The sequence below is a fragment of the Armigeres subalbatus genome, chromosome 3 (genome assembly GCF_024139115.2).
Source record: "Armigeres subalbatus isolate Guangzhou_Male chromosome 3, GZ_Asu_2, whole genome shotgun sequence".
NCBI classification, from domain to species: Eukaryota; Metazoa; Arthropoda; class Insecta; order Diptera; family Culicidae; genus Armigeres; species Armigeres subalbatus.
The window spans coordinates 79054373-79176268 of record NC_085141.1 but is presented as its reverse complement, the minus strand read 5'-3'; the positions used below and the strand labels follow the sequence as shown (position 1 = coordinate 79176268).

General features: G+C 41.6%; 7 protein-coding genes, 2 long non-coding RNA genes and 1 pseudogene across 15 annotated transcripts; 6 read left to right on the top strand and 4 right to left on the bottom strand.

Moving 5' to 3' along the window:
- Positions 1-9514: 9514 nt before the first annotated feature.
- On the bottom strand, positions 9515-24485 carry LOC134219107 (signal recognition particle subunit SRP72). The gene is made up of 4 exons (XM_062697801.1): positions 24228-24485; positions 11380-11629; positions 9820-11310; positions 9515-9759 (listed from the first exon to the last, which is right to left on the bottom strand). Exons 1-4 carry the CDS (start codon positions 24334-24336, stop codon positions 9624-9626), a joined length of 1986 nt encoding a protein of 661 aa, XP_062553785.1. The 5' UTR covers positions 24337-24485; the 3' UTR covers positions 9515-9623.
- LOC134227813 (uncharacterized) lies at positions 13878-15176 on the top strand. Its single transcript, XM_062709490.1, is given in 3 exon segments — positions 13878-13897; positions 13959-14895; positions 14897-15176. Coding segments are annotated over 3 exon segments (1230 nt in total). The 3' UTR covers positions 15170-15176.
- On the bottom strand, positions 15319-16424 carry LOC134223220 (uncharacterized; annotated as a pseudogene).
- Positions 17496-19756, top strand: LOC134219108 (uncharacterized). Its single transcript, XR_009981487.1, has 5 exons — positions 17496-17710; positions 17778-17933; positions 18054-18197; positions 18438-19119; positions 19180-19756. It is a non-coding gene; the product is annotated as an uncharacterized LOC134219108 (long non-coding RNA).
- A 555-nt stretch (positions 24486-25040) lies between the features above and the next one.
- On the top strand, positions 25041-25765 carry LOC134228069 (uncharacterized). Its single transcript, XM_062709842.1, has one exon. The coding sequence runs from the start codon at positions 25168-25170 to the stop codon at positions 25636-25638; it is 471 nt and encodes a 156-aa protein (XP_062565826.1). The 5' UTR covers positions 25041-25167; the 3' UTR covers positions 25639-25765.
- A 4078-nt stretch (positions 25766-29843) lies between these two features.
- Positions 29844-47000, top strand: LOC134219221 (acylpyruvase FAHD1, mitochondrial). Of its 2 annotated transcripts, none has more exons than XM_062697915.1 (6): positions 29844-30013; positions 44737-45050; positions 45136-45239; positions 45345-45444; positions 46289-46612; positions 46673-47000. In XM_062697915.1, exons 3-6 carry the CDS (start codon positions 45181-45183, stop codon positions 46835-46837), a joined length of 648 nt encoding a protein of 215 aa, XP_062553899.1. In that variant the 5' UTR covers positions 29844-30013; positions 44737-45050; positions 45136-45180; the 3' UTR covers positions 46838-47000. The 2 variants fall into 2 exon arrangements, with proteins under 2 accessions (XP_062553899.1, XP_062553898.1); XM_062697914.1 differs by having other exon boundaries at positions 29846-30013; positions 44737-45046; positions 45116-45239.
- Positions 46835-70962, bottom strand: LOC134219220 (phospholipid phosphatase 5). Its single transcript, XM_062697913.1, has 4 exons — positions 70711-70962; positions 69991-70180; positions 47514-47896; positions 46835-47456 (listed from the first exon to the last, which is right to left on the bottom strand). The coding sequence occupies exons 2-4, from the start codon at positions 70131-70133 to the stop codon at positions 47056-47058; spliced, it is 927 nt and encodes a 308-aa protein (XP_062553897.1). The 5' UTR covers positions 70134-70180; positions 70711-70962; the 3' UTR covers positions 46835-47055.
- A 4956-nt stretch (positions 70963-75918) lies between these two features.
- Positions 75919-77276, top strand: LOC134223841 (uncharacterized). Its single transcript, XR_009982746.1, has 3 exons — positions 75919-76129; positions 76189-76826; positions 76930-77276. It is a non-coding gene; the product is annotated as an uncharacterized LOC134223841 (long non-coding RNA).
- Positions 77277-78532: 1256 nt separating this feature from the next.
- On the bottom strand, positions 78533-79607 carry LOC134221756 (RNA-binding protein spenito-like). The gene is made up of 3 exons (XM_062700942.1): positions 79582-79607; positions 79402-79533; positions 78533-79370 (listed from the first exon to the last, which is right to left on the bottom strand). The coding sequence occupies exons 1-3, from the start codon at positions 79605-79607 to the stop codon at positions 78533-78535; spliced, it is 996 nt and encodes a 331-aa protein (XP_062556926.1).
- A 3626-nt stretch (positions 79608-83233) lies between these two features.
- LOC134225254 (uncharacterized) lies at positions 83234-112869 on the top strand. Of its 6 annotated transcripts, none has more exons than XM_062705174.1 (11): positions 83234-83472; positions 83866-84016; positions 84097-84254; positions 98799-98949; positions 106181-106446; positions 106507-106645; positions 106722-106901; positions 106961-107182; positions 107249-107368; positions 107440-107616; positions 108296-112869. In XM_062705174.1, the coding sequence occupies exons 2-11, from the start codon at positions 83953-83955 to the stop codon at positions 108619-108621; spliced, it is 1803 nt and encodes a 600-aa protein (XP_062561158.1). In that variant the 5' UTR covers positions 83234-83472; positions 83866-83952; the 3' UTR covers positions 108622-112869. The 6 variants fall into 6 exon arrangements, with proteins under 6 accessions (XP_062561158.1, XP_062561157.1, XP_062561153.1 ...); XM_062705173.1 differs by having other exon boundaries at positions 83646-84016; XM_062705169.1 differs by having other exon boundaries at positions 83234-83550; positions 83707-84016.
- Positions 112870-121896: the final 9027 nt, after the last annotated feature.

Genomic DNA, 121896 nt, shown 5'->3' with positions numbered 1-121896 from the left:
AACTTGCGGAGGAATTGCAGGAGAATTTTCAGGAGGAATTACTGAAGGATTTTCCCGAAGAATTCGTGAAGGATTTTTCTGAGGAATTCCTGAAGAATTTTCCTGAGCAATTATTGAAAGAAAGAGCAATTATATTCAGAGGTATTATTGGAGAATCTTTCGGCAACATTCTTGGAGAATCATCAAGAGGAATTCCTGGAGAAACTTCCGAGGGGATTTTTGGAAGAATTTCCTAACGAATGCCTGCAGGCATTTCTGGAAAAACTGGTGGAGGAAGTCGTGAAAGAAACAATTTGTGTAGGAACGACTGGAGAAACGACTGGAAGTATTTTCAACGAGGATCCTACGGAGAAATTTCTGGACGAACTTATGGAGGAGCTCCTAGAAATATTTCTAAACGAATTTCTGGAGAAATTTTCTGAAAAATCTCTGAAGGAATTTGCGGACGAATTCCTGGAGGAATTTCAGAAAGAATTCCAGATAGGGCTTTACTGGAGAAATTCTTAGAAGGATTCCCAGATAAAAATCTGGAAGAGTTTCCAAAGATATTTCTAGAAAATATACCAAAGGAATTCAAGGAAGAATTCAACGAGAAAGTGTAACGAGTGTCCCCTGAACTTTCTACTGAGTCTTTAAAAAAACTCTGACGGATTTGTTTATGAAATTTCTCTGATTTTTTTCATCAAATTATTTACCGTGGCAATTGTGAAAAATAGCCATTCAACACCAGAACAATTTCAATTTCTTGTAGACATTCGTAAGAATTTTCAAACTTGGAAACTAAAGAAAATTTGCTGAGAAAATTGAAAATAATTTCCTGTTGAAATTATGAAATTTCTGTAAACATGGGAAATCCGAAGAGACATCCCTAAAATTTCAAATATAAATCCGGAGTACATCCCACGAAAATTAAGACAAATTTCTTGTAGAAATGAAAAAGAATTCATTGTGGGAGTTCAGATGATTTCCCCGCAAGAACATAGACAAAATCTTGTGGAAATTGAGATGAATCTCCCGTTTAAATTTTGGAGTAATTCCTTCATTTGCCCATACGGAAATTATTATAAATTTCCAAGCTAATGAATTATTGGCAGTGACTGATTTTCTACTCGCCGCTTCCACATCCAGGCGCTATTGTATATGCGCAAATAGCCAGCATGTGTTAACCGCCAGAAATTTGTATGGCGAAAGACATCTAACGCGGGTTTTCTCAAAATTAGGAACTTTTCATGAAAAACTATTTGGTACCGGTTATGTAGGAAGGTGTCCGCTACTACGCCTACCAAATATTTTTTCGATGAAGGTGCTTAATTTTGAGAAATCAAACCTTAGATGCCTTTCGCCACACTGATTTCAGAAAGTTAACTCCTAGTGTGCCGCTATAATTACGCTCAAAGCAGGCGATTCATTTGAAAAGAATTTCGATTTCAATTGTCTTGAATTTTTACGAGAAATTCCCCAGAATTTTTATGGAAAATTCTCCTTATTTCACGGGAAATTATTTTTGAAAACGCATTTTCACAAAAAAATATTTCTAAAACTCACAGAAAATTCGAAGAGTTCTTCAAAATTTATTCTTAGGGTGCGGCCAGAGTAGACGCGAAGTGCGAAGCGAAGCGAAGCGTCCATACGATTTGACAGCTCCTTATTATTGATTGTTATTCCTTTGTGTGCAATTTTCGCGCCGCGTCGCGTAGACGCGTCTACTCTGGCAGGCACCTTATTCTCGACGGGTACTCTGGAAATACCGATTACACAGAGAAACAGACGTCTTACTCATCGTTCCATCGTTCACCTTTTTAACGGTTGATATTTTTTTGTAGGTGGTTAATCGACCCCCTATGGCGCTTCGGTCGATTTTGCTAGTGTTTGACTTTTGCGCACCACCACCATTTGGTTGCGGCTTGGCCACAGAACAAAATGGTTCTAGCCCAACAGTTGAATAGATTTAATCAAGTCATTATAGAATTCTGTCTTTTTTGCGTTTAGATTAAATTGCGTGCTGATGCAATGATCGAAATACCTTTTTAAGAGACAAGTCGAAAATGTCGCACACTACCCGATATTCTAACACTCCTTCTTAGTGTGCACGCTTCGCAACTCTCTTGGCATCCCACTAAGATGGAGAACGGGAATCGTAATCAAATTATATTTTCTGTTCACTGGCTTATTGATTGTTTTTTCTCCTTTATTTAAGTGATTTTTAAAATTAAGTTTATCACTAGCTTATTGATTGTCTTCAAGTACCTTTAAATAGGAAGATAAATCTTCAAATATTTTGAAAAGTTTTCAAAATGTCTTCTTGAAATAAATGTCTTCACACAGATGCAAATGTCTTCAAATTGAAGACATGTCTTCAAATCTGGCATCCCTGGTCCAACCTAATTTACGAAGAGCAAATAATAGAGATGAGTGACGTTTAGCGCTCGCACACTAATGTGCAATTCGTCATGTGTAAATACATGTTTGTTTTCCTTCTGCTCATAACCTCAAAAATGATCGGGTCATCACAATGATTTCAAAAGAGTCAAAAAATATATAGAAATATACTCATTTTTACCCAATCTTTGCTGAGTTGCACCATCTAGGAGTGTTTGTTTTCCTTTTATCGCCACTCACACATTCGGACGTGAGAATCTCAATAGGAATTGTTTTTGTACTGATTCTAATCTTTCTTCGTGTGCTATTGAAAATGGAGACCATCCAATGCTGCAATATTCCAGTATCGACCTTACATAAGCATAATCCCCTCCGATAGATCGCATTATAGATAGTGGAATATATAGATGAGCGAAGATAAATCCTCTGTCTCCAAACGAGCATAACGTCATGATTCCAATGGGAATGTTAAGGGCTGTGACGTCATATGCGCTTGTGCACGGTAAAAAAAACCGACTCAGCCATGCTTTCGCTCATCTATAGATTCTACTATCTATAGATCGCATCACTCACCAAAATAAATCTAGATAAATAATATATCTTAAAAAACTAATCCAATAACATATCCCAATACAATCGTAGAGATGTAGAGGTGTTCTCGGTGTCTAGTAGTAACGAGAGTCGAACTAACGATCCTCCCTTCCCTATATGACCGTAGGGACACGTCCGACGTTGTTATTGACTGGAAATACCTGAGCTCCCGGCACGTGTACATTGAGAATGGCCAGCCAATCACAATTCATTCTATCTTATGAGTTCTCTGCACAATTTCGTAAGTTCTAGTTAATCATGGAGAAGTAACTACGAATCGTAGGGTCATACTGTTCATGCTCAATTTCCTCGATAAATTTCATTAGTACTGACCTCGGTAAATACATCGGAATATCCTTCATAAATTATTCAAAATTTGATCGGAAAATCCTTCGAAATTTCCTCGAGCAATTCTTCAGAATTTCCTCGGCGAAGTCTTAAGATTTTCCTCGGAAAATTCTTCGGAAATTCCTCGTAGGACTTCTACGGAATTTTGCTATGTAATTTCATCGAAAAATTATTTAAAGTTTACTCAGAAAATTCCTCTAATTTTTTTTTGGGAATTTCTTACTTCGGGAATTTTGCGGTGGAATAGTCTTCGGAATTTCTTCTATGAAATAATCACCCGAGATTCTTCGAAATTTCTACGGAATTCTTCGAATTTTCTGTTTTGAGCCACGGCGGACAAGCTTCAAGAAAGTTCATGTTCTTTTGATTTACCTGATTTTCTCGTACATTAAGTGTGAGGTTATTTTCCAGACATGTTGTATACTTATTAATTAATTTGTACAATTTGACAGACATACAAAATAGACAATAAACACAAAAATTAACAAATTAAAATAACTGACGATCTCTCTGTGCCTGTAGTATATTAGACGCGCATTACCGTACAATTTATGATGAAATGCACAATATGTAAACAGTCATTAAATGTGTAGCTCTTGCATTTGTTATGTGTTCGGCAACACTGTTCATGATGATGATTGCTGTTGAGATGGTGACAGCTCAGTCTTATTTAGTCGCAGGCGCGGGCGGACGCGATCTCACAACTGGCGACGAGGATGGGATCGTAAAAGGTAAATATTGCAGATTTTCTTCGAAAAAAGAACCAGTGGATACTGGTTAGCCGTTATATTACGAAAGTAATGGTTTCGTTTGAAAAATGTTGGAACCAGTGGAACCTTTTTCTTGGTTGGATTTTGCGGAGTGAAAATGATAGTTTCACTGCCGACTGGATGAGAAAAAAGACGCGAGAATTTGCGAGAATTCTCCGTGGGGCGAACTTTGCGAGAATCAGAGTGATTCTCTTGGAGTAGGCGGGAATCTGAAGGATTCCCCTAGTATTAGATGCGAGAATTTTAAGAATTCTCCAGGGGGCAAAGTTCGAGAGAATGTTTGACATTCTCGTGGAGAAGCGGAAATATTCAGTATTTCCCAGATGAAGCAAATCTGACAGAATCTGTGGATTCTGAAGGTATAGAGAAAATGTTTGGCATTTTCGCGGAGCAAGCGGAAGTTTATAGGATTTCCCGGACGATGAATTGTCAGGCGGAATCTGTGAATTCTGCAGTAGTCATTGTGGTGCGGAGAGTTTCCCTGAAATGTGAGAGGGTTTCCGGATGAAGTTCCGTTGATTTGGATAGTTGTTGTTTTTCTCAGAGAGCGCGGAGTTAATGAGATTTACTGAAGCAGGAAAATGTGAAATTTTGATGAGAATGACATGCAAATGTTACATGGATTTCCTCTGAGCACTTGGAAGTTAGAGGAGTAATACATGTTGATGACAGTGAGTGTCGGCCTCGGAGAGAAAAGAAATAAAATAATGAATGAATTATGATAAGTGGAGGATCAGTATTCATACGGAAAGTTCATTGTTGGCACTACATACAATGAAAATGAAGAGATCAGTATTTAAAAGATGCTCCTGTTGCATAACATAAGCCTTCTTGACATTTGGTTGCATTTAAGAGGAAAGATTAGTTGGAGGTTAAAAAAAGAAGAGATGGCAGAGTGTGCAGAGGTGCACTCATGGGTGTTTATCGGTGTGTTTCGCAAAGTTCTGTTCTAAGGTATTGCCGAGCATCGAATGCTAAGAAGCTAAATTTTGGAAATTTGGAGAAAATATGGTCATGAATTGACGGTGATGTATTCACTTACTGAAGACCAATTTTTAGTTTGGTGCATAGTAGACATTATTTGATTTGGTGGAGAGTGTTGTGCCGTGACTAGTTGCTTAAGAGCGATGGTAGCTTTGTCGTCGCAGTAAGATAAGTGGATTGGAGGTGCATGATTCAAGATGCACTTCGGAAGTAAAGTGATATTTAGATTAATCGGAAGTTTCTCAACTGAGTATTGTCTTTATTGAGACCCTCGGAACTTCGCTTGGATTACCAGTAAGATGTATGGCTACAACGTTGAATGTGTTGAAGGCGGCTGGATTCTATTACGACCCTATCTTGAGATTTGTGAGGTTGGAAATTATCAAACTCTTGACTATCACCATGTAGATATCTGAAAAGTGCTGGAGGCAACGATGTCCCGGTTTGAGATGTAAAGTCATTAAAGTGGAAAGAGGGAGATTGCGCTTCTTCTTTGGCTGAGGAATATGATACGCAGCTGCAATTTGCGAGTGGGCGGTGTTTGATTCTTGTTCCGGTGTAAAGGATTCCAGAATGATAGATTCATCGGTGGGTAAAGGTAGAGTCCTGTAGGAGTAGGAAGAGTACTGACATGTGCCGCATTGGACAGGTCTCCTGATCGTTTGGTACACAATTTTGTATGGGAATGGACGATGAATATTGTTCTAATTCTGACAGTGTCGACACTTTGTAATACACGCTCTTCAGGTAAAGTAATGCCCCATCGTGTAGGCTGCACGATGAGTGTATGTATTATAAAAGCAGGTGAATATCATTATTTTGCAATACCTTCATGCTTGGAAATTGTGGAAATACTTGATGAGGACTGGGTTTCGATGGGAGTGGCTTCAGTTGTGCATTTCAACGAGACGGTTGATACATGGCGTTGGTAGGTGTGATAAGGCATGCTGATTTGTGCGTTTAGAGTTCTTTTCCGACTATGTGGCTGGTCAGACTGGTTTTATCCTAATTGAAAATTCAGAAGATGTAGTGAAACAACACAGCCTTGCGAGCGAAACATTCTCGATCCCTGGGAATAGTATACCCATTGTGCTCTCCACACAAGATACATACTCATGCAATGGTGGGCATAGAAAAGCTTCCAATTAAGGAAGTGCAGATAGAATACTAAGTTCCAGTTGGAATATTGAGTCATTGAAGAAAAAGAAGAAGAAGAAGTGTGTTATAAGATGGGTTGTGATGTAGCAACGAAGAGGCTAGACCTGACTATTTGTGATTTAATGTGATCTTTGGATTCGGTAGTTTCACATGAGAGGTACATTTTTGTTGGTGGCTGTGAAGAAGACAGTTTCTGTCTGCAATTGCTTGAGCCCTGTAGAAGAAGGGTCGAATTCTTTATCCGAGGGCATTTGTCATAATATAGTAAAGTTTCTTTTAAAATACGTGGAACTGTATATAATGAGAGTCGATGCATAAAAATTCATAGTAGTTCGAACCGGTGTGTGGTCGTGGTGTAAGGGTTAATTTGTAGTATGTTGGAGGTATGCCCGCTGGTGTTAGTATGATTATGGTTTGTTCGTCACATTTTACTGTTTTGCGCTAAAATTCACTAATTGCCACTCAGTTCTGGAGTTTCTTGGTTTGTGTAGATATACCTACACAAGTGTTTGTTAATAATGAGATTGAATGCCGGGCAGTTCACGTTAGCAGGGGATTCATTCCAATATTGGCAAGTATTCTATAAACACTTGTTCACCATGTTTGTTCGTGTATAAATCGGTCGACATAAGAGGAGCTAAGAAAGAAAGAGATTACATCGGTCGAGTACGACTTTTGTACGGCAAAGTTAGGGTTAAGGTACGGATTTACTTCATATGACCGGAGGTTTAGGCTTGATGTGTGCGCAATGTAGGTGGGAGACTGTTATTGAATCCATACCCTTGACGATTTATTGTGTGATAGGTTGACGAAACGCACTATTCGAGGAGGATAGATATGAAGTTGTGAAGAGGAGGTGTTTATACTTGCCCTTGAGTTCGTCCTGAGGCGAGCATATTTTCACGTTGTGCTATGTTTGTGTATAATTATTAGGTCATCAATAACATGAAATGTGGGTACAAGTTTAAATGTTGAAGACGTTGCATGAAACGTTTGCTTCATCAGAAGTCCTTTCCTTTATATCGAATCAGACTACATTGGATACTGTTTGGTCGAAAAGTGGTCTGCGTTAGATAGCGCTTTTGGGTTCATACCCTAGGCAAGATAAAGCTGCATATACTGATATGTTTTGAATGCTATTTACGGTTTTTGTAGAAGTACATGGAAACATGCCAGGTATACTAGTACTTATAGAAATAGTTAACAATATCTGGATTAACAATATTATGACCATTATTGATTGTGGTGAGAGGTGAACATTATTGATTAAACTATGATGATTTGTATCACAAGCAGGCTTATGTAGCGAAAGTTGAATAATTTCAGAAAAAGATTTGAAAGATCCATTCGAAAGTTTCATCTACAGGAATAGTGCAGGAATCAGCATCTGGGCGCTTGCTAATTGTGAAAAATCACCGGACATGGTCGCCAATTTCGAAAGAAGAGGAAGGAAGGGCATGCAGCAATAGGATTATACTGTAAAAGGTGGATATATAGTGCCAGTCATTCATGGCATAAGGGTTGGTAAAAATAAGTCGTGACTAAGACAGTTCTTGTATCGAAATTCAGTTGGTGATTTGAAGTGAAGCGAAGTTAAAGATGGAATCTATTATCCATACACTGAAATTAATTTTGAAATCTTTGTGGGATTGCAGTAATGATTAGAACGCGTGCATTGTAGTTTATTCAAGTCTGTTTGGACTATAATAATGTATCATATGGTAACAAGTTCAATCAAATGGTGGTGAATTTATACTAGAGACATTTACCACATGACAACAATAGATACAATGACCATTTACTTAAATTTAGCCTGAAGTTCGTCTGGTATAACTTGCGATGATATCTTGAGTTGGTGTGAAACCGTTAAGTAATTCAATATGTATAATCCAAACATGTTGGCCATTTTTATATCAAAAGGGGGATTGTAGTATATTAGACGCGCATTACCGTACAATTTATGATGAAATGCACAATATGTAAACAGTCATTAAATGTGTAGCTCTTGCATTTGTTATGTGTTCGGCAACACTGTTCATGATGATGATTGCTGTTGAGATGGTGACAGCTCAGTCTTATTTAGTCGCAGGCGCGGGCGGACGCGATCTCACAGTGCCCCTAGAGAAATGCCTATCTTTAGGCCCAAACACAGTACATTCAGGAATGGAACATTACACATTTTCACTCAAACATTTGTCACTAACATGTAAGATAAAATGAACGAACGGCACGAACCCACGACCCTGAGATTAAGAGTCTCATGCTCTACCGACTGAGTTAGCCGGGCCCCACGTTGGGAGCCAGTGTAACAGCCCCACGTTACAATTATTTTATACAAACATAATGAAACAAACAATCAATATGTAACAAATAACAAATTAAAATAATGCACGTTCTCTCTTGGTGCCCTAAGAGAGACGGCTAGGTGGTGCCCACTACGGGAAATGACGAGGTTTCATATGAGATTTTGGTCCATCGGTCAAATCCCGCAAATATATTTTTATTGCGTATAGCGCATTTTGTCTACAGCAATTAATTCGCTGTATTCATAGCTGAGCCTTTGTATAGGATTCTTATCCTGAATGCCATTTGGCATCAACGATTCGATGTCTGTGTCTGGAACAAACTTGGAAGAAATCACAACCTGAGACGAGACCTGCAAAGACGCTGCTTCTTTTCTCTTGTTTTGACACTTGTTCTTCTTTTCATCACAGTTGACCATCGAGTTTCAACTGTTTACTTGACAGTTTCACCTAAGCCCCAGATGGACCCTTCTGAGCACAATAAAAGTGTATCCAATTCACGAAACAGTTAATTCATTTTCATAAGGATTTTTATACCGGGAACAAAACACAGCTTTATTACTGATTATTAACAAGCTAAACGGAAGGTTTGGAATACTCGTTAAAGTAAAAAAGTCTTGGTAAAACAAAAATGATGTGGAATATTTTATTTGGGATACCAATACTTTCACTCAAAAAGCTGCTGGTTGCACCTGACAGTTCGTGACAGCAGTTGACTGGCAGCAGCTGAAGCATTTTTTCCTCTTTACAGGTCTCGTCTCAGATCACAACTAAACATTTTATTGCCTACTTTCAGGCTTTCATCTTGGGTTCAGACACAGAAACAACAAATAAAACAGACACAATATAGCACAAACGATATAGACTCGATCGAAGATTTACAACTATTCGAACAAAATAAAACCAACCGTAACATACTTTAAAAAATCTCTCAATCAAACGATAACTTCAGAAATGTCATCCAATAATTTAAGTAACAACTAAGATGCAAATTTTATTCCACATGCAACTGAAACATACTCACCGAAGATGAATTGCTCTTCGTGATCGCGTAAATGTTTGCAAAATCGGTTCATAAATGTACGTCAGCTTAATGTTTTCCCTTCTTCTTCTTGTGCTGACTCTTTCTTGGTAGCTGCCTGGGAGCCGGTCCTGTAGCAGGCATTTCATGTGCAGCCGGTGTGGCCGGTGACTGTTTAGTCTGATTGTAGGACTTGCTCATATCGCTGTAAATTGAGAGGCATGGTTAACTGAAATGTTCGCATGAACCTTCAAGAAAAACTTACTATTGATCAGCCTGTCCGGAGGCCGTTCCTTGGCTACCCTTGATAATTTCCTTCACGCGGCGGTCGCGTTTCTTGCGATAACCGGAGCGTTCGTAGCGTGGCAGCCACCGTTCCGGGTCCGGAACCGCACTAGCATCGTAGTTCTTCGGCAGTTTTCCTTTACGTTTGCGAACGGTTTTCTTCTTTTGCTTGGCAATTTCACTGCTCGGTGTTCCAGGCGATTGATCCGTTTTGCCTGAAGCAGGCATCTTCTTTTTGACAGCCTTAGCAATCATCATCCAGTTAGTTGCTTCCAAAGCATCGATTTCCGAGGCAGTGGTGAGGCTTTCTAACGCAGGAAGTTTTTTGCTGGCTTCCTGTGCCTTTTTCGGATTAAACTGAGCGTACGCGATTACCAATTGTGCAAGAATCTTCATATCGGAAGGATTAGTTCTCAGAAGTTCCTCCAAGCTCTTGGCAGCGGTTTCGGATTCACCTCCTCGGAGATGGAAGCTAGCAGCTTGACGCCACATGTCAGTGAGGTCACCGCCTGCGGTTGACTTGTTCTTTTTGTACCACTCGACGGCATTTTTCAAGATAGTGGAAGCTGAGTTTTTATTATCCAGACCTAGATAAAGAGTAACTAAAGCGGATACTACTCCCGGGCGATACTTGGCTTCTCCAAGAGCTTCTAAAACATCCACAGCTGCTTTTCTATTACCACCCAATAAATTCAATTGAACAATAGCAAACTTAACTTCCAGCTCCTGTTTCGGTTGCTTTTTGGAAAAGTTTTCCAACAACTCGATAGCGTCCTTAAATTTCTTATCTCTTGCTAACTGACTGACGCGGATTAACAAAGATTGGAATTCTAAATCTGGATGCGCATTGCCCAAACGACTGGCTAGCATATGACAATCCGATTGGTTGGTGAAAAACGCTAACAAACAATTGTTGAATGCAATCAGCTTCTTTTGCTTGGAAGTCAATTTATGTTCAGCCTGGTCAGATGTTGCGGCTTTCATTTTCTTTTTCGAATCAAACATGTTCTGATCTTTGTTGATGACCACCAAGTTGTTACTGGCTACCGCTGTCAAAGCGTGGTCATTGGTCTTGTGCTTCAACGCATCGGTGTAGATTGCGGAAGCTTCTTTTGGTTTACCCTGCATCTGCAGACAATAAGCAAGCTGTACCTTAATAATCGCCAGTTCATCCATTATGTCCTCTTCTGTGGCGCCGTCTTCTTCCAAGAACTCCCGACACAACTTCTCACTAGCGCGGAGCTTTCTTTCCGCTTCAGGAAATTGTTGCTTGCCAGCTAGGGCACAGGCTGCATTATACGTAAGCTCGTACGTGTCCTCGCGCAAAACCGGAATCTCTTTCTTGGACCCTTCCACACAGAGGTTGGCGACCACGGCACTCAAATTGGTGGTGCGCTCATCGTCATAATCATCACTGGTATTTTTAATGATATCTTTGTACAGTTCGTAGCATTCATCGTACTTTTCCAGTCTAAAAGTAAAATAATTCAAATGTTTAACAAAACGTGTTTTAGTTGTAAACCGTTTTTATTCATCTTACCGATAAAGAATCTGTGCCATCAGTTCCTTCAAATTTGGTGGTAGTGTTTTGATACCACTATTCTGTATCGTTTTGTAAGCAGCCTCTGGCAGATTCAATCTATACTCACTGTAGGCTCGCTCAAATGTACAATCATACGTTGTTTGCGTACGATCGAGAAACTTGAGCACCTCTTCGAACTTGGACAGCTGAATCAAGCAAACCAGCTTGCATTGCAAAGCTTTGTGCTCACCTTGCTCCAAAGCGAGAACTGAAAAAAAAACAAGATTATTTCGTTTTGATCAGCTGGTGGTAATACACGACAAAGACAATCAGCGAACGACAATTCAAAGAGGCTTCATGGGGCAGCACCAAACGATTTTAATGGTTGGAAAATACTCTATCACGGACGTACTCTACGCCATATTCTGCAGGAACGTTACAAGCCTTCATCAATGTAAAAGCGAAGGCGATGCTATCGTTCAAGACGAACTACAATATCACGATAATACACGAATGCGTAAATAGGGTTAACGTAAAAAAAGAGCTTAAGTGAAAATCTTTTCGACTCCCTTTATTTCTTTGTCTGAAACTCGATTTGTGAAATTGCACAACATATAAAAGATTTCCTTCGGTGGGGTTTGATCCTACGAAACCAGTATGCTAGACATGTGCTTTCCCTACTAAGCTACGAAGGACCTCCATCGTCCTCCGCAGCTCAGAAGACTACTGATGAAATCAAATTTCCAACACCAGGCACATAGCCGAAGTCTCGCAATCAACTTTGATTGTACTGATTGAACTCGAGTAACGATCTCTTGCCTCGTTTGTTTGGTCGGCATGCGATCTGATGACCAATCTGGTAAGATCACACAACCCTACTTCATTGAGCGCAATTGCTGATGAAGCTGTGTGTGGATGCCAGACATAACTAAATACTCATCCTACTCGGTTGGCATTGCACAAAACAATACGTGTGAAAGAGTTGGTTTTAAAAATAGATTGCGAGAGTTCAGCTATGTGCCTGGTGTTGACATTTTGATCTCATCAGTAGCCTTCTGAGCAGCTTAGAACGATGGAAGACCTTCGTAGCTTAGTAGGGAAAGCACTAGACTGGCCCAAAATGCATGAAATTCTGAATTTCAAACCTTGCACCCTTAAATGACAGTTTGGGGGTCCCAGAAGCTCCCCTGAAAATTTCAGCTCATTCGGTCCAGTGGTTGGCGTGCGCAAATGGCTCAAAGTTTGTGTGGGAAAAGTGATCCAAATGTATGGGGAAACACAACCGTTTCAATTTTTTGCTTCTAGATGGCGCTGTAGTCGACGGATTCCTGTTGTGGACAATATGTAGAACCTTTCTTATATAAGGAAGCGACTGGTGAAGACCGGATGTAAATCCCTTTGAATTTGGCCAAGTTATAAGCATCCAAAGTCGAGGGTTTCGAGCGTGTCCCCCAGGGGTGTTTAAAATGAGAGCAACGTACCACCGACCATTGCGGCGGCGATGCAGGCGTATTCGGTGCCGTGCGAAATTAAATGCATGATTATCACGCTATCTCGCGAATCTTTATCCGATTGGTAAATACTTTCCGTACTCTGTACAGTAGTGTAGCTAGAGAGGGTGTGGGTGAATAAGGGGGGGCAAGGGGGGGGATCTTTTTTTAGTAGAAAACACATCCGGGATATTGTTCGATGTTTAATCTCGCAATTTTCTGGCGTCGTTTTATCTTCGAGCTAACACGCTAAAAAAATTTACTAAAAATTGACATAAATTGAAGAACTCTAAATTTGGTCAAGTTTGGTTTATGCTATAGTTTAGAGTTCAATTTTGGAAGCGTGAACGTAAATACACGAAATAATTTAAGTACTTCTTCCATTTATTTTGTTGGCCTCAAATAAAAATATACAGCCATCCAGTTCCAACATAATTGATATGATCCTTCAAAATTACCTCATATTTGGTAGGATCGTTCCTTGTAGAACAATGTTGGACCCATTTTATTATTGCCCCTTTATAGTGACCAATTTCAATATAGGGTATTCAGAAAAATCGATCATTTCAGAAATTTTATTTGTATATAAATTGTAACTCCCAAATCATTAGGCCTATTTGTTGTCCTGCAAGAAAAATGTGCTTCTTGCTTTTGTGAAGTGATATTTGATCGTGCAAGTGGAATACATAAAATGGATTCAAAATCTAAGGAAGAATTAAGTATGGAACTTGTTGTCCCAATTGAAAGTTTTAAAGGTGTAAAGTTGCCTTCAAACGGTGATGTGCTTGGTTGGATGCGTTTTATAATGAAAAATCAACACTTGAGTATAAATCCAGCTGCTAAAACTGAACTTCAATTTTTTTGGGAGAAATATAGAATTCCTCTAATGCAACACTACAATGCTGTTATTGTGTATAAAGATAAAAATCGGAAAATAGCATACACTTTTTCTTCAGTGCTTTTTACTAGCGAAGTCAACAAATGTCATTTGAATATTTTTCCGGCGTTTGTATTTACGTTTCAAAAATGGATGGGCTTAGTGGCGAGTGAGAATTATTCATTTATTTCTAATCTCGATTTTCGAATTAAATCAAGTTTATGTTTTAGATATGTTGATACCGAATATCTGGATGATTTTGAGAACGCCAATCTGGACCAGCTGTCATCGATAAGCTACCGGGACGAACATCCCGTTGAGGAGCTATTCCAGCCTGAAAATCATCAGCACAGCAGCAGCGGGGACGCACTTGATCTGGCAAATGAAATTACTGAGGAACAGATAGAGCCTACGAGAAGTGGATTTGTGATTGCTTCGCACCATCCGGAAGACCAAAATCTCTCTGCAGAAAGTGATCCATTGATTGGCGAAACTGGACATGGTGTTGCAAAAGACAAGTTTGAGGACTGTCTATTTTTCTTCAAAGCAACGTTTCACAGGCGCCTTTATCGTAATCAGTTGCGTCCTCGTGAAGTGCTTAAGCGAGACGTTGGTGCCAATTCGGTCCCAGAATTGTTGAATTTGCTTTGGGCTGTATCAAAAAAGTACGTACATCGACAAGTCGTATTCAACAATGAAGAACCGCGTTGGTCTGATAAGGTGGAGCCTAACCAGGAAGATCTTTCGAGTTTTGTGACACTGCAGGATCCATCTAAGCGAAAAACTTACCTTGTGAATAGCCTTACCCCACGAGTGATAACGACATGGCGAGGTAAATGTATCAAGGTACACATTTATGTGTATTCAACAAGTTTGGAAACAAACACACAATATCAGAGCGTGTTACGTATTCTCACGGCCCCTCGTAATGCAGACCGCGCGGGTGCACATTCAACGAAAGATGATACCATGCTAGCGAATGATCTTCGTGAAAGTCACAAAGACCTTGAAGGACATCACAGCTCTTGGCTTTTATGGGCAAATTTTATCAACTCTTCGCCAGCGCATAAGCACGAACAGCTCAAGAATGCGGCATCGCCGCCAATAGAACTGGCAAAGTATTTCAGATGGACAGGAGTGTCTGAAGCAGCCAGGCTTCAGTCAGTAAGCCAGGCTTCAGTCAGTACATCGGGGAATGAACGTTGCAAATACTGTGAATGATGGATGGATGAATGAAATTAGAGTGATCAAGAAGGATTTAACCCTGGCAATGTCCATCTTACAAGGAGTCGCACAAAGGATTGACGCAATGGAACTCCGGGGATCGGTAGGTGCTGAGCTGTTTACTGCTATGGAAGCCGCTGTACGTCCAGAGGAATCAGACTTAAGTGTTATGCTTGCTGCAAGAGTGACCGATTGTGAAGACATTGATCACGCATAATTTGTTTTTCGAATATTGTTTTGAATAAATGTTTTTTTAAACAAAATTTAAGTTTTCAAAATGTGTTTTTTTTATTTCATACAAAAACAATTTGACAGTTGGATTAACGAGAGAAACCTCGATAGTCCGGCCATACATTTGTCGGATCAGCGGGGATATACTGCGGGTATGTCTCGAGGTATGTATTACAGCGGAATCACGTTAAACTTTATTTTGCACGTATTTTGGTCAAGTCCTTTTTCTGGAATGAAAACACCGCCTGCCAGATAACCACAATGAGAGAAAATCTGCTTGCAAGGATAAACCTTGAAGTAATTTATCGCATCGCAAACCTCAAGTAATACGGCTTTCTTGTGAGACATATTTTCGAGGTAGACCCTTCGTAGGCGTTGTTTGATGAGTCCAAATATTACCTCTATTGGATTAAAAAAGGGCAATATGCTGGCAAAAATATCGGAATTATACCGATCGATCTCAAATAACGTATTATATTTGGATCACAATGTATCCTTGCACCATCCATGATCCATACTGAATGGAATCCTGGGTATCTTTGTACCTGAGCGTTCTGCAGAGCAAAATTTCGACAACATTCGAAGAACTTTTGTCTGGTGAATGTGCCCTCGGTGGTGAAACTATCTAGAATTCCATTTACTCCCAAAAAGCACAAACAGGAAACTCGAGGTTTACGGCAAAATTCCCCTCGATAAACAATCTTGCGACCAATTACCCCGTAACCCTTCTTTCGCAGCATGTCCCGATTGTCAAAGCTAACCTCATCTAGGAACACAAGATTGTAAATATCCCACTCTATGGCCAGTAATTCCTGCATGAACCGCACAATCTCTTCGTCCCTAATTTGAATGGCTCGTCGTTCTAGGGACTTCCAGGTCAGACCTGCGTCGTGAAGTATTGTACATATTGAAGCTGTTGTAATTGTTGTTTTGAATCTCGTTTGGAATTTATGTTTGGCCTCGTCAAGAAACAAGACAGGTTCCTTCATATACAATTTAACGATCCATTCTCTCATCTCGACACCAAACTTTTTGTATGTAATTTTCCGTTGTTTTCTACTGAAGAATCCGTTTGTTTCAAACTTAGAGAACCATTCACAAACAGTTGATAACGATTTCCCGTAGATACGCGCCAACTCTTTCTTGGGAATGCCCAAAAAATAATATCCATAGAGAGCGTGATAGACGGTATTTGCATGTGCATGTCGGTGCCGAACTTGCTGGGTGATAATACTTGCCATCCTTTAAATAATTGCCAAAGAAAAACTATTAACTAGTACAATTTAAATTCTGGCAATTTCGAGTTCAAACAATCTACGGCCGATAACTGTAAATAAATAACAATTGTTTATATTTACGTTCTTGCTGCAGACAACTGACAGATATTTCGATAGTAATGTTCGCTTCGCTAGTACCTACTAGCGAACTTCGGTTTTGTGCTTTAGCGACAATATGAAAACTCATATGTGAATATGTACGTTATGTGGAAGATATTGATTTGGAAAATGTATTGGAGGTAACCACTTTCCCTTCGATGGGACTCGAACCCATGACCCTACAGTACGCTAGACTGGTGCTTTAACCAACTAAGCTACGAAGGACCTCCGTCGGCCTTCGCAACCTAGCGGCTACTGAACGAGCTCGAGATTCCCAAATTGGACGCATAGTCAAATCACTCGCAATCCATTTATCAAGCCAATACTTCCACATGTGTATTGTACACGTCCACATTAGAGGAGCGTGAGTATTTAGAATGTCTGGCGGCTATACACATTCTTCATCAGCAACGGTACTGATCAAGTGAGGTTGTGTAAGCTATTTGTCAGTCGGTCGTCAAGCTCAGACCCGACCGCATTGCGTAGGCAAGAGCACGCAACTCAAGTTCAGTTCAATCAAAGGTAATTGCCTATTTCCGGGGATTAAACCACCCGATTTGGACGTTAATTTACAATGTTATGAAAACTCATATGTGAATATGTACGTTATGTGTATTCGTAGCTTAGTTGGTTAAAGCACCAGTCTAGCGTACTGTAGGGTCATGGGTTCGAGTCCCATCGAAGGGAAAGTGGTTACCTCCAATACATTTTCCAAATCAATATCTTCCACATAACGTACATATTCACATATGAGTTTTCATAACATTGTAAATTAACGTCCAAGTCGGGTGGTTTAATCCTCGGAAATAGGCAATTACCTTTGATTGAACTACAATGCTGTTGTTAAGCTTCTAAAATTATTTAACAAAATGCGAGAAACTATCAAAAAATCTTCTCACGCGGGAGATAAACAGAAAGAGCAAGAGTCTAGTTTCATTAATAATTTGGATCGATTCTTTGACATTGCTCGACGAAATACATTAAATTTGATTAAAAACGATAAGGATAAACAGTTCCTTATTATGCAAAGGGAAGTTGGAAGGAGTTTGCGAGAGTTAAAAAAGGCAAAATCGAAGAAGAACCAACAACGGAACCAGAGCCTTCCTTGGAATCTCAATCAGCTACCAGCGTTTTTACTATTGATGAAGGAGGTAAGAATATAATCAAATAAGATGGTAACTTCTACTATATGTCAATATTTTTATGTCTTGCTTCCAGATGAGAAACCCTCCACTAGTAGAGCGTTTTCCGAGCGAAGTAAATCAAAAATAATGACTCCTATACTAGCTGCTACCCTAGACCGTATTGGACTAAGCGACCGAAATGCAATGTATGTTATTTCTGCGTTTTTAACAAGTGCTGGACTAAACTTAGGTAAGTTCTCCTTAACAGTATTTTTATTGTATTGTTTTTTTCTCCTTGAGTTTAATTTCATTATTTTGATAGTATCTTGTAACTAAAACAAAATCTTTATCAACTTTATCTATTTTTCAGACGATTTTACCGTTAGCAGACAAACAATCTCAAAGGCCCGTGCAGAATACCGCGAAGAGATTGCTCAAAATATCCAAAGCAATTTTGATCTAAATGGACCACTTGTTGTACATTGGGATGAAAAGCTGCTTCAAGATCTCACAGGTAAATGGTAATATATTTGAGTATTTTTTATAGCATTGAAATGTGTTATTCTGTGTTATGATTTTTGGATATCTTCTAACTAAGCATGATTTAAAGTAATCGATAGTTTTTTTTTTGTTATTTGAAATTTCTTTCCTACAATTTTTGATTACATTTGGTTTTTTTTTTTTAAAGAAGCTATTTGTAACATATCTTTAACTTTTTTTTTAAAGAATCTATCTGTTTTTTTTTTCCTTTCAGGTACTGACAAAGTAGAAAGATTGCCAGTTTTGGTATCTTCTGGAGCAAATGTTCAGCTGCTTGGTGTCCCAAAATTGTCTTCTGGAACTGGTGAAAGACAGACAAACGAAGTTTGCAAATTGATGAATGCATGGGAACTAAGCGATCGCATCTGTGCAATGGGATTTGATACAACAGCAGCAAATACAGGAATCAAAAAAGGCGCTTGTACCCTAATCGAGAAGCGGATTGGCAGAGGTCTTTTATGGCTGGTGTGTACACTCAGAAATAAAATAAATCTGTATAGGTTTTAATCATTTTTGACAGATATACTTTACATAGTATAAAAAGTATACTATCTGAAATTATATTTTATACTTGAATGGAATAACGGGAAAATATTTGTGTTAGCATTCTTACTTCAGCAAAACTTTTCTTTTTTCAATTTACTTGATTGTTCTCGTCAGGTTGCCACGTTTTTCATTTTTAAATACCTGCCCAAAAAGATCCAAAAAATCGAACAAATTAAAACTAATATCCGCATCAATAAAAACGTAAGTAACGGTTAATTAAAATCTTGTAAAACAAGATGTTATTCATTCCAATTTATTCCAAATATTTATTCTTTTTGTAGCTCCATCCCGATTCATTCAGCGAGAAGCAGATTAGAAGAAAAAATCACGGCAAATCATGCCCTTACGAAGTAAATTCCATCAATTACGCTTATTTTTGAAAATTTATTCATGGCCTATTCATTCCTCAGGGGATAACATCTACTACTTCAATTATGACACAGCAAACACAGGAACGGGGAGGAGCAGGCACCCCCAAGGTAAACAAGTCGGTCCAGATCATGACCTTTCTAGAAACACAGTCCTTTCTGTCCATGGACACGGCCCATGTGCAACTACCGTTGTTCTTCCGAGAACGAATCGTACCACTGAATCCGCTACATTGGAGAACCATTCGACTTTGCAGCATTCATCACCGGCTGCCTGCGTGCGGAACAATCTCTTATCACCGTTGACACGCAGACGTCTCTAAGAATTAAGATTCCCTTAATCCTCGGTGGAGGATCGCCAAACATGACCAAAGACCGCATCAAGAAAAGCCACACGCATCCACTTTCAGTTGATAACGAAACATCACAAGCATCAGCAATCCGGGAAACGACGGAATTCCAAAAGTGTAGCACAAAGTCAGGCCTGGGACGAGTTCGATACATTCGTTGCGATTCATAATAACATCTACCAGTTTTTCATAATCTGCACGTCTAAATCGATGTATTAAACATTTGCGGTTGTATATAAGCATTTAATAAAAATAATAAAATACTTTTATTTTGAATTTCTTTTCATGCATTACAAAAACAAAACAATAACAAACAAACATAACCTATAAACCATAAGCCATTCCTAAATAAGCTAAACAAGTATAAAGCTAATTTATACTAGCAAACGAATTTCTTAAAGTTATACTAACCCGGTATTCTTGGATAGAATACGAGTTTGGGGTCAACCAGGCGAATAGCCATTTAGCATGACTTTTAATGTAATTAGTATAGATTTTTTCCAGAGTGTAGGCATCATATTGCCGAAGTTTTGATGACAGCAGCTTGGGAAAAACTATTTCCTTCAAAAGCCCCTTCTTCAAGTATTTTTATAAAATTTAAATCGGCATGGCCTACTATGAATGAATCCTTTGATGAAAATATGGTAGACGAAAACATTATTGAGATCCTTGGTGATGAAACACAACATTTGATTGAATTTTTGAAAAACCAACTCAATATTCAACAGCAACGACAAGACTATAAAGAGTTGCTAAATTTATCTTTAGCATTACTTGGTGTGAAAAGAATTAAATTTTCGCCACCAGGAGCACATAGCAATGCCAGATGGATGGCGAAAGCAATATATTGTCTTAAAATATGGCTGTATAGAGCCCAATTTGACATGACCGATGATGAAAGGCGAAAAATTCCAGTAATGTGTGCTTTTATTTTACGAGTTTACATTTGGTCTTGGTTTAAAGCTCCTTTACCCTCATCAGCAGCAAGAAATGATCTAAACCTGGCAAAAAAAATGATAACTTCACGAGATGCATTCCCTGATCAATCAAGAAATGTGTATATGGCTGCGGCTTCAAGATTTGCAAATCATCTATGGTACTTGAGTGAAGAACTAGTCGCTCTGGCTTTTTTCGACCCAGAATCAAAGTTGTTCATTCTCAAAGTTGTTCAACAGCATAGGCAATTTTTTCCAGGTTGCACTCGCTCTGTTATAAAGGAAGGCCTAGCAGTTGAAATAAATAAATAATATAGGTATAAGTGTTGTTTGTTGATAACTTTCTAGTTTTATACAGTTAATAAATTATGCTATAAACATTAAAACTGTTGTTTGAAAAATATATAACTTATATAATATCTCAGGTCTCTCTGTCTTTCTGCCCTTCTGTCTCTCTGTCTGTAACGATTATATCATATCGTTCTAAAATTAATGCAACGGGCATCACGATGTCCGAAAACATCTCGTTACAAATATTTCATGAATTTTGTCTCCCCTTGAAAACTTCAGCTCTTTGGCTTCAGTGGTAAGTCACCCCCTCCCTGTCTAGCTACACTACTGTACAGAGCACGGAAAGTATTTACCAATCGGATAAAAATTCGCGATATTGCGTGATAATCATGCATTTAATTTTGCACGGCACCGAATATGCCTGCATCGCCGCCGCAATGGTCGGTGGTGCGTTGCTCTCATTTTAAACACCCCTGGGGAACACGCTCGACTTTGGATGCTACAGTGAACTCTCCCTTACTCGATATTGAAGGGATCATCGAGTTAGGGAGGTATCGAGATAGGGAACACATTTATATTTGGCCGAATGCCGTTTAGCTGATCAGTTAAAATGTGTTTTTTTATTAAGTGAAGTGAGAAGTAAGATGTTCAATGTGAATGTTGAACAGCGAGAAATGAGAAGTGAGAAATGAGATTTTTTAAATGAGTACAGAGCAGTGAGAAGTGAGTACTGAGAAACGGAAGTGAGTATTGAGTAGTGAGATGTGTGCAGTAATATGTGAGTAGTGGAAAGTGAGAAATGAGAAGTGAGAAGAAAGTGGTGAGAAGTGAGTTGTAATAGTTGCGGAGTGACAAGAAGAATGTGAGTAGTGAGAAAAACAGAAGAAATGAGTGAGAAGGAGAGAAGATAATTATGAGATGAGAAGCGAGATGTTAAGTAGTGAGAAGTGAGTGAAGAGATATAAGTCAGAAGAAGGAAGAGAAAAGAAAGAAGGAAACAGAAATAATATCGTTTTTCACTTCTTGTTCCTCGGTCCTCACTTCTCACTTCTTATTACTCCCTTCTCAAAACTTACTTCTCACTCCTAATTTCTCACTTTTCACTTCTCACTACTTACTTCTGACTTCTCTCTTCGCACATTTTGCTTCTCATCTCCCTTTTCCCACTACTCACGTCTCACTTTGCACTTCTCACTATTAATTTCTCACCTCTCACTTCGCACATCTAATTTCTCTCAACTCATTTTTCACTTCTTACTTCTCACTTGTAACTTCTTATATCTCACTTCTGACTTCTCATTTCTCACTCATCACTTTTCACTTCTAACTTTTCACGTCTCACTTTTCCCTTCTTACTTTTCATTTCTCACTATTCGCTTCGATCTTCGTACTTTTAACTTCTCACTTCTCATTTCCCACTTCTCATTTCTCACTTCTCACTTTCCATCTCTCACTTCTAACTTTTCCTCCCTCACTTCTCATTTCTCACTTTTCGCTTATCACTTTTAACTTCTAACTACGTCGTGCATGTACTTTTTCTGACAACATCGAGTTAGAGAGGTGAAAATGCTTTGAAAAATTACTTCAACTTAGGGAATATTGAGTAAAGGAGATATCGACTTACGGAGGGAGCGCAGTATACTAGATTCAAGGGACTTTGAATTTCATCGAGTTAGAGAAAATATCGAGTTACAGAATATCGAGTTAGGGAAAGTTCACTGTAATAACTTGGCCAATTTCAAAGGGATTTACATCCGGTCTTCACCAGTCGCTTCCTTATATAAACAGGAATCCGTCGACTACAGCGCCACCTAGAAGCAAAAAACTGAAACGGTTGCGTTTCCCCATACATTTGGATCTCTTTTCCCATACAAACTTTGAGCCATTTGCGCACGCCAACCACTGGACCGAATGAGCTGAAATTTTCAGGGGAGCTTCTGAAACCCCCAAACTGTCATTTAAGGGTGCAAGGTTTGAAATTCCAGACTTTTCACTTTTTCCATATAAGCTTGGGCCACTCTAGGAAAGCACCTGTTTAGCGTACTGGTTTCGTACAAAGTACGTTCCTACCGAAGGAAGTTTAGTTAATAGTAATAAAATTCTACTCCAGGTGGCTTATACCCGAAATATAGGCAATTAACTTTGATTGTACTTTATTAGTTGGATAAGAAAAATATTTTGAGCTTTTAGTGGAATGTCTTTACTTATAATTGTAATTGTATTTATCATTTTAACGAGAAGTGTCTTGTAGTCGTACGTATCTTTCAAAGGTACAATCAAGTGGTGGAATTAAATGGGGTTGTACAAACTCGTATTATGACAAGTAAGTTTATTTATTTGTTTAGGCGTCGGCGCCACGAGCCCATGCGTCTGCCTCTGCTGCGATGTTCTGCAAGATTCTAGTCCGGTGCTTGCTTGCAGATTTTGTCTCCGCTTATCAATATGACTTTCATCTCTCAAGATTCTGGTCATATCGGTTTTTGATGGTCTCGCCGATGGCGCTTATTATAGAACGGAAACATCGGTTGATGAATAGTTGCAGTTTCTGTGTGTTTTCTGCTTACCAAGTCTCGCTGGCTTATCACAACAGATTTCACGGTAGAGTTGAATATTTAAAATTTGATGCGTTAATGTAATTGGATCTCCATGTTTCGTAAACTCACAAAGACTTCTTGATCCGTGTTATATAATATGTTAAGACTAGACAAGTGAATTGGGAAGTCACTTGACTTGAACAGGAGTTGAACGTGGTTGAACGTCCAAATGGAAATATTTCAACTTAATTGAAATTAACAAAAGATGGACTTAACTTTTGAAAGTTAATTGAATTCAACTGAGTTAAAGCAAATCACATGCTCAATATAAACGTGGCATTAGCACTTTATTTAGCTTACGTTTTTGATGTTTTGCTTTCTTTATAATGCATTTTATTGTGAATAATTTAATTTTTCATGCGCTCCTAACATCATATGCAATTTCATTGACTGCTGTGTCTCTTTTTCGCTGCAAAGAAATTTGAAAACAACAAGGCCAGTAAACGTCAAATTTCATGAAGAACGAAAGAGAAAGAGATTCGTCCGTGCAGTGCCCTATAGAAACTACCCAAGTAACCATGGAGCTATATATGCCTGCAAATAATACAGCCATTAAAGTTGACTAAGTGGAAAGCCCTTTTACAACCGAAATAATGCTTCATTACTTTAACATGTTGAAATAAAACATAAGTATCGCTGCATTCGTAATGTTGAACTTGTGTATCATTGCTTGACAGTTGATGAATAAATGCATCTTTACATCGTTAAAACTGATCTAATGCAATTAGCATTTAATATGCTAATTTGTAATTGATTACATACAATAATTAATGCTTGGGATGAGGCCTGGATAGGGTCTATAATAGATAATTTTAACGCTCAGTGGAACAAATCCTTCTCCTAGTCACGGTTTGCAACAATACCACCACGCAACGTCAACCACGCAACATATATAAACTAGTCGCGCAACACATACTCACTTTTGTTGGACGACTTGAGGGCCTTCTCGTACTCTCCATTGGATCCTTGCTTATTCAACTCCGTGTACAACTGCCGTATGGTCGTTTCCCGAGCCTCGTTCTTGGCCATGACACAATTCGGTACTGCTTGCACTGTTCACTGCGGAAAAACGTAAAAACCTGGTAAAGTTTAAATGGAATCACAACTTTACTTTTCTAGACGCGTGTCGTATGCGATGGTGATACTTTCGACAAACATGACAACTTGGCAGTGGGTTCGGTCAACTTGGTATATAGGGCACTGCACAGAAACATCTCTTTCTCTTTCGTTCCTCATGAATTTTGACGTTTACTGGCCTTGTTGTTTTCTAAAATCTTTGCAGCGAGAAAGAGACAAAGCAGTCCGTGCAGTGCCCTATAGACATTTCGGTGTTCGAAAGCTTAGGGGCCGTTCAAAAATTACGTCCAAGGTTTGAGGGGGGGAGGGGGGTCAGAGTTTTGTGACAGTTTGTGACAGGGGGAGGGAGGGGGGTTCGTCTTATGTGACGTCCGTCCACAAGAAAAAAATACTGAAAGCATTTTAGAAACAACTTGCATTTTAAAAACATTCAAACTGTTAGTAAGGGACATAACTCACTATGTTATTGTGAAAATAGTGTACAAAAAAGATAAACCACAGTAATCGCTAAAATATAAATGAGACATGTACGTACAGGGGGAGGGGGGGGGTCAATTATTTGTGACAGTTTGTGACAGGAGGGGGGGAGGGGGGTTGAAAATGCCGAAAAACGATGGACGTAATTTTTGAACGATCCCTTATCGAAAAAATGACATCTAGAAACGTCAAAATCACCTGACGATTGTTTTATCTGTTTTGATCGTTTTGATTAAAAATTATTTTAAAGAGATCGATATTTTTCATAAAATTTGGAAACTATATCCAAAGAACATTCCTTTCAAAATGCCGGCAACTCGTGAGGATGTGTGTCAGCTGATGGATAAACTGCTGATCCACTCGCTAGAGTTGATGGAGCAGGAGATAAAGTTGAAAACGACAATCGAAGCCGTGACAAATGATGGACAACTGGACTTGGCCCATACACGGTTCACCAAAGGCAGTCACTCGGTCTCGGCTGTACAGCTGCCAACCGAGGATTACAAGGACTTCAGTGCGCTAAATTCGCTCAGCGAGGATCGCGACGAGCTGGACAATGTGAAGATAGCGTTGGATAACCATCCGGTTGACAAGGAGGCAGGCTATATCGATCCGGTCAGGTGGTTCGGAATTTTAATGCCACCGACTTTGCAGAGTGCGCGAAATAAGTTCTGTCGGGCGCTGGAGTACGTGGTCGAATGTGGTAATGTCCAGATCCAGTTGAGGAATGTTTTGCTCAATTATGAAAAACTTAATAAAATGAAATTAGGAATGTAAGGTTAATCTTTGTCACTTCTACCATTCATTAGTTTGTAAGATTTTGAAATGCATGGAAGTAAATTGGTTTGATAGATATACCGATATTTTTGCATGGAGGATGATATTAATTTGAAAGTTAAGTTTATACACTGTTGTATTCTTTGAAATATAAAAAATTTCTTCGAAATCCTGATATTATTAACTATTTTTTCTCAATATTTCGTTCACTTTCGTAATTTTCTTAAAATTCTATTGTCTTTGAAATGCCTGAACATCTGACTGGAGGTGTGAACCGCCACCGACACACCGACAGTTTTTGCGGTAGTGCACAATTGCTGAAAATTTTATTTAATAACCTTTTTTTCAAGTCGAGTAAAGTACGAGACACTGGAGATGGTCTCACAGTTGAGGTCAAAATAGGGTATCTGTTCCTATATCAATAACAATAACAATAAGGCAATGCGCATATGAAATGCATTGATTTCTCACTCAATAATCAAGAAACATGAGAATAATTATGCTCACCTCACGTAATTTTTAATTGAGAACAATTTGGCAACTTCAAAAATGAAATTATTATCACATTCTAGAAGTATTTGGCAAAAAAACATCATCACCGCCATGTACCTATTTCAATAACATTCAAAAACAGTTAATCCTATGCTTGTACCTTATGCAGGGGTTCATCGAATTCACTCACCCGACGGATTTTGACATTTGAGCGGGTCGTCTTCTCGAACAAAAGTTCATTTTGCGTTCATTATGCGACCCGCTCAAACGTCATAATTTCTTGGGGGAGTTCATTTTGCGTTAGTCTATATCAATAATACTGTTTCCAACATAAAATACGCACACTATTACTTGTCAATCGCTAACGTACCATTCCAGTTCGAGACAGCAGCACGTACGGACGTGTTTTTTTTTTGCTCGCGCATTTTTTCCAACTGTTTTTTCTCGTTCGTTCGCTGTTTACGTTTTCGCTTCGTCGCGTTGGCGTTATTTTCTCCCGGACCCGTCATGGGAGACTCGGTGGCCGATTCGGTCGCTGGAAAAGTGCCTAAGCGCACTGCTCTTGGAGGCGCGGGTAACCCCTCCAAGCAGCTTTTGCAGAGCAACGTGTTCTCGCCGTTGCCGCTTGATGACGCCGGCAATCCGACGAAAAAGAGGAAGAAGCAGCAATCGCAGCTGCCGCAGGTGCAACCGGAGTGGAAGGAGAAGTGCCCGCCCGTGTTTGTGAAGGGCGATCCGCCGGATTTACGCCCAAAAATTCGCCAACTGATCGCTAAGGGGCTGAAATGTACTTTTCGGCTCTGCAGCGAGGGCGTGAAAGTGATGCCGGCAAACAAGGACCATCATCAATCCGTCGTGGAGTTCCTCGAGGTCCACAAGTATGAGTACTACACTCATGACCACCCCGGCATGAAGCCGCTTAAGGCTTTGCTGCGAGGACTCAACGACATAAAGGAGGAAGAGCTCCAAGCAGGACTTGAAAGTTGCGGACTGAAGCCAGTAGCCGTGCACAAGATCGCTCGTCACGACAAAACGAGGAAATATCCCGACCAGCTTTACCTAATCCATCTGGAGTACGGCTCCACTACCTGGAAGGACCTGAAGCTGGTTGGCGTTATCAATTACACCGTCGTTGACTGGGAGCTGAACTTTCCAGCCATCCCGGCTCCCCGTCGTGTGATTCCAACATCGTCGGCACCATCCACCAGCGAATGGCCCCCGCTCCCTCCTCCTGGGTTCCATCGGCAGTCGGAGAACGAAGCCGTCCCATCGGAAGAATCTGCTCCGCTGTACACTCCGGAGCAACTGATGCCGATCTTCGCGCAGCTCGCCACTCGGCTGCGCGGCTGCAAAACCCGCTTCGACCAGGTCTTCACTCTTGGCATGTTCATCATTGAAAATGGCTGCTAGGGTGGGCCTGGTCAACTGGAACGCTTGCTCGCTCAAGAGCAAAATAATTGAGCTGAAGGATTTCCTTGAGGAGAAGGAAATAGACGTGGCGTTCATCACCGAAGCGCACCTAAAACCGGAGTTGAACGTCAACATCCCGGACTTCCACATCGTGCGACTCGAGCGGCCGACCAGGGGAGGCGGTGTGGCCATCGCTCTTCGCTACAACATCAACTGTCGTCTGCTTCCAAGCTTCCAGCTCAGTGTCATCGAGGCCATCGGTGTCGAAATCACCACTTCGGTCGGCACAATCGCCGCTCATCGCGGCGTACTGTCCAACGCAAGCCAAAGCCGGCGATGGATCATCGGCTGCCCTTCGGAGAGACATCGTCAAGCTTACGCGGAGGCAAGGCCAGTATATCATTGCCGGCGACTTGAATGCCAAACATCAAGCCTGGGGCAACAGTCGCGGCAATCGAAACGGCACCATCTGGAGCAACGATATGGAGGAAGGCCACTACACGATCTTGAGCCCGGATTCCTCCACTCGGCGGAGTCGGTCCGGTATCCACGCAACCCTCGACCTATCCAGCTTTCCACGCTCACCATAATGGCGGCTGCTATAAATATTTCTGACAGTAACTGCTTCCGACGCCGATTTGTATTCGACGCTCTCGTATCTAGGCAACTATTTTCACTTTGTTTATTTATTAATCTCAGAGAAAAACTATCTGTACAATCGGGTTTGAAGAATTTCTTCATGTTTAGAACATTTCTCATTACTTATTTGTATTTTGTAGGTTTTTGTGCAAATTGGTCATACTTTCACGAATGTCTGGTGCAGCAGTACCTGGATTTACCAAGGAAACTAAATTGCGAGAAAAGTTACTCAGGCTGAAAAGGGCGGATCCGAGTGCAGATTTAAATACAAATTATTTTGTTTGTAGTTCAAAACTGAATATCTCCGTCTACGAACGGTTTGTAATTTCTGGAGAAATCTTAAATAGAAGAGGATCAAATAGCATAAATTAATTATTTTCTAATGCAATTTATGCAATGTGCAATTACGGAAGAAATCAAGGGACTTGCTCATAGGGAATTGTTATAATAATATAAAGTTATAAAAGAAAATAATGTTTTATATTTTTAGTTATAAAGAATTATTTCAAATACAATCTGGAAATATGTATCAGGGTTTTTTTTTTGGAAATTTCTTGAGCAATTTTAATAATTAACAACTTTTTTATGCAGATTCGTAGCTCTTCAGAAATTATTCATGCTCTATTAAACTTATCTCATAGTACATATAACAAAACTAGTGAAGGATAATCAAACAGAAATTTTAAAAACAAATAGATCTCAAAATGGTGGGGCTTATTGTATCAAAATAATCATTGGATGATCTATTATTTAAAAGAAATTCAAAAACTTGAAGCGGTTTACTAAAGGACACGCTAGTGCTGTCCAATGAGAGCTTGAAGTAGCTCGAAGTTTCTCCCTGTCCTGCTCAAGCCCATTTGTTGACAAAAAAGAACGAGCAGGACGGGAACAACTTCGAGCTACTTCGAGCTGCTCATTGGACAGCACTACTGTTATCGTCGAAGTAAAATACTCCCCCCCGTGACCTTGATCACACAGTCTGTGGCGATGGTCCTGTTTTGGTTGGACTCGTACACTCAGAAGAAAGAATTATGCGGCCACCGAGATCCGTTCAAACTGACGCCGGTCTCTAAAGCAATTTACGCGATTCTCCTAGTTCTCCTCAATGGCCACGACTTGGATCTATTTTGAATAGCAAATAAGACACAACACGTATTTGTGTGATGGGTATCTGTATGAGTTTTCAGCCGCCTGCAATCGACACCTGTTCGCCTTTTTCAGTCTGAGTAACTTTTCATGAAATTAGATTATTTTTCCGTTCAATCTGAGAATTGCTGCACCATTCATTCGTGAAAGTGACATCAATGATCGCCAAATCCTACAAAACTCAAATATATAATAAGAAATTTCCTGAAAATTAAGAAATTGTTTAAACTCGTTTTTGCAGGTGGATAATTTTCTTCCTCTGAGATGAATAAATAAACAAAGTGAAAATTGTTGCCTAGATACGAAAGCGTCGAACACAGCTCGGCGTCGGAAGCAGTTACTGTCAGAAAAATTATAGCAGCCGCCATTATGGCGAGCGTGGAAAGCTGGATACATCACGAACATGAATGGTCATATCTCGCAGCCGGTCGTCCACCTCGTCGTCCACCAGGAGCTCAGTTCGGATCACTATCCGGTGGTGGCGGAAGTGGGCTCCTCGGTCAATCGGCACCAGCAGTTACGGCGAAACTACCATCGAGTGAACTGGGAGCGGTTCCAGCAGTGCGTCGACAACTCCGTTGATTACGAGGTGCGTCCGGAGACGCCGGAAAGTATCGACCGCCAGCCGTGCGCCATCGAAGAGGCAATCTCGGTGGCCAGAAAGCAGCATGTCCCGACGGCTCGGCAGGTAAGCAACTCCTTAAATATTGATACACTAACCAAAGATTTGATTCGATTGCGGAATGTCACTCGCAGGCAGTTACAGCGTACTGGACTGCCTCAGCTTAAGGCACACTGCAATCGAATCACAAAAATTATCAAGGCCAGAATGGTGCACCTCAAAAATAACGACTTCTCGAATAAGATCCACACTCTCCCAGATTATGCTAAGCCGTTCTGGAAAATGACCAAAATACTAAAATCCAAGCCTCGGCCCATTCCACCTTTGATCCCACTAGACAATAATGGCTCTAAGGATCGCTTGATAACTCCTGCAGAGAAGGTCGCTGAAATAGGTCGTCACTTCGTCAGCTCACACAATCTTGGGCAAAACATCGTCAGTCAACACGAAGCAGCCGTCAACGATCATGCTAACAACATCCATTTGATTCCCAACGACTTCTCGGAGGAGTTGGAGATCCCAGCTGACGAATTGACGGCCTATAACAAATCGTCGAAGAACATGAAGGCTCCAGGCTTCGACAGCATCCTGAATCTCGAGCTCAAACACATGAGTGCTCCGTTCTTTGAGCACCTCTCGCTGATCTTTAATCAGTGTCTCCGGCTCAGCTACTTCCCTTCGTCCTGGAAGTCAGCGAAAGTCATCCCCATCCGGAAGCCTGGGAAGGATCCTTCCTCCCCCAAAAGTTTTCGACCCATCATCCTTCTCTCAGGGTTATCCAAGCTATTCGAAAAAGCTATTCATCATCGGTTACTTAAGTCTGCCGAAAATCTCAACATCTTGCTCGAGGAACAGTTTGGTTTCCGACGCGGTCGGTCAACTGTACACCAACTGACTCGAGTTACCAACGTCCTCAGACGGAACAAGTTTGTCTCGAAAACATCCGCCATGGCCTTACTCGATGTCGAGAAGGCATTTGACAAAGTATGGCATGATGGCCTGGTGTACAAACTACAACGCTACAATCTTCCCAGCTACTTGGTGAAAATCAACAACAATTACCTGTCGACAAGGTCATTCCGGGTCTCAATCAGCGGAGCGAGTTCCAATGCGCACAACATAGTCGCAGGCGTCCCCCAGGGCAGTATCCTCGGGCCCCTGCTTTTCAATCTGTTCGCCTCCGACATGCCAGAACCTCCAGAAGGTGGCATTCTGTCTCTGTTCGCAGATGACACTTCCATCGTCTACAACGGTAGAGTGATCAGAGCGCTAGTGGCAAAACTCCAACGAGGCCTGGATGCCCTGACAGAGTACCTCACCAGCTGGAAGATCTGTATCAACGCGGCGAAGACCCAGGTCATCATTTTCCCCCACTCCAAATCCCCTAAACTTGTTCCGCCTGGGGACTGTAAAATCATCCTCAATGGCACGACTGTGGAATGAGCCAATGAGGCCGACTACCTTGGCTTGACCCTCGACAGCAAGCTTATTTTCAGGCAACAGGTTGACAAAACGGTGACAAAGTGTAACGTTTTGTTGAAACTACTGTACCCTTTGATCAACCGCCGGTCGTCATTGTCCCTGAAAAATAAGCTTGCTGTCTACAAGCAAATCATCCTCCCAATATTAATATGGGAACAGATACCCTACGTATCTGAAAAGATAACAAAACGAAGTGGAAATCAATGGAAAGCACAAAAACTCGTCTTAGACAGTTGAAGACATTGCACATTGCACCTGTTGTTGAAATAAGGCAATCCATGAGACAGCTCCGATCAGCTGACGATTTTTGTTTACCTTGAGTTTTTGACAGATTCTAACCGGACTGACAGAACAATCCAAAGAAAATTGTTAGGCCCGGTTTACACCAGAAGTAGATTGCCTTCAACTGCATACACACTTTGTTTTGATTTCGATTGTAAGTCCCATCGCTGAATCTCCTCATGGATAGCCTAATAAAGAGAGCTGCAGCTGTTGGCAGAAGTATCAGTCAGTGGCCTATCTCTAGTATTGTTAGCCTTTGTGAGGGGGTTCCCTTGCTCTGTCCAACAGGTAATGGGCCCATAACAGTTCCAGATCTACATCTTAGTGGGATTGACCGTCGACGTTACAGCAGTGGGATCATGGATCGGCCACGTAAGTCGTGGGTAGCGCCAGACGGAATTCATCAGTATGTTGGAACGTGCGGAAGGATGCTGGCTGGTCAGCAGGAGTCCGGTAGGAGAAGAAGCTGGTCTGTAAAGCATCGAGAGGCGTAGTACAAGCATCGGCTGGAGAGGTTGGCGTTCAAATTTCGGAGTGAGCGCCATTTGTATGAGGAATTGGACCAAGAATTTCGACGAGGAGGAGCCCAGGACTAGATGCTCAGTGTTAGGAGGAGCCAGGACAGTAGCGAGGCGTGCACACATATACCAGCAAAACGAAGTATATGCACAGAGAACAGACGTTGAAGCTGTACTCGCCATGTTGTGATAACTTTTTATTGTTTATTTTAAATAACTTTGGAATGTCGCCGTTATCCCGTGCATAATCAGCGCTAGCGTCATCAAAAAATGCCACTGTGCGCTAGTGTCGTTATGCACGCAAGAGCATATCAGCACCATCGTGTTGTCAAAATGAGATTGTGAGTTGCAATGTCGACGTCGATGGCGTTGAGGTTCGGTGTGTTGGTTTACACATGTATTGCAAGAAATTTTGTTCGAGCCTCCATGTCTGTTCTCTGTGGTACATGGTATGGCACATGGCAATCAACGTGGGTGGTGGTAGTGAAATGGTGAAAAATTTGAAGTGGTAGAAGAATTTGTGTATCTTCCCGCATAATCATGGACCATATGTAGACCGCATCTGTTATAATTGAAAAGATTAAGCGTTATTGTAGCGATGGTCTCACTAACAGTAGTTAACTATAAATGGACAGTCTCATATACTGTTTCAACAGTTGCTCAGATGGTAAACGGCCAAACTACCATATGAGTAATGGGCGGTTAAGTATAATTAACATTTAAATCCGGTCATTTTTTCGAATAAAATTTTCGATGTACTATACATCAGGTGGTAGATGTACAATTGAAGAACTATATAATTACACAGCGACAACATGTTATGTATTAACAGCAAGTGTTGATGTAGGGTTGGTATGGTAAATCAAGGTTAAAATTGTATGATACCAATGAAGTGAATAGTGAAAATATATCTTATAACGCATATGTAATTTTGACTGCATGGTATGTCGTTTTTCATTATGCGGGTTGGAACAATTTTTTTTCCTTGTTGGGTATTTTAATCACTGCGACCATTTGTTAGATTTATTGTGATATATGCTCCATTTGATCTAGCTTTGTCAAGTTGACGCATCATTACTATTTAGAGCAATTGCATTACCTTGACTACCAGCGTTATCCCAATGCGGTATTATGGTTCTGATGAATCGTACTACCATATTGGGACTTGTTCCCCAAACTTCTGAAGGTTCTATCAGCCCCTTGTTGAAGAACTGTAATCTCTTTCTAAAAATTGCCGGACAATGGCATAACAGATGTTCCGAGTCTTCTACATGTATGCCGCAGAAACGACATACATCATCTTGAAGTTTTCCTAACAGCTTCAAGTGATATCGGCTCGGGCAATGGCCTGTTATAAGGCCTGTGTATGTGTTAAGATCTTTTTTTGAAAGATGATGATGAAATGTTTTGTGATGAAATGTTTAGACTGCCTCGCAATCAAAGTGTTTTTCCAAATGTCCTCTATTTTAGAATGTTCCCAAGATTTGAGTTCCATTCGAAGAGAACACGCTGATACGCCACAAAATGGTTCGGGACCTATGAATTGTCGAGATGAACCAAGTCTGGCCAGCATATCAGCTTGTTCATTGCCTTCAATGCCACAATGACCATGTTGGTGCGATATACGATTATCGTTTCGGATACCTTTAAGCAAACTCGCTTTCACCGCAAAGTATTGCTAAAGCTGCAATACGGATTTAATTAGAGCAACTCACAAAGTTATAATTTTCAACTTACGGATTAGTGTCCAAATTAATTCAACCGCACAGAACTTAACAATTTAGAGATCAATAATAATAATCTATAAGGAACTGAGAAAAAGTTTTAGAATTAATGTGGAAATAATAAAAAAAGATTTACTTTTTATAATCCTGCCTTGTACAATTCTCAATTTATAATTCGCAATTCATCCCGAGTGACACATTCAAAATGACATTTCGTCGTTTTGACAGGTTTAGAGCATTACCCACTTTTGCCCAATAGGCCCACATTGCATCGTGCTCGAGAGGTACTTATCGCCCGCAACATTCTCCCCCACGTGTCGCTAGAACTTCGCATCTGGTTCGGCGTCACTACGATTACAAACGTCCAACAATGCCAACTTTATTACTGGTCGATCTCGCAGCACCGACCCATCAGGAATTTGTACGTCTGCCCGACGTGCTATGCCATCTTTACCCGGATATGCCCTCACTATACGACCCCTAAGCCACCTATTCCTCACTCTCTCATCCGCTATTACCACCAAGTCACCCTCTCGTATATGTCGAACATCTTGGAACCATTTCGTTCGCCGTGTTATTGTCGGCATGTACTCTTTCAACCAACGACGCCAAAAGTTGTCCAGCGTGTGTTGTATCCTATTCCAACTTCCCTTCAGAGCCAAGCCCTCCTCCACTGGTGTTTTTTCAGGTTGTTTCACCCCACTTGAATTCAACATCAGAAAATGATTCGGGGTCAATGATTCGTGATTGTCACTTTCAATCGGCACAAATGTTAGGGGCCGCGAGTTAATCATATTCTCGGCTTCGGCTAGAAACGTAGCTAAGGATTCCTCGTCAAGCTTCCGTTCGAAAGGCAGTTCTCCCAGCGCAACTTTGACAGACCGAACCATTCTCTCCCAACATCCCCCCATGTGTGGAGCTGCCGGTGGATTAAACTTCCATTGTGTCTGATGATCCGTAAAAGTACTGCTGAGTTGGGCATTGATAAGCTTGATCTCGCTCACCAATTCCCGATTGACACCGACGTCACCGACGTCCGACGTTAGTCCCTCGGTCCGAGTAAAACTCCACTGCTGCTCCTCTACGCGCTATGAACCTCCGTATCGCTTTCTTGCATGAGTCGGTTGACAAACTACTGGCTATCTCGAGATGGATCGTCCGCGTCGCTAGACATGTAAATAGAGCGACCCATCTTTTTACTGCAGATCGTCCAACTTTAACGTAATATGGCCCGAAGTAGTCTTAACCTGGTATAAGTGAACGCTCGCCTGAATGGTGTCAGTCTTGCTTGCGGCAAAAGTCCCATCCTCGGTGGTACCGGTTTAACATTATTCACCTTGCACCACATACACTGTTTTTTCACTAACCGAACTTGAACTCTCAGACCTGGTATGTGAAATCTCTGCCGAACCTCATTGATCACGTCTCGTTGTTGGCATGACGAAATCTGCGATGATACCAGTCCATCAGCAATGTGGTTACGGCATGTCCCTTCGCTAGTATTATGGGGTACTTAGCATCGTAAGCTACGTAGTCACTTCTGTTGATCCTACCGTCCATACGTATAACACCATGTTTATCCATAACCGGTGACAACTTCATCAGCGGGCTTGTTTTCTCCAGTCTCTTCGCGCTGCTTGCTTGTGTGTTGTACTTCAATACAGCTACTTCATCCGGATATGCATCAGACTGTACCAGCCTCCAAAGTATTTGTTCTGCACTCTGCAACTCCGCCGTCGTGAGACATCCTTTTTCTTCTGGCACTATCTTGCAGCGTCGTTTCAAGTTAGTTACGAAACGATGCACGTAGGCAACGCATCTTAATAATCTCTCCCACTTTGAAAATTTTTCGTAACTCAAAAATGGTTTCATCAGTAGATGACTCATTATATACGCTGGACGTAATTCTTCTTGCGTCTCCTTCGCGCTTGATCGTATATCTTTCGGCCACTCCGGTTGATCGTCATATAGGAATAGAGGCCCCTCCATAATTCTGCTACCTGCTTCCAATGTCGCTCCTCTTCCCCACTTCGTGGCTTCATCGGCCACATTGAGCTTTGTTGGCACCCACCGCCATTCTTCCGCTGTTGACAAGCTCAAAATTTCACTTACTAGGCGAGGAATCGATAATGGCTTGAGTGGTGCCACTTTAGTCTTTGATGCAACGAGACAACAACGAACCTTCTGTCCATCAACGATACGGAAATATGCACAAGCTGCGAAAGCCTGTTCGCTGGCATCTACGAAGATGTGTAGTTGCAACGAACGGTAGCTAGCTGGATTGTACCCCGGGAAATAACATCGTGGGATCCTCACATCATTCATTTTCCGCAGGACCATTAACCATAGTTTCCAACGCCCAAAGATATCCAATGGAATCTGTTGATCCCAGTCGATGCTAGACCTCCAGACATCCTGGATTAAGATTTTTCCGTGGATAACGAAGGTTGCCACAAGTCCCAATGGGTCGTAGATGCTCATAACCACTCGCAACATTTCCCGTTTGGTCGGCACTAATGTACCTTCGATCAATTCACAAATGTCCTCCCGAAAGTTCAATGTAAAGGTGAATACATCCTTCTCGGGGAGCCAGACGATTCCTAGCAGACGTTCAGCTTGGGTATCCCCAACAAAACGTTTTACTGTAGTGGGGTTATTTTGTCCTATACATTCCAACACATTTTCATCGTTCGATATCCAGTTCCGAATGAAGAAACCTCCTGCCTTATGAACTTCAGCCACTTCCAGCGCTAACTGGACCGCCTCTTGTGTTGTGTCAAGACTGTCGAGATAGTCATCGACATAATACCTCTCCTTGATTGCCTTGGCTGCTCTAGGGTGCGTTGTCTCGTGATCATCGGCGTTTCTATTTTTCACAAACTGCGAATGAGTGGGAGAGCATGTTGCACCGAAAATTGTCACGTCCATTACCATCGTATCCATCGGCAGGTTTGGTGAGTCCCTCTACTTGTATAGTTGTGCAGAGCGATCTTCTTTGCGAATTTGTATCTGGTGGAACATTTCCATTATGTCCGCACAAATGGCCACTTGTCGTTCACGGAATCCAAACATAACTCTCAACAACGGAACGAGTAAATCCGGGCCACTTAATAACTCTGTATTCAAGGAAACTCCTTTGACCTTTGCTGCCGCATCCCAAATCACTCGCACCTTTTCAGGTTTTTGCCTTTCTCGTACAACTAAGTTGTACCGAAAGGCTATCATTTCACTCCAAATTCGAACTTTTGATAGAAGTCCCGGAGACCCATAGTGTTATATACCATTCGACTCAGCTCGATGAGCTGAACAAATGTCTGTCTGTCCGTGTGTGCGTGTGTGTGTGTATGTGTGTGCGTGTGTGTGTGCACAAAATGCCATAAAAAACATTAGCCAAATTTTCACATAGAAACTCTTAACCGATTTTCTTGCAACAAGTTGCATCCGGCAGAGACTAAAACGCTGTTGATCACTATTGAATTTCATAATAATTGCAAATTGCAAAAAATAGATAATATTAAAATAGTGATGAGACATAGTCACATAGAACAATAATGTGTTATGAAAATGCCTTGCATCTATGAATATTTTATCCGTGGCTTCCCATTAAGAGTTTCATCGCACTATAAAGATGCTCGTGTTGCACGCATTTAGGCGTAAGTATGCTCTTCGTTCAGTTTCATAGTACTATGAAATTGTCCGAAAGTGAAAATTCGAACATAGGAAATTCGAGAAACTTTTGGCAGCGCCATCTGTCGTCTAGTAGTGTAAATTTTCTATCATAACATTAGACGGTGTAACTGTTTTGCATTTCTTGTACATCATCGAGGTGTAAGCGTAAAGGCTACATTTATTACCTTTTTGCGCGAGAAAGGCGCCATCACCGTTAGGTGGATTAATCTGGGTTTTTTGGATTTAATACCACCCCAAGCGGTAGGAACCATACACGTCCACGTTCAAACGCAGCCAACTCTGCAGCGGTGGCTTTATGGGTATAGCCCTTTTCCTGCATCTCTGTTATTTGTCGGCGGACGTTGATCAGGGTTGCCACATTTAAATCTGTATTTTTGCCCCAGAAAATCTTTATATCTGTATCCCAAGTCAAAAAATCTGTATTGCAAATCTGTATCCAACTAAACCAAATAAAAATCGTTCTTAGCAAAGTTAAAATTCTTGAAAAGATAAAGTCTGGAAATACTATGCGGAAGTACAAGACAGACATGTAAATATTTAACAAATTGTTTGCACAATTACACAACAACTTTATTAGACTAATATTTAGCCACACTGAAAAGAAGTACTGATCAACTATTTCAAAACAACTCAGATATGATAAATAATGATTAGACCTCATTATTAGGTATTATTAATAGAGCGTTTTTTGAGACCACATGTGTTAAAATATAATCTGAACATTATTTGGAACATAATCTGATCAAATTTCAAAAAAATGATCAGTATAAATTGCCAATAAAGAAACAAAACCTACAACAGACCATATGTTCTGTATTTTCGAATTGAGATTTAGTTAATCTCAGAATGGTTTTTAATAAGATTATTTTAGAGAAGCATATAAATAATATACAATAATTTTTCGTACTGAAATCCTTAAGAAATCTGTAGAATCTGTAAATTCTCCAAAAATCTGTAAATCTGTATATACAGATTCTTGGTCACAGCTTTACGTCAAAAATCTGTAAAATACAGAAAAATCTGTATATGTGGCAACCCTGACGTTGATGTATAGCTCTGGGTCTCTATTGAGCCGCTTCTCGAGGCAGACGAGACGCTTCTCTGCCATGAGTTCGCTATCTGGAAATTGAACTATATCATTCTTCCACAGCAGACCCGTTTCGAACCTACCGCTCACAGTGCGTTTCGTTGTCTCCTCTAGAATTTTTCGGGCCCGTTGCTCTTCCACAGATTCTACTTCTGAAACCACTGCAATACCGAGACTTTCAAGCGCGAAAAATTCTTGTACATATGAATGTAGCGCTTCACTTGTTGATTTCGTGTCTATGAACATTTGGCGGTGTGGAAGCTGTTCAATTTCTGCGCGCAAACTTCCGTAAATCGTCCATCCAATGCGCGTCTTCGTTGCTATTGGCTCACCAACCCACCCTTCACGCAATTTCAGGGTTGCCAGTAGGTGAATGTTGCTCAGCCCAATCATCAATCCAGGAACTGCTGCGGTGAAACTTTTGACTGGTAATCCTCTAAGATATTCATATCGTTGGGCCAATTCCTGGAAATCGATGGTTTGCGCAGGTAAGCCTAGATTTTCAACAATATATACTTCGGAAGCCTTGACTTGACCTTTAGGCCCATAAAGCGTAACGGGTAGTACACGGAACAATGTTGATGACGTAACTTTACGGTGAACTGCAACAGTAACATCCTTTGCTCCTTCTTTCGTCGTCTTTGTCTGTTCGCTATGTAGTAACCGATGATAACGCTTCTGACAACCGTTCACTCCACAAATTTCTCCACGACACGGCCAACGAGTGTGCGCCGTCAGGCACCGACCACAAAGTTTCTTCTCCTTCACCTCCTTCCAGCGATCTTCAATGCACAGTTTGTTGAACGTTGCACAATTGGGTGTCTGGTGACTTCCTCCGCCGCAGGTTAGACATTGCAATACGACTTCGGTTATCTTTGGCGGAATGGACAACTTGCTCTGTTTATGATCCTGATAAGATGCCCCGAAAGTTTTACCTTGACTTGAGTCTAGCATTGCATGGGCATTCACGAACGCCTTATCTTTGCCCCTAGGTCGATCATCCTTACTTACTCTTGGTTGGCTTATCAGAGGCGTGGCCACACTACTGGTTGCGGATGCAACCTTCTGCATGTAGTCACCAAAACTACTAAGATCTACGATTGGCAGGCTTTGCTGATAAAGCGCCCAGTCGAACTTAACAATAGCGGGTAGTTTCTCAACCAGCTCCTGCAATAGAATGGGATTGGATAAATGATTTTCCATCCCGACTGCCCTCAAATTACCACACAAGTTTTGCACCATTAAACCAAAACTGACCCAGGTCTCCAATCGATCCGACCGCGGGGCTGGAGTATTGCGCACTTTCAAGATCATGGTGTTTACGATGTGCTCCGGTCGTCCATACAAGGTCTGCAACGTCGAGATGATCTGAGGGATCGATGACGGGTGTAAAAGAAGACTGCTAACTGCATCTCTAGCCGTACCTTTGAGACATCGCTGTAGCCTTAGCAAATTCTCCGAGTTTGTGTATCCACACGCGTTTGTAGAATGCAAATAACTGCTATAGAACATTGGCCAGTCTGTAGGATCTCCAGTGAAGGGAGGGAGCTCTCTAGAGATAACTTGCCTGGCCGCAATTTGTTGTTGTGATGGTCCAGAGGGAAATAAGGTTGAACCATAGTTCTCAACGGGGAAGCTTACCTGGTTGAAAGCTTGTCGATGATCATGTTGTGGATCGACATGGGGGGAAACATGGGTAAATTCATTGGCAATTCATGTGGCGAGTTTACATATGAGGTGAACATTGGCATTGGCGACGTGGTAGTATATTGAGATCGACAACCAGTTGGTGTGGGAATGGAAAACTTATCTGGCATATTGAGAGGAGGGGGGGTACTCAAAGGGGCTGTGTTTATTGAATTCCATGGTATTGTGGATAAATGTGGTGCACTTAGGGGCGATTCAAATATGACGTCCACTACTTTTTGGGATTTCTAGACCCCCTCCTCCCCTCTGTCTTGCTTTTTTGTATACCTAGTACATGTACTGTCACAAAATCTTAGACCCCCTCCCCCCCTAAAACTTGTGACATCATTTTTGAATGACCCCTTACCGGGGTAGTGATTTGGCATTGTGGGTTACCTGGTCCTGCTTGTGTACTACTTTGTGGTAGTATTCTTCCGATACTCGCTTCGCTCATTAACAGCACTGGTGATGGAAACCCCTCTTGACGTGGCGTCGCTGAAACCATGTCGTTCACATTTCCACAAGCGCCGTCTTGCTTCTCCTCGAAACACGCCTTCATGTCCAGGAATTCTCGCTCTATCTTACGTAACCGCTGCAACTCCGCATTTCTTTTGTCCAACTCCAACTCTCGTTGCTTTTTAAGCTCGATCTCTACATTTTCTCGCTGTTGTAGTTGCCGCACTAGGTCGTTTTCCCTTTGACGCTGTAACTGGAACTGTTCTTCGTTGATATCTTTCAATTGATTGAGTTTATTAACTAGATCCAACTCTCGTTTTCGCCGTATTTCGATTTCCTCTTCGTGTAACCCGTGTTTTCTTCGTAGATCCTCGGTCTCTCTACGCCACTTCTCGTACAGGGGCAATGGATTCTTCGGACGAGCACCTCTCTCGGTAGTTTGAATTGTAGAACATTTAAGCAGTTCCACGAAATGCTGAACATCAACCCGGGGCACAATACTCTCCGGGTTCACTGCTTTTGCCTGGCATTCATCACCTCCGACGGATATGCTACCAAACGTCTTCTCCAAATCAGTGTTTGCTACGCCTCCAATGCTAGAAGATGGGTGACTCTCGTTGACTTCATAGATTGTTTCTATTGCACAGGATCCCGTCTTCAGTGGTGTGGATGTGATCTGTACCTTACTGCGTTCCACCGAATCCCTGGCTAATGTATGACTGCTCTCAACACATCCGCCGGTTGACTTCCCGACATCGTTGTTCGATCTCGCGGCACAGTTTTGTTGCTGGATCCAGTTTCTTACTCTGCTAGTCTGATTCGTCTGACCACTATGCACGCTCGAAGCTTCGTCATGCTGCTCTAAGAGATCATACTTCCGCGCGATGTACTCTTTCTCACGCTCCAATTTATCTAGGGTAGCCTGTTGAATCTTCTCTTGCAATGCACGTTCCTCCTCTAGGCGTTGCATCTCATGTTCCAATCGAACCCTTCGTGAACTAGATGTGCTTGACCGCATAGATGCCGAAGTTGGTGGTGGATTCGTTATTCGAGGGACGCAAAGTACACACGAAAACGGCTGAGAGTTAACTGTTCTGTGACTCACTCCGGCGCAGGAAACATGGTACTACTTCTCACAATCCTTACACTGCACCATGAACCACTCGGCCTTATTGGGACGTTCACAAGCGCCGCAATCTTTTTCATCCGCTCGTTTATCATCGACTACAGTAGCTTCAAAGTTTGCATCCGATGACGTCACAGATACAACCTCATGTTGATCGTCATCATATTCTTCTGCTAACCGCGTCCGCGATCGAGTTTGCCGTACGACCGATCTCCGGTGCACGATACCGCGCGGATCCATAATCCCTTTAGTTTCTGTTGGTGCGATATACGATTATCGTTTCGGATACCTTTAAGCAAACTCGCTTTTACCGCAAAGTATTGCTAAAGCTGCAATACGGATTTAATTAGAGCAACTCACAAAGTTATAATTTCCAACTTACGGATTAGTGTCCAAATTAATTCAACCGCACAGAACTTAACAATTTAGAGATTAATAATAATAATCTATAAGGAACTGAGAAAAAGTTTTAGAATTAATGTGGAAATAATAAAAAAAAAGGTTTTACTTTTTATAATACTGCCTTGTAGAATTCTCAATTTATAATTCGCAATTCATCCCGAGTGACACATTCAAAGTGACATTTCGTCGTTTGACAGGTTTAGAGCGTTACCCACTTTTGCCCAATAGGCCCACATTGCATCGTGCTCGAGGGGTACTCATCGTCCGCAACAGACCAGGAACCCAATACAGGTTCACTTTGTTACGACTACCCAAGGTTTGGAGTGACTAAACACATTCCCAAACGAGTTTAGATCTACATATTGCTGATTTCAAAGCATTCAATGCTGCTTGACTGTCAGACATTATGCAAATATTTGAATGCCAATAATTTCTGCGTAAGCATAATTTAGAGCATTCAAGAATAGCCTGAACTTCAGCTTGGAAAACAGTTGGCCATTTGCCCATGGGAATCGAAATATTTATCCCTGGGCCAGTCACGCCTGCTCCAACTTGATTGAATTAATCAGGGTTTTTTTTCTTTCTCGTACAACGAACTTGTACCCAAAGGCTATCATTTCACTCCAAAACGATTTTTTAGAAGCCCAGGAGACCCATTATGTTTAATTCCAATCGACTCAGCTCGACGAACTGAGCACATGACTGTACGTATGTGTGTGCAGTATACGGAGCTAAGAAAAACATGAAACAGCTTTTCATAAATATCCTTACCCGAAAGATAGTTTAGAAATGATGAAAACTAGAGTGTTTAGTTTATTCCGGAAAATGCGACTTCGGTAGTCGAGTAACGAGTTTGAAATATTTCAACTGAAAATGATACACCCATTTTTTTTACACGGTTTGGTTTTGGTTGTTTAAGACCTTCAGCGTCAATGAAGCAAATTCACAAAAAAATCAAAGAAAATTCAGGGGGTATTTTAAAAAGCTGTGAATGTTTAGGTTAACCGAGAAATTAGTGCTGTCCAATGAGAGCTAAGGGCTAAGGCTAAGGCTAAGCTAACGGCCCTCCTTAGCCGTGCGGTAAGACGCGCGGCTACAAAGCAAGACCATGCTGAGGGTGGCTGGGTTCGATTCCTGGTGCCGGTCTAGGCAATTTTCGGATGGGAAATTGTCTCGACTTTCCTGGGCATAAAAGTCATCGTGTTAGCCTCATGATATACGAATGCAAAAATGGTAACTCGGCTTAGAAACCTCGCAGTTAATAACTGTGGAAGTGCTTAATGAACAGTGACTGGCCCAGGATACAAAAAGTGGTCCGATTCTACGGGGCACCCCCCAGGATTTTGCCTTTGGGTAAGAAAATCATTCTCTGAAAATTTCAGCCTGATCGGTTATTGCATAAGCTGGCGCAAACGCATGCAATCAAAAGGTGCCTGCGATGCGTGATTTCGCGCGCACTGAAACATAAGTAACTGCACGCGCGCCACAACACATATCGCAGCTACCTTCGATTACATGCGCTTGTTTTCAAGGCAATTAATGAATTTCAAAGTGATCAACCAAAATCCAAATTAATCAGCTAAAAACTAATTTAAATTTTATTTAATCATAGTAGAATTTTATGTCGAATTGTTCATTGGCATGTTAACTTCATTTCCTGCAAATCTGGGCTCAATCGGGATCTTCCATCCAATTTCCTGTACAAAATAGTAACAGAGGTGTATTTTCCCATGTATTTCGGCTGAAATCCCCATATTAACTTCAAATCAATTGCGCCAGCTTATGCAATAACCGATCAAGCTGAAATTTTCAGAAAATGATTTTCTTACCTAAAGGCAAAAACCTGGAGGGTGCCCCGTAGAATCCGATGATTTTTTTTCTCCCCATACTAGGCTGGGCCACTCTAATGAACACTAAGCTGCGAGGCGGCTCTGTCCCAGTGTGGGAATGTAATGCCAATAAGAAGAAGAAAGAAGAATGAGAGCTTGAAGTAGCTCGAACTTTCTCCCTATCCTGCTCATGCCCATTTGTTGACAAAAAAGAACAAGCAGGACGGGAACAACTTCGAGCTACTTCGAGCTGCTCGTTGGACAGCACTATTAATGACTTCCAACCGCGTAAAAAAAACCTGGGTGTACAATGCGTGAAAAGCATGTTGCGAGAATGCCATATTATTATTATTATTATTATACATGTAAAAGATATTTGAATGTGGTATGAACCACAGACGTTGGTTATAGATATATTGTTTATAGATATATATGATTATTTAAAAGAAATAAATACTACAATTACGTTAATAATTATGTGCCGCTTTTATTTCAACTTTCTTTCAGCGCTCAGACTAGTATCAGCGACTAGTTTAGGCTGAGGATAAGAGCTTCCATGTCTCTCTCGCGCTCTCCAGCCTCTCAGAGATTGGTGTGGTCAGACGATGTAAGATTGCAGAGAGTTAATTATTGTTGATGGGGGAGATAACGTGAAAAATTCAATACACCTATGAATGGAGTAACATTGACGACGTCGACGACCGACCGTGGACTCGATTGGATGTTTTCGAATTTGTTGTTAGCTACACAGTGACTGTCGCGAAGGTACCGATAGCAAGCATATAGATGCTTTAATCTCACACAATTTGTAATATAGGTAGGTTACTTACGAAAACACAGCGGAAAATTGAATTTTCGCTACTCGTACTATTTGAACCGTTTATAGGATTGTTATCGTCCAGTCAGAAACGATTGCCCAAGCTAGAGCGCAAGTTTGTATTTTGTCAGAGAATGTCGCAAAACTTCTTCAAATCCACGCGCAAAATTATTGGCGCTGGCGTAAATTACAAGTAAGTTTATCGAAGGTCGTGACAGTATGAAATTGAGCCAGTTTTGATTAATTATTTATTGATTTAATTGATTTAATTTTTATTCTATCTTTTCCGATAATGCAGAGAGATCTTACGGCTGACAAATGCTTCTAAACCAGACAGTCCGGTGATATTCTTCAAGCCAATTTCCACGCTGATTTCGACTGAAGAAGACACTATCAAGGTCATTTGTCGTACTTTCTTTGCGTATCTAAAGTGAGGTTAAATTGGTTATGCTTTTCATCGTTCTCGTACACCAGGGCATACTAAAACATAAATCTTAACTCCAAATCTGTACAAATTCATGATGGAAAGTCGGGACGAAATGAGGTGATGTCTGTCTGTGTGTGCGTGCATGTGTATATGATTGTCTTATGGCATTATTAGCAAATAATCAAGTAATATTATCTGGGTTTTGACAAATTATCTTCAATACTTTTCTATGTCAGTTTTCATGATCAGATCGATTTGTTTTGAACAATGGTTTATCTTTAAGGACCGTTGCATTCGTTCATCGGGGATGAGTGAGCATACTGATTGCACGTTGCACCAAACTGCACTATACAATGAAATCGGTTTTTACCAGAGATACGTACCGTGATCAAAACCGCATAAATCCCAAATATTTGCGAATAAACCCGGTAAAAAATGGCTCAAGTTTTTGTTTTTGCAAAAGGCCTCAGTGCATCCATCTTCCATTACAGAGCCTGGAAAGTTATATATAACGCGCCCAAGCTTCCAAATCCCGCATATGATGACCCCTTTTTCCGTTTTTTTAAGAGTTTCGACATTAACCACATAAGTAAAAAGTAGAGTGATCGATTGATTTTAATACATTTGAAAGTCTCCATTATAGAACGTGAAACGATTGTGAGTTGTAAAAAGTGTATCGATCGAGATAAAAAAAATTCAGATTCTTGAAAATGAGACATTATGGCAGAGGCTGCTTGAAAATGGCACATTTTTGCGTTACGTAGTTGATGGATCCTGAGCCGATTAATAAAATATAAAAATTTCTGGCTGCATAGGTTCCCAAGGTTTTCGGCGCCATTAACTACGAAGCCGAGCTGGGAGTGGTCATTGGGAAGAAGTGCAACAATGTGAGCCCTGATCAGGCCTTGAACTATGTGGCCGGTTACTGCCTAGCACTGGACATGACCGGCATGGATTTCATTCTGGATGCCAGGCCGAAGGGGCTACCCTGGTGTTTGGGGAAAGGATTTGACACATCCACGCCGGTGAGCAGACTCATAACTCCCGAAGAGTTGGAGAATCCTAACGATGTGCGGGTGTGGTGCAAAGTGAACGATCAACTTAGGCAGGATGATAAGACGAGTAATCTGATTTTCACTGTAGGTTTATGGTAGAATTGGAAGTACGGAAAGTTGTTTACATCATTTTTATTTTTTCAGATCTCGGAACTGATTGCCTACACGTCCAAATACATGACGTTGGAGGAAAACGATCTGATACTCACAGGAACCCCCGCTGGAGCAGGGCCCGTTCGAGATGGAGATGTGCTCGAGTGTGGGATTGGTGATATTATTCAAATGAAGTTCAACGTCAAAGATGAGTAAGTGTTCACTGGATTTGCTACCAATTGGTATTGTGGTCAAACCACTAGAGTGTTTATGCATTTAGCCAATAACATTGTTATGTTTGTTTTATCCTGTATCAGATTTTAAATAAAACTAAGCTTCCTTATCACATTTAAGTTTCTGTTGGAAGGTACTATTACGACTCATACTCTTTTAAAATGCCACATGTATAGAGAAAAATTGCCGTAATCTCACGACTACGTCCATTTACTATCCTTGTTCTCGCCGCCTAACAGCCTTTTAGTTTCCGAATCGGAATCGTCTGGAAGTTGGTCTCCTTTACAGATAGATTTTCTGTTTAAGTTAGAGTTTAATACTGTTTCTCCTCCATATGGCAGATAGCAATATCGCGTATCCATCGCTGGATAATACTGCCGATAGCTAAGATATCCGACGGTTAATCCTAACAGTGAACCCACCGTCACATCCTGCCAGTGGTGATGGTAGTCACAAGTCCGACTGATTGCAACCAAAAGAGCGGCAAACAGAGGACCACCAGCGATCAGCAGCCGCCAAGTCTGACCTCTACCACGTTCGGTAAAGACATGCAGTTTTGCAAAAAGATACCACGCCAGAAATCCCAGAGCCGCGAAAGCAACTAAAATTATAGAAATTTTCCAGATAAAAAAAACAGACATATAATAGATTTACCTACACGAGGAATGTCCACTGGGAAAACTCTTTCGTCCATCCTTGACTGTCCATGCGTCTCCAGTGCAAGCCATGTCGCTAGTCATCTGCCCGTCCGGGAAGCAGCGATTGAAAAAGTCAGGCCGAGGCCGGCCAACAGCTACCTTTAAGATATCGGTTAGGGCTCCGTTGAGAGTGCAGGCCAACGAGAAACCCAGCCAGGCACATTTAAAATCGTGGAAATCCCGACTACGGATGTAGTAAATGATGAACGCTAGTCCCACTAGACCAAACACGACCGGGTATAGAAGAACCAACGGGACATAGCTGGGACTGATGGGGTTCTTGTAGAGCCACATTTCCTCCGGATGAATTATTCGAACGAACGCTTCCTTCCATTCGAAGTAGCTAGCGAGTGAGTTAATAGGGTTTTGGATATGAGCAAATTATTTAGAAATATGTTTGTTATGGCCAAGGTTATGGCTAATAAGTTATTGGTGCGTTTAATCTGCGTATTACCCGTGTAGCATAATTTTTCGTTCATGTAGCGTAGGTTCTCTAAGTCTCTTGTTTCCACTACATGGGGAAGAGCAACAAGTCAAATTTTATGCAAAAACAGAACTTTGTTTATATGGCACATCCAATGTAGTATCAAATATAATCTCGGCTAATGCGATCTCGGTCAAGATAATTTTCCAAATCAGTATTCATCTGCAACGAAACACGCTTATAGTTTGTGCTTGCTTATACCGTGACCTGCCCTAATTCCGCGCATCGCCTAATACCGTGGTTTTCATGAAAAATCAGAACCTGGCTATCATGGACATTACATTATTTGGTGAAATGTTCAAACTAAACATAATGTGTTTGAACATTTCACCAAATAATACGATGTCCATGATAGCCAGGTTCTGATTTTTGATGAAAACCACGGTATTAGGCGATGCGCGGAATTAGGGCTGGCCACGGTAGTGAAGAAATTTAAAATTGCACACAGTCGCGGGTTAATCGTTTTTAACTTGTTTCTTCAATTTTCTTGTCATAAACAAATGAAGAAAAAACAGTTATATGTCTAGTTGGCGTTGGGTCAATAAAATTCAACTCTAAGATACGTGGTTCGATGATCGGAATCGTTATCGTACCTATAGGTCATTGCGCGCGGCAAACCTAACCTCACTATTTTGACAGGTACTGGTCCTGTTGTTTACGTTTCGGACTTAGAATTTTTTTATCCAAATTTAATCTTCATATTTCACGGTGTTGAAGACATTCTGTACATTCCGATTTCAAATATAGGTAATTATCGATAAGTTTAGGTAATTATCGATCAGGAAATCCAAAGAATGATAGAAGTATCTCAAAATTAAAATAAAGTCGTCTGTAAACAACAGGACCAGTACCTGTCAAAAGTCGTGCGTGACGTCACTGTGCAATGGAGTATTATTCTGATCAAGGAAAATACAAGTTCTGAAGTGGGTACGGTGGTTTGAATCCATTACTGAACCTAGCTGGGTTAAAAAAGTCCCACTCTGGGGTGAGATGATCGATGGTCGTAATTGCTATCGGATTTAGTCGAATCAGGGAAAATCATATTTTGGAGTGAGTTGGGTTGATGGCCGAAATTGCTATTGGACTATTGGGCAAAAAAAAAATCCAATTTTGGCGTGGTTCTTTCGATGGTTTTGACACCTGGACCTAGTTGAGTCAAATCAAATCCACTAGAGCATTAGAGATTAATCATAGATTTAATCATGATTAATGCATAATGGGTTATTTATTCATTATTCATTAATCATAATCATACAAAAAATACGATTCAATCATTAAACATCAATCGTTAATCATAGATTTTTACATTTAAACATTAATCACTAATCATATTCATGATTGTTTTGAGTTTATTCATTAATCATCAATTTTAATCATTGCATACATCGCTTTTATTCATTAATCTTTAATCATAATCATACAATTTTTATACCTTTTAATAACACAACTTGGTAGAAAGGTTACTTGATCATTGATCACTATGCAAATCATTTAATTTGATTATTCATAATCATTAATCATTATTCATATTGATCGTTAATCATTATTCATTCACATATTGTGTCAACATTTCATCACGATCGGTAATCGTTAATCATACTCCAAACGTTTTTATTCATTAATCATAATCGTTATTCATTGTCAAACATTAATTTAATCGTTAATCATAATCATAAATCATTGCCAAAAATGAATAAATCATTAATCATAATCTTTAATCATAGAGTTGTAAGGTTTAATCATAACAAATTCAATCATTCATTGGAAGCTTTATTCATTAACGCTCTAAAGTGGGTTGGTTGATCAATGTTTAAAATCGCTATCGAACGAATAAAAAAAATCAAATCTGGTATTAATTTGGTTTGAAGAAACTAATAGGTTAATAGGGCCTCCTTAGCCGTGTGGTAAGACGCGCGGCTACAAAGCAAGACCATGCTGAGGGTGGCTGGGTTCGATTCCCGGTGCCGGTCTAGGCAATTTTCGGATTGGAAATTGTCTCGACTTCCCTGGGCATAAAAGTATCTTCGTGTTAGCCTCATGATATACGAATGCAAAAATGGTAACTTGGCTTAGAAACCTCGCAGTTAATAACTGTGGAAGTGCTTAATCAACGCTAAGGTGCGAGGCGGCTTTGTCCCAGTGTGGGGATGTAATGCCAATAAGAAGAAGAAGAAGAATGTTAATAAAACCCAAATATGTAGGGAGTAGATCGGTGGGTGGTCGAAACTGCCAACAGATCTACTTGGTTCAACCACAGACAAAAAGACATAACACATTGAACATTTACTCATCAAATTCATCCTCATTCAAACACTGTTGATTTCAGTTAGTTGAGCAAAGCACGAACCAGATAGCGATAGTGAGCAAACGTCAAACTCGAGCAAATCCGATGCGCGCGCCACGAGTGATCGATTGGCCAACTAATGATTATTTGAATTGACCAGTAAATCAGTGAACGATGGAAATTTGACGAGTGTTATGTCCGTTTGTCTGTGGTTCAACTCTGGCTTGAGTCTGACGATGGCACCACAGACAAACAGACATAACACTCGTCAAATTTCCATCGTTCACTGATTTACTGATCAATTCAAATAATCATTAGTTGGCCAACCGATCACTCTTGGCGCGCTCATCGTTTTTGCTCGAGTTTGACGTTTGCTCACTACCGCCATCTGGTTCGCGATTTGCCCAACTAACTGAAATCAACAGATGTCGTTAGTGTTTGAATGACGATGAATTTGATGAATAAATGTTCAATGTGTTATGTCTGTTTGTCTGTGATGGCACTATGGGGCGGCTCCATACAAAGGGGTGGCCAAAAATATTTTTTTGGTTTTTCCGCATTATTTTATAGTATTCTAGTAAGATTAGCATATAATTAATCATATTTATGCATTTTCATCGTATCCGGAAGGTGTAACTAGTATTTAACCCAGTAATGAGCTACGTATTCCTAAACAATAAACTTGAACGATTGTTTTTAATTTTAGGGGCAGTTCAAATGCAAATTAAAACAAGAATAAGGTTGCTATGTATAAGATTAAACAGGAGAAGTGGAGGTGGAAGACCCCCCCCCCTAACCAAGATTTGACCCCTTCCCCATTTTTTTAACTATGTCGTATAAGAGTATTCTTTTATCAATCAGGTATTTTGATGAAGAATTATTTGTCTTCCAAACCTCCCCTCCCCCCACACAAAGTTATCAGACCCCCCTCCCCTATGGAAATATTTTTTTCCGTACAAATAAATTAATCAAACTAGTCGAAAGGATTATTTTTTAATATGTTTCCGTTATTTTTACTGAACATATATCAACATCTTTAACAAAGTTGATGATTTGTCTCCATTTTTTCATACTGCAGGGATGAATATAAAGGAGCTGTTCCGATCTCATTGAATATATATTTATCTCATCGCGAAACAAAGAAATACGGCATCAATTTAGTCGCTTCTTTTTGTCAACATGCAACATGTGTTCACTGCTGCAAAAAATCACAAAAATAAGAAATAAATTTCATTGCTTTGTACAAAATAAAACCTAATTTTTATTGATAAATTGTCATAATAAATTTTGATTATTAACTTTCTCTTAAAACTAAATCAAATTGACAAGCAATTCTACTCATTTTCTACATTTTCATCGAGAGCAAAATCATCATCAAGTTGTTCAACATTATCCATTAATTCGTCTAGTGCATTTTTTAATGCAAGTAGGTAGATAATATTTATTAGGAAAATAAATATACCTGAGTATAGTTGGTACAAATTGTAAAATGGCACATGAACAGAGAATTATAAACAAGGTTATCGTGAAACCATTGAAAACTTTTTAGTCCAGTTGGGTAGATCAAGTTTCTATATGGAATGATAATTTTCGGTTTGTTTTAACCCATTTTCACAAAAATAATAATAAAGTGGGTAACATTTTTAAGACTAAATTTGACATTTAACAGTTCCACATTTAAAGCAGTATTTGATTTGTACGATTTTTTTTGTTTGTGCTCGATAATTGTTATTAACAAAAAAAATCCATTTTTTTCGACTTCGTGCCAAAATGACGCTCAGCCGCAGCTATGCGCAGCTGGATTCTCGTTCCGCAGATAGTATAGACCCCAAACTAAACTTTGGTGGTGGTCTCTTGAGACTGCTCGGCCCTGCTTGTTAGATATAGTCCAACTTAGACAAAAAACACATTTTTCTTCAATAATTACCCATTGTTGACTATTTTTATCAACAGTGTAAGCTCAACAGAACAGCCATTTTAAAGCTTAGACAATTACCTTTCCAACGGTGTATTAATTTCCAAAATTGGACCGTTATTCGCTGAGAAATTTGAATTTGTTTGAGATGCATTTTTTTACAATTTTCACAATTTTCCTAAGTTTGATGTCTGTGGCACAATGAGTTTTCATCACAGAGGGCTGAAATTTTGAGAATCTAGGCACAGACAAACAGACGTAACACTGAGGAAATTCCCATCGACCATGAGCTCAACAGTCGTTTTAAATTCAACTGCTTGCGAGTTTGACATCCAGGGGCGCGCGCATCGTATACCTTTGGATTTGACATCTCACACTAGCGCCTTCTGTTGACATTGTCGTACTAAACTTTGTTTTGTACAACATGCACGTTAGGTGGTGGTAAAATAGCTGGGCGATGGATTTTAAAACAAATTGTTCTAGCTGTTACGTCTGTTTGTCTGTGATCTAGGTTTGAATTATCCTTCTTTCAAATGGTATAAAGAATGTGCACAGCAAAAAGTATTCACCGAAAATTGCTCATCACAGTTTTGTCAGTGCACACAAAGGTAATACCAACACCACAATATGAAGATAAATGCATGTGTTAAATGGTAAAAATATCTATTCCAACATGCTTTTGTTGTTCTGAAAAATGTCGTCAAATCAATAACACGTGCGTGAACTCATTTTGCACAGAAGGTGGAAAATCCCAGGTCGGTGGCACGGCGCCATGTTTTTGTAGCCAACATCTCAGAATAAAATTTTTGATAGTATGTGTTTTGTTTACAAACATCACATTTGATTTCCATTAGGATACAGAACTGTCAGTGGGATACGGTCGCGCAATGTTGGCTGCAAAACAAACCTATTGTGTAAGATAGGGATGCCACCGGGCTGGAAAATCCGGGTATGTCACACGGCGACATTTCAAAGTCGTTGAAAATCGCTAAATCCAGGTTAACTGTTTTATACCTCGATGCAAAGGGGAGGATTCGCAGAACATTTTAGGTAAAAAAAAAATTGTCGTGGCTCCAAAAAAAAATCTCGTATGGGAAACAACCCCATAAAACATTTGACAGATGGGAAATTTCCTGATACACCGACGAAGTCGGGTGCCGACGAAACCAACCGATTTTATCACCAACAAAATCGGGTGTCGATAAAAACAACTGTTTTTATTATCGACGAAATCGGGTGTCCACCAAGGTGTCGACGAAACCAACTGTTTTTATCACCGACGTAATCGGGTGTTGTGAAAATCAACCTTCACGAATGCCAACTAAATCTGGTGTCGACCAAATCATTGGTATGGATAATATATTTAGTCGGGTGGCTCTTAGTCATTATTTAGATCGACGTATCAATCGATGTGTCAAATAGTGTTTATATGGCCGATTTAATCGGGATATGGGTTGATAGCCTGGTTGATAGATTATATTTGCTTAGCGTTTAATTTACTGCAGAAGCAGTTGTTGTTATTGCACCAGGTACAACTTTAAAAGTTAGTTAAAGTGTGAATATCTTTCACGTAAGTTGCAAAATTTAGTGCAGTACGATGGCAAGTATTTGTGTTTGTTTGTATATGTGTGCGCAAAAAGTATCGCCCACTTTTTCGGCACTTATTTCTCACAAGTTTTGACGGAAATTTTGTTCCCTAAAATTAGCAGGAGTGAACAATGGACTCAGAGGACATGGCCAAAATATAACCGGCATCGGACACGACACTGTTATATTATTTTAGTGTGAAATTTGGTAGGTATACCAAATACCAAATACAAAAAACGCGCTCAAAAGTCTCATCAATTTTTGGTTCAACTGATTTGCTCGCTGCAGTTTGCATTCGATTAGGAATCTTATCCCATTGTTTCCTACGGTAAATCAGACTATGGGCTCTGAAGCTATGGCTATAACTACGATTTTTGATTCTAAATATTCTAATATAAAAATGAATTTGTGTCTATCTGAACCTTATAGACTCCAAAACTACTGAACCGATCGGCGTAAAAATTTGTATGCAGAGGTTTTTTGGGCCGGAGAAGCTTCTTAAGCTGGTTCGAGTCCATCACATATATACTGTAAGTACAATGTTTTTTTTCTCAAAAATAGTATTGTGAAATGTCGTGTGTATTCGTTTTTAATGTTTGTATTAATAAATCTACTTCTTTTATTTGCGTTTATTTTCCGTCGGCCGTGCGAAGAACAACCATCGACGTCAGAAAAATGACTCTCACCTCTGGATCTGACAAATCGTACCCTTCAACACAATGCCAACGGCGCAAAGTAGAATCCCGACTACTGGGAAGTGAGACAGTCCCTGGACTCTGCCGTACTACTCAACTACCGGCGCTATCATTGAAAATCGATCTATTAAATTCGCTATTGAATAAAAATAAATCAGCCTATTTCATCGGGTTGTGTTTGTTTTCCGTTTAAATCATCCGGTTTATTACTTATTTTAGTAGATCAAAAACAACCGATTTTATCGGGAATCGTATACTGTTCATCAGAATATAATTACTAATCGAGCAATTAACTTGCTTTTCATCAGCCGATTTCGTCGGCTATATTTTATTATTAAATTGAATCAGTTGATTAATCAACCGATTTCGTCGGCTATATTTTATTATTAAATTAAATTAGTTGATTAATCATACGATTCTCTAGATTTTAATCGATCGATTTCGTCGGTTTAATGGCTTTTTTGTGCTAAACTACGTTAGCCGATTATTCTGCCAACTAAACTGCTTTAAATCTGTTGTTTTGGTTGGCCGATTTAATGTATTGTTTAATCGCTAAACGCCCCTGTAAAGCTCCCATAAGCGTCTGTGCAACAAACAACCGATTAGTCGGCTGCAAAGTAGGCCGATCCGACCGACGAAAACCGACTAAATCGGGGGAAAAGTCGGTAGGATGTTTTATGGGGAATATGTGAATGCGGTTTCAGAAGGGACATCTTCATGTTGTCACTATTGAAAACCGGCTCAAAACTGGTACGCTGCTAATTGACTCGAAGGAGTCCAACCTCCCAAATTCGCCGGAGCTTCATCCGATTGCAAATTACTGTCCCTTGGTTGAAAGGAATTTCTAAGAAACGAATAATGCAACAAATTATGGGAAAAGCTTCAGACGTAACTGGCAAAAGGCTGCCAAATTTGTGGGAAGTTATCACGGAGGCTTCCCACGGTACACAGCGGAACCGATACAACTCCCGGCGGGGTATTTCGGACGCGTAAAGTGGACGAGAAAACACAAGCGATTCGCTCTCCGCGGTGGTCGTTTATTTACTTCTATTTACATTCAACATACAATAGACAACAACATATTCACAGGGCTGGTAAGGGATTATAAACATCGTACACATAACATTAGACTTGTCCAACATTCAACACTCCTCCTCGAGGTTTATCATCTCTAACAGATATCACAAAGTCCACAAAGTGTTACCTCACAAAGTCAAACAAAGTTCTACATAGTTGGACACTCAGTCTTCGGCACTCTCCCTGCGTCGTCAGCCCCTGTTTCGTCTTCTTCACCGCTTAGTCTTCGTCGCTCACGACTCATCCAGCACACAGCATCGGGTTTCTCCTCAATATTCATCCACACAGTCATAAAAATCAGTTTCTTCTATCAGGCGCTCCTCCTCAAGCGAACGCCCATTGCTAGCTTTGCTTTGCACACTCGTACGCCAATTCCGCTTCTTTTCTTCTGCAACTCTCAAGGCATACAGTCCTCCACGAAGTTCAGCAACGGCTTCCACTCTTCTTCCGAGGCTTATAATTTCGCACTTAGCTTTGTTAAAGTTTACACTCAGTCCTTTCTGGGCAAGCTTCCGGACCGAAATCAAAACACTGTCCAGTCCCGGAACGTATAACACCTCTCTCATTACTACCTCGTTCACTTCGCCGCTGCCATCGATACACTTCAGCGTGCCTTCGCCTACTCCGGCAGATTTCACGGTGGAACCATCCACCAACGTCACATCTCGCTTCACATTCACGTCGATTTTGCTGAAGAATGCCCGGTCACTGGTCATGTGGCTCGAACAGCCACTATCCACGTACCAGTTCCCCTGCTGCCGATCGCCTCCCACGCTGAAACAAATTCGGGGGTCCCTCTTCGCTGCCGTTTTCGCTTCCGGCTCCCGCAGCATCGGGCAATTCATCCGGATGTGTCCTGGTTTTCGGCATTGGTAACAAATTCGTTCCCTCGCACGTTCGCTTCTTCTTCTTCTTCTGTGCACACTTAATGCCCGGTCCTCACACTCACGGGACATTCCTGCACGCTTCTCCATCCGTCGGTGGTACTCGTCCATCAGCCGCTGTTTCACAAACTCGATCGTCTGGTCCGCGTCTGGCCGGCTCTCCAACGCCGTCACCAGACCGTCGTATGACTCCGGCAAACTCCGGTAGATCATCGCGACCTGCAGCGAACTTTCGATCTTTTGACCAACACACGATAGCCGATCAAAAAGCTCTTCGATGACGAACAGATGCGCTTCCATATCCGCACCTTCTTCGTAGTTTAAACTACATAGCTTCTTCAGAAGCGACACTCGCGACGTAACCGTAGCCTTTTCGTGGTACTTCTTCAGTTTCTTCCACACTTCGACCGCCGATTTGGCGTCTTTCACTAACGGCAACTGATTATCTTCTACATTCAGAATAATCATTGCCCTCGCCTTCTGATCTTCTTTCGACCATCTCGCAGTCTCTGGCTCCGGTTTCTTCTCATTCACCGTATGCCATAGGTCGACACTGATCAGAAGCATTTCAATTTTTATTTTCCACGTTTGGTAATTTTTATTACCCAAACGCGCGATCGAAACTTTTTCTGCCATTTCGAAATCGTTCGTTTTCTGATGGCGCACACTGTATTCCCGTACACACACGAAGTCGGTACACAACAATGTCTTCGATCACCACCGGCTACAGTTACAGCTCGTTGCACAAAATGGTTCTCAGTCCGCACTAATTGCTTCCGAATCCAGCTTCGATGGAACGAAACACAGCTGGCAATCCGGACACTAACCATCTCCCGGTAATCACTTTTTATCATGTACAACGTTCTCAGCTGCTTTAACCACCCACTGCAGCACAGTCTAACGAGTGGAACAAATTTGCTCCCGCCGAACGACAAGCACAAAGGGTAGCGTCCGCGGGCAAACTTTCACACTCCGGGTCTATTTTCTCAGCGAAATCCACCGTTTTCTCCACTATCACTGGGCCAATAACCTGTGGGAAGTTATCACGGAGGCTTCCCACGGTACACAGCGGAACCGATACAACTCCCGGCGGGGTATTTCGGACGCGTAAAGTGGACGAGAAAACACAAGCGATTCGCTCTCCGCGGTGGTCGTTTATTTACTTCTATTTACATTCAACATACAATAGACAACAACATATTCACAGGGCTGGTAAGGGATTATAAACATCGTACACATAACATTAGACTTGTCCAACATTCAACAAAATTAGTGTCGGATGTCACCGTGCAAAAGCTCATGAATGGTGTCAAGTGAAAAGTACGGGCATTTGCATACAAAGCATCAAATGCACTGAATAAATTAGGTATAACAATTGTACCACAGACAAACAGACATAACACATTGAACATTTATTCATCAAATTCATCGTCATTCAAACACTAACGACATCTGTTGATTTCAGTTAGTTGGGCAAATCGCGAACCAGATGGCGGTAGTGAGCAAACGTCAAACTCGAGCAAAAACGATGAGCGCGCCAAGAGTGATCGGTGGGCCAACTAATGATTATTTGAATTGATCAGTAAATCAGTGAACGATGGAAATTTGACGAGTGTTATGTCTGTTTGTCTGTGATTGTACTTTGATTATCTATGAAATAAAAGTTATGTTGCTGATTTTTTCTTTAAATTCCTTCCTGTAACACTATGATTCCTGAGACCACTTTTTGCTGTGCACATTCTTTACAAGACACGTCATTCAAAGCAAGTCAATTTTTCGATTTTTGGCCACCACTTTCCCCATAGTGGATGGTTTGGAGATACTTTTGCATGGCTAGGTCAATAAAATTCAATTCGGCAGTGGGTTAATCAATGGTCGAAATCGCCGTCCATCTGAGGACCAAACTATTTCATTATAAATTAGAAGAAAAGAAAAGTCCACAAATAAACGAGCAAATTTATCTGAAATCTAAACAAAAATCCATAACTCTGTGTAAAAGCCATAAAGCATGCCCTAATAATGGCTAAAATTTGAAATAACCCGATCCACGCAATGTTGGTAGCGTTAAGGCGGGTGTCCTACGAAAGGCTGAAACACGTAAGGCTGAATACTCATAAGGCTGAACTCAAAAGGCGGAAATCCCGAAAGGCTGAAAGTCTCAAAAGGCTAAAAGTATCAGAAGGCAGAAATGTATCGAAAGGCTGAAATTGATGGGATGAAATGAATTCCAACCATAAGATATGTTGTACCAACTATGTAGAGTGGTTGGAAAGTGAATAATGAATAAATAATAGAGAATGATGAATAAAGAAAAAATAATACAAATGATGAATAAAGTATAAATAAAAATAAGAATAAAAAATAAAAAATAAAGAATGAATTATGAAAAATGAAGAATGAAGAAGAAAGAATACATAATAGAGAATAATGAATAAAGAATGATGAATAAAGAATAAAGAATAAAGAGTAAAGAATGAAGAATAAATAATGAAAATGGCACAATGAAGAAGAAAGAAGGAAAGAAGGAGGAAGAAGACGGAAGAAGAGAGAAAGAAGACGGAAGATTTGAGAAGGAAAAATATAAAAGATTGAAGAAAGAACATAGAAGAAGGAAGAAGGTAAAAGTAAGATAAAGATGGAAGAAAGAATAATGATGAAGGAAGAAGGAAAAAGGAGGAAAAAATAGAATAAGGGAAGACGGAAGAAGAAAGAAGGAAAAAGAATGAAAGATTGAAGAGAAAACATAGAAGAAAGAAGAAGGAAAAAGTAAAATAAATATAGAAGAAGAAATAATAATGGCACAATGAAGAAGAAAGAAGGAAAGAAGGAGGAAGAAAACGGAAGAAGAGAGAAAGAAGACGGAAGATTTGAGAAGGAAAAATATAAAAGATTGAAGACGGGACATTCTTTGTTTTGATCATGGGAAATTTCTCGAAAATTCTTCAGAAATTCTTCAGCCCAGTGATTTACTCCGAATTAGTGAAAATGATGAAGGAAGAAGAAACAAGGAAGAAGGAAAAAGGAGGAAAAAATAGAATAAGGGAAGACGGAAGAAGAAAGAAGGAAAAAGAATGAAAGATTGAAGAAAAAATATAGAAGAAAGAAGAAGGAAAAAGTAAAATAAATATAGAAGAAGGAATAATAATGGCACAATGAAGAAGAAAGAAGGAAAGAAGGAGGAAGAAGACGGAAGAAGAGAGAAAGAAGACGGAAGATTTGAGAAGGATAAATATAAAAGATTGAAGAAAGAACATAGAAGAAGGAAGAAGGTAAAAGTAAGATAAAGATGGAAGAAAGAATAATGATGAAGGAAGAAGGAAAAAGGAGGAAAAAATAGAATAAGGGAAGACGGAAGAAGAATGAAAGATTGAAGAAAAAACATAGAAGAATGAAGAAGGAAAAAGAAGAAGGAACAAGAATGAAGAGAAAAAGAAAAGAAAGAAGGTAAAAGAAAAAAGAAGGAAAATATAGGAAGAAAACAGGACAAAAGAAAGAAAGAAAGAAAGATAAAGAAACAAGGGACAAGGAAGAAGGGAAAAAGAAAGATGAAGAAACATGGAAGAAGGAAGAAGGTAGAATAAAGAAAGAATAGAGAAAAAGGAATAAGGAAAAAAGGAAGAAGAAACTTGGAAAAGGAAGAAGGTAGAAGAAAGAAGACAGAAATAGAGGTGTGCGCCGATCCAAAAATCGTCGGTGGCGGCGTTTGGCAGAATTTTCGGCGTCACGCTGAAAGCCATTTTAGCCGGCGGCGGCGGCGTGAATCGGCGTGGGAATTTTTGTAACGTTCATATTTTTTTCAATTTTTTTTCCTTTTTTTTAAGACTTTAACGGAAGAATGTTTAGAATTTCACGGAACAAGTCTGAAGTACTTCCCCACAAAATTTACAAAGTTTTTCCAAAATATTCATTCAGAAATTAATTTTGAATTTTTCACAGGAACTATTTTGAAGTTTCGAGAATTCTTTAGAATTTTGAAAGAAAGCTCTTTAGAACTCGCAAGGAAAATTATTAGTGAAAAAATCTTCAGAAATTCTACGAGAAATTAATCAAAATTTCTACAGGGAATGTTCAAAATATCCACGGAAAGTTTTTCGGAATTTCTGTTTAATAATTTCTATGGACAAATTTCTGGAATTTTTACGAGATGCTGCGGAGTTTTCACGGAAAATTCTTCAGAGTTTCCGCTGAAAACTGTTCGAAAATTCTATAGGAAATTAAATGGAATTTGCGTGTTTTTTTAAGTTCTACACGGAGAAAAATGTGTTAGAATCAACCATACGGATTCTGCAACAATAACAATATTTATTGTTGATACATCCACAAATAGGGTTGAATCAACCATACGGTCCATACGCGATATGTAGTTCACTGGTTTGTTTCTTGAATTACACCTACAGACTAAACACAGTCTATTTGATTCAATTCTCGTATATATTTTAACCATGCTTTCCAGCTATCCATGTCAAATACGGGATCGTAAAGCTGATGCTCACTCACATAACTCGTAAAAGATGCTCACTCACGCAGAATTTCACCGAGAAATCATTTTGCGGGAAAGAAAAAAGGCGTGATGAGAGATAGCTATTTATCCCTTACTGTTTGAGCTGCGAAAAGTTGATTTGCTTGTTTTCTCACTTCTTTTATCTTTTTCGTGCCTTTACCAAAGCAAACAAGAGTAGCTTTTATGAAACAAATACCTATCCCAACAAGCAGTCAACGTGGAGGAATGGCTAAAGTGTGCGCAACCCAGTGCTATGTTTGTTAGTGTTCCAGGTTCGAATCCCATTGCAGTCTTAATTTTTTTTTAAACGAAAATTTTCGCGGTAAATCAATGAGGCGTAAGAACGATGAAATGAAAAAAGAATTTCATCAAGTAGGCACATTTTCGTAACGAAAATTATTTTGAGCTTTTTAGTGTCTTGAGTCTTCACTTGTCATAAGACGAGTTTGTACAATCCCATTTAATTCCGTGACTTAATTGTATCTTGACAGATACGTATTTCGACCTCAACAGTAAGGTCGGCTTCAGTGTCTCGTACTTGACTCGACTATCGAGTCGAGTCAAGTACGAGACACTGAAGACGACCTTACTGTTGAGGTCGAAATACGTATCTGTCAAGATACAATTAAGTCACGGAATTAAATGGGATTGTACAAACTCGTCTTATGACAAGTAACATTTTCGTTTATTTTTCAAGCCTGCTCTAGCGAAAAATGTGAGTGAAAGATGTTTCTCTGCCCAAAAATCATGGTTGTTTTTACTTTCGAAATTTCTGCCAAACTACTTTATCGAAAATATGATCGTTATTTGATGCAACAAACGATACAGTTGTTTCAATCGTACAAGATTCTTCCGCGTGTATAGAAAACTTTTGGAAATTTCCACGAGGAATTTTTGCGGAATTTCAACTAAACCTTTTAATACTTTAAACATTCAATTTTTATTTTTTTACGAAAAGCTGTTTTATTTTTCGGAATTTTGAACGATAATTTTAGACATTCTACGAGACATTCTTTGTTTTGATCATGGGAAATTCCTCGAAAATTCTTCAGAAATTCTTCAGCCCAGCGATTTACTCCGAATTAGTGAAAGTGCAAAAAATAATTACTAAACATTAACAAAATTAACAAAAAAAAACGAAAAACATAACACGTGTCTCAACTACCAAAAACAAAAACGTAGGGACGAACATAAAATCATCATTCTGACAGAGTTCTACACTGCACAGCCGAATACACCATCAAAAATTACAGATATCACAGTCAAACACTCATCTCCATTCTTCAGAAAATTATTAAAAAATTGGAAAGGGTCGTTTGGCCGAAAATCATTCGACGGAAATACATTTCGTGCGAAACGGTTATACATGGTGAACGGTTTGACCAAAAATTTCTTTTGGCCAAAGCGACAATTTGCCGAAAAAAAATGTTGTCTCTAACAGGTTGTTAACCGAAATTGTCGTTTGGCCGAATTAGTCAACAGGCCCAAAATGCCATTTGATCGTAATGGTCGTTTGACACGACTCAATGGCCTTTCAGCTAGACGGTTATTTCGGCCAAATGACCTTTTCGACCAAACCACATTTTCGGCAAACGGTAATTCAGATGACCTATTTGACCGAAAATGTAATTTGGCCAACAAAGTTGTTTAACCTAGCAACCCTGTAGACTGAAACTGCCGTTTGGTCGAAATAATCGTTCGGCCGAAAATGTCGTTTTGTCGAATAGATCATTTAGTCGAAATGACCTTTCTGCAAAACACTCCGACAGTTTAGGACATTTTCGCCAGTATGTAACTTTCTACCAAACGACATTTTCGGCGAAATAACTTTAGAATAGATGGCCTTCGGCTAAATGGTTTGTTCGATCAAATGCTAGATTTAGCCAAACAATATTTGGCTTTCGGCCAAATGTCGACCGTGCAAAAGTTCTATTTCAACGAGAAATTCTTTGGATTTCAACGGAAATCCTAAAATAAGGATATTTTTTTTTTAAATTAATCCTTCAGAATTTGCACTCAAAGTTCTTCCTAGAGTTTTCTAAGGAAATCATTGGTATTTTCACGAAAATTTCACTGGAGTTTCATGAGTGATGAGTTGGAGATATCCATCGAAAAATTCTGCGGAATTCTTCGAATTTCAATCGGCGTGAAAAAGCATAGTTCAGCGGCGTGACAAATTTTAAATGGCGGCGCGCCGACGCAAAATTATCGGCGGCGGCGACGTGCCAAAAAAACTGTCGGCGGCGGCGCACACCTCTAGACAGAAAAGGAGGAAAAGGAAGAAGGTAGAGAAATGAAGCCAGAAAGTGAGGAAAAATAAGGTAATGAAAGAAGGAAGTAAGAAGAAAAATAACAAGGAAAAGGAAGAAATAAGAAAGCAAAAGGAATGAATGAAGCAGGAAGAAGAACAAAGAAAAATAAAGGAACAAAGAATAAAAAATGAAAATAAGAATGGCAAGAATCAAAAACGGGCTGCGAAATGGTGAGTTGACATCCGGGAAGGGTCGCCTAACATAGCTCTGGTCCTCACAAGTTCCAATACTGACGCTTCCACGGGTCTTCCGATGACAATTGACCGCCAGCTAAGGGTTGCGTACTTAGCTGGTAGTGCAGCCTGGGCACTGTTGTCCTTCTGACATCAGCTAGAGTGAGAGGGTGCGTCCTGTGGGGTCTGCCTAGGATGTGGTGGGGTTCGACAGTGGGCTCTGTTGAACTTCTATAAAAAGCTGCATGTGTCCCCAAGCAGGCCCTATCAAAGCGACCGTGTGCCGCTCAAAGCGCACTAGCCTAGTCCTGGTGTTGGGTAGGACTTTAAACAAATTTGACCCGACTGATCGAGCGTCTGTCCACCAAGGAGGTGCGGCTCCAACAGCGTCTGTTCTGGCATCCAGCGGCTGAGTATGAAATGCTATTCCTCGAAGCTATACCTAAGATGGTAGCCCCATCCCAGTGGATGGTGAACCTTGGGCCAACAATCTACTGTTCCCGAAAAATCAATTTGTTCGAGAATCCGATAATATAAGAATACTGACTTATTTTACGGCAACGACTCTTAGCGCGAAACAACGGACACGAATAGAAACATGGAACGTTTTAACCCTAGCCCAGCAGGGTAAATTGGCACAACTTGCCAATGAGGCACGCCGCATGAAGCTTGAGATCCTGGGACTGAGTGAAGTCCGTTGGCCAAACTTTGGAGAACACAGAACGCCGTCGGGATAAGTTCTGCTATACTCTGGTTTACGAGGTGAACACGCTCCCCGGCAACGCGGAGTTGGCTTCCTACTAAGCGCTCAGGCACACTCTGCGCTTATGAAGTGGGAACCTATAAGTGAAAGGATAATCGTTGCCAGATTTAGAACACGGGTCCGAAACCTTACTATAATCCAATGTTATGCGCCAACCGATGCTACCGATCTGCAAGACAAAGAGAACTTTTACAGTCAACTCAATGCCGTCGTAGATAGAATTCCGAAGGGTGATATCAAGATCTGTTTGGGCGACTTCAATGCGAAGATTGGATCCGACAACTCGAACCATGAGCGCATTATGGGACGCCATGGTCTCGGAGAAATGAGCGAAAACGGAGAGCTGTTCGCAGAATTTTGTAGTAATAACGACATGGTGATCGGGGGATCGCTTTTCCCTCATCGACCGGTTCACAAGGTCACGTGGGTCTCCCGTGACGGCTTTACAGAAAATCAAATCGACCACATCTGCATCAGCCGAAAATAGAAACGGAGCCTTCTTGACGTACGGAATAAACGTAGTGCCGATATCGCGTCTGATCATCACCTCCTCATCGGCGAAATACGCCTGCGTATTGCGCGGATTCGTCGGCAGGAGGAAAGAGTTGGACGACGATTCAACACACGCCGACTGGAAGATGCCACGGTGAAACGGTCCTTCGTTGAAGAACTGGAGACGCGTGCTGCAGATATTCCGGAAGGTGGCAGCGTGGAAGACCAATGGACCGCCATCAAGAATGCCTTCATCGCCACCAGCGAGAACAATCTGGGCGAACTACGCACCCAGAGAAAACAATGGATCACCGATGAGACCTGGAGGAAGATAGAGGAGCGAAGAGAAGCCAAAGCCGCGATAGAGCGAGCCAAAACCAGAGGAGCCAAAGTCTTAGCCCGCCAACGATACGTGGCTCTTGAGAAGGAAGTAAAACGCTCATGTCGACAGGACAAGCGAGCGTGGGCAGACTCTCTGGCCGATGAAGGAGAGAGAGCCGCCGCAACCGGGGACATTCGCCTCCTCTACGATGTCTCACGACGCTTAAGCGGGGCGAAGATGAATGCAACGATGCCTGTGAAAGACGCGAATGATCAGTTATTGACCGACCCAACTGACCAGCTGAAACGCTGGTTCGAGCACTTCGAACAACTTTTTCAAGTGCCAGCCAGGCCATCACCACCTCGGCATGATCTGCCTAGGATCCGTCGTATAACACGCGTCAATACCGAAGCTCCATCACTGCTAGAGATTCAAACAGCCATCCAAAGCATGAAATCGAATAAAGCTCAGGGGTCGACCGCATATCAGCCGAGATGCCCAAAGCTGACCCCATGACATCCGCTCAACTACTGCATCGTTTATTTCATAATATCTGGGACACCGCAACTTTCCCGGTCGACTGGATGCAAGGTATCTTAGTAAAGGTGCCCAAAAAGGGTGACCTGACTGTATGCGATAACTGGCGAGGCATTATGTTGCTGTGTACCGTTCTCAAAGTTCTGTGCAAAATTATCCTAGCCCGGATTCAGGAGAAGATCGATGCGACTCTCCGGCGGCAGCAAGCCGGATTCCGTGCCGGAAGATCCTGTGTGGACCATATTGTCACGCTCCGCATCATTCTGGAGCAGGTCAACAAATCCCTTTACTTGGTATTCATTGACTACGAAAAAGCTTTCGACCGTCTCAATCACGAGAATATGTGGGGCGCCCTGAGACGCAAGGGAGTTCCTGAGAAAATCATCGGCCTCATCGAGGCACAGTACGAGGCCTTTTCGTGTAGAGTGCTGCACAATGGGGTCCTGTCCGACCCTATCCGGGTCGTAGCTGGTGTGAGGCAAGGATGTATCCTATCACCGTTACTGTTCCTCATCGTAATCGATGAGATTCTGGTAGATGCGATTGACCGTGAACCAAACCGCGGGCTGTTATGGCAGCCTATAACCATGGAGCACCTAAACGACTTCGAATTGGCTGATGACGTTGCACTCCTCGCGCAACGGCGCTCTGATATGCAGAGTAAGCTCAACGACCTTGCCGAGCGCTTCTCTTCGGCAGGTTTAGTCATCAACGTCAACAAAACCAAATCGTTGGATGTAAACACGGCGACTCCTTCCAGTTTCACAGTAGTCGGGCAACCAGTGGAGAATGTTGAAAGCTTCCAATATCTTGGTAGCCAAATGGCGTCAGACGGCGGTACCAAGATCGACATAGGCGCACGGATCAAGAAAGCAAAGGCTGCCTTTGCGAGTTTAAGAAATATCTGGAAAACAGGCAGATAAGTGAACGCACCAAAATACGAATGTTCAACTCTAACGTGAAATCTGTGCTGTTATACGCTAGCGAAACATGGTGTGTATCAGTGGAGAACACTCAACGGCTGCAGGTGTTCATTAACAGATGCCTGCGGTATATAATTCGGGCCTGATGGCCTCACAACTGGATCTCAAACAAAGAGTTCCATCGTCGTTGTTACCGCAGGCCGACAGCAACAAAAATTCAGGATCCAAAGTGGGGCTGGGTCGGCCACACTCTACGTAGGAGCGAAAAAAAAATCTGTAAACAAGCATTAGACTGGAACCCAGAGGAACATCGCAGCATAGGCAGAGGCTCATGGCGGCGAAGCTTCAATAAAGAAATAAAAGAAGTCGACCGAAATCTAACCTGGCAACAGGTTACAGGGAGGGATAGCTAGACATCGCTCAGGATGGAGATCTTTCAAGTCGGCCCTTTGCACCACCGGAGGTGTACAGGATCCGTAAGCTAAAAAAGAATCAAAAACCAAATACAAGAACCAAGAACAATAAAGTCTTCACTTGTCATAAGACGAGTTAATACAATCCCATTGAATTCCACCACTTAATTGTATCTTGACAGATACGTATTTCGACCTCAACAGTAAGGCCGTCTTCAGTGTCTTGTACTTGACTCGACTCGACTCGACAAGAAACTGAAGACGGCCTTACTGTTGAGGTCGAAATACGTATCTGTCAAGATACAATTAAGTGGTGGAATTCAATGGGATTGTATTAACTCGTCTTATGAGAAGTGAAGACATTCCACTAAAAAGCTCAAAATAATTTTCTTATCAATAAAGTCTTGTTCCTTTCTGAAACCGAAATACCGTAACATGCCCTATTACCGTGGGGTTAAGAACGTGTCCTCAATAAATTCGCTCTATAAAATTAAATTTCCGACAATCATCCTTGAAAACCATGTCGCTTTAATCAATATTAAATACATTTGAGGGGGAAAATATGTTTTGTCTTGACTTGTGAATATGCCCAATACTGCGTACATTCAGAAGACGATTCCGAATACCGCGCAGAAAATAGCCTAACACCGTGCCCTGTCAAACAAGATTAAATGATGAACATAAGTGCACATTTACAGTAAAATATTTAAATAATTGAATCATACACAGATTTCAATTGAATTTTAGGTCATACTAAAAAAACGTCATAATCATAAAGCATTACTATTTTACGCAGATACCTACTGGAAATAGAATCATTTCCTTGGGAAGTTAACTTCTCAATATTGACGGTTTAAAAATGTTTATTGATTTTTCAAATAATTTACTTAACATTCTCATCGACTTCAAAGCCGCATATGATACAATCGATCGAGACTAGCTATGGCAGCTAATGCACGAACACGGTTTTCCGGATAAACTGACACGGTTGATCAAAGCGACGATGGATCGGGTGATGTGCGTAGTTCGAGTTTCAGGGGCATACTCGAGTCCCTTCGAAGCCCGCAGAGGGTTACTGCAAGGTGATGGTCTTTCGTGTCTGCTATTCAACATCGCTTTGGAAGGGGTAATACGAAGAGCTATTTGGCTTCGCCGACGACATAGATATTATGGCACGTAACTTTGAGAAGATAGAGGAAGCCTACATCAGACTGAAGAGGGAAGCCAAGCGGATCGTACTAGTCATCAACACGTCGAAGACGAAGTACATGATAGGAAGAGGTTAAAGAGAAGACAATGTGAGCCACCCACCGCGAGTTTGCATCGGTGGTGACGAAATCGAGGTGGTAGAAGAATTTGTGTATTTGGGCTCACTGGTGACTGCCGAAAATGACACCAGCAGAGAAATTCGGAGACGCATACTGGCTGGAAATCGTACGTACTTTGGACTCCGCAAGACGCTCCGATCGAATAGAGTTCGCCGCCGTACCAAACTGACAATTATACAAAACGCTCATTAGACCGGTAGTCCTCTACGGACACGAGACCTGGACGATGCTCATCGAGGACCAACGCGCACTTGGAGTTTTCGAAAGGAAAGTGCTGCGTACCATCTATGGTGGGGTGCAGATGGCGGACGGTACGTGGAGGAGGTGAATGAACCACGAGTTGCATCAGTTGTTGGGAGAACCATCCATCGTTCACACCGCGAAAATCGTAGCCAGAATGTCGGACAGTAATCCGGTGAAAATGGTTCTCGACAACGATCCGACGGGAACAAGAAGGCGAGGTGCGCAGCGGGCAAGGTGGATCGATCAGGTGGAAGATGACTTGCGGACCCTCCGTAGACTGCGTGGTTGGCGACGTGTAGTCATGGACCGAGCCGAATGGAGAAGACTCTCATATACCGCACAGGCCACTTCGGCCTGAATAAATAAATAATAATTATTTGGATTTTAGATAGCTAATATCTACTTTTCTATAAAATACTGTACAGCGATTTCCAAAAATATTTACGTTTATAGTCTGTGGTAAATATCGCAGAAAGGATATCGTATTATTATGTAAAATTTGAGCTTCATACTTGACTCAAACAAAAGCTTATAATTCTAGCCGTACTTTAAAAAATGTTGGTGTTATGGATTCACTGTTTAGAGTCCATCAGCAAAAACTTTTCCAAAAAAAAAACAAGGTTTCTACAGAAATAAGTTACAGTATTTTTTTAACTATATAAAATTTGTGCTAAGTTCACTACTAGATAAATATATTATAAATATTCATATTCTTTGCTTTCGCTAAACATTCTTTGCTATTATTTTCCATTTAAATTCTAAATTTTCCATGCAATTATTCGCATTTTTTCGTTTCCTTGTTATTTTTTTACTCCCTCCCTCTTATTTCCCAAGAGCTGTCGGACATAAAATAAATTTAATATTTTTATCGGCCTCATATGTTGAAGTTATGAAAGAAAAGGCTAGTGTCTTAGCTAGTTACGAAAAATGTAGTTTTAAGCTATTAGTTGAAATAATTATATGGTCGCTATCACTCCAAAAACTTTCAGAGCCAACATTTTTTGAGAATCTCATTTGTATCTACTTTGTATCTACTCATTAGTAGCTTTTCTTGCCGGTAACATATACCTGCAGCCAGTGGCGTAGCCAGAAAATTGGTCTGGGGGGGGTTTTCTGAACATTTTTTTTTCGAAAAAAAAAATTTCTTCCAAAAATTTTGTCTCTGGGGGGGGGTTTTAACCCCAAAACCACCCCCGTGGCTACGCCACTGCCTGCAGCATCTTCAAGGCATACACATACAATGTGTGACCATGCACGCCACAAGAAGATGACAAAAGTCAAACATTCACGTTTCCTATAACATATACATTGATTTAGCCTCTTTATTGCAAAATTAATATGACGGAATTTTGCACTATGGTGTTATAACCATCACTAATTTATTCTTAATTCACCTGAAAGCGATTCGCTATCTCAAAGTCCAAACTCTTGACGCAAAACAAAATCAAACACCTATAGTATGGGCTCCGAAAACTGCCTCTGTTTAGTTGAAGTTGATACTCACATGTATAGGGCAAAGAGCATCAGGCGTATTATAGTTTCCTGAAACAGGTTGATGTTTGCTGAACCGGCTCCGCTGCTACTGCTGTTGTTGCTCTTATTGATGCTGGGTGCAGCCGTAGCTGTGTGGGATCCGTTTTTATTCATCCTAAATACTGTTCAGACGGCCAGCCGAGCAACAAGCACCGAAAGAACTGCGACAAAAAAGAATAACAAATAGAGCGATTCAAAAAAAATGTTTTTTAATATTAATACTAGGTTTATAATTTTCTTGACTTTATTTGCTAATTGACTAAAAATTTACATTTTCCATGTAACGGTTCTTTCAATTACTTTTAACTGAATTAAACGTGAATGCATCTAAAATCTCCATGCACTCCATCCATCTCCAATTGAATAAATTTAACTAATTTACTATTATGTTCAATTAAATGAATCCGAACTTAACAAACGCATTTCAGGCTGAATTGTGTTAGTATTTTTTATATTGAAATGACTCAAAATGTTTTCCGCATAGCTGACATTTTCCGAGGAAAAATCATTCTTCAATGAACATGTAATAAAATTAAATTATAGGTATTAAATGTCTAGCAAAAATAAAGTGTATTTTCTCACATTACTAGACTGAGTCGCCCTAATAAAACGAATTCAAGTTTGAAAATATTGCAAACTCGCTCCATTTCTTTCACAGATTTTCTATTTAATTAAAAATATCACTATTTACCTGTATCACACAATTAAGAGTATGTCCTGTTGATATTTGTGGATAACAGAGTTCTATTTTTGTTGTAATTATGCTCTTCGTTTGCCACAAGCCGGATGCGTGCGATTCTAGCCCACCTCGAACGAGAATCACAATTCGAATGATGTCGAATGGATGACACAAGACGCCAAAAGTTTTGTTCGATGGAGCGACAGACTTGGTGATAGTAACTGTAGGTATAGGAAGGTATAGTGCGACGATCATGAATTGTGAGAAGTGTTTAGAAAAATGCTTTTCATTGAATGGAACGGCATGGCACAGATGAAACGCGTTTGGTGAGAGGGTGATTTTTATTCACGTGAACAAAGAGCATCAAGCATGATGCAACGATCAGAAACCGAACTGTTGACACGGTGCGTCAACGTCATTGGTTAGTGATTACAACATGACATTATATTTAAATTTAAATTTATTAAGTCGTTTTAGTAGACTAAAGTCTAAAATCTAGTTTACAGTTCCGAAAAAAATCCCGGGTTTTAGACTGAATGTAATTTGAATAGTAGCGTGATTGAGTGGTTTTGCAAATGGGTAAATCGACCGTACGGAATCGTCAATTCAAATTACTAAATAGCATGTGGCATCTAGGACAAAATCACCATTTCAAATATAACATGCTCTTCTACTGTACCAAAATCATATATATATATAGGGGAACGGTTCGCCACTTCATCTCATAGCTCCTATATCCATCCCATCAAAAACAAAGCAATTGGAAGGAATTTGGTTAGATTATTATTTTTGTGATTTTTTTCTGCAGTGAGCACGCACGCATGTTGACAAAAAGAAGCGACGAATTTGGTACCGTATTTCTTTGTTTAGCGATGAGATGGATATATGTACAGTGAGATTGGGATCGGAACATTTCCCCTAGTTGAGAATGCCGAATTCGCAAACAGAAAACCTGAAACAAAAAATCATGGGGGTTGTGTACAAGAGACGACCGCTCGCCGTAAACTACGTAAACCAAATATATTAGTATGCTGAACCAATTATTCCGGGAAGTAAGCAAAAATTAGAAATTTTCCATTGAAAAATTAGGAAATCGCTAATAACAAAATCTAGGCAATAAATAAATTCAAAACTTCCAATTGTTCATTTGAGAATTTTCCACAAAAAAAATAAATTAGCACTTTTAAAAGCAAACATTGTAATTATAAAAGAAGAATTACTTTTTTATATTTCTTTATGGATATTTTCATATTTTTTATTGCTCTTTATTGATTTTTTCGTGAACATTTTTCAATTTTTTGTGGAAAAAAATCATTTTGTGAAAAAATTTGTAATTGTTTATTGCTAGTATTGATTTATTTATGGAAATTTTGTATTTTTTTTTCCGTGGAACATTTCGATTTCTTGATGGGAAATTCTTCTTTTTTAATTGCAATTTTTGTTTTTGAAAGATTTATTTTTGTTTTGTGTAAAATTCTCAATTGTTCATGGAAATTTTGCATTATTTGCATCATTAATTTAGTGTACTACCCTTGGTGGGGGCATCCATCAATTCATCTGTTATTGGTCGACGGTACAGCAGCAGTGCCTTTCTCTGCTTTGTTCTCTCCGAGGCAGCCAAGTTGGTTGCGACGAGACGGACGCAATGAGAAAACAGAACTGTGCAATAAAAATCCTATTCGACTAAATGCTGATGTCATATTAAAAATTTGGAGACAGTACTCGTCGATAGCAAATCCTTCCGCACGCGATGGCATATGAGCAAGTCAAACCACCTTCCTTTTGCCAGTGGAGATATATCAGCTTCCACACTGATATTCTTCCCTCCCCCTTCATACGGGAGCTTGGCAGAAGGAAGGTCGTGTGATATGTGCCATCACAAATATTGCCCTCCGCTCGCTTTCAAATCGACTTCTATGATAAAAACATTCTTCATGCCTGCCGTATCCTAACGGAACTATCAATTCTATACTTTCGCCTCTAATGCTATCATGAACATGTACGTCCAAGTTTGGAAGATGATATTAGCATTTCCATATCATTTTAAATCGTTTAACTTCACGTAGAAGTAACACACACGAAATCATTAATTTAGTCAATCATAAAAAGTTTTTACGGCAAGATATGAGATGCGAGCCTGTGGGGTACCTGAGCACCCTCCACAGTAATTGTCCCTTACCGCGTCATGCTGGGCTCTGGCGTGGTGGACCTCTTTTCCCGAGCAACTCGTGGGACCAAAATGGAAAAGCAAGTTAATTAGTGGTAGTAGTGTAGGCGAGAACCCCTTCGCAAGAGGTGGGTTGTTCAGGTCTCCGCCTAGGAGGCCAGAGGCAATTGTCGGCAGCTCAGTGCGCAGCGCCAGCGTGGGTCACTTAACCTTTCTCTCGGCTAAAAAAACGCCGGTAGAGGTTATTGACGGCCCATGGATTGTGGAGGCGATGAACCGCAGACGCGATGGGCTTTCGGCCTTCGAGGTGGCGACGGAACAGCTGGACGCCATCATCGACTTTGCGTCATCGAAGCATAATATCAGTAAGGACCTCAAGAGGAGCTTGCAGAAACTTCGAAAGTCGATGCTGGACGCCAAGCTGGAAAGGGCGGTCGGGACGGCCAAGTGTAAACCCGTGAAAGCGGTGGAGTCGAGGTCTACCCAGACTGAGGCCCAAGGATTCGCAGACTCGGGCAAGGTCGAATCGACCGAAGGCGTGCCAGCGAAGACGGTGGTGCCAAAGTCTACCCAGACTGAGGCTCAAGTATTTGCGGGTACGTCGGGGGTGACTGCTCCAACGGAGCAGACACAAAAACGGGGGAGACAGTCTCCAAGGGATGAGCTCCCTGGGGGCCGCTCCAAAACGCGGAGGGTTACTACCCCGAACAAGGGTAGTGGGGCTGGGAAGCTGAACCCCGGCCAGGTACCTCCAGAACCGGAGGAGGAAGGACCTGGAAAGGTCCGTCCACCCAGGAAAGACGGTGGTAAGGGGTTACGGCAGAGCTCTCAGCCGCACCAGACCAGGGAAATAGAGGGGATGACGCCTCCTGGACCCTGGTCAAGAACAAGAGGAAACCAAAGACGTCAAGGGCCGAAAAGAAGGCTCAGGCGAATGAGGGTAGCAAGAAGTCTAGGGTAGGCGCCAATCGCTCCAGGGGCGATGCCCTAGTCATCACGGCGGACGAGGCTAAGTACTCGGACGTCTTGAAGGCGATGAGGAATGACGTCAAGCTCGCGTGAACTCGGCGCCAACGTACGTCGAATAAGACGTACCCGGATGGGCGAGATGATCCTCGAGCTGAAGCAGGGCGTCTCGCAAAAGGGCGCCGCCTACAAGAAGTTGGCGAAGGAAGTCCTAGGCGAGACGGTCAAGGTGAGGGCACTCACGACGGAGGTGAATCTAAGGGTTAAAGACCTGGACGAGATCACCGAAGTCGAAGAGCTCGTCACGGCACTGCGGCGACAGTGTGAAGTGGAGACGCCCACCGCAGCCGTTCGGCTACGGAAAGGTCCGGCAGGGACGCAGGTAGCATTGGTTTGGCTATCTGCAGCGGACGCCTCCAAGGTAGTCAAGTTAGGGAGCGTCAAGGTGGGATGGTCGGTATGCCCTGTGGGCATATACGAGCAACCCGAAGTTTGCTTCAAGTGCCTGAACCAGGGCACAAGCAATGGGACTGCAAAGGCCCTGACAGAAGCAATCTCTGCCGACGCTGCGGATTGGAGGGACATAAGGCACAATGCTGCACGAACCCTCCCAATTGTTTGATTTGTTCCAGCAAAGCTGTGAACAGCAAGCACCCCATGGGGGTCTGATGTGCCCGGCGTTTGAGCGTGCTGCAAAATCACAGTGCAGGTAACGCAGCTGGCTTGCTCGGCCTCGCCCGAGTGTTTGGTGTGCGCAGGTTTAAAGGAAACGGCGGAACACGTGTTGTTCGTGTGCTAACGTTTTCGCGCAATGCGTGACCACATGCTTGCCACATGTGGTCTGGACACTACCCCGGACAACCTAGTTCGGAGGATGTGTAAAGATGAAGTTGGCTGGAACGCCGTTTTATCGGCTGTCGCCCAAATCGTTTCGGAGCTACACAAAAGGTGGCGCGTGGACTCAAGGATGGCTAGTTCAGGCGCAAATAAGAGGTGGTCCAAGGGATCGGAGTCGGCTTCATGGGTCATACCGGTGGTCATGCTCTGTGGTCGAACTCGATCCTTTTATCGAACAAGTGGCCGCGCGAAGAACAACATGGTATCGTCGCTTTCGCGGCGTCGGTCAACCGGACGGGTTCCGAGCCCGAGGACGGAAAGGGGTCCTCGTCAAGGCTGGGGCAGGCGTAGGCACCGCGTCGGCAAGTCCCTCTGTGTGCTGGCGAATAGGCCCTATCGCAGAAAGGTCAATTTAGGGTGCACGCGGCATCATCATTCTTGATACCAGTCGTGCAGAGGGAAGCAGGCGCGAAGTCGACCCTTCCCACCTTCCGAGGACATAGGGCGTGGTAAGGCCACCTGGAAAGCCGGCAACGCGCTGGCACGATACCATGGTGTTCTTCTAAAAAAGCGAGTTACAATGTTCGGTGCTGCAAGGACACGCAGCTAACCTCGAGGGTGCGTTGTGCACTGCCCCCCTTTGAAGCATTACTTTCTGGTTGTACCGAAAGGACTATGGGCTTGGCGGCAATGGAAACGGTTGTTGGAGTTGATCCCTAACCCCGCACTTCATGGACAACCCAGGATGTCTGTTGAGCAGATTCCCCCTCCATTGTTTAGGAAGAAAAAAAAGGCCCTATCAAAGCGACCGTGTGCATGGCATGGGGAGTGTCCCGACTTCGGTAGGGTAGTACGTGTGCTGTTTCAGCAGAGAGCGAGTGATCTGCTTGTGTTGAGGCAGTAGTGTCATAGTGCGTCACCACTATTGTCACCTCGTAGCACGGCAGAAGTTTGAGTGTGGACTGCGCTGAGGCAGGAGTGACGTAGCGTAGTATCGTGGATGGGACCCTACATACCGCTATTGGCACCTGGAGGCATGCCAGTGGAGTGTTAGGGGAACACCCAAATAAAACTCACATGGGGCGAGTCACATTTGGAGAAGCTGCTTCGATGGCAGGGTGGTAGCATTGACGAATACATAGACGGAGTGGTGGCCATTTTTTCGGGCACCACTATATACCCCTGGGGAGTGACGGATTACAATTATTACAATCACTCGACCATTGAGAAGCCCCTCAATTCGAATCACGTCAGTTTGACAACAGTTGTCACTTCCATTTTTGTTTACCTCCTGTTTCTGATTCAATCGAGACGAGTGGACCAGCGAGAGAAGCGAAGAAATTGATTGCGGGAAACCTGATGCACCGAAAATTTTATGAGGGTCGGACCGAGACAAACGAATTCCTGCTTCTGTACCAAAAAGGACTATCGTGCCGGATAAGGCTCCCAGAGCTGGACTAGGTAAGTTTTTTTAGATCGTCAATAAAGTAATTTAGAATAAAAAACTTTTCTTTAAATAGGCTTTAATAAAGAGAAACCGGAAGCAGCTGTTGATCGACGCAAACCTAAATATAAGGTGGCATACTCCGACGGGCTTGTTTTGGAACCAATAAAGGGATTCAGGAATACAACATTTGCTTTACTACGACTACCGATGCAGAAGATTATGAGAACGCCGGCGCTCAGATCCTCCAAAGAAGCAAAATGGGAATATTGTCTCGCCAAATTCGGAAACTCGTTGAGAGCAGAAAATTAGTGAAACAGCTAATGAAAACAATATTCGCTAGATGTGCTCAATTTTGCGGCCATTTTCCTGTACTGATGTTTAGGCTACACCAGATCCCGATTATATGCTTAACACATGGCCACTCCGATCATCATCCTCACGCATCATTGCACACCGCTGGGCATCATCATCAATCGCCAGTGTTTTTTCGCATCAGTGTCGGTCGGTACTGCTGTCAAAAAAATCAGCTCGCCTCGCACGGTTTGTACCGTTTGTACCGCGTTCGCACCCAGGATCTTTCGATTCGATATTCGCGGTACACCAGCCCAAAAGGACTAATTGCTGAAACGATCATCGATCTAGGATAACCAGCCAAAAAGCTGTTTACAAAGACGGGTGGTTCGGATGCAGAACTCATGAGGAATCGTTTCTGTAAGTATTTTTCAACCCAGTCGGCATCGAATTTTATGTAGCCACCGGAACCGTATATACATTCTGATAAAAGTAAAAAATTGGTATGTCGGATCCATTCCAGCCATCGGAATTCCATTACTGGTTCCGAACACGAAAACCGCTTCACTCCATCGCCAGCGTCCTCGATCACCGTGACAGAAAAGTGCGGGTAGGAAGCACCTCTCCATTTCGTCAGCTGAACCAAACACCGCCGCCTGCGGAACAGCAACGGATCAAAGTGACTGAAAACTATTTAAGTACAGTGCCTCGGATCGACAAAGAGGCTTTACAAAATCAACAAGAACCGTCACAATTCCTCTGGCAACCATTTGCAGCATCGGACAGCGAAGATTTAACAAAGAAGGTAGCGTTTTTTCCACCCTCTGACTCAAGGAATCGATGCTGGAGAACGATCGTCATCAGAGCAGCAGGAACTAAGGAATTAAGTACTCTCCATTTAATTCCACTATTTAATTTTCGATATCTTTTCAGATACGTATTTCGACCACAACTGTGGTCGAAATACGTATCTGAAAAGATATCGAAAATTAAATAGTGGAATTAAATGGAGAGTACTTAATTCGTCTTAGACGGTTGAATACATTCCACTAAAAGAGCTTTATATATTTTTCCTATAATTTATTATTTAATCAGATTAAATAGCCTACTCATATTACATTTATTGTAATAAATATCAGTACATAAGTCTTCTCTGTTCAACTCGGTCCATGGCTCCACGGTCGCCAACCACGCATGCAACGGAGGGTCTGCAAATCGTTTGCCAAATTCCATTTTGGATACACAGATGTTGTCAAATATTTATAAACGGTGCTGATTATTGTAAGAATTCGATGTTTAGTTACGTTAAAGATTTTCGTTCGTATCAAAGATCAATTTCCGAACCCACTTGTCACCAGGGATAGCACCGATCATTTTTAAGTTATGGAGCTGTTCATAAATTACAAAACGCTGTTGGGGGAGGAGGTCAAGTCGAGTGTTACGATTCGTACAAAAATATTAAACCTTCCATACAAAAAGTGTTACGTGGGAGAGAGTAAGGTAGGGGGTCCAAAATCGCCAAATTTAGCGTTACGTAATTTTTGGAGGAACATGGATATAGGTCACACACATTTATTAATCACGTTGAACAAAAATAATTATTCTTTTAACCCCAAATGCATTTTAAAACCGATTAATTTTTACTTCTCTTGATAGCGAAGCCAATTAGAGAAAAGTCAAGAGTAAGTTTTCATCAACGGATACCATCTTCAAAATGCAAACTTCAGGTTCATCAAAATCAACATAACCAGCAACAACATTAGAGGCATCTATATCGTGCTTCTTCCAAACTTCACTAGGAGTTGCACAGCGATAGCAAATTTGATTTCTAACATTTCGTCTGCCGTTCGGCTTTGCGAATCCAGCATGACGACGACTCAAATGTGCACAATTAGGACATCATTATGCAGCACAACGAGGACGATCATTATGACGACTCTATGCAGCACAACCGTAACGACAACGATGACCATGACGACGACTCAAATGTGCACAATTAAGACATCATTATACAACACGGACAGGAGACTCTATGGACCACGACCGTGACGACGACGCCAATGTTCACAACCACATCATTGGGCAACACAAACAGGACGACTCAAATGTTCACAATTAGGACATCATTATGCAGCACAACGAGAACGATCATTATGACAACTGTATGGACCACGACCGTGACGACGAACATGAGCATGACGACGACGCCAATGTTCACAACCAGGACCGGTTGCTTCCGTTTCCTTATTGAGTAAGGATATAACGCCGGCCGCTTCTTTCTGCTTCAGGTAGGACACGAGATTACGCAGTGGACGGGTCTGAACGCTGGCATCATCCGACGATGCAACCGATGACGTCGATCCCGGCAGGCCGAGGAAGATTGCGTGCGACGATGACGTCGATATGCGCTTCTGCACATCTTCCAACTTGGGTTGATCGAGGCGTAGTCGCTGAGTAATACGAAGGTGGTGTTTACCTTCCTCGTCCTTCATCAGGCTGTCCACTATTTCGTTGTCTCCGTCCGTTAGGTGCAACTTGGCGGGAAATAGTGAACTCTTCAAAATCAGTGCCCCTTGCCAGACTATGGTAGATTTCCGTGCCACTTCTGGTAACGTTCTTGCATTCGATAACATGCCATTCCTACGAGAAGACGAATCTGAATCCGAATCAGCCGGACTGCGTCGCCTCGGTAAACGGGAGCGAGATCTATCGATTCCTGGTTCACGTGATCCAGAACGACGGCGTGAATCATATTCGCCATCGGCTCCTGATCGACGCCATCCATCATTGTCCCCGTGGTGCGGTGGGCCATCACGATGAAAACCGCCACGGAAACCACCACGTCCGCGGAATCCTCCACGGCCGCGGAACGGTCTTCCACCATAGCCGTACGATGAATTTTCCTCGTATGATGCACCGCCTTCCGGATATTCGTAGTCGGGGCCGCGACGATACTCACCGCCTTCCTCCACTGCGCTTTGAGAACGATGGTGATGTTCCGTTATCAGCAAAATCGATACGAATACGACGATCCGGTGCCCCTAACGGGAATCCACGCATTTGCTTCACAGCAGCCGTAGCAGCATCAATAGAATCGTACAGAATGTACGCCTGGGTTGGGTGTCCCCTATGTTATATTCGATCTTTTTGATGGCACCAAAACGGTCGAACTCACGCTCCAACTGAGTAACCGAAGTCCATGCGCCAAGACCACCAACCCAAATTCTGGTCGTCGGAGTAGCTTTACCGTATCCTATCTTGCACTGGAACCATGTCCAATGTTTGGTAACGAACAATTAAAAGCAAAAGCATTTCCAGTTCCTGCCGAAACGAACCGAAACTACGTTGCAAGGTGAGGGAGAAAAACAAACAGACAAACTGTCAAAACGTCAAAAGGGGAAAGTCAGCGCTCGTAAAATATTTATGTAATTCGTCACCCACGAGGGGTATTTTCTTCAAAATGAAGAAGAAGACATGGTGCCCGATTTTCTGATGGCTTTGTACCGGACATTTCGGTCTATGTATTCGTCAATGGTGGTAGTGGTTTGAATCCACACACCCTCAGTGAGGCACAAGTGGTGCACGGGGAGTGCCCCTACTTCGGTAGGGTAGCCCGTGGTCTGTTTCGGCAGAAGAGTGAGTGATCGACCTGTGCTTGGGAAGGACTGTCATAGCGGGTAACTACTGTCGTCATCCCAAGGCATGGCTGAAGTTTGTGAATAGACTACACATGCTGAGGTAGGAGTGTCTTAGCGTAGTAAATATATGTAGGCCCAGACAGTTACCGCTAGACTCCACGAGACATGGCAGTGGAGTGTTAGAGTGAGCATCCAAGTAAGTATCAAATGGTGTGAATGTGTATATTAAGTACAGCCTATCCTGCAGAAGTAATGCTGGAAAGCTGTCCCGGGGTGAAATTAGGGTTGGAGCCCAAGGAGGGTTTAGCGGGTGAGAGTCCCACACTCTCGTACACTGCCATGTGGTAGTTTTGCAACTACTACGCTTGTACTGGGTCAGTGCATAATGCATTACTCCTTGTAAAAACAAGTTTTTTCTTGAAATTAAAATTTCTATCTATCCTATCTATCCAACACGGCTTTAAAAGGACGCAGGTGTGCATCGGGAAAAAGGGGTAATACGGAATTTATTATAATAATTATCGAGTTAAATATTAGAAAGCAATTTTGATACTAATTACTCTTTATCGTTATATTAATTCTCATAAATCACGTAATCTGAATAGGCTATTAGACACATTTGCGCGAAGGTGGATGTGGGTTCATCATAATTCTAGCACTTTTTATAATAATACAGTGTTGACCCTATTTTGTCACTCCCCGATTTTGTCTATCCCCATATTTTATCACGTTTTAGACCGGATTTTGTCACCGAAAAAAAATTTGCAAATTTTAGTCGCTATTTTTGTTTTCTAAAAAATACCGCAATCAACAACTATTTTCATGAAATAACTTTTACCGCTTTTGAATTATTATGAATGACTTCTGAGCACCTATGAAGGATTCTGTAAGCATTTTCATCATGAAATAACGGGTAAGGGGAAATAACGATAAACGAATTAATATTTGTGAAATAAATTAAAAAATCGAAAATAATCAATTTTTCGATATCGTCACATGCCGGAAGCATGCTTTTAACTGATGGGCCTTCAAGAAGGTTTGCAATCGAAATGTAAACCAGCGAAAGTAATTAAAAATAGTCGGACAGGTATATTACCTGATATTACCTCTCTTACTCGATTATCGAATAAGGACAGAATATGGAATTTAGAAAATTTAGGTTCCACGGAAATCTGTTTCGTTGATAAAGCAGTGTGGTTTTTTCTTTAAATGAAAATTAAAGGCTATTTATTTACCTCCGATTATCTTTCTATTATCAATACAGTAGAAAATCGAATTAGCCGCTAGTGAAGTTCGATTTTTCTCACAATCCATACATTAAATCTAATTCCGGAAGTGGTGCGCTGGTTATGACCAAATGAAAACAACGCACCACTTCCGAAGGTTTAGCGTACGGATTGTGAGAAAAATCCAACATCGCTCATCGCCCATTTCGGTTTTCTACTGAATTGATATTACCACCAAAATAAAGTTATTTTTTTAGTACAAAGAGCATAAGGAATTTTAAATTCAAGGCTTTTTCAGAAAATTTATAACAGTCAATTTTTCGTGACGTTTCGACGCTTTTTTGTGACAGATTTTACCCTGTTAAAATTAAGATTTTTTTTACAATTTTAAATCAAATTTCAGTTTCCTTTGTAGGTGAGCAGAGTGCAAATTGATGCATCAGAACCCAAATTACTGCCAGTTTGGGAATATATGTCTAAACACTCTTCATTGTTATCAATTAAACTAATTGTTAGTCAAAAACTTATTTTTCGCCAAACTATAATCATACCAAATATTGATGATTTCTGGTAGTCTGACCCTTATAGATTCGAAAACTACTGAACCGGCGTGAAAAAGACCCCCCTCCCATACAAATGAAAAATAAATTTCTGCATAACTCGACAAATAATCAAGCAAATAGGATCAATTTGGCATGTGGAGGTTTTTTAAGGCAATAAATATATCTATGATGGTTTGATACCCCTCCCCGATCTAAAGGAAGGGGTTCCCATATACAATTGAGACACAAATTTTGAAAATAATCAAATTTTGGCAAGACGAAGTTTACCGGGATAGCTAGTATAACATAAATAATTATGATTATTTTATGACTCATACAGTGAACTAAGTTTCTCAGCCTAACCGGAGTCGTGCTGAATTGATAAACATAGCCGAGGGTATTTTCAAAAGATATTTTAGTTACTAGATGAAGCTTGTCGCTTCGGTTCCCTTTGTTCTGCTGTCCGGAACATGTTGGATACCAAGCTGTCAAATCGTATGGATTTTCCTTCTTTGACATTTAGCTCCCCTATCCTCGCCAGCAAAAGAAGTTCCGGGCAGCGACGACAGCGACAATCTTTATCTAGTAACTAAAATATCTTTTGTATTTTCCCTTGGTACTGGTCCTGGTGCCCTATGTCTGACATGAAATACTACAAGTCGTTGCAATAATGTTTAAACCTTAAGTCCCAATCCTAATCTCCAAGGAGTTCTAAAAAATCATGTTACCATCACAGAACACTCACTTTCCTCGTAACGTAGAGTGTCACACATTGAGCATTATTTCTAGAAATTCCAACTTCAATCGAAATCAGCTCTGCACCGGTTATGGTCAGCATGGTTGTTAGCATTGAGAAATTTTGGAAAAGATAGAAAAAAAATAATGCAATTCTCGTCTGTCAAAGTTATACACAAACTATGTTATACACGCGTAATATACTGACCACAGTATCGTAAAATTATCAAGTTAAGTTACGTTAAATTATGGAACTACGCTAATTATTGAGTTGATTCATCTTTATCCTAACACAATCAACTTTTTGGACTCCCATCTAATTACAGCAACGCCTAACATGCTATAGTTTTTTTTTAAATTTACGCATTTCAAAGTTTTCAATACACTGCTGCTAATACACTGGCACTGTTAATAACATTTTAAACGCATTTTCAAATATGCTTCTCATACTTCACCATGTTGAAAATACCAATGCTTTGATGTGATACCAATAATTCTCGCCGTTTCCACCAATAACGAGGGTGGCTTAAAATAAAATATTGCAGGCACTTTATCCACCAGATAGCAGCACCGCGGTTTCGTCAAAGCGATTGTCATATATGACAAGTAAACTTTTTCGGTCGCCTGACGGGGGGAGGATCTGCTGAACGACCACATGTGTGCTATCTGACTCGACCTGGATTATTTACATTTACACATTGGAAGCAGTCATCAGTTTGTTTTTCTCGACATTTTTGGCCTCTGCGTTGTTTCTTTCTAGAGGCATTGATTGAAATTTCATTGTCAGTTGCTTGGTGAAAGAGCAAAAAAAAACTTCTACGTTTAAATGCCTAGTTAAGATAATATTAATAATGATTATAGTGAAGCTGTACCGACTATTTGTTTCGTGAAGATTAATACGAGCACTAATGGTCAATAAACAGTTGTAAGTGATTTAGTGCGAAGGATAATCAAAATACCTATCAGCAACGTAGTTTCCCATAGAAGTTAGATTGGCGAAAGAGTAAGAAGTTGAGGAAGGGTGGAGACTGTCGAAATCAAGTATTTTTTTGCATTATAATATTATTGCGATCTAGTTTGATTTTCATATTCAATTAGGCTTTCAGTGAATTACTTACAAAATGTAGGTGAAAACATTCTGGTTATCAAATATTGATAGGGAAAAGTTTAGAGCGTTTTCTGCCGTGTAGAAAAGCCGTCTGGGCATTCCGTGATAAACTGAGATCCGGTGTGATGCTGATTAGTGTGAATTATTTCTAAACGAAAAAAGAGTGCATCGGACATTAGAGGCGCATAATATTATTGGAAATCCTTGTAGGTTGTATGCTCAAAAAATATTGCAAAGGGCTAATTAAGTTGATTACGTGGGCATAGCACATAAAGCAGAAAGAAACTGGGAGGAAAGATGTCAGCCTTTTTCATGCATCTATTGATCACGTCTGTGCTGCTGCTGATGGCGACCCGAAATGGTGAGTCACAAACAGTTTACCGATAAAGAACCATCGTATATACTTTATTTTCTTCACCATATGCTCGATACTATCGATAGCAATGTCAAAATATACCATCGATTTGAAATCCTCCGGCTCGGTGGTGCTCGGTGGAACGATGGAGTTCTATGCAACAATTCTGACTGATGGAAAACCGATTGATGATGCGTACCAAGTAGAGTGGAAGGACAACATAAACCCGCCGAATAAGCAGGAGGTGAGCAATTTAGATTACCGTCAACAATTTAGATTACCGTAATCCGGGCGAACTTTGATCGCCGGGGTATCATTGATCAGTTTAACCATTTGCAAGAAATGAATAAATTGTTATTTTCTATTAATACAAGTACTTATTGTGAGTTAGGTATCTTATTCTTAACTAAATTTGATGCTGAATAATATAATTTTCGCTTGAATTTGCATTTATTTTTCGCCAGAATTTGAATAATAAGATCAACATTATTTTTTAACTCACAGCAAGCTGCAAAAAAAAAACACTCAAAACAAATATAATAAGAAAAAAAAGTTTGTACCTATAATTGTGTGATAAGTAGTCTTATTTTCTTGATTGATCCAGGTTGATCCATACTTTTTAATTGTTGAATAATCCCACTAAGTGATGGTGATGCCTTTCTCGATACAGTCGATGCACTTCGCCTTAGTGTAAGGCATTCCAACTCTACTTGTCAATCTTGTCATAAGACGAGTATGTACTGTAGTGATACTGTAGACATTCAAATCTCATTCAAATAATTCATGCTTTAATTTCGTATCTCCGATTATTATTTTAACACAATCCGTTACTACTACAATCCCGCTCACCTCTACTCTTTTCTATAATTCTATTTGGTTTAAAAAATCGCAAAACAACACTTTGTTGAATTTTCAATTCTCTGTCATGTTACTTTTCTAGTCCCAAGAACATCGATCAAACAACAAAATCAGAAAATCTTCAACCATCGTTCTTTTTCATTGCTTTTCATATTATTTTTGTGGCTCTACGTCTATCTCAGGAAAAGGCCAACTGTTTCCTTTCTTTCTTTCGTTCTTTCTTTCTTTCTTGTTTTTGTCCTTGTACTCTGTCCATCACTACCAAAGTTCAAAACTCTGTTTTCTTTTTTTCAGATCATCTTGTACTCTTGCTTCTCCGTCTATTTCCACCGGAGAGCATTTCTCAATTTCTTTCATCGCATTTTTCTGTTTTTCTATTTTCTCCTTTTTTTATCATCTTGTACCTTTGCTCCTCCGTCTATTTCCACCGGAGAGCATTTCTTATCTCTTTTTCTTACTCCTCCTACTTTCTCTCTTTTACACAAAAAAATACCGCGAATTATGGCCAGCTACCAACCGCGCCATGTCGGGGCCGAGCGAATATCCTTAGGACATCCGTCGAATATCTGGATTATCATGGGCTGTGTACTCACAACTATGCTCTGACAGCACGAGTAGCTCTAGTGATACATATAAGATGTACCCAATATTCGAATTAGTATCGTCTCGTTCTTTGTTTTGTTCTGTCAATCGAGTTCATATTCGTGTACTAATGGGCGCCTACTATTCGAACGCCGATTGCTTCGATTTAGAAATTCAAATCTCATTCAAATAATTCATGCTTTAATTTCGTATCTCCGATTATTATTTTAACACAATCCGTTACATTCGCAAACCTAGTCGATAAAGTACGGGAACTCGAAGCGTTAAGAATCAACGAGGAGTTCTTCAAGCAGAGCAACAATAAACCGGACTCGGCTTTCATTGCTCAAGTGAACGCCGGATATGTTACCAATAACCGAAATTCGAATTCACGTTACAACAAACGAGGAAGATTCCAGCATATTAGCTCGCGTAGAAGAGATGACCGATACAATCCGGTCCGAGGATTCAGTATTCTAATCTTGAAACGGAAGCACGTTTTAATCAGATTTGTAAATTTCGACAAATTGCAAAAAAAAGTGAACTTATTTAGCCGAAAATGGATGGACGAAAACACCACATTCATGTCGGGGCCGAGCGAATATCCTTAGGACATCCGTCGAATATCTGAATTATCATGGGCTGTGTACTCACAACTATGCTCTGACAGAACGAGTAGCTCTAGTGATACATATAAGATGTACCCAATATTCGAATTAGTATCGTCTCGTTCTTTGTTTTGTTCTTGCAATCGAGTTCATATTCGTGTACTAATGGGCGCCTACTATTCGAACGCCGATTGCTTCGATTTAGAAATTCAAATCTCATTCAAATAATTCATGCTTTAATTTCGTATCTCCGATTATTATTTTAACACAATCCGTTACTACTACATGTACTATTCCATTTAATTCCACGACTGTGGAATTAAATGGAATAGTAAATACACACACGTCTTATGACCAGTACAAACTTTCCACTAATTGCTTAAAATAATTTATATAATATAATTGCTCACCTTTTTGCCTTTCTTGTACTACAAAGTTGTACCGAAAGGCTGTATGATCGCTCCAAAAACGAACTTTTGATAGAGATATTATATACCAATCGACCCAGTTCGACAAACTGAGGCGGTGTCTGTATGTGTACAAATTTTGTAGACACACTTTTGGGAACTTAGAATTGTCAGAATTACAAGTTCCATTCGATAAGGAATGCTGACCCATTGTTTGCTACTGAAAATTGCCCAGATCTGACAATGGGATCAGAAGTTATGGCCACTCATTCATATTTTTTTTTAGTTTTTTTTTAACGAGAAAGGCACCAACACCGCTAGGTGGATTAACCAGGGTTTCTTTTTGTCTGTTCGGATGTGCCACTGCGACTAGTTATTAGATCTATTGTAGCATTACCCGTATCCTTAGTGTATAAGTGCATGTCGAATAACTCCAGTGCTATTGAGAAGCAATGCAGTATCGGTTTCGATACTTTTCTCATAAGCTTCATAAAGAAAAAAAAGTATTGTCGGCGTAGCACCAACTTTGAATTCGGAAGTCGGGACTTCCGAACCGAACTTTCTTCCGAAGTTTTATCTGTCAAACTAATTGATGCGTTGTTTAGCGCATCTTAAGGCGAATCTTACGCACTACTTTCGAAGTTGGGTAAGTTGCCTGTATCTGGAGAAAAATCCAACTTCGGTATAAAAAGCGTACTAACTTTGTTCCGGATAGACAATATAATGACAAGATCCCACTATTTAGACCCTTCGCTGAGTGTTATCTCATTAAATACGCGGCCTTATCAATCATAATAATCATGAGAAAACCAAAACATTAATACTGTTATTTGGCCACGCATCCGAGCCCTGTCCATGTCTTGCTTCTAGAATATTATCAGTAAAGCACCAAACCCGGGATTTAGCTCTATCTACAAGAAGATTTCAATCTAGAGAATTAGTTGCGTAACAAGAATTACCGTGTGTTCCTCGAACTACTAATGCTTACCAGTTAATGAAAAGTTAGTACGTCTGCTAGAAAAGTTGCCCAAGTCCAGGTGTGGAACGCTAAACAGCCCTGACACGACGGCCCTCCGACGAGACAGGAGGTTTGCGCAGGCCCAATAAGCCACCTTTAAAAACAACCATTACGAACAACATAGAAGATAATACGACTCGATACAATCGGCAACGACCTAGGCGACGAATAAAGGATCACGATTGGAAGCTTGGAACATGGAACTGCAAGTCGCTAGGCTTCGCAAGTTGCGACAGGATAATCTACGATGAATTACATCCCCGCAACTTCGACGTCGTAGCGCTGCAGGAAATCTGCTGGACATGACAGAAAGTGTGGAAAAGCGAGCATCGAGTGGCTACCTTCTACCAAAGCTGTGGTACCACCAACGAGCTGGGAACCGGCTTCATAGTGCTGGGAAAGATGCACCAACGCGTGATTGGGTGGCAGCCAATCAACGCAAGAACGTGCAAGCTGAGGATAAAAGGCCAATGCTTCAACAATCATCAACGTGCACAGCCCACACGACGGGAGACCCGACGAAGATAAAGGAGCGTTCTATGCACAGCTGGACCAGACATACGATGGTATAGAAATGTATAGACCAGTCATCGGACCGGATAGTCTGCATACCGTATCGAACGACAACAGCCAACGATACATAAACTTTGCAGCCTCCCGCGGAATGGTTGTCCGAAGCACTTTCTTCCCCCGCAAGAATAACCACAATGCCACCTAATCAAGAAACGGAAAACCAAATCGACTGTAAATTCTTCTCCGACATCACGAATGTACGCACTTACCGCAGTGCGAATATTGAATCCGAGCACTACCTCGTTGCAGTATGTCTGCGCTCAAAATTCTCGACGGTATACAACACGCGTCGGAGTCGTCCGCCGAGGCTAACCATTGGGCGGCTACAAGACGGTAGACTAGCCCAAGACTAGGGGAGCTAGGCGTAGCGTCTCTTGAAGATGGCTGGAGAGATTTTCGATCCGCCATTGGAAGCACCGCAACCGCTGCACTAGGCACGGTGCTCCCGGATCAGAGAAACGGTGTGGTATGACGGCGAATGTGAGCGGTTGGTTGAGGAGAATAATGCAGCATGGGCAAGATTGCTGCAACACCGCACGAGGACGAACGAGGTACGGTATAATATAAACGTGCACGGAACACGATTTTTTTGGAGGAGAAAGCACCAGCAGGAAGATCGAGAACGTGAAGAGACGGACAACTGTATCGCGCTTATAACGCACGAAAGTTTTATGAGAAGTTGAACCGTTCACGTAAGGGCCACGTGCCACAGCCCGATATGTGTAAGTACATAAACGGGAACCTTCTTACAAACGAGCGTGAGGTGATCCGAAGGTGGCGGCAGCACTACGAAGAGCACCTCAATGGCGATATTGCAGACAACGATGGCGATATGGTAATGAACCTAGGAGCACGTGCGTAGGACATGCGACTTCCGGCTCCGAATATCCAGGAAAACCAGGAGGAGATCGGTCGGCTGACCAACTACCAGGAGAGCTGTTTAAACACGGTGGTGAGGCACTGGCTAGAGCCCTGCACTGGGTAATTACCAAGGTCAAGGTTTGGGAGGATGAGATTCTGCCGCAGGATTTGATGGAAGGTGTCGTGTGTCCCATCTACAGAAAGGGCGATAAGCTGGATTGTAGCAACTACCGCGCAATCACATTGCTGAACGCCGCCTTCAAGGTACTCTCCCAAATTTTATGCTGCCGACTAACGCCAATTGCAAGGGAGTTCGTGGGGCAGTACCAGGCGGGATTATTAGCTCTACCACAGACCAGGTGTTCGCCGTACCCAGTCAACCACATATTGTATATGAAAGAGAAATTTTATCGCATATGATGCTATTTATTATCACAATCGTTCATTGTAGGTATATGGTAACCTATATCATTCGCAATACGTATCAAAATGTTGACTGGGTACGCCAGGTATTGCAGAAATGCCGCGAATACAACGTGCCCACACATCATCTATTCAAATCTACTTCAAAGCCGCATATAATACAATCGATCGGGACCAGCTATGACAGCTAATGCACGAAAACGGATTTCCGGATAAACTGATATGGTTGATCAAGGCGACGATGGATCGGGTGATGGGCGTAGTTCGAGTTTCAGAGGCATTCTCGAGTCCCTTCGAAACGCGCAGAGAGTTGCGGTAAGGTGATGGTCTTTCGTGTCTGCTATTCAACATCGCTTTGGAGGGGGTAATACGAAGGGCAGGGATTGATACGAGTGGTACGATTTTCACGAAGTCCGTCCAGTTATTTGGTTTCGCCGACGTCATTAATATCATGGCACGTAACTTTGAGAGGATGGAGGAAGCCTACATCAGACTGGAAAGCGAAGCTAAACGGATTGGACTAGTCATCGATACGTCAATGACGAAGTACATGATAGGAAGAGGCTCGAGAGAGGTCAATGTAAGCCACCCACCATGAGTTTCTATCGGTGTTGACGAAATCGAGGTGGTTGAAGAATTCGTGTACTTGGGCTCACTGGTGACCGCCGATAACGTTACCAGCAGAGAAATTCCGAGACGCGTCATGGCAAGAAATCGTACGTACTTTGGACTCCGCAAAACGCTTCTATCGAATGAAGTTCTCCGCCGTACCAAACTGACTAGCTACAAAACGCTTATTAGACCGGTAGTTCTACGGACACGAGACCTGGACGATGCACTGGGAGTTTTCGAAAGGAAAGTGCTCCGTACCATCTATGGTGGCGTGCAGATAGCGGACGGTACGTGGATTAGACGAATGAACCACGAGTTGCATCAGCTGTTGGGAGAACCATCCATCGTTCACACCGCGAAAATCGGAAGACTGCAGTGGGCCAGAATGTCGGACAGTAATCCGGTGAAAATGGTTCTCGACAACGATCCGACGGGAACAAGAAGGCGAGGTGCATAGCAGGCAAGTTGGATCGATTAGGTGGAGGACGATTTGCGGACCCACCACAGACTGCTTGGTTGGCGACGTGCAGCCATGGACCGAGCTGTATGGAGAAGACTTTCATGAGCAGCACAGGCCACTCCGGCCTAATAAATAAAAAAAGTTGTTTCTGCTGCATATAGTTAAGCCTCAAACAAGAAAAAAAAGGATCTTAGTAGTCAGAGACATTGGACGGCTTTTTTTAAGTGCGATGATGTCACTTTTCAATATTTTTTTTTTTGAATTAATAAAATGAAAAGTTACAAAAAAAGGATCAAGGAGGTGAGCCCGGTGCTGGTCGTCATCACTGCCGCCATTTAACAGAAGCATTGAAGACATTTATCGATCGAAGGAAGTTCTTGGTCAAGATTATGCTTCAGCTTCCAAGTCCCCACACTGCTGATCGACACAAGATCGTTGGTATTCGATTCGAAGTCGTAACATGAAAGCGATGGGAGGAATTGGAGCATTCCGATGAGCAGAACATTGCACGCGATGGTGGCAAGGGTCGTTGCGCCAGCGGCAGAGAGATGCACTTCTTTTCGGTATCCGGACGGAATGATTGGATAAGGAATGGTAATTGTTGTAAGTCCATTCTCGATTTGGTGAGTACATTTTTTTTTCTATCACCGTCCTTCCTTTCACCATATTTTGTGTTATACAGTCCTAATATTCATTACGTTAGATCTACCATAGTTCGGTGTTCAGTATTACCAACAATCAATATGAAACTGCCGATTTTTTCATGGTTCCTGTTTCATAGGCTTTGAACGATCCTCGGTACCCAGAAATGTCATTTCAGAACGTTGTTCGTAATTTATGAACGGCCTTTAGAACAAGATTTAGCACTGTCGTCTAGGTAACACTTTCGTTATTTATTTTGATTTTTCATCCAACAATTGAAGAAAATGAAAATCAACTATCGTGGAAATGGATAAGGAAAAACTTAATAACTAATATTTTTGTAATTGTCCCGGATTTAATTATATATTTTTATTTTTTAGCTACATTATTGTTCTATCATCGGTGCATCCAATATGCCAGTATTTTCGACCGTAGAGGATAACGTAACAATTTTCTCAATCATGTAAACCGAATGCCAATTTCTCGGTAGTCCTACTGATTCTTCAGTAGTTTTTCGATTCACAGACGAACGATCCAAATCTACAGATTTGTCAAAATTCTTACCGAAAGTTGAAGTCGGTTGAAGTATTGGAAACCTCCTAACCTGTCGCACACTACCAGATAACACTTATTTTTAGTCGAGTTTTTAGTGTACATGCATCGCAGCTCGTCTGGCTCTCCATCCTATTTGAGATTCTCCTTATCAAACAATTCCTGCCCCAATCCGTTACAAACGGCCCACATTATGAGAATTTCTCGGCAATCTCTCAGCACATGCATATACAAGTGGCTCTTCGCCGATGCTGGTATAGCGTTCCTCGATACTTTACCTTTGGGCAATGATGTTTCAATCCGGAGCATCTCCGGGACGGACAAAAGGAATATGTTTATTATTTGGATCTTAGCATGTTCGATTGTCTGAATACTGACTGATACTTCAAATCTATTGATTGTTTTGAGATTTTGTGGATGTATGATATTGTAGCACTCCTCAATTTAAAAATTGATGATACAGCTTGTTATGGAACCTGATTTGTTTTTTCTAACGATACTCTGCTTACATATTTTATCCATCCATAAAAAAAAACAAAAAACTTCATAAATTAATTATTTTTGCATATAATGTTGAAGATTACCTTTTTATAGGGGCTACTCTAGTCGATATCAATATCAACAAATAGACTACTCAGCTGCCAATCAGAAGGTGGCTAGATTTGAATCCAGGATGAAGTCAGTCAGTAACTTTGGAAGTACTTAGTGAATAATAAGCTGTGATGTGTCAATGCCCCTGTTAGGGATATGTTAACAGTAAAAATCGTTAACAGTTAACCACGGATCAGAGAAACGACTGGTATGACGGCGAATGTGAGCAGTTAGTAGAAGAGAAGAATGCAGCATGGGCGAGATTGCTGCAACACCGCACGAGGGCGAACGAGGCACGATATAAACAGGCGCGGAACAGACAAAACTCGATTTTCCGGAGAAAAAAGCGTCAGCAGGAAAATCGAGACCGTGAAGAGACGGAGCAACTGTACCGCGCTAATAACACACGAAAGTTCTATGAGAAGTTGAACCGTTCACGTAAGGGCCACGTGCCACAGCCCGATATGTGTAAGGACATAAACGGGAACCTTATTACGAACGAGCGTGAGGTGATCCAAAGGTGGCGGCAGCACTACGAAGAGCACCTGAATGGCGATGTGGCAGACGAAGATGGCGGTATGGTGATGGACCTGGGGGAACGCGCGCAGGACATAATTCTACCGGCTCCGGATCTCCAAGAAATCCAGGAGGAGATTGGCCGGCTGAAGAACAACAAAGCCCCTGGGGTTGACCAACTACCAGGAGAGCTATTTAAACACGGTGGTGAGGCACTGGCTAGAGCGCTGCACTGGGTCATTACCAAGATTTGGGAGGAAGAAGTTTTGCCGCAGGAGTGGATGGAAGGTGTCGTGTGTCCCATCTACAAAAGGGGCGATAAGCTGGATTGCAGCAACTACCGCGCAATCACATTGCTGAACGCCGCCTACAAGGTACTCTCCCAAATTTTATGCCGTCGACTAGCACCAATTGCAAGGGAGTTCGTGGGGCAGTACCAGGCGGGTTTTATGGGCGAACGCTCCACCACGGACCAGGTGTTCGCCATTCGCCAAGTACTGCAGAAGTGCCGCGAATACAACGTGCCCACACATCATCTATTCATCGACTTCAAAGCCGCATATGATACAATCGATCGGGACCAGCTATGGCAACTTATGCACGAAAACGGATTTCCGGATAAACTGACACGGTTGATCAAAGCGACGATGGATCGGGTGATGTGCGTAGTTCGAGTTTCAGGGGCATTCTCGAGTCCCTTCGAAACCCGCAGAGGGTTACGGCAAGGTGATGGTCTTTCGTGTCTGCTATTCAACATCGCTTTGAAAGGGGAATACGAAGAGCAAGGATTAACACGAGTGGTACAATTTTCAATAAGTCCGTCCAGCTATTTGGCTTCGCCGACGACATAGATATTATGGCACGTAACTTTGAGAAGATGGAGGAAGCCTACATCAGACTGAAGAGGGAAGCCAAGCGGATCGGACTAGTCATCAACACGTCGAAGACGAAGTACATGATAGGAAGAGGTTCAAGAGAAGACAATGTGAGCCACCCACCGCGAGTTGGCATCGGTGGTGACGAAATCGAGGTGGTAGAAGAATTTGTGTACTTGGGCTCACTGGTGACTGCCGAAAATGATACCAGCAGAGAAATTCGGAGACGTATAGTGGCTGGAAATCGTACATACTTTGGACTCCGCAAGACGCTCCGATCGAATAGAGTTCGCCGCCGTACCAAACTGACAATCTACAAAACGCTCATTAGACCGGTAGTCCTCTACGGACACGAGACCTGGACGATGCTCGTGGAGGACCAACGCGCACTCGGAGTTTTCGAAAGGAAAGTGCTGCGTACCATCTATGGTGGGGTGCAGATGGCGGACGGTACGTGGAGGAGGCGAATGAACCACGAGTTGCATCAGCTGTTGGGAGAACCATCCATCGTTCACACCGCGAAAATCGGACGACTGCGGTGGGCCGGGCACGTAGCCAGAATGTCGGACAATAACCCGGTGAAAATGATTCTCGACAACGATCCGACGGGTACAAGAAGGCGAGGTGCGCAGCGGGCAAGGTGGATCGATCAGGTGGAAGATGACTTGCGGACCCTCCGTAGACTGCGTGGCTGGCGACGGGTAGCCATGGACCGAGCCGAATGGAGAAGACTCTTATATACCGCACAGGCCACTTCGGCCTTAGTCTGAATAAATAATAATAATAATGGATCACAAAAATGTTGATTCCTGATCGGTTACTTATATAAGGATGTATGATTAACTGTCCTGAAAGTGCTTGTATTGGATTTTCCAACATGATGATGACTAGCCATACATTTGATACGATTTATTCCATTTCCTTCCGATTACTACCGATATATCGAAAAATCACATAGGTATGTGGTTCTGCATGACTTCTTTGGAAGCACAAGATATATTCGAGCGTTTTTCAGAAATATCTCCAAAATCCATTATGTAGGTAATAGGCTGCTATTGAGATTCGATTTTAATTCGTTCAATTGCAGTGTTGTTGCTTTTGTTGCTTAGTCAATCATTACCTAGTTGTTTGCGGTAAATATTTTCTCAAATAGCGACAACAAGTAACACGCTAGGGCATGGAGAACATGTAAGACAAAAATTTAGTCATAGCGAAGCGAGTATTAGACAAATAGCTCAGAGCAATCGAAATATAAGTCGCACACTGAAACTAACTTGCCCCTCCTAGGAGTAGCATCCAATGTGTAATTGACGTTAGGAACTGGTCAGGTTTAGCGCATCAACTGGTGGCATCAACGTCCCTTGGATTGTTAATTGAAAAATGTCACTACGGATTAGATACAAAATGTCGGATAATTGCAGCGTATTTCAGTGACTAGCAAATCCACAGTACTCAAATTCGCTGAAGGGTAAAATGGATGTCCGTTTCTGAAGGAAAGGACCAGGTGGGTAGAGAATGGCGATTTCAAGCCCGTTTATTTATCTAATACGTATGGTTTTTGCCTACGGACAAGACGAATTGTTTGTAAGTTTGTTCGTAGCAAGTTGTGAACGACCAAAATACCCGATTATTTAGAAACGGGGATAGTCGAGCCTTATCAGTGTTACGGTTAACGACCGTCACAGGGTGGATACAACTCCGATTGGTTTAGGTAATAAGATACACATATATTATAATTGATTAACTATAGCTAATATTCTTCATCAATTGGAAAAAAAATCTTGTATTATAAAGAAAATATTATTTTAAATTTTAATTTGAATGGTATAACACTATAATGTGATACTCCTCGAATGCTTGAATGCTTTAAAATACCGTTCAACTCTATGGAAACAAAAAGTGAGATACGACAACACGGAAGCCAATGATAATTACTGTCAAAGGATGCAGAGAACTGGGGATGCGGAAAAAAGTCAGTAGCAGGGGAGTCGGAATTAGTCTATTCACCAAGGTACTGGTGTCCGTAGAAGATAAAAATTGCCGTAACAAATTCCGGGACGTTACCGCGTGAAAATTGAAATTCGTTGATACCCTCGTAGCCGGAAGTGAAGTGTTGTTCCAGTTTCAAAATTACTGCACACGATTTGCCTGTAACCAGCGAGTACCATTCGCCAATTTCGCTAGGTCACACGTCACATGACCGCTGGACGCCAGTTTTCGAGGTCAGGTTGTGTGGTTTTGGGCCCGCTTGCTGGAATCCGAACTGATGCGTTTAGCGTTCGACGACGGGCAATAGCAACCCCTGACTACCTTTCGGCATACATAACGGGCACCAAGTGACGGACAAAGGATACCCGTGCCGGTGACTAGCGAGACCCAGAAACCAATTCGCAGGATCAGACGCGACGGGTGGGCGTGTTACTGAAGAGAAGGTAAGGTTGTGTGATTTCGCACCCGCTTACCGGGAAACCTGTCCGCCAGCGGGCACGTTAACCGACTGATAAACCGAGGCGAAAGAACCTGCCACGAAAGCCAAGCGGAACAACCAACGTCAGCCCTGTAGTATACTGGTCTGTGAGTGGTCTTCTATTTCGTGACGTTTCACTTCGCACATATGAGTGTTGTTGAGTCCTCTTCCAGCAAGTCGCTGACCCTGAGAGGGTATAGCTACGGGGCTAGTCGAGCATAACATCACTTGATTTTTTTGTATGTTTTGATCCTTCGAATTATCCCCGACTATTTCCTAAAATGAGAGAATAATTAGTGAATACAAGAAACTTATATTCGGATGAATGATATTTTTGGAAATCACCCAATTCTACAGGAAAATCATAATCAAACAAACGCGATGATACCCATGGCGACGGCGAACAATTAGAACAAATTCAAATTTTCATCAAAGGATTGCTTAGGCTGTGAACCATTCCACGGATTCGTTTAACTTTTAGTTAAAATTTGACAGTTCGATGGTTATTTTCCCATAGTGGTTAAAATTTTGCTCCGAAGCCGACCCATTTGAGTTTTGACAGATTGATGGTTATTTGAAGCGAAATGGATTTGGCGCCAATTTTCTCGCGAACAAAGTTTAACTTTCGAACTGTCAAATCTAACCATGCTCCGGAGCAGGGTTATTTTTACCCACGGCGAAATAACCATCGAACTGTCAAATTTTAACTAAAAGTTAAACGAATCGGTGGAATGGTTCACAGCCTTAGTCATACCGGGTACCGCTGGGTACCGAAATCTTAGTACACTGGAACCACAAAATGAGTACTAATTTGCTCTGACCCCAACATCTTGATTATTATATCTATGGTATTACAGCACGGACGCGCTCAATTCATGTTTCGTGTTTTTGTTTGTTTTTGGCTTTTATATTTGTTTCTTCACGGGAAATTGAGAAAAATCATAAAGTAGGTGCTTGGAGGTCTGTGGGAGATGTGTTAGAACGAGAAATTGATAAGATCTAGCCGCGTAGAGGGCGAGCCTGATAAATTCGAGGATTTATGTATACAAACGTTCCAAAAATCTTCAAATTTTAATATTAGCATGACTACTATTTTCCGTGCTTTGCCATCAAAATGTCAGAAGCCAAAATACTTTAGTTGTTCCACACTGTGCCACCAAAGTACTATTTGATGGGTAAAATAGTACCTATTATGAACTTGAATAGTTCAACTCATTAATGAGTAAACACCGTTTATTAATGGGCAAACCGCTCGTACGTCAAATTACCGAGTGATTTTTACACATTATTTCAAAAACGTTTTTCAAGAAAATGTGTAAAAGTCACTCTTTATTATTTATTTGTTGACAAAAATTATGATTTTTATCTTTGCCGAAGTTTCTTCTGTAACCAATAAGAAAAGTGACTGTTGACATGTATTGGGAGGTGGGTGGGGCAATTATTTTCTTTTCTTTCTCGTTTCAGAGAGCGAGTATTGGCGCTTAAACCTAGGCTAATTAGCCAGGGCAAGTCTAATACCTTGTCCCACCCCAAGAAGAAGCAACACTATGGAGAACGGAGTGACGTAAATTTCTTAGCATTGTCACTCCCAACGTCTGTACAAACTAATATCATTTGCTTATGATGATATTCCTAAATTATATTCCCTACCAACCATCCAACTCCTTGACATCTATGAGGGCGTCGGTGAGTCGCTGGCCTCTCGTTAAGTAGATGTCATATCATCATTTCCTTCCTTTCCCTAGTAACGGAGAAGATGGGCGTGGCCGGCAATGGTAGCTTTCATGCTTTATCATTTTGGACCTCCAATTGGGCTGCTATTATATCCAAAATAGTAATCCATAAGCAATTGGGGTAAGAAAGTTAAAGAATATACATGACAGCTATCAGCATGCAATCTACGAAATACTCCGTTACCACGCAACGCAACGCAACGCAACGCATATAGTTAAGCCTCAAACAAGAGCAGTTAGAGTCTCTCAACTATCTGCAGGGTAAAGTTATTTTTAATATACTTCAAAAACTGCTATTGATATATAGAGGACTAAATACGATGAATCCCTGAATTACCACAACTCATTGCCCTAGAAGTCAACGAATAACCAGAAACTGATCATTTATTCGTAGCTCTGACAAGCATACCATAAAATATCCCTTTTTGTTCTCTTTTCCTCTCTTACATATTTCACTCTTGATTTCTGAGAGCGCACTCTTCAGCACTACCACAACAAATCCAACGAGTCTTCCATCGATTTTCCATAATCATTATGCTTAATCCGTGAAAATTTGATGGAAAACTCTTCCAAACAACATTTTGAGACCTGTTCCATAGGCACGTCAAAATGTTGCTTTGGATTTTGCAAAGGGCGAAAAATAAACAATGGCAAGGATTGCTTTTAGTAAATGGAATCTTTCGGGAATGACAGTCAGAAGAAACGTTTAGGGGAGTAGTTTGTTGAAAAAAAAAAAATAAGCAGGGCATTAGATAATTTCCGATCTAAATAACAGCTTCCGTTTCAACTTGCCAGTATTTCAACTTGCCCCAGTGTACCTTATGTCTTCTAAGAAGTCAGAACTCGGCGCAATATTTGTTATAACTACCGGAAATTAATAACTTTAAAGTATTTCATTAGAGTAAACGTAATAAACCCATTGATGATAGTTAAATGTTTAATTAATATTAACAAATATATAAATGAATGAACGCGATCATGACATATTTCTTTTCTAATTTTACCTTCAGGGAGAAAGCAAGGCACCTTATTTCAACTGGACTATAACCTATGGAAATGACGTGAACGCAGGAGAGTACACTGCAACGATCGTCGTGAAGCGGCTGTATATCTTCGTCTATATAACTTTGGCCACGGAAACCGTTAATTTCAATTTAACCAGTAAGTTAATTATATTTGTTAACGGCCACATCTCTCCAACGCGCCCCACACTCGCGAAGCCGTTTAGCACCCGGCAAACTTGCTCGCTGCGCTCCCCACCTCCTTTCCTTGTACCCGCCGGATATAAAGCGAACGCCATCCTTGCAGGGTTGCTGTTAGACATCCCCATTGTATCCTTCCAGCTTTAGCTGTTATCCGTTTACTGGGATTGCCGTAGAGTTAGGCGACCTCGTGATTCATCCTTCGTTGTCACACAACGATCTCCTGCACACCTTCATAGATGGTCCTAAGCACTCCAAACACTCCAAGTGTTTGCAAGTCCTTCTCGAGCAACCGACTTTCTACATGACACCTTCTAGCGCAACTTGGAAGATGCTCATTTCATAGGCGGCATTTAGAAAGGTGATCGTACGAATGTTCTCACTCTCCAACGGTCGCTTTTTGTAGATGAGGCATACGACCTCTTCTTCCCACTCCTCAGTTCTGTTTCCTTGATTCTGACTACATAATTCTGTGCAGATAAATGGCTAGACTCCGGAGCCATTTTGATGGGCTCCAGTACCCTTCTAACCAGCTGCTTTATTGGTGTTTAGTTGTTGGATGGCATCCTCAATTTCCCTCAAAGTTCGGTTTGGTTGGTTCTCATCGTCCGCCGTCTCTTTCGCTGTCTTGTCCTGCTTTGTCCTTTCAGCGTCATTCAAGTGTTCTACAAATTACTGCTGCCACCTTTCGTTTGTCCGTGAAGATGCATCCAGCGCGTCCCATGCGTCTAGTTTCTGAAAGCAGTTTCTAAGCTCCCGTCTATGGCGTTCCACATTCTGCCGAGTCTCACGCTGCAGCACGACCCGCCCAATCGCACCGCCGCCTCCGTTGTAGATACCCGAAATTGCTCTCAGTTGCGTTGAATTTCCGTTTTAAATGTACTCCTGCAATCCTCAAGAGGGGCCTCATCGAGTTTACACTTTTCCGGTAACGCTGATTCAAGTTGAGAGATATGCAGTTCCACCTACCGAGTTTCAAATCGATAGTCCCTTTGCCGATTGTTGTGGTCTTAATTCTCTTGTTGATTATTCGTTACACCTAACGCATTGAATTTCTAGAGTAGCGTTTCTACCTGATTTCCGGAGGACCATAGTGCATAGTTTTTCATAGAGTTGCTCGAACGATGATCAGCCGCCTTTAACATGGGGAACAGACACTGTTGTGAGCCCTACCTCCTTGGTGAACAGACGCTCGATCAGATATTTACTTCCGGAGAGAAGCATAACACTTCCCCCTTCCCTGTCATGCTTGCACCACGAAGAGGGTGTTTTTTATGTCAAATGTCTTAGAAAATTTAATGCATAAAACGTCGAGATCAGGTGCTACCTCGAAAAAAAAATTCAAAGAAATTGACTTTTGGATTCGATTTTTTTTTATGCCAAGTGTCTTAAAAATGCATGAAACGTCGAGACTAGCAACCCTATAACCAGAGACCGGCGGAGTGAAAAACTGTCGTATTGGCAACGTATGAAAATGCATGAAATCGTGAAAATAATACTGGCAGCACTTGAACTTTTTGCTTGCTTCTTATGGATGCAAAAAGTAAACAAGTCGAATTGGAACCGCTTTTGACGGTTCGATTGGAAACAAGATGGCGTCTTCGCCGATCTCTTATTCTAGTATTTCTAGTCGAGACCTGGTGTAATCTCGATTTTTTTTTCAAATTTCCAAGTCCAAAGGCATTTTTTTTGAAAAAAAAATAATCCGGTGAAACACCAGATCTCGACGTTTCATGCATTTCTAAGCTTACTAAGACATTTGGCATCAAACACAAAAATCGATCTCGGAGTCCCAAAGTTTCAAAAAATCATTTTTTTCATTTTTTTTTGTTTTTCGAAACTACATCAGATCTCGACTAAATTAATGATATGGAAATGCTAATATCACAGAGAAACAGACGTCTCACTTAGAACAAAATGCAATCAAAATCATCGTCACGGAAACATTACCGCCCAATGCTAAATGGGCTGTAGGTGGACAAGCGGCAACCAATGGCAGTAATGAGCAAACGTCAAACACAAGCAGAACCGATGGAAGCGCCATCGGTGGCCGATCGACCACCAAAAATTAAATCAACCGTTAAAAAGATAAACGATGGAACATGTGTAGAGTGAGACGTCTGTTTCTCTGTGCTAATATCATCTTCCAAACTTGGACGTACATGTTCATGATAGAATTAGAGACGAAAGTATAGAATTGATAGGTGCCTGAGTAGTCGAAACCTTATTATTATTATTTATTCAGACTAAGGCCGAAGTGGCCTGTGCGGTATATAAGAGTCTTCTCCATTCGGCTCGGTCCATGGCTACACATCGCCAACCACGCAGTCTACGGAGGGTCCGCAAGTCATCTTCCACCTGATCTATCCACCTTGCCCGCTGCGCACTTCACCTTCTTGTGCCTGTCGGATCGTTGTCGAGAACCATTTTCACCGGGTTACTGTCCGACATTCTGGCTACGTGCCCGGCCCACCGCAGTCGTCCGATTTTCGCGGTGTGAACGATGGATGGTTCTCCCAACAGCTGATGCAACTCGTGGTTCATTCGCCTCCTCCACGTACCGTCCGCCATCTGCACCCCACCATAGATGGTACGCAGCACTTTCCTTTCGAAAACTCCAAGTGCGCGTTGGTCCTCCAGAGCATCGTCCAGGTCTCGTGTCCGTAGAGGACTACCGGTCTTATGAGCGTTTTGTAGATTGTCAGTTTGGTACGGCGGCGAACTCTATGTACGATTTCCAGCCACTATGCGGCTCCGAATTTCTCTGCTGGTGTCATTTTCGGCAGTCACCAGTGAGCCCAAGTACACAAATTCTTCTACCACCTCGGTTTCGTCACCACCGATGCAAACTCGCGGTAGGTGGCTCACATTGTCTTCTCTTGAACCTCTTCCTATCATGTACTTCGTCTTCGACGTGTTGATGACTAGTCCGATCCGCTTGGCTTCCCTCTTCAGTCTGATGTAGGCTTCCTCCATCTTCTCAAAGTTACGTGCCATAATATCTATGTCGTCGGCGAAGCCAAATAGCTGGACGGACTTATTGAAAATTGTACCACTCGTGTTAATCCCTGCTCTTCGTATTACCCCTTCCAAAGCGATGTTGAATAGCAGACACGAAAGACCATCACCTTGCCGTAACCCTCTGTGGGTTTCGAAGGGACCCGAGAATGCCCCTGAAACTCGAACTACGCACATCACCCGATCCATCGTCGCTTTGATCAACCGTGTCAGTTTATCCGGAAATCCGTGTTCGTGCATAAGCTGCCATAGCTGGTCCCGATCGATTGTATCATATGCGGCTTTGAAGTCGATGAATACATGATGTGTGGGCACGTTGCAGAGATGCATCTGAACACGAGAACGCGTGTTCGTGTTCAAAACGTTCTGAACACTGCACACTGTTCAAGAGCACTGACCTAACCTAGCAACTTGTATCCTAGGAAAACAAATTCAAGCGACAGCATGCTACACATTTTTCGGCTAGAAGTAGAGCACGTGGGCATCTAACGGATAGAAAATAATCAAGCATGCTCGTATGTTTTTGCATTGTTCCAAATCTAAGGAATCTTAGTTACCGTGATCGTTTTGCTTGCGTACCAACCCAGTGCACACTGAACTGTGTTCAGAGTTCAAAACTAAGAACACCAAGGCACGCTCTTGGCTCATGTTCTGTTCAGGATGCATCTCTGGCACGTTGTATTCGCGGCATTTCTGCAGTACTTGGTAAATGGCGGATACATGCAGCTTTTTATAGAGGTTTAACAGGGCCCACTGTCAAACCCCATCACATCCTAGGCAAGCCCCACAACTCGCAGATGGCCTGGGGAGGGATCGTCAAGCCCTTGGACATAGTCCCCGCAGCAGTAGTCGTAGCCGAAACCTTGCTTCTGGGTGAATCCCCTAGCAACCAACCTCGCCTTATATCTCGGTGCTTCACCACTGTCCTCGGATTGCTTCAGTTTGAAGATCCACTTACACGTAACGTCATTTCGTCCTTCCGGCAGCTCAACTAAGGTCTATGTCTCATTCTCTGTTAACGAGTCCATCTCCTCCTGCATTGCTTGCTTCCACGAACACCAATTTTCTCTTTTCCGCAATTCGCCAAGTCGAAGCAAATTCTGCTCTTCCCTCCAATGGGAAATCCCATTGCTATCTGTCAGAGTTTGAGTGAAACATGGCCGCCATCTCCTTCTCTCTGTTGCTCTACTGTAAAAACCCATAAGGAACTGTCATTGTTTGTGTGAAGAATTTTGCTTCGACTTCGCGAATTCCGACACTGTTTCAGGCAAACCTTCCACGTATGACATTGCATTCAATGCGAAACCGGCATAGTCCACTTGAAAATCTTTGTGCCACGATGGAGCAACACGATTTCTTCTCGGACGTACATTTGCTCCAGCTTCATTATAAGTTTCAATTTCTTCATCCGAGCAACTTGCAAACTGTTCTTCATCCGGGTCACCATCGTCACTTATGTCTTCGCTCAGTTCATTAGGATTGGAAACATCGAATGCTCCATCGTGCACACCAATACGTTCTTCTTCATTAACGTCGCCAAGTTCACTGACACACTTTTCTCTTTCTTCGTGTTTTCTTCGTATCTTTGTTGTTCCAGGCAATCCACATCACGTGCAACCACAATAGAATTATGTTTGGGATTCCACACCAAATATCCATTGGTTGCGTAATCAACTAAAACTCCTTTCCACGCCTTTGGGTCTAACTTCCTGCGTCGCTCTTGTGGTATGTGGACGAATACCGCACAACCGAAAACTCGAAGCCGTGACATATTCGGTCGTTGTCTTTCCCAAAGCTCTGCGGGTGTTTTGCTTGCGTCAAATGCAGTCGTTGTCGATCGGTTCACGAGGTATTTAGCGGTCTGTACCGCTTGAACCCAAAAAGATTTTTCCAATCGAGCGTCTACCAGCATTGCGTGTGCCCTTTCAACTATGGTACGATTCATTCGTTCACTGATTCCGTTGAGCTCTGGTGTATACGGAACCGTCCATTGAATCTGGATTCTTCTGGCAAAAGGTCATAAAAGCCTTGATTTTGTACTCCCATCCGTTATCACATACGAACTTCGAAATTCGCGACCCGAATTTGGCCGTAACCAAGGCTTCGTAGTACGCAAACTATTCACTCACTTCGTTCTTGTTCTTCATTGGGAAAATCATCACGAAGTGACTTCAATCGTCTATGAATGAATCAAAGAATCGTTCACCGTTCCGATCAATCGGTGTCACCGGTCCACACACATCTGAGTGGATGACTTCTAACACTCGCGATGAACGTTTGTCAACACGCGCGGGGAGAGGCTCACGTATTTGTTTACCGATATTACACGGTTCACAAAATATTTCACTTTTAACTTTTAACCGAACCTTTATTCACCGGTTGTAAACCGTAAACCATCTTTTTGCTGGTCAAAAGTTCGAGCTGCCTACAGTTCAAGTGGCCGAACCGGCGGTGCCACAACACAAGCTCCTTTGTTTTACGACCACATTGATGCACTACCAAAGTCTTCGATCTTGAAAAAATCCAGTTCATAAATCTTTTCACGACGAGCACTGGTTGCAACGATTTCGGATCCGTTGTAGATATTTGCTCGTCCACTATCGAACATAACGCGAATGACTTTCTTCTCTATATTCAGCACGGAAAACAGATTAAACCGTAACGATGGGACATATAGCACATTCGTCACTGTACAAGGAATACACTTTCCGTGAACGAAGGTTCTGACTGACTGTCCCTGAATGGTGCGCCACAATCGACTGACCGTTTTTAGCCACTGCGATTTCCACCGGTTTGTCTAGTTTTTCTTCTCTTCTTCGGACCCAAAAATGCCGCCACCTCTGAAGGATAAAACTCCACACCGGTACCGCCACGCTGTTTAATTTCTTCGTCCAAAAGACGACACTTGACGAACTCCAAATTCAAATTGTCTTCTGGCATTGTCTCCAGAGCCGTCACAACAGTCGAAAAAGCTGGTCCGAGAGTAAGCAGCAGATGACAAATCACATCAAATCGAAGGAAATGATCTTGCAGGCTTCCAGATTCCAGTCGCAGTGACAACATTTGTCATTTTAAGCGCATAGGACTGGCGATGCTTTTCCGCTCGAAGACGCGGACCAGCGCATCCCAAATTGCCTTCGGTGTAGTCTTCTCCTGCACATATTCTAATTGGGAATCGTGTATGCGAGATACGAGTAGGGATTTGCACTTTTTCTCCATCTTGGCACGTTTTCTCCGTTTCGCCATCTTTGTAGCTTTTACATCGTTACTGTCGTCCGCTGCGTCCCGCAGCTCCGGCAAATCGGCAACCTCCGCTTCCATACACGCACGCGAAACTTCCATGCCGTAAAGTTTGTTCCCTCGAACAACGGGAGTAGGAACCTTTCGTGCTTTTCTTCTTCCGTCACAATTTCACTAACTACTCGCGGTAAGCGTTATGGGCACCGTAACCTGAAATTATCCGGCGGAAGGGATTCGCGGACCGAAATAAAAAGCGAACTATTCACGGCAACAAATTAAAAACGTGTAGTTTATTCACTAATACTAAGGACACACCTGTGGTACTTGTACCATGGTACAAGAGGACAAGAAAATTATCAGAAAAATATATTAAGCTCTTCTAGTGGAATGTATTAAACCGTCTAAGACGAATTAAGTACTGTCCATTTAATTCCACTAGTTAATTTTCGTTATCTTTGCAGATACGTATTTCGACCACAACTGTGTGGTCGTCTTCAGTGTCTTGTACTTGACTCGACTTAGTCGACTAAGTCGAGTCAAGTACAAGACACTGAAGACGACCACACAGTTGTGGTCGAAATACGTATCTGCAAAGATAACGAAAATTAACTAGTGGAATTAAATGGACAGTACTTAAGAAAATTATTCCAAGACTATCTTTAATAAAGACAATAATCGGTACGGTACTCATTGCAAGATTTGTGTACCATGGTACTTATACCACCAGTGTGTCATTAGTATAAGGTAGACAATTACAATAATAGAATAGAAAACGTAGACTGAACAATCATTGACAGTAGTAGTGTGACATCAACAACATATAGGGTATTGTAGGGTTTGAATACATAACAACATGTGCGCGAGAACGAGATATATAACGGCGAATGAATTTTGTTAAGGATCTAAAATTACCTTTTTCTATTTTCTATCAGATCTTCTCAACGGCCAGATGTTACTGACTCAAAATCAAAGCATCGTCGATACAGAGTATGTGTCGAGTGCAATCACATTGAACCAAACGATCGAGCTAACGGAGAGTGATAGACGAGTCTTGAACAAAGCGGTATATACCCGGACCTATTGGTTCATTAATTGTCAATACATCGGCACGTCGGATGAGTTTACTAAACTCAGTAATTTTACCACGGAAAACCAGATTTACACCATCGAAGCGTTGGTAGTGTTATCTTTTGATAAGGTATTATTAAACTATCGTCAAAATTATGGGAAAAGATTAATGTTTGATATCAATTAACAGATTCCAGATCCTACGACTACTACAACAACCACCACCACAACTACTACAACTACTACTACCACTACGACAACCACAACTACGCCAGCTACTACTACAACCAGTTCTACCACTCCACCCACAACTACTTCAACGACAACAGGTAGCTAATTTAACTTTATGTTCAGTGCTTAAAAATCTTCAATTTTCACTTCGCATTTGCTTCACCGTATTTACAGTTGCACCCAACAGTACGACAACAACTTCTGCCCCAGTCACTACCAGTTCTAGTACTACGTCCACTAGTACTACACCGAAACCAACCTCTAACCGAAGAAAGCGCCGCCAGGTCGTCCCAGGCTATGCTGATGTGCTTGCCAATGTTAATCCTATGCTGCTCAACATGACCGATATACGAAGTACGCATTTAATTCCACATGAAGTACTAGATCTCAAGTCTATATACAATTCCGCACAGGTATCCTCGTCAACGGCGAATCGATTCCGGATCATCTTCTGCAGCAAGACGATCCAGCCAACAGCGCCGAAGAATCGTTAGCGAGTCGCATCGTAAAGAAATCCGATCCCGATTACGATGTGGACGACTCGCGGCAGCCCTTTGTTTGCGGGAACAGCTCAATGGTGCCTCCGGATCCGAAGAAAACCTACGGACATTTCGTCAGACGGATCATTGTGCAGAGTATGTTCATTAGCTGTGATGTATTTCCATAATGGAAGGATTCATTCGTTATTTTGTCTAACCTAGATCCCATCACCAAAATGAACGTTTCCGGGCCGCAATGGGTTCAGCAAGGCACTCCGGCCAATTTGACATTCCAATGCTCGGGAACACCACCGTTCAGTTTCTGCTACAATGTTATTTTTGGTAATTCAGAAAAGCTATCATCATCAGAGTGATTCTGGTAATTTTATTGCACTTTGCTTGCTAATTCGCAGGTCAATACAATATCACGTCAAATGAGACGTGTAAGAACAGTTGGCACACGAACGATGGGGCATGCAAATTTAGGTACACATCGTGGGTGTTCCAAAAAGAGCAGCAATCGCTCGTTGTCTTCATGAAGAACAGGATTTCAGAACAGATTGTCCAAGTAGGTCTGCAGATCTACGAGAGTAAGTATTGATCGATTCTTCGGGATTATTATTTGCCAGAAATATCGCAACTATCCCTTCTTTACAATGCTTTGAAACTCATATGTGAATATGTACGTTATGTGGAAGATATTGATTTGGAAAATGTATTGGAGGTAACCACTTTCCCTTCGATGGGACTGGAACCCATGACCTTACAGTACGCTAGACTGGTGCTTTAACCAACTAAGCTACGAAGGACCTCCGTCGGCCTTCGCAACCTAGCGGCTACTGAACGCGCTCGAGATTCCCATATTGGACGCATAGTCAAATCACTCGCAATCCATTTCTCAAGCCAACACTTCCACATGTGTATGGTACACGTGCACATTAGAGGAGCGTGAGTATTTAGAATGTCTGGCGGCTATACACATTCTTCATCAGCAACTGTACTGATCAAGTGAGGTTGTGTAAGCTATTTGCCAGTCGGTTAGTAGCTTAGTTGGTGAAAGCACCAGTCTAGCGTACTGTAGGGTGATGGGTTCGAGTCCCATCGAAGGGAAAGTGGTTACCTCCAATACATTTTCCAAATCAATATCTTCCACATAACGTACATATTCACATATGAGTTTCATAACATTGAAAATTAACGTCCAAGTCGGGTGGTTTAATCCCCGGAAATAGACAATTAACTTTGATTGAACTATCCCTTCTTTTCCAGACCAATCAAAATCGCAGCTCTCGGTGATTGTCGTTCCAATTGGGTTCTGCCTATTGGCGGTCATACTGGTGGTGTTCGGTGTCTCCTATTATATCCAGAATCGAGAGCGCTTCATCGTGGAGGTGGCTGACTTCAACTTTGGCGACACAAACTCGCTCGATGACGACATGGAGTACAAGACGTTCCAGCAAAGGCTGCTGGACAGTTTGCGCGATTCGGTGCGACTGCCCCGGTTCCGACTGGGGTCTAGCGCTGCTAGTCAGGATGGAGATGAGTCTCCGTCTGCCGTTGGTGAAAGTTCCCTGCGATATGGTTCCTTGACATAGGCTGGGAAACGGAGTCGTTTGTAGTTTCTGCATGGTTTAACTTGTATGATTGGGAGCAAATTTTTGTAAAACGTAATCTTCGCGTATTAGGTTTGCAGAGCTGCATTTGAAACATATAAAACAATCAGTGATAGGATTATAAACGAATAATTGACCGCCAATGATAACGCTTTCATAATGATAACCCGAATGACCTGCATTTTTTCACAGAGATAAATTCCTTATAAAGATATTGAAAAGAACAAGACAAAGTCACTTAGAAGTGAGGGAAGACATGATGAACTAAAAGTGAAATCAGTAGTGTGATTCAGTATCATTGCAAATTTTCGACCGCTATTCTAGTTTGAATCTGGAGCAAAATAGAACAAACTCGCTGGTTTCTTCAGCAGTGCACGCCGTGTTCAAAGCGACATATTATGTAACTTGAGTGCACTTCGGATTTTTCTTCACCAAAAGTTAGGATACATTCCAAACTATCGAATAACGGTTGTTCCAAAATATTCTATCGGGGAAAAATAAAATAAAGTCAATTTGATTTTTTTTAATTTTTTTGACCGTTTTTGCATTAATATTTTTCACGATGCATCATATAATGTAGCATTTAATTCTCGAATGATTAGTTTTATCTTAACGTGCTTCTATCTGTCATAATAACAGAATTCACAACATATTTGAAGGGTGTTTTCAAATCTGAACAGTTGTACTTATAATGTGAAACACGTGCTTAAAGTGAACATGAAGAATACGCATGAGCACAACCGTATGAAAATATGTGCCCTTTGTTTCCATAAAGTGAAATCAGCAAAACTTATCAACAATCCCTTGAAGAAAATCATTAAAGAGAGCTTTTTGCCGGATTATGACGAACAAAATGAAATATATCCAAAAGTGTTGTGTGGCGGCTGCTACCGTGCGATGTACAGGTGTAAAAAAAGCGAAAAGTTTTCCAAGATTTTGGTTCACGAATACCTCAACCGCAGAGCAACGAGAGAAGCAACCAAGCACTTGGACTGTGATATTTGTCGCGTGGCTCAACAAACGCTGCAAATAAAAGTTGCTAGGAAAGCTCCGAAAAACAGGCGCATGTTTGTCAAAACTTGCAATGATTGTTTGACCAAAGTTGGATCCATAAAAATAGTATTGTCCATTGAAGATAAACAAAGGCAGCAAAACAAACAAGGATTCAAGGACTCAGGAGTTCGTCAAGCCCTTATTCTTGCTCTTGCTCCAGGGATACAGGAGAATTATGAAAACATATCCAAATTTTGGAACCACCTAAGTTTGGCTTCGATTAAATGTTTTGTCGCAGGTAAGTGCGTGTAATTATTTTTTATGGTTGATCAATGTTAGCAGTCAGATTTTTATATGATTAAGAGCAATTATTAATCTTTTCAGGTGATCTAAAAGCAATAAACATAATTGCTGGAATTATGGGAAACAGCTCCACTCATCCATGTGCATATTGCACGGTGAATAAGAAAGATCTGAGCACTTCTGCAGGGGAGTCGCGAACACTTGGTTCAATTAGGCAGCTAGCCCATAAGTGGTTGGCATCTGGTGGCAAGGATAAGCATGCTAAAGAATTTTTCAACTGCGTTAACATACCTCTTTTGTCCGGTGATGACAATACAAAAGTTTTGGATGTATGTCCACCACCATCGCTACATTTGTTTTTAGGTTTAATGAACTGCATCTACGACAACATTGCCAAGAAGAATCCTAGTGTTGCCGAATCATGGGCCAAGGCAGCAAATTCTACTCGGCATGCTCAATTCGGCTTTGCAGGAAGGCATTGCCGAGCATTGTTATCAAAACATCTCATTCTACATGAAGCTGGGTTCAAGGAGTACTCCCTCATGATGCAATACCTAGATTCAGTGGTTGAAAAATGCTTTGGGATGGAGCTCATTGATGGGTATCGTCAATCCATCGATGATTTTTGCGAAAGCTGGTCAGCTTTAAAACTCCCAGAGACTCCGAAGTTTCATATTATGAAATTTCATGTGGCTGAGTTTTGCTTTGCAGTAAATGAAGGACTGGGACGGTATTCCGAACAGACCATTGAAGCTATTCACCATGATTTTGCTAAAACATGGATGAATCATAAAGTTCCTGAGACGCATAAACATTATCAGCAGAATATTCTCAAGGCAGTCGTCACTTATAATAGCAGCCACATATGAAACCACAATGAAATGCATTCTCATGATCATTATTTTTAACTATCATATTGTTTATCTTATCATTGCATTTATCTGTATCATGATATTCGAGTTAATAAATAATGTGTTACTAAATTTATTTGTTTCATTTTCAACCCTTTTTTAAACCAAGCGCAAGCCCCCCCCCCTCTCTCTCTCTCATCTATTTTTCAAACCATTGTTTATTCCGTTACCATATATGTATTACCTAGCGTCTCCATTGGTGATTGGAAAAATTCAAAATAACTTTATTCAATTTTTCCCCGATAGAATATTTTGAAACAAACGTCATTCGATTGTTTGGACTGTATCCTAACTTTTCATGAAAAAAAATCCGAGGTGCATTCAAGATACATAATATGCCGCTTCGAACACGGCGTGGCAGTGTTCCATGCATCTTTTTCAAATTTTCAATAAAATAAAATTATTTTGTTGCTGCCAAGAAAGGCGCCATAATTGCAAAGTGGATTGATCCGTAGATAAAATGACGCATTCGTACACCAAAACAATTCAAAAACATTTGAATCTCGTGATTCATTCGTGGTTCAAATCTGCAAAAGATATAGCTGAGCGTTAAACCAGTTTTAAGTTCTTAACCCTTAAATGCGCAATGTAGTTTTAAAACAACAAACCGAAAATACGTTTAATGTTAATAATTTTAATGGTAGTTTACGCTAAAAATACTTTCGACGATTTCTAAAAAAATCGCCTTGCGCCTTTAAGGGTTAACAATTAACTGGTATACAAATTGAATCAAGAACAGCTACTGGGAAAATGGATGTTTCAGATTAATATTTAAAACCACAATCCCGAACAATTTGAATCATTGCTCTTAGATAATCAAAATGTATTGCAGATTAATTCGGTACATGATTGATTCGAGATTCTGATAGTACCTGTACCTGATAACCTGTACTAGCTTGGTAAATAATTGAGATGTAAATGAAAGCCTAGGTTCTAATCAACAAATTGTATATCCTATACCATATCGATTAATGTACGTCAAGAAAGCAAAGGCGTTCATTTATTTAAAAAAAATATATTGATTCTTAATACTCCATACACTGATTGTTTCACATGTTTCGAATTGCGCACGGGCGTATTTAAAAACCGTTAAATTTGCCAGAAAATTCCGGAAACTTTTATTTTACAATCTAAAGACTGTTGTGCAAATTAACTCGTATCCGCTGCTGAGTAGGAACCTGCTATGGCTACATGGCCACAGGGCTACATGGTTTGACAATCGAGAAGTAATATAAAATTTGAGGTTAAACGATCATAATATGCTGGTGAATTTTTCGGAGATCTCAAGGTAATACACTGACTTTTGAAATATTCTTCTGGAACTTATTGTTCGATGTTTTTTTTTTAAATCCTAAAAAGTCTATTCAAACGCACTTGTATCGTTGTAAAACAAATTTTGTGCATCGATGGGAATTTTTGTTATTGGAAACAAAAACAACTAATTATTTCAATGAATTCATAAAAAAAAGTGTATGAGAGATCTGAATTTTGGTCTGTTATATAGAGTAACAATTTTCAATACACATACAATTTAAGAACATAATATTCGTCCTTATTTTACAAGATAAACAACATTTTGTGTTTTATATATAATGTGACTATTAGTCAAATCGCACCTACATAATTAAAATGTGATATTCTATTGATTTAAAAAAAAAAGAATTTATCAATAAACAATATAAATATGTTTGCTTATAACTTGTTTTATCACCCTTTGTTAGTCTAACCTTCAGAAAAATTTCCATGAAAATATATGATTGAAAATGTATATGTAAGCTCTTAGAAGAACTGAGAATGACTCGTTTCTAAATGTTCGGCTAAAAGTCGTGTATTTTAGAAGTGTGGAAGTAAAAATCGATTGGTAACATCACAGAATATGGATATATAGAAATAGAGGTTGCACGCGGGTTAGTTCAAAATTTTAATTTTAACAAAAAAGTATGTGATTGAGCGATGAATTAATAGAATTTATTATAGGCTTAACTAGTATGACTAAGAGCAAATATATAGATGAACAAATTGATTTTTTTAAATATTTTTTGTTCGAAACAAACCCTGACGTGTATATTAGATGTAGATGGATCTACTAGTAAGTAATTCACGAAATAACCAAACGATTACAATATCCAACGCTTGGCAGTAAAAGTGGGTGCAAAACGGTAACGCCACCAGCTAGACGAGTGGATAGGATAGTCAAAACTTTTGGTTAGATGAGGAATGCCAGCAAGTTACAGAGGCTACTGTTAAAACAGTGGTTCTCAACCTAGGGTGCATGTACCCCTATGTAGATTGTGCCACGTTTGGCCCAAAGTCATTTGGCCTAATGGTCGTTTGGCCTAATGGCCGATTGGCCTAATGGTCGTTTGGCATAATAGGTACAAGGCGTAAACGATTGAAATATATTGTTATATGATATTCTTTTTGTAGGTGCAAAATAAAGCCATGTGCATGTGATGAAAAAGCGAAATACAAACTAACGTTAAAATATTGCAAATCACTTTTATAATACAATAAAACCAGGAATTTATAAAAAAGGAAGGTATAAAAAACAATGAATCAGATGTATTGAGAGAGTTCGGCTGGTACCTGGTGCTGATAACTTGGTTTCATCAGTACCCGCTAAGTTGCGGAGAACGACGGAGGTCCTTCGTAGCTTACTAGGGAAAGCACCTGTCTAGCGTACTGGGGTCGTGGGATCAAAGCCCACCGAAGGGGCGGTTACCCTCCAATACCTTTTCCGAACTAAATCTATCACATGTTTTACATATGCATAATCGAGTTTCAGACATAGTAATTAATTTCCACTCCGGGTGGTTTAATACCCGGCATATAGGCAATTAACTTTGAATGTACTGAATTAATCAGATGTGTTTTGGCAATGTCGACATATGAAAACAGTATAACTTGAAAGAACTGATCATGCTTCAAAGAAGGCATCAACATTTTTGGAAAATGCTTGTCATATGCAATCTTGACGATCCCTCCCCAGGCCATCTGCGAGTCGTGGGGCTTGCCTAGGATGTGGTGGGATTTGACAGTGGGCCCTGTTAAACCTCTATAAAAAGCTGCATGTATCCGCAAGTAGGCCCCACCAAAGCGACCGTGTGCCGCTCAAAGCGCACAAGCCCAAGTCCTGGTGTTAGGTGGGACGCTAAACAGCCCTGACACGACGGCCCTCCGACGAGACAGGAGGTTTGCGCAGGCCCAATAAGCCGCCTGGAAAACCAAACATTACGAACAATATAAGAGATAATGCGACTCGATATAATCGGCAAAGACCTAGGCGACGAATAAAGGATCATGATTGGAAGCTTGGAACATGGAACTGCAAGTCGCTAGGTTTCGCAGGTTGCGACAGGATGATCTACGATGAATTACATTCCCGCAACTTCGACGTCGTGGCGCTGCAGGAGATTTGCTGGACAGGACAGAAAGCGGGCATCGAGCGGCTACCTTCTAGCAAAGCTGTGGCACCACTAACGAGCTGGGGACCGGCTTCATAGTGCTGGGTAAGATGCGCCATCGTGTGATTGGGTGGCAGCCAATCAACGCAAGGATGTGCAAGCTGAGGATAAAAGGCCGTTTCTTTAACTACAGTATCATCAACGTGCACTGCCCACACGAAGGGAGACCCGACGACGAGAAAGAAGCGTTCTACGCACAGCTGGAGCAGACATACGATGGATGCCCACTGCGGGACGTCAAAATCGTCATCGGTGACATGAACGCACAGGTAGGAAGGGAGGAAATGTTAGACGCTAGATGCTAGACGCAGCGTCTCTTGAAGATGGCTGGAGAGATATTCGATCCGCCATTGGGAGCACCGCAACCGCTGCACTTGGCACGGTGCCCCCGAATCAGAGAAACGACTGGTATGACGGCGAATGTGAGCAGTTAGTAGAAGAGAAGAATGCAGCATGGGCGAGATTGCTGCAACACCGCACGAAGGCGAACGAGGCACGATATAAACGGGCGCGGAACAGAAAAAACCAGCAAACCAGTCACCAGCAGGAAGATCGAGACCGTGAAGATGCGGAGCAACTGTACCGCGCTAATAACACACGAAAGTTCTATGAGAAGTTAAACCGTTCACGTAAGGGCCACGTGCCACAGCCTGATATGCATAAGGGCATAAACGGGAACCTTCTTACGAACGAGCGTGAGGTGATCCAAAGGTGGCGGCAGCACTACGAAGAACACCTGAATGGCGATGTGACAGACGAAGATGGCGGTATGGTGATGGACCTTGGAGAACGCGCGCAGGACATAATTCTACCGGCTCCGGATCTCCAGGAAATCCAGGAAGAGATTGGCCGGCTGAAATCAACAAAGCCCCTGGGGTTGACCAACTACCAGGAGAGCTATTAAAACACGGTGGTGAGGCACTGGCTAGAGCGCTGCACTGGGTCATTACCAAGATTTGGGAGGAGGAAGTTTTGCCGCAGGAGTGGATGGAAGGTGTCGTGTGTCCCATCTACAAAAAGGGCGATAAGCTGGATTGTAGCAACTACTGCGCAATCACTTTGCTGAATGACGCCTACAAGGTACTCTCCCAAATTTTATGCCGTCGACTAGCACCAATTGCAAGGGAGTTCGTGGGGCAGTACCAGGCGGGTTTTATGGGCGAACGCTCCACCACAGACCAGGTGTTCGCCATTCGCAAAGTACTGCAGAAATGTCGCGAATACAACGTGCCCACACATCATCTATTCATCGACTTCAAAGCCGCATATGATACAATTGATCGAGACCAGCTATGGCAGCTAATGCATGAACACGGATTTCCGGATAAACTGACACGGTTGATCAAAGCGACGATGGATCGGGTGATGTGCGTAGTTCGAGTTTCAGGGGCATTCTCGAGTCCCTTCGAAACGCGCAGAGGGTTACGGCAAGGTGATGGTCTTTCGTGTCTGCTATTTAACATCGCTTTGGAGGGAGTAATACGAAGGGCAGGGATTGACACGAGTGGTACGATTTTCACGAAGTCCGCCCAGTTATTTGGTTTCGCCGACGACGGACGCGGACGGTACGTGGAGGAGGCGAATAAACCACGAGTTGCATCAGCTGTTGGGAGAACCAACCATCACATCGCAAAAATCGGAAGACTGCGGTGGGCCGGGCACGTAGCCAGAATGTCGGACAGTAATCCGGTGAAAATGGTTCTCGACAACGATCCGACGGGAACAAGAAGGCGAGGTGCACAGCGGGCAAGGTGGATCGATCAGGTTGAGGACGATTTGCGGACCCTCCGCAGACTGCGTGGTTGGCGAAGTGCAGCCATGGACCGAGCTGAACGGAGAAGACTTCTATGCGCAGCACAGGCCACTCCGGCTTTAGTCTGATAATAAATAAAAAACACAAACGATTTCGCGCGCTCAAATAAGAATACACTTGAGTAAAAGTCACCAAACTCGTAAATCTCAAACTTTAGATAACTTAAACTTTTTTCTTCTAGTAGGGTAAAACGACCTATTATGGAGGGGTTAAGCACCGTGTCAAAACAAAATTGATTTCAAAAATTACCTTTCGGTCGATTTCCACAGTGTAGTAGTTGAATAGAATGCTTGTTAACTATAGTTTCGTAAATATTACGTCAATTGTGCTGAACTTTTGTTGTTTTGTTTTTAACACAATAAAAACAAACTACCGCAATAATAGGACGCAGTTGCATATCGTTACTTTATTTTTTGAAGGTCAGTCCTATTGTTGCGGTATTGCATGTAATTCTTATGGAGAGCGATACCGCAACAATAAGACCTTAGCACTACCGCATAGGCTCAAAACAGGCTCACGACTCACAATACAGCAGCAGCCGGCAAACTGGTCTCCGCTTTCCTCTTCTTCTTTCTCCTTCCTTTCCGCTTTCTACTTCTTCTTCTTCACCTTCTCTTCCTTCTTCACTAGGCTTCTCTTCTGATTTCTTTCGGGCTTTATTGACTGCCTCCGCGAGCGATCCTTTACTTTTAGCTAGTGGGAAGAGCAAGCTCCTTTGTCGGATCCCCCCTAGCCACACTGGTGTAAAATCACCGAACCTGCCTACTCGCCGTAGACGGTCCAAGTAGTGACCGCAGTTCACTACTACAGGTGGTACGCCCCTTTGTACGCACCTGTCTTCGCTCTCTTTGGTTGTTAACTGTGGGGGCGAGGAACTCTATTGACTGAGCCCCCACAGTGAGAACGGCGGGTGTTTTTGGGATCTTTGGCTTTACCGCTGGGAAGCGAAACACTTCTTTACGAGGAGCTTCCCAGTATGGCGGCGATCCTACACCCTAATGCACTGCACTAACACAGCGCTTTTTTTCGTTCCCGAAGCGGCACTTCCGAGGAACCACTTTTCCACTCCCGACGATGCTGGGACTTAGTTAACCAGCTGAACGCGCATCACGGATGGATATCCGGCACCAAAACTCCGAGTCGAAACTGGCGGTTCGTGAAAACGCGTGGGATCCTTTTCGCGGTTCGTAACTCTCTCCTGGCCCACGTCATCGACCAGACCAAAAACAAATAATCGCCATCGCTCCTACTACCGTGCTCGACTGTTATGCTGCTTATGTTGATGTCGCTTTTTAGCCTACGGGAGGAGCTCTGGCGCTAACTTTATTTTAAAATCTAACTAATCTAACTAATCTAAAATCTAACACTATAATTTATAAACAACAAAACGAAACGCTGAACAACAAAATCTAAACAAACTTTAATTGAAAAACAAACGAATTAAAATATTTACAAATCCACAGTGGTGGTGCATGTTGCCATTAAAACAAAAACAAAAGCATAGTAGGTAGCCAGTTAAAGCGACACACAAACTACCCAAAATACACTCGACGACATGACTAAACAAAACGGGTTAATTGTAACTCGCAGGTTACAAACGAGCGTGCGCAGACTCTCTGGCCGACGAAGGAGAGAGACCCGCAGCAACCGGGGACATTCGTCTCCTCTACGATATCTCACGACGCTTAAGCGGGGCGAAGATGAATGCAACGATGCCTGTGAAAGACGCAAATTATCAGTTATTGACCGACCCAACTGACCAGCTGAAACCCTGGTTCGAGCACTTAGAACAACTTTCTCAAGTGCCAGCCAGGCCATCACCACCTCGGCATGATCTGCCTAGGATCCGACGTATAACACGCGTCAATACCGAAGTTCCATCACTGCTAGAGATTCAAACAGCCATCCAATGCTTGAAGTCGAATAAAGCCCCAGGGGCCGATCGCATATCAGCCGAGATGCTCAAAGCTGACCCCATGACAACCGCTCAACTACGCTCCGTATCATTCTGGAGCCAGTCAACGAATTCCAAGAGTCCCTTTACTTGGTATTCATTGACTACGAAAAAGCTTTCGACCGTCTCAATCACGAGAATATGTGGGGCGCCCTGAGACGCAAGGGGTTCCTGAGAAAATCATCGGCTTCATCGAGGCACAGTACGAGGCATTTTCGTGTAGAGTGCTGCACCATGGGGCCTTTTCGACCCTATCCGGGTCGTAGCTGGTGTGAGGCAAGGATGTATTCTATCACCGTTACCGTTCCTCATCGTAATCGGCGTGATTCTGGTAGATGCGATTGATCGTGAACCAAACCGCGGGCTGTTAGGGCAGGCTATAATCATGGAGCACCTAAACGACTTCGAATTGGCTGATGACGTTGCACTCCTCGCGCAACGGCGCTCTGATATGCAGAGTAAGCTCAACGACCTTGCCGAGGGCTCCTCTTCGGCAGGTTTAGTCATCAACGTCAACAAAACAAAACCGTTGGATGTAAACACGGTGAACCCTTCCAGTTTCACAGTAGCCGGGCAACTAGTGGAGAATGTTGAAAGCTTCCAATATTTTGTCAGACGGCGGTACCAAGATCGACATAGGCGCACAGATCAAGAAAGCAAGGGCGGCCTTTGTGAGTTTAAGAAATATCTGGAAAATCAGGCAGATAAGTAAACGCACCAAAATACAAATTTTCAACTCTAACGTGAAATCTGTGCTGTTATACGCTAGCGAAACATGGTGTGTATCAGTGCAGAACACTCAACGGCTGCAGGTGTTCATCAACAGATGCCTGCCGTATATAATTCGGGCCTGATGGCCCTACAACTGAATCTCAAACAACGAGCTCCATCGTCGTTGTCACCAGAGGCCGATAGCAACAGAAATTCGGGATCGGAAGTGGAGCTGGGTCGGCCACACTCGTAGGAACGGCAACGAAATCTGTAAACAAGCATTAGACTGGAACCCAGCGGGACATCGCAGCAGAGGCAGACCCAGAGGCTCTTGGCGGCGAAGCCTCAATAAAGAAATAAAAGAAGTCGACCGAAATCTAACCTGGCAACAGGTTAAAGCGATAGTTGGGCAACGCTCAGGATGGAGATCTTTCAACTCGGCCCTTTGCACCACTGGAGGTGTACAGGATTCATAAGGGGATTATTGTAGGGTGCTGTCAATACGATACACCGCGCGGCTATTGTAATGTTTCCAAAAGTGCATTTGCACAAGATTCCACGCGGCGTTCCACATTCGAAAGGAACAACCGCACCCTAGGAAACGCCGCAAATAATTATCTCCCCATAAAAATCGAGTATACGGGCAACAAAAAACGTGGCGCGTTGGTTCCTTTGGGGCGTCGCGTGTACTTTTGGGCAAATGCTTTAATATGTAATCAACATAGCACATTCGACGCGGAATTCTTTCCTACATTATTCGTTCTGATGATGGGAAAAAACTATTTTGACCTCTCAGCACCGGAAAAAAATTTCGCCAGGTTTAAGCCCCATTTATTATACATAAATGTCCTAAAACTGGTCTAGTATAGCTTAGAAATATGATTATATTGAAATAGGAAGAGAGAATCTTGAACAAAATATGACCAGAACAGATCGAGATATGGATGTTATCGACATGTAGAAAGCAAACATGTTAGTAGATTGATGGGGCCGAGAAAGTCATCGACACAGGGAGAGATATCAAGATATAGAACATCGAGAGTATGTCGAAAAATCATTGAAAAAATAAATTGTTTTTAAATATAGGAAACGAATTCTGTGGAAGGGTTTTCGGGAAAATGGTTCATTCAGGGAAATAGTTCTAGGAATGTAATATAATTGAAATTTTCCATTAGATGTGATTTAATTTTAGTGTTAGCAGAAACCACAAAAAGGTTCTTGAAAAAATCTTGCAAATCGATCCATTTGTTCGTGAGTTATATCGTCTCATATATCTAACCCTTATCTTTTTGCCTTTCTCGTACAACTAAGTTGTACCGAAAGGCTATCATTTGACTCCGAATTCGAACTTTTGATAGAAGTCTCGGAGACCCATAGTGTTTTATACTATTCGACTCAGCTCGATGTGCTGAACCAGGGTGGCCACTGAAAGTCGATTTTCGAATTCCCGGTTTTTTCCCGCTTTTCCCGGTATTTTTTGTCAAATTTTCCCGATTTTAATTTAAATTAAAAAAAATCAGGGTAAGAATTTTTATACTACTAGATATTTTATTTTCTGACCAAACTGGAGGCCAGTTTTATATGGAAGCAATTAATAATTTGAAACGAGCCTTTTGAAATAGATACATTAAATTACCAACAACGTGTTATGCGATTGTGCCATGCAGTTAGTGTTAACCGGCATTTAATCAATATCGTATTGTAATTCTACATTGGCACCTAATTACAATTATTTGATTCTTTTATTAGTTGCAGAACATTTGTATTTTTTCTTGCATGCACAACTTTCGTTAGTTTCTGATAGTGCCAATTGAAATTGCATGCCAGTCTAGTATGGTTCTTCCCTCTTAGAGCATAATGTTTACAGAAAGCAATAAAACGTATAGTATCTTATAGTATAGCCGACATCTTTTTAATGTTCAGCTCTCGGTTTGATCTCATTCAGGATATTTCAAAGAATACCTTGAGTTTTATCAGTTACTTTTCAAATTATCGCAAAATTATGTATGAGGAACTTAATCACAGTTAATTTAATTAACAAATTAAAAAACTGTCTTAGAGTATTTCTTTCACCATCATAACCTTCTATTATATTACGTTAGTTAGCATAGCATTAGCATTAGCATTGAGAATTTCGCACAAATTCGTAGGTGGTACAAGCCAAGACTATTGTATGAGAGTAGCAACACTTTCATCCGTTACCACAGATATTGATTTGGGACTAATCGCTATCTCTTAGATCAGCGGTTCTCAACCTTTTTCTTAAAAGGTACCCCTTCGTGTTTTTGTATTATTTGAGGTACCCCCTATTTTAATAAGCGTAGTTCATAAGATTATCTTGCTTTCGAACCTATTGAAAAGAGACCTTTGAGCACCTTGAAATAACATTTCAAATTTTTTTTAAAGTAAGCTTACAAGCTTCTTGAAAAAATAATTACGTGCTACTTGAAAGGAAGTTTCCGAGCATCTTTAAAGTGGGCTTCCGAGTCTCTAGAAAGGTGGCTTCCAACCCTCTTGAAAAGGGCGCTTCCGAGTCTCCTAAAACTGGGCTTCCGACCCTTTTGAAAAGAAGCTTCCGAGCCACTCGTGGGGTAGGCTGAAAGAATTCTGAGCTCCTCGAATGGAGGTTTCTGAGCCTCTTAAAAGTAGGCTTTTAAGCTTCTCGAAGGAAGAACTCCGAGTTCCTCAAAATGAAGTTTCCGAGCCTCTTGAAAGGGGGTTTTCGAACCTAAAAAAAGGGGTTTTTCGAGCCTCTTGAAATGTGGCTTTGATTATCTTAAAATGACGTTGCTGAGCTTTTTGAAAGTAGACTTCTTGGAAGAATTCCGAGCCCCTCGATAATGTTTCCGAGTCACTTGAAAGTGAGTTTCCAAGCCTCTTGAAAGAGGGCTTCCGGGTCTTTTTAAAGAGGGCTTCCAACCCTCTCGATAAGAGCTTCCTATCTTTTTGAAAGGGGGCTTCCGAGTCTCTTGAAAGGGGACTTCCAACTCTCTTGAAAAGGGAACTTCCGAGCCTCCTGAAACTGAGATTCTGATCCTTTTGAAAAGAGGCTGCCGAGCCACTTGTGGGGATTACCTGGAAGAATTCCGAGCCCCTCGAAAGGAGGTT

Coding starts and splice junctions, on each gene's coding strand:
- LOC134219107 (XM_062697801.1), bottom strand. CDS start 24,336: ATGGCCAAGAACGAGGCTCGGGAAACGACCATACGGCAGTTGTACACG. Junction 11,630..24,227: donor CCTCAAGTCGTCCAACAAAA/GTGAGTATGTGT, acceptor TTTTTTTTTCAG/TTCTCGCTTTGGAGCAAGGT. Junction 11,311..11,379: donor ATGGCACAGATTCTTTATCG/GTAAGATGAATA, acceptor TTTTACTTTTAG/ACTGGAAAAGTACGATGAAT.
- LOC134228069 (XM_062709842.1), top strand. CDS start 25,168: ATGCCGGCAACTCGTGAGGATGTGTGTCAGCTGATGGATAAACTGCTG.
- LOC134219221 (XM_062697915.1), top strand. CDS start 45,181: ATGTCGCAAAACTTCTTCAAATCCACGCGCAAAATTATTGGCGCTGGC. Junction 45,240..45,344: donor GGCGCTGGCGTAAATTACAA/GTAAGTTTATCG, acceptor CCGATAATGCAG/AGAGATCTTACGGCTGACAA. Junction 46,613..46,672: donor CGAGTAATCTGATTTTCACT/GTAGGTTTATGG, acceptor TTATTTTTTCAG/ATCTCGGAACTGATTGCCTA.
- LOC134219220 (XM_062697913.1), bottom strand. CDS start 70,133: ATGAATAAAAACGGATCCCACACAGCTACGGCTGCACCCAGCATCAAT. Junction 47,897..69,990: donor ATGCTCTTTGCCCTATACAT/GTGAGTATCAAC, acceptor CTCACTCGCTAG/CTACTTCGAATGGAAGGAAG. Junction 47,457..47,513: donor TCCCAGTGGACATTCCTCGT/GTAGGTAAATCT, acceptor CTATAATTTTAG/TTGCTTTCGCGGCTCTGGGA.
- LOC134221756 (XM_062700942.1), bottom strand. CDS start 79,607: ATGGACTTCGGTTACTCAGTTGGAGC. Junction 79,534..79,581: donor TTCGGTTACTCAGTTGGAGC/GTGAGTTCGACC, acceptor AATATAACATAG/GGGACACCCAACCCAGGCGT. Junction 79,371..79,401: donor GATTTTGCTGATAACGGAAC/ATCACCATCGTT, acceptor CGCAGTGGAGGA/AGGCGGTGAGTATCGTCGCG.
- LOC134225254 (XM_062705174.1), top strand. CDS start 83,953: ATGTCAGCCTTTTTCATGCATCTATTGATCACGTCTGTGCTGCTGCTG. Junction 84,017..84,096: donor GCTGATGGCGACCCGAAATG/GTGAGTCACAAA, acceptor TACTATCGATAG/CAATGTCAAAATATACCATC. Junction 84,255..98,798: donor ACCCGCCGAATAAGCAGGAG/GTGAGCAATTTA, acceptor TTTTACCTTCAG/GGAGAAAGCAAGGCACCTTA.